General features: G+C 41.7%; 5 protein-coding genes across 8 annotated transcripts; 1 reads left to right on the top strand and 4 right to left on the bottom strand.

The window, feature by feature from the left end:
* Positions 1–39,272: 39,272 nt before the first annotated feature.
* On the bottom strand, positions 39,273–50,012 carry LOC135261338 (matrix metalloproteinase-21-like). 2 transcript variants are annotated; one of them, XM_064347554.1, is made up of 8 exons: positions 49,804–50,012; positions 44,770–45,328; positions 43,337–43,476; positions 43,014–43,155; positions 42,115–42,372; positions 41,634–41,806; positions 40,531–40,630; positions 39,273–40,244 (listed from the first exon to the last, which is right to left on the bottom strand). In XM_064347554.1, the coding sequence occupies exons 2-8, from the start codon at positions 45,143–45,145 to the stop codon at positions 40,048–40,050; spliced, it is 1,386 nt and encodes a 461-aa protein (XP_064203624.1). In that variant the 5' UTR covers positions 45,146–45,328; positions 49,804–50,012; the 3' UTR covers positions 39,273–40,047. The 2 variants fall into 2 exon arrangements, with proteins under 2 accessions (XP_064203624.1, XP_064203625.1); XM_064347555.1 differs by lacking the exon at positions 40,531–40,630 and having other exon boundaries at positions 40,051–40,244.
* Positions 49,188–89,454, top strand: dock5 (dedicator of cytokinesis 5). Of its 2 annotated transcripts, none has more exons than XM_064347552.1 (51): positions 49,188–49,358; positions 56,349–56,432; positions 56,700–56,740; positions 56,829–56,884; positions 57,241–57,337; positions 57,555–57,703; positions 57,897–58,032; positions 59,076–59,233; positions 59,510–59,591; positions 60,130–60,259; positions 61,898–61,970; positions 62,887–62,966; positions 63,195–63,320; positions 63,495–63,619; positions 64,051–64,149; positions 64,673–64,745; positions 64,885–64,988; positions 65,463–65,643; positions 66,442–66,539; positions 66,702–66,791; positions 67,206–67,306; positions 68,234–68,368; positions 68,468–68,579; positions 68,791–68,861; positions 69,022–69,128; positions 70,666–70,802; positions 71,530–71,625; positions 71,807–71,905; positions 72,420–72,590; positions 72,685–72,785; positions 73,046–73,104; positions 73,846–74,000; positions 74,325–74,410; positions 78,058–78,214; positions 78,561–78,601; positions 78,715–78,805; positions 79,090–79,209; positions 79,472–79,561; positions 79,980–80,084; positions 80,602–80,743; positions 81,426–81,507; positions 81,740–81,824; positions 82,158–82,244; positions 82,806–82,982; positions 84,484–84,567; positions 84,649–84,786; positions 85,264–85,439; positions 85,646–85,790; positions 86,049–86,199; positions 87,391–87,506; positions 87,643–89,454. In XM_064347552.1, the coding sequence occupies exons 1-51, from the start codon at positions 49,316–49,318 to the stop codon at positions 87,742–87,744; spliced, it is 5,544 nt and encodes a 1,847-aa protein (XP_064203622.1). In that variant the 5' UTR covers positions 49,188–49,315; the 3' UTR covers positions 87,745–89,454. The 2 variants fall into 2 exon arrangements, with proteins under 2 accessions (XP_064203622.1, XP_064203621.1); XM_064347551.1 differs by having other exon boundaries at positions 62,824–62,966.
* Positions 89,455–90,336: 882 nt separating this feature from the next.
* On the bottom strand, positions 90,337–93,343 carry LOC135260339 (toll-like receptor 13). The gene is made up of 3 exons (XM_064345578.1): positions 93,208–93,343; positions 92,798–92,925; positions 90,337–91,893 (listed from the first exon to the last, which is right to left on the bottom strand). The coding sequence occupies exons 1-3, from the start codon at positions 93,341–93,343 to the stop codon at positions 90,337–90,339; spliced, it is 1,821 nt and encodes a 606-aa protein (XP_064201648.1).
* Positions 93,344–95,415: 2,072 nt separating this feature from the next.
* On the bottom strand, positions 95,416–97,531 carry LOC135261340 (taste receptor type 2 member 39). The gene has a single exon (XM_064347558.1). The coding sequence runs from the start codon at positions 97,043–97,045 to the stop codon at positions 96,071–96,073; it is 975 nt and encodes a 324-aa protein (XP_064203628.1). The 5' UTR covers positions 97,046–97,531; the 3' UTR covers positions 95,416–96,070.
* A 5,241-nt stretch (positions 97,532–102,772) lies between these two features.
* Positions 102,773–114,833, bottom strand: vsig8b (V-set and immunoglobulin domain containing 8b). Of its 2 annotated transcripts, none has more exons than XM_064347557.1 (8): positions 114,662–114,833; positions 109,006–109,097; positions 107,861–108,030; positions 107,315–107,519; positions 105,222–105,374; positions 104,411–104,533; positions 104,117–104,255; positions 102,773–103,839 (listed from the first exon to the last, which is right to left on the bottom strand). In XM_064347557.1, exons 2-8 carry the CDS (start codon positions 109,076–109,078, stop codon positions 103,614–103,616), a joined length of 1,089 nt encoding a protein of 362 aa, XP_064203627.1. In that variant the 5' UTR covers positions 109,079–109,097; positions 114,662–114,833; the 3' UTR covers positions 102,773–103,613. The 2 variants fall into 2 exon arrangements, with proteins under 2 accessions (XP_064203627.1, XP_064203626.1); XM_064347556.1 differs by lacking the exon at positions 114,662–114,833 and adding an exon at positions 110,803–110,908.
* Between the last annotated feature and the right edge of the window lie 11,099 nt (positions 114,834–125,932).

Raw genomic sequence — 125,932 nt, 5'->3', positions numbered from 1 at the left:
CGGCGGCCATTGTCCAGCTGCGATGACGCACCTCTGTCTCTATCTGAAACGCGGCTAAATTCCTGTGTCACCAGCGGGGCAGAATCTCACACCACCCAAAATGAGCATCCTCCTGCAGGAGACTTCCCTGGTTCAGAGCAGTTCCTGAGGACATTCGACACCGCCTCTCCCCCCAGTCCCAGAGCACGTCACTTTTGTCACCCCCGTGCTCCCCCAGCCCTGCTCTCCTATCTCCTCCCCCCCCACCACCCTATCCTGTTGGAGATGCTCTTCCTCTCTGCTGTCCCTGTAGACAGGAAATGCGGGCGTGCTGGTGGCCTGGGTTCCGGCCCACTGGAGGGGCAGGAAACGAATTCACAGCACCTGCACGGGGACCCACAGATGGACTGGATACAGTGTGGGGCCCAGCCATCGCTAACAAAGACAGGCCCCTGGCAAAACAAACACCCCCCCCCCCACACACACACACACACACACTAAAAGTCCCTCCTGCCATCTGTGGGCATGCAACAGGAAACGGAGAGGTGAATGGCATCCCCAGAGGAAGGCCGTTTCTTTACGTTAGCGTCGGCGTTCTGCATGATATACTGCTGCTTCTCATTTACACAGTGTTTAGCGCACAACCTTTCTTTTTAGTTTTATAAACAGGATGTTTGATGATTTAAGGGTAGGGTAGACTACTCCCCAGCCTATTTTAGCGCCATGCTGTAAATGTCAAACATGTAAAAGATTTAATATTATAATAAATACTTGCATAGTTCAAAAGTTTAAAAATCTCAAATGAGCCAGATATGTGTTTTGATATATAGTTACAATTAATGGTGAAGTGATCCAGGGTCACACATTACCAATGTTGTCCCTGAACCTTGAGACATAACCTACTTTTGTATCACATGCAATTGCATTGTAGTTTTGTAGCATTGTAGTAATCGCAGTTTTTGTTCATTTCAGTTATATTGTATTGAGTTGCATAGCTGAATAACAGTTTGGCAGGAAATATGGAAGAATCACTGTTTCTTCTTGAGGTACTTTGTAAAGGGAACACAAAAGTAAGGGTTACTGCAATATCACAACTGACAAACAAAAAACAAGAACTCTAAAATTGGGTTTTGCTTTCTGTGCAAAAGCATGAATATAACATGAATACATCCCTGATGCCAAAAGGTAATGGATTTATAAAACAAACTAAGGGGAAATGTGACTTTATTTCTCAAGGTTGACATTGTTTTACTTGCTATGTAGTCACAGAAGCAATGACTGCAATTTCAGTGACCAAACTGGGATTTCAACCCTGAAAGCTTGTGGTTACCAGCCCAGCTCCAGCCCAATTTTGCCACACTCCTGTTCTCTGTGAATACATGTATGTTGCCCTCTGAAACTGCTCAGTATCTTATGGGCTCTCTCTCTCTCTCTCTCTCATACACACACACACACACAATAAAACAAGCTCCTGCTCGCCGTGGGTGATGCACCTTGGCCTCAGTGGGAAGAGTGAGTTGTTGAGGTGGGTAACGGCCCTTGCCAACCACAGGCAGAAAATTAACTGATGATGGAAGGGAGAGGCGGGGACACGGGCTGCTTCTCCTAGGGATCGCACACGCGTGTCAGAGAGAGGACATCTCTTACTTAGACCAGCTGGGCTCCATGGCGTCCGTCACCTTCAATTCCAGCTGATCTCATCCAGCGGTCCTCTCTCACCCCACAGAGCCCCTCTGTGTCCCAGCACAGCTGCTGCTGTGCCACGATGGCAGCAGCAGTCCCACAATGCACTGCAGTGCCGGCTCGCAGACGGCAGGGAACGAAGGTAGTAAAAGAGATATGCAACCGTTTCACAGATTAAACTCTTCCATTGAGGAAAGAAAGCTTGTGAAACTTTTGTTTTTCTTGGAGCTGTCACTTTTCTTAATCAGGGGAAAATGAATATTGAGTGGAAGGAATGCCTGTGCCCTGGTTCATTTCAGGCAATAGGCCTTCAATCCCCAACATATAAGCAAAGGTTACTCTAGCTGTGGTTCTGCTAACTTACCTTCAGGAGTCTGGTTGGCATTACAGTGAGATGGCAGGTTATACCTCCCCCTCAGTCATACCTGACCTACAGCTAAGAGGAGCCGAGGGAATTGAATAAGGCCGTGTGAACATGCCTGCTGCAGCTTCTGCAAACAGCAGCACCTGCCTCTGCACGACATCATCACACACTGATGTGCCCTCGCTCACACTCACACTCAGGTACACATACAGTCGCATGCGTGCACACACACCTTTATAACATATATAATGATACTGCTGCTTCAAATTGTACTGGAGCTGCTCTTTCTGTTCAGTGGACAAGTAAGAACCCTCTGGGAGGGAAGGGATGGGTGTGTGTGTGTGTGTGTGTGTGTCTTTGGTGGGCAGGAGGGTTTGGGAGATAATTGGATCGAAAAGACCAGAGGATCAGTTCAAATTTGCTCTGTCCTGCCTTTGGCACACAGAGACAGGGGAATAGTGGGACACATAGCTGGTTGACACCTCCCGCTAAGCTGTGAATACAAAGGGAAAGGGATTTATCCTCACCCGCATTGTTGGACAATCCCTGTTTTAAGGGGCACGGAGGCACCCAGCTTAGACGGGGTTGTCATTGCGAGGGGCTGGCACCTCCCATCCCAGATCATGCGGCTTTGATAAGCTTTACCCTATCCCGCGCTAATCTCATTTACTGTATCCGCTCACTGAGGTGGAGCAGCATGGAGCGCACGGGTCGCTCTTAGTGGACAATGGGCTCCCTTTCTTCCTGTGTGTAATGGCTGTAAAAAAAAGAAAAACTGTGGTGGAGATCCAAATGCTGGAGCGCAGGACTCCATAGCAGGTTTCATAATTACAGTTAATCTCCATTGTTTCAGCCAAGCTCCCCCAGCACCCGACCGAGTTAACACTTTTGTTGTTAACACCCACGCGCCCCCCCCCCCCGCCTCCCCCAGCCCCCATTTTCCCTCACTACGCATTCTGTGTATCCCGTCTCCTTCCTTGACTCACACAAAACATTCACATTTTTTTTTAACCTTCAGCTGTTCATTTTGTACCCCTGGTGATTTTGAGTATAAAAGCTGGTTTCGTGCGACGTGATGCAGAAAGGACAGAAAATGAATGGCAGTGTTATGCAGATGACCAGGGCCCTTGCTGCTGCCAGCCTAACAGGGACAAGGCCCAAACACAAAGCATAATGCAAATGCATCTGTCTGCAGAGAGGCTAATGCTATGTGCGCTTGCACATATACATGCGGTTTTATTGAAGAATAATGAATCTATGTAATCATTCAAAGTTCCGTTGAAAGTATCTTGTTTGTTGCTGTATGTGCCAACAGTTTTGTTGTCATTGTTGCCTAAATAGACCTCAGAGGCAGATGCAGGGAAAGAAAAAATAGAGAGAATGGATAAAAGTATGGGCAGAGGGAGAGAGAGAGAGAAAGACAGGAGCGTGCGATCCTGTAAGTGGGCAGTGCTATAGGGGACAGGCCATGTGGAGAACGGGACAGCCGGTGAAAGAAGGAGGCATTAGCTCCACAGCGCTGGGCCGACCACCAAAAGCCTCCCTGGCAGCTGGCAGGCTTGGCACCGCCCCACATCGGGTCAGACATTCTCAGAGTGACAGATGCAGCAGTGTGGCTGGGCACGAAAAGGCGGGGAAGAGAAAAATAGAGAGAAAGAGAGAGAGCGGGAGAGAGAGAGGACAGAGAGAAACGGACAGAGAGACAGAGGCATGTGTGAAAGAACAGAATGCTGTTGTTCACCATTGTATCAGAGGGGGCCAGGCACTGGATAAAACCCCAGCAAATAATTCCTGACATATGGGTGGCGTTACGCAGAGAGAGAGAGAGAGAAAAGAGAGAGAGGGAGGGAGAGAGAGAGAGAGAGAGAGAGAGAGAGAGAGAGAAGAGAGAGAGAGGGAGAGAGAGAGAGAGACAGAGAGAGAGAGAGAGAGAGAGAAAAGCGAGAGAGAGGGAGAGAGAGAGAGAGAGAGAACTTAATGTAGTATAAAATTTGGACAGCTGGTTAGTGGACCAAAGTGTGCATGTTTACCCAAACAGGAATGGCCTTGCATGCCTCATACAATGGCCTTATACACCATCCACAGAACAGGCCGGGATAATCGCACATTCACTCAAGGCACAGGGGAAACAGAGCGAAAAGTGACACAGGGCAAGTTTGTGGTGTTGAAGGAGACGTGTCTGTATATGTGTGCGTGCATGCATGTTTGTGCGTGTGTGACTGTGTGTGTGGGTGGATGCGTGTGTGTACTGATGGGTTAGCATGGCTTGGCTTTCCTTACCACTAGCAGCCCTTTCTCACAGCAGAGAAAGACACTTTTCCCCCCTAGGCCACACTATTGGAGCTGCCTCCATGTTGGCGTGAAAGATGTTCATCCCCAAATCCTCAAGTGCACAGTCAGATTTCTGGAGCTACCTGTCCCTCTGAGGTACCACCCCTGAACTAACAAGTGTGTAGCAAGATTTGAGATGATGAATTGCCAGTGTTTGGGTACTGTGAGTATTTCTGTCACAAATAGCAGATGATTTGCCATTCTGACAAAAGAGTTAAGTTAACCTTCTCTTTCCAGTTCTTTTCTGTTAATCTATTGACATCTGATGGTGTTTTCATACAAAACTTACATCTTTCTCTGCAACATCTTGCAACATATCCCTGCATTCACTCTATTTACTGTTTTAAAAAAATATAAAACATGAAAATGTACACCAGGGGTCTGCAATCTTATCCAGAAAGGGCCGTTGTGGGCGCAGGCTTTTGTTCCAACCAAGCAGTAACACACCTGATTCTACTAATCAACCACTTGGAATCTTTGCTAAGCACCTTGATTAGTAGAATCAGGTGTGTACCTGCCCAGTTGGAACAAAAGCCTGCGCCCACACCGGCCCTTTCTGGATAAGATTGAGGACCCCTGATGTACACCATATTCATCAGACTGGTGTGTGGTATACCAGAGAGGTAAGTAAACTAAAACCTCTCCAAAACTAAAATTCCACATTCTACAGCTATTATTATGTTTTGAGAAGGGCCTGGTGCTTCCAATGAACATGTTTCTGAGTTTTATGTCTGTGAAAAGAATTAATTGTGTAAAGAAGAAGTTTTGACAATGTATTCACACCCAGAGTGTCTATACTCATTATCTGAGTTCAAATCCCAGGTGGAACATAGTTCACACATTGAGCAAGTACAGAATTGTGAATCACAACCAATTTTTCATCAAACTTTAAACATGAATTAAAAAAGAAATTAGGAACCAAGGGCATATGCTCGGCACATTATTATAGATTGTTAATATTCTCCACATGCCCCAGGAAACTCAATTTATCATGGTAAAAAACCTGACAGGTTTCAGGGGTGTCGTCGGAGAGCAGTTGGGCTGGCAGACACGTTGCAAAGCAGGAATTATGAGAGGGTAGTTTTTATTCCAGCCCAGGGGCTCTGTCGCGCATCACCCACCACCGAGGAGCAGAGAGCCGGAGAAGGCTCGATGCCGATTGGCTGGAGCAGACGCAGCGGGGAGCGAGCAGCGGCGCTTAGCGTCTGCTCCGCACTCGCTGTGTCGATGCTCCGCTCCCCCTGTCCCCGCTCCGCTCTCACCACCTGGGCGCGGTCTGCTGGAGGTCCTCCATCCCCCATTAACCGCGGCGACATGGCCTCCGTCTCCGAGCCTGACCAGCGCCTGAATCCCAGCCATTCTTCGCTCCCTCTTGGCCCCTCCATGTTTGTTTGTTTGTGCTGTTTTTCCCCCCACGTTCCCAAGCCCCATCTGGTCTCTCGAAGCAATGCTTTACTTTTTAATTTATTTCTGTAGATGCCATCTGGTACCCAATTTGAAAATGACATCCAACACCATTGTGGGAGTGTTTCCTTTCACCTGCCACACCTGTGGAGTGGAGGGGAGGAGGACCCACTATTGTCATCGTCTGTCACTCCCTCGGTTCCAAAAATGACTTGAGATGTTAGACAATGCTACATTGCATTGGGGTATTATCATGTGGAAATACAGTTTGTGATTCAAACAAACTGCTATCATATCAATCTGTGTGCTCTTAGCTTGCATTATATGTGTCACAGTGTTTCTGGGTTTCCAAACTGGCTTCATTTTCTTGACTGCTTTGCTCATTTTTTGGTACTTAGAAATTGTTTCATATATTGAGGTGGACATATTTTACATTCCTGCATGTCATGATTTTCATTAGTCGTTATTCAACATTCTTATAAATGTGGTAATTGCCTATAATTTTTCATAATGAATCAAGACAAACCAACTTAAGTTTTTCCTATGATTTAATTATGTTATTTCATTCTCAATATTAACTTCCTTTGGTCTTTTACTCTACAATCTCTTTTTTAAATGTCTCTGACTTGTCTCATAAAATCAAATATAGTAAAGATATCATCACTTGTATAAATGCTACCACTATGGAACAAGACCTGATCAGGTCTTTAAAGTCATATGTACAGTCCCATCATCATTTTTTGTGTTGACTATATTTTGATGCAGGATCACACGTTTAATTTATTATGCAGTATTCCGTATAATAGGTCTCTGACCTATAGGGATGGCAGTTTACGATACTTCCATCCTATTTGTATATATAGTATAAATTGTGTGTTAGCCGTTGTTAGATAACAAGATGCACATTTCAGTTAATTAAAGCCTAGACAGATCACAATGTATTTACCGCAGATGAAGGCAGACTGCTTTGGAGATGATCATTTCAGATAAGGGAGGGAAGGCAAATTCATGGTTAGGGTACTGGAGTGAAGATCTAAGGCCTCCATCTTGGCAATCAAGTGAACAAACGTGTGATGACTGATTGTAACAGCAGTAGTTCAGTTCATAATTAAATATTAGCCCCTTACTCATCAGACCCTACAGACTTAATTATACAGAACTTAATTATTCAGCACACTGCACTTAGCTCTGTCAAGTATGATAATGATATCAGCTTGACAGAATTTAATTAGAAACCTTTTTGTAAAAAATGAAAAAAGCTCACTCTCACAGCACTTCTCAGCATGCGTGTAAAGTTAAACTTTTTATATTTTTACTGGCATCAAGGGGCTCTCACAATCATACATTTTGTATGTTCTGCACAATGCTCTTCAGCATTAGGAAAAGCAAGAGCACATGGTATAAATGCTGTGTTCATTCAACTGTCTTGCCGAATACAAAAGTCATGTGGGGTGGGCATTGTGCTTTTCACTTATAATCCAAGCTGGGTTGTAAAAACTGTAACTACACTTAGACCTGTAAATGCATCTAAGAGAGAAGGACTCAGAGGAATTGAGCAGAATGGAAAGGCGATGAGAGCGAGGGGGTGAGAGATTGAGTGCCAAAGAGAGCTCCTACTAGCACTTGTAAGCTCGATAAATTGCTCTTTCTGTTTTTCCTTTTTTTTCAACATTGTAACCCAAAGCTCTAGCCCTGAGCAAAGTCGGCCTTTCCAAAACATGGCCTTGCCCCCGCCATCTGTGTGCTGAGCTGTGGCCCATCTTTGTTGCTCAGGAAGTAAGAGATTTGAGAAGGAGGTGCATATGCAGCCCGATTCGGCAGACACCCCCCCCCCCCACCCTGAGGCGATATCTGAGGGGGTTTGGGGGGTATAGATCTAGCGTACCATTTGCATTTCCCCACTGAACAATGACAGCCAGTGTTGTCAAACAGGTGCTGGATCAGAGGCTATGGGGGTGAGGTGGGACTCTAATGGTCAGTAGATTATGATATAATATTTCTATTTCACTGGTACGCATCAGTACGCCTCACCTGTGTTTAAATGTTGTGAGAGCATGTGTGTGTGTGTGTGTGTGTGTGAGAGAGAGAGAGAGAGCGAGAGGGACAGAGAGAGAGAGACCCTTATCATGGCACACGGAAGAATAATTGCCTCCAGGAATAACTTTGCTAACGTTGTATGATAAGAACAAGGGCAGTGTTATTGCACAGATTCTGATTCCTCTTTCCTGGTTTGGGTATCACTGAGAGAAACATGAGATTTGACTTGAAATGTATTAAACACACATGCTGCCTTGTTTTTACAGTGCCTTACAGCTGCACAGAAACAATATCACAGCAGTGTTTACACAAGGACGTTAATGATTTTCACAGGCTGGGCATGGTTTAAACCCGAGGGTGATTTGATATACGCTATGATTATATTGCGCATAATTGAAGAAGATCTGTTTACTTAAGGAGCACAAACACACATCTACTCATTCTTTTCTAATATATTTAGCCGGTCAGCAGAGACAAAACACTTTGCGGCCCCTTTTCATACCTGATGAAAAGTTATACCAGCAGTTTATTCAGGCAGTTGATTAGAGCTTGCTGGGGGTAATTGGAGACGGTCAGCTGCATCCCGCAGTGACTCAATTGCCAGGGTCCCTCTGTTGGCTTGTCCTCCTCACAGCTATTAGAGAGACGTGCACCTGGTCATCACCGGTGCTTCATACATCAAAATGGGCGATCTGACATCAGGCCGAGCGGATCGACATATAGGACGCACGGGTTCGGTGTGCCTGCATCTTGAGGCAGCGCATGCCGACCTGACAGAACCTGGATAGGTTTCAGTTCAGTTTAGCTCCAGCTCATCTTGCTGTAGAGCTCTTATCTGACATATTAAAGGGGGAGAGAAGGAGTGGCTGTATGAAACTTTAGTAGATTGTGCTGAGTGAAACCACTGTCAGGAGAACAGGGCCTCTTCGAGCCTGCCTCTGGGCTCACGTTGCCAAGCCCACATTGTTCTCAACGCATTCTGATTGGCGTCTGGCCTCTGCGCTCCCCGCAGCAATGTGACAGGGATTCTTAGGGTGGAGTACGTCCTGAATTGAACATTTTTGCCATTACTCTTTGCGGTAAAGCCACATGGTACAATCTCACAAACTCCATATGTGGTAATGTCGCCTTTCTTATTTTAGTTGATTCCAAACTGTAAGCTAAACCTCCCAGTTTTGTATCATTTCCAAATTTAACGAATGTATTTCCAATGTTCCTCCATGTCCCGCAGTACCCTGCTCAGATAAGGTCCCTAATACTACTACTCTTTGCGTTCCACCCTGTAGCCTGTTCTGAACCCACTCCAGAAAATACCTCCTGTAATTCCTACTGTCATTATTTTGATAATGAGTCTCTCATATGGTTCCTCATCTAAATATATATCATAAGCCTTACTACAGTCAAAGCTTCCTCAAAAAATGCCAAAAAGTTTGTCAGGTATGACCTTCCCTTGCAAAAACCACGTTGTCTATCACTTAGCATGTTGTTATTTTCAAGAAATAATTCAAACTTGTCATTAATGATAGATTTCAGTATTTTACATGCGATGTAAGTTAAACTGACATGGCTGTCGTTCCCTGGATCAGTACGCTGCCCTTTCTCATGTATTCCTATTATATTACCTTGCTTCCAATTGTCTGGTATTTCCCCAGTTTCTAAAGGCAGTCTAAAAATACCTGAAACTGGTTTGAAGATGATCTCACCAACCTCTTTGAGAGTACCCTTGGGTATATGCCATCAGAGCCCGTTGTCTTTATTTTATGTAATTTATTTAGTACTTATTTATCCCCAATCTCAATATCTGCTAAGACATTCTGAGAACTGAATATACCTTTAACCTCCTCTCTGGTAAAACGCTCAGCAAAATAACTATTTAAGGCATCACCAATATCCTTCTTAAAAAGCAATGTTCCATCTTTATTTTTTAACTTCCTTTTTTTACATTTAATATTTTGAAAATATTTTTTTAGACTAGTACTTCAACACATCGTCTCCAGTTCCCTCACTTCCCACTGCCCGAAGCCACCCTTAAAATTTAGCTTTAAAAACATTTTAGTGTATATTAGTGTTGTCACTATTATAGGTAGCCTTGACAGCTTCCATCTGGGCAGTCTGCACCTCCCTACCCTTTAACCTCCCTGCCCCCAAGTCCTTCATTTAAATAAAATAGGGGATGCACTCACACAAGCCCAAAGACACACAAACATACACCCACACACAATCACAAATTACGAGTACTGTTGAAAATTGATGAAGTAATGGGAGAGGGAGAAAGGACCTCCAATGATGGTTGACTAGGGTCAGGCAGCTATAGTGGTCCTGTCTGCCTGTCTGTGTGACCCTGATTGACATGTCATTAAGCCAATGCAAAAGAGCAAAGGATTACAGTGCAAGAATGGACCATACAGATGAGGAACGAAGATGTTTGGGCTGTATGGGCTCCAGGTGAGCGAAGAGGAATGGGTCTGGCATTATGTCCAAATATGGCTATAGCATTAGCTCAGTTTTTTTCTTTTCCTTCTGTGCTGCTCTTCCAATGAATGGCAAGGTAGCATAAGGTTTAGGGAAGTGGACTCCGAGACTGGTACACTGCCATTATACCCTTGAGCAAGGTACCTGAATTGCTTCAGTAGTGAATATCCAGCTGTATGTAAAACAGTAAACTGCATAAATCATTCTGGATAAGAGCATCTGTGAAAAGCTGAACTGTGATGTATTGTTGGCCGTTACAGTAGCTTTGGTTGCTGTTTCATCAGGTATACATATTCTATGTCTGTCCATGCTTCACTTTCAGTAGTCTTTACTAGCAAAAGTAACTTAAGAGAAAAATAGCAGATTTTCCTTCTGCATCCAGTGTTCAGATGTGTGATGTGGCTGATGTAGCAGACTCCCGGTCTCAGAGTCTGATTACAGTTGCAGAGGGACGGGTCAGGGCGAGAATGAAACAGACGTGCACATTGCCTAAATCAGAGCATGAAGTGCTCCGTGTTCACTGATACTTCCCTGTTAGGCCAGTGCGCGAGACCTTTGTGTTGAGCCTAACCTCTCTTCAGCAGACGTGTGTCAGGGGTGGGTCTGTTCAGACATAATTGTTGTTTAGGTGATCTTTGCATGCCCAGTGGGTCTAAATTCTCCCATTGAAATGCAGCAAACAGCCCCTAGCGGGTGATCGGTGATAAAATGCAGTTCCCTACCCTACCCCTCCAACAATCCCAAAAATCCTCTCTTTGCCATGTCTTAGTAACCTGAATATTATCAAATGAATGAAGACATAACCAAGGAGAACAATCACTTAGCAAGCAAAGAAATTGACAAAAATATTGACAAGATGCAACTGAGAAATAATGAAGAAGGAAGTGTGGAAACATGCAAAGCTTGTGGTACCATACTTATAAGTATGAAAATATTCTTATGAAATCGAAATAGCAAAGTTTAAGCAAAATTGAAAAGTCACCAACAAAAAACATGTCTTAATTCTTATAGAATAAAAATATCAGTGCTTGTCTTGTTTTTTTCTATCAGCTTTTTAAAATATATTTTAAACTTTCCAACCATTTTACTCAGACCCACAGAACCTGAACTTTAAAAAGTGATATAAGGTTCAAACAGCAAAAATCAAGGCATATTCCACTCAACAGGAAACACTTTGAATATAAATAATAACTTTTTATAAAAAGTTCTGAAAAAATTAAAACTATCAACAATAGAGTTGTTTTGTTTTACCTTCTGCAATGATAATATTTTAGCTGTTTTAGTCTAACTTTCATTAATATTTTCCGGGTTTCTCTGTTTTAAAAGCTTTCCATCATTTTTTTATCTCTACTTTTTGTTTTTCCCATATTTTCATCGGTACGCTAATATCAAACATTTCTCAGTTTGCGCGCTCAGTCCTCTCCTCAGGAGCCATGGCAGGAAGCAGAGAGTAATGACATAAACCTGAAGCTGTGCTGACGGGTTCTGTCATCTGGTTTCTGATAGGCCAAGGCAGGAAAAGAATGAGTGGAATTTACTCCGCAGTGATAAGACGGAATATTTTTCAGTTTGTTTGAAAGAACAGGACAAAACATCAAAACCCTGCCATTACTTTGTAGATGAGATTAGGCAGAGCCTGGCATTCCTGTGATGTGATGGGTGCCAGCTCCTGTGCGGAAGCTCGTGAGGAGTATGGGCTGCTTCCTCACTGTCTCTGACCCTTAAGACTCAATTACCTCAAGTGGCCTGGTTATTGGGACAGATTAGCATATTGGCATCATTCAACATACAGTGCAGTATAAACACATTGCATCTACCCACATACTTCTCATGGCTTCTCAATTTCAGTCTGCATGAGAGGAAAGAAATAAATAGTCGGACTGATACTGAAAACAAAGTCATTTTTGTATTCTTGAAGTTTTTGTAACAAACAAAAAACTATTTAAAAAAAATCTAATTACGGTGTATTCCAAAAGAAACCTCACAGTAGGCATTGTGCTCAATTTAAGTAGCTTTTCTATTGCTTTGTCTGACCCCGGGGTTTCACAAAGACTTTCAGGTACGTAAAGCAACCTTATCATCCATCTAAATTTGTCTGTTAACAAAACAAACAGGGCAGTCAACCTTAGAACTTAATGAAGTTAACTGCAAAGCACAGCAGTGTTCTGTATTGTTTTTCTGTTTACTCTCTAGATAATGACTGAATGAGGTGCTACCCCCAGCCAATTAAAGAAAGTCATTAGTACCACATCAGTCCTTTAAATTCCTTATTGGAACAGTGATGCTAGACAAGTGTTCATCATTATAATAAAATTAGGCAAAGCGGGACTCATCATCTCCCATTGACTGTTCAGGTCGTATGGGCCTGATGTACAGTACAGTGGCCATTTCTGGCCATCCCCTAGCAGTAAGAAAACAGCATGCTGTGACAGATTCTTCAATGCCTCCAGCCTGGATGAATGCCCAAATATAATCATGCAAGCACTTCATGCTTCCCTTCAACTTTATGAATGACAAAAAAGAAGACATTAAGCTGATTGGATGAAGGTTTTGGCCTAATGTGCAGATACTGCATCTGAAGCAAAGTCAGAGCCAGACTGGGATTTCCTGAGATTCAGGAAGAGTCTAACACTGTAAGAACCAAGGGCTCCAGAAATTGATTTTTCATTGCCTACATAGCTATTTCTGATATAATGTGGTTTAAGAGCATAAATAATCCATATAAACATGAAAAGCACCTAATTAAGGGCTCAAATTAGGGTTCAGCTAGGGTTAGGGTTAGGAAAACATTTTCTTTTTTAAATGACCTCATACATATGATTTTGCATTTAAATTATAGTATTCATGATATTTACCTTGTTTTCCATCCATTTTAAATATGTTTTCAGGTGTTTTCAATGGTACCAATGGCATCAAATTGGAGTTAAAGGCTCAAATTAGGGTTCAGCTAGGGTTAGGGATAGGAAAACGATAAGTGTAAGGGTTGAGGCAAGTTTACGGTTGTGTTCAGCAGCTTGAAGAAAGATTGGGACATGAGTTTTATTGATTTTGAATGAAGCAAAAATATTGTCTAGTAGCATGTGTACCCATGACCATACAAAATGTCTAATACATGCATGTTTTTCTTAGGGAGAACATTTTTCTCTTTAAAATGACCTCATACATATGATTTTGCATTTACATTATTGTATTCGTGATATTTACCTTGTTTTCCATCCATTTTAAATGGGTTTTCAGGTGTTTTCAATGGTACCAATGGCTTCAAATTAGAGTTAAGGGCTCAAATTAGGGTTCAACTAGGGTTAGGGTTAGGAAAACGGTAAGTTTGAGGGTTGAGGCAAGTTTACGGTTGTGTTCAGCAGCTTGAAGAAAGGTTGGGACATGAGTTTTATTGATTTTGAATGAAGCAAAGAAAATGTCTAGTAGCATGTGTACCCATGACCATACAAAATGTCTAATACATGCATGTTTTTCTTAGGGAGAACATTTTCTTTTTTAAATGACCTCATACATATGATTTTGCATTTAAATTATTGTATTCATGATATTTATCTTGTTTTCCATCCATTTTAAATGGGGTTTCAAGTGTTTTCAATGGTACCAATGGCTTCAAATTAGAGTTAAAGGGCTCAAATTAGGGTTCAGCTAGGGTTAGGGTTAGGAAAACGGAAAGTCTGAGGGTTGAGGCAAGTTTACGGTTGTGTTCAGCAGCTTGAAGAAAGGTTGGGACATGAGTTTTATTGATTTTGAATGAAGCAAAAAAATGTCTAGTAGCATGTGTACCCATGACCATACAAAATGTCTAATACATGCATGTTTTTCTTAGGGAGAACATTTTCTTTTTTAAATGACCTCATACATATGATTTTGCATTTAAATTATTGTATTCATGATATTTACCTTGTGTTCCATCCATTTTAAATGGGTTTTCAGGTGTTTTCAATGGTACCAATGGCTTCAAATTAGAGTTAAGGGCTCAAATTAGAATTCAGCTAGGGTTAGGAAAACGGTAAGTCTGAGGGTTGAGGCAAGTTTACGGTTGTGTTCAGCAGCTAGAAGAAAGATTGGGACATGAGTTTTATTGATTTGATGAACAAAAAAATTCTAGTATCATGTGTACCCATGACCATACAAATGTCTAATACATGCATGTTTTCTTAGGGAGAACATTTTTCTTTTAAATGACCTCATACATATGATTTTGCATTTAAATTATAGTATTCATGATATTTACCTTGTTTTCCATCCATTTAAATGGGTTTTCAGGTGTTTTCAATGGTACCAATGGCTTCAAATTAGAGTTAAGGGCTCAAATTAGGGTTCAGCTAGGTTAGGTTAGAAACGATAAGTTAAGGGTTGAGGCAAGTTACGGTTGTGTTCAGCAGCTTGAAGAAAGATTGGGACATGAGTTTTATTGATTTTGAATGAAGCAAAAAATATTGTCTAGTAGCATGTGTACCCATGACCATACAAAATGTCTAATACATGCATGTTTTCTTAGGAGAACATTTTCTTTTTAAATGACCTCATACATATGATTTTGCATTTAAATTATTGTATTCATGATATTTACCTTGTTTTCCATCCATTTTAAATGGGTTTTCAGGTGTTTTCAATGGTACCAATGGCTTCAAATTAGAGTTAAGGGCTCAAATTAGGGTTCAGCTAGGGTTAGGGTTAGGAAAACGGTAAGTCTGAGGGTTGAGGCAAGTTTACGGTTGTGTTCAGCAGCTTGAAGATAGGTTGGGACATGAGTTTTATTGATTTTGAATGAAGCAAAAAAAATGTCTAGTAGCATGTGTACCCATGACCATACAAAATGTCTAATACATGCATGTTTTTCTTAGGGAGAACATTTTTCATTTTTAAATGACCTCATACATATGATTTTGCATTTAAATTATAGTATGCATGATATTTACCTTGTTTTCCATCCATTTTAAATGGGTTTTTAGGTGTTTTCAATGGTACCAATGGCTTCAAATTAGAGTTAAGGGCTCAAATTAGGGTTCAACTAGGGTTAGGGTTAGGAAAACGGTAAGTTTGAGGGTTGAGGCAAGTTTACGGTTGTGTTCAGCAGCTTGAAGAAAGGTTGGGACATGAGTTTTATTTATTTTGAATGAAGCAAAAAAAATGTCTAGTAGCATGTGTACCCATGACCATACAAAATGTCTAATACATGCATGTTTTTCTTAGGGAGAACATTTTCTTTTTTAAATGACCTCATACATATGATTTTGCATTTCAATTATTGTATTCATGATATTTACCTTGTGTTCCATCCATTTTAAATGGGTTTTCAGGTGTTTTCAATGGTACCAATGGCTTCAAATTAGAGTTAAGGGCTGAAATTTGGGTTCAGCTAGGGTTAGGGTTAGGAAAACGGTAAGTCTGAGGGTTGAGGCAAGTTTACGGTTGTGTTCAGCAGCTTGAAGAAAGGTTGGGACATGAGTTTTATTGATGTTGAATGAACCAAAATAAATGTCTAGTATCATGTGTACCCATGACCATACATAATGTCTAATACATGCATGCTTTTCTTTGGGAGAACATTTTTCATTTTTAAATGACCTCATACATATGATTTTGCATTTAAATTATAGTATGCATGATATTTACCTTTTTTTCCATCCATTTTAAATGGGTTTTTAGGTGTTTTCAATGGTACCAATGGCTTCAAATTAGAGTTAAGGGCTCAAATTAGGGTTCAACTAGGGTTAGGGTTAGGAAAACCGTAAGTTTGAGGGTTGAGGCAAGTTTACGGTTGTGTTCAGCAGCTTGAAGAAAGGTTGGGACATGAGTTTTATTGATTTTGAATGAAGCAAAAAAAATGTCTAGTAGCATGTGTACCCATGACCATACAAAATGTCTAATACATGCATGTTTTTCTTAGGGAGAACATTTTCTTTTTTAAATGACCTCATACATATGATTTTGCATTTAAATTATAGTATTCATGATATTTACCTTGTTTTCCATACATTTTAAATGGGTTTTCAGGTGTTTTCAATGGTACCAATGGCTTCAAATTAGAGTTAAGGGCTGAAATTAGGGTTCAGCTAGGGTTAGGGTTAGGAAAACGGAAAGTCTGAGGGTTGAGGCAAGTTTACGGTTGTGTTCGGCAGCTTGAAGAAAGGTTGGGACATGAGTTTTATTGATTTTGAATCAACCAAAAAAAATGTCTAGTAGCATGTGAACCCATGACCATACAAAATGTCTAATACATGCATGATTTTCTTAGGGATAACATTTTTCTTTTTTAAATGACCTCATACATATGATTTAGCATTTAAATTATAGTATCCATGATATTTACCTTCTTTTCCATCCATTTTAAATGGGTTTTCAGGTGTTTTCAATGGTACCAATGGCTTCAAAGTAGAGTTTAGGGCTCAAATTAGGGTTCAGCTAGGGTTAGGGTTAGGAAAACGGTAAGTCTGAGGGTTGAGGCAAGTTTACGGTTGTGTTCAGCAGCTTGAAGAATGGTTGGGACATGAGTTTTATTGATTTTGAATGGAGCAAAAACAATGTCTAGTAGCATGTGTACGCATGACCATACAAAATGTCTAATACATGAATGTTTTTCTTAGGGAGAACATTTTTCTTTTTTAAATGACCTCATACATATGATTTTCATTTAAATGATAGTATTCATGATATTTACCTTGTTTTCTCAAATTAGAGTTAAGGCTCAAATTAGGGTTCAGGGTTAGGATTAGGAAAAAAGTAAGTCTGCAGGTTAAGGCAAGTTTTACGGTTGTGTTCAGCAGCTTGAAGAAAGGTTGGGACATGAGTTTTATTGATTTTGAATGAACAAAAAAATGTCTAGAGCATGTGTACCCATGACCATACAAATGTCTAATACATGCATGTTTTCTTAGGGAGAACATTTTTTTTTTTAAATGACCTCATACATATGATTTTGCATTTAAATTATAGTATTCATGATATTTACCTTGTTTCCATCCATTTTAAATGGGTTTTCAGGTGTTTTCAATGGTACCAATGGCTTCAAATTAGAGTTAGGGCTCAAATTAGGTTCAGCTAGGGTTAGGGTTAGGAAACGGTAAGTCTGAGGGTTGAGGCAAGTTTACGGTTGTGTTCAGCAGCTTGAAGAAAGGTTGGGACATGAGTTTTATTGATTTTGAATGAACCAAAAAAATGTCTAGAGCATGGTACCATGACCATACAAAATGTCTAATACATGCATGTTTTTCTTAGGAGAACATTTTCTTTTTAAATGACCTCATACATATGATTTTGCATTTAAATTATAGTATTCATGATATTTACCTTGTTTTCCATCCATTTTAAATGGGTTTCAGGTTTTTCAATGGTACCAATGGCTTCAAATTAGAGTTAGGGCTCAAATTAGGGTTCAGCTAGGGTTAGGGTTAGGAAAACGGTAAGTCTGAGGGTTGAGGAAGTTTACGGTTGTGTTCAGCAGCTTGAAGAAAGGTTGGGACATGAGTTTTATTGATTTTGAATGAACAAAAAAATGTCTAGTACATGTGTACCCATGACCATAAAATGTCTAATACATGATTTTTCTTAGGAGAACATTTTTCTTTTTTAAATGACCTCATAAATATGATTTTGCATTTAAATTATAGTATTCATGATATTTACCTTGTTTTCATCCATTTTAAATGGGTTTTCAGGTGTTTTCAATGGTACCAATGGCTTCAAATTAGAGTTAAGGGCTAAATTAGGGTTCAGCTAGGGTTAGGTTAGGAAAACGTAAGTCTGAGGGTTGAGGCAAGTCTAGTTGTGTTCAGCAGCTTGAAGAAAGGTTGGGACATGAGTTTTATTGATTTTGAATGAACCAAAAAATGTCTAGAGCATGTGTACCCATGACCATACAAAATGTCTAATACATGCATGTTTTTCTTAGGAGAACATTTTTCTTTTTAAATGACCTCATACATATGATTTTGCATTTAAATTATAGTATTCATGATATTTACCTTGTTTTCCATCCATTTTAAATGGGTTTTCAGGTGTTTTCAATGGTACCAATGGCTTCAAATTAGAGTTAAGGCTCAAATTAGGTTCAGCTAGGGTTAGGGTTAGGAAAACGGTAAGTCTGAGGGTTGAGGCAAGTTTACGGTTGTGTTCAGCAGCTTGAAGAAAGGTTGGGACATGAGTTTTATTGATTTTGAATGAAGCAAAAAAATGTCTAGTAGCATGTGTACCCATGACCATACAAAATGTCTAATACATGCATGTTTTTCTTAGGAGAACATTTTCTTTTTAAATGACCTCATACATATGATTTTGCATTTAAATATAGTATTCATGATATTTACCTTGTTTTCCACCCCCCCCCCCCCCAAAAAAAAAAAAAAAAAAAAAAAAAAAGCTTGACGAAAGGTTGGGACATGAGTTTTATTGATTTTGAATGAACCAAAAAAATGTCTAGAGCAGTTACATGACCATACAAAATGTCTAATACATGCATGTTTTTCTAGGAGAACATTTTTTTTTTTAAATGACCTATACATATGATTTTGCATTTAAATTATAGTATTCATGATATTTACCTGTTTTCCATCCATTTTAAATGGGTTTTCAGGTGTTTTCAATGGTACCAATGGCTTCAAATTAGAGTTAGGGCTCAAATTAGGGTTCAGCTAGGTTAGGGTTAGGAAAACGGTAAGTCTGAGGGTTGAGGCAAGTTTACGGTTGTGTTCAGCAGCTTGAAGAAAGGTTGGGACATGAGTTTTATTGATTTTGAATGAACCAAAAATGTCTATTAGCATGGTACCCATGACCATACAAAATGTCTAATACATGCATGTTTTCTTAGGAGAACATTTTTCTTTTTAAATGACCTCATACATATGATTTGCATTTAAATTTAGTATTCATGATATTTACCTTGTTTTCCATCCATTTTAAATGGTTTTCAGGTGTTTTCAATGGTACCAATGGCTTCAAATTAGAGTTAGGGCTCAAATTAGGTTCAGCTAGGTTAGGGTTAGGAAACGGTAAGTCTGGGTTGAGGCAAGTTTACGGTTGTGTTCAGCAGCTTGAAGAAAGGTTGGGACATGAGTTTTATTGATTTTGAATGAACAAAAAATGTCTAGTAGCATGTGTACCCATGACCATACAAATGTCTAATACATGCATGTTTTCTTAGGGAGAACATTTTTTTTTAAATGACCTCATACATATGATTTGCATTTAAATTATAGTATTCATGATATTTACCTTGTTTTCCATCCATTTTAAATGGGTTTTCAGGTGTTTTCAATGGTACCAATGGCTTCAAATTGAGTTAGGGCTCAAATTAGGGTTCAGCTAGGGTTAGGTTAGGAAACGGAAGTCTGAGGTTGAGGCAAGTTTACGGTTGTGTTCAGCAGCTTGAAGAAAGGTTGGGACATGAGTTTTATTGATTTTGAATGAACAAAAAATGTCTAGTAGCATGTGTACCCATGACCATACAAAATGTCTAATACATGCATGTTTTTCTTAGGGAGAACATTTTTTTTTTAAATGACCTCATACATATGATTTTGCATTTAATATAGTATTCATGATATTTACCTTGTTTTCCATCCATTTTAAATGGGTTTTCAGGTGTTTTCAATGTACCAATGGCTTCAAATTAGAGTTAAGGGCTCAAATTAGGGTTCAGCTGGGTTAGGTTAGGAAAACGGTAAGTCTGAGGGTTGAGGCAAGTTTACGGTTGTGTTCAGCAGCTTGAAGAAAGGTTGGGACATGAGTTTTATTGATTTTGAATGAAGCAAAAAAATGTCTAGTAGCATGTGTACCATGACCATACAAAATGTCTAATACATGCATGTTTTTTCTTAGGGAGAACATTTTTGTTTTTTAAATGACCTCATACATATTATTTTGCATTTAAATATAGTATTCATGATATTTACCTTGTTTTCCATCCATTTTAAATGGGTTTTCAGGTGTTTTCAATGGTACCAATGGCTTCAAATTAGAGTTAAGGGCTCAAATTAGGGTTCAGCTAGGGTTAGGGTTAGGAAACGGTAAGTCTGAGGGTTGAGGCAAGTTTACGGTTGTGTTCAGCAGCTTGAAAAGGTTGGGACATGAGTTTTATTGATTTGAATGAAGCAAAAAAAATGTCTAGTAGCATGTGTACCCATGACCATACAAAATGTCTAATACATGCATGTTTTTCTTAGGGAGAACATTTTTCTTTTTTAAATGACCTCATACATATGATTTGCATTTAAATTATAGTATTCATGATATTTACCTTGTTTTCCATCCATTTTAAATGGGTTTTCAGGTGTTTTCAATGGTACCAATGGCTTCAAATTAGAGTTAAGGGCTCAAATTAGGGTTCAGCTAGGGTTAGGGTTAGGAAAACGGTAAGTCTGAGGGTTGAGGCAAGTTTACGGTTGTGTTCAGCAGCTTGAAGAAAGGTTGGGACATGAGTTTTATTGATTTTGAATGAAGCAAAAAAAATGTCTAGTAGCATGTGTACCCATGACCATACAAAATGTCTAATACATGCATGTTTTTCTTAGGGAGAACATTTTTCTTTTTTAAATGACCTCATACATATGATTTTGCATTTAAATTATAGTATTCATGATATTTACCTTGTTTTCCATCCATTTTAAATGGGTTTTCAGGTGTTTTCAATGGTACCAATGGCTTCAAATTAGAGTTAAGGGCTCAAATTAGGGTTCAGCTAGGGTTAGGGTTAGGAAAACGGTAAGTCTGAGGGTTGAGGCAAGTTTACGGTTGTGTTCAGCAGCTTGAAGAAAGGTTGGGACATGAGTTTTATTGATTTTGAATGAAGCAAAAAAAATGTCTAGTAGCATGTGTACCCATGACCATACAAAATGTCTAATACATGCATGTTTTTCTTAGGGAGAACATTTTTCTTTTTAAATGACCTCATACATATGATTTTGCATTTAAATTATAGTATTCATGATATTTACCTTGTTTTCCATCCATTTTAATTGGTTTTCAGGTGTTTTCAATGGTACCAATGGCTTCAAATTAGAGTTAAGGGCTCAAATTAGGGTTCAGCTAGGGTTAGGGTTAGGAAAACGGTAAGTCTGAGGGTTGAGGCAAGTTTACGGTTGTGTTCAGCAGCTTGAAGAAAGGTTGGGACATGAGTTTTATTGATTTTGAATGAAGCAAAAAAAATGTCTAGTAGCATGTGTACCCATGACCATACAAAATGTCTAATACATGCATGTTTTTCTTAGGGAGAACATTTTCTTTTTTAAATGACCTCATACATATGATTTTGCATTTAAATTATAGTATTCATGATATTTACCTTGTTTTCCATCCATTTTAAATGGGTTTTCAGGTGTTTTCAATGGTACCAATGGCTTCAAATTAGAGTTAAGGGCTCAAATTAGGGTTCAGCTAGGGTTAGGGTTAGGAAAACGGTAAGTCTGAGGGTTGAGGCAAGTTTACAGTTGTGTTCAGCAGCTTGAAGAAAGGTTGGGACATGAGTTTTATTGATTTTTGAATGAAGCAAAAAAAATGTCTAGTAGCATGAGTACCCATGACCATACAAAATGGCTAATACATGCATGTTTTTCTTAGGGAGAACATTTTTCTTTTTTAAATGACCTCATACATATGATTTTGCATTTAAATTATAATATTCATGATATTTACCTTGTTTTCCATCCATTTTAAATGGGTTTTCAATGGTACCAATGGCTTCAAATTAGAGTTAAGGGCTCAAATTAGGGTTCAGCTAGGGTTAGGGTTAGGAAAACGGTAAGTCTGAGGGTTGAGGCAAGTTTACGGTTTGTTCAGCAGCTTGAAGAAAGGTTGGGACATGAGTTTTATTGATTTTGAATGAAGCAAAAAAAATGTCTAGTAGCATGTGTACCCATGACCATACAAAATGTCTAATACATGCATGTTTTTCTTAGGGAGAACATTTTTCTTTTTTAAATGACCTCATACATATGATTTTGCATTTAAATTATAGTATTCATGATATTTACCTTGTTTTCCATCCATTTTAAATGGGTTTTCAGGTGTTTTTAATGGTACCAATGGCTTCAAATTAGAGTTAAGGGCTCAAATTAGGGTTCAGCTAGGGTTAGGGTTAGGAAAACGGTAAGTCTGAGGGTTGAGGCAAGTTTACGATTGTGTTCAGCAGCTTGAAGAAAGGTTGGGTCATGAGTTTTATTGATTTTGAATGAAGCAAAAAAAATGTCTAGTAGCATGTGTACCCATGACCATTCAAAATGTCTAATACATGGATTTTTTTCTTAGGGAGAACATTATTCTTTTTTAATGACCTCATACATATGATTTTGCATTTAAATTATAGTATTCATGATATTTACCTTGTTTTCCATTCATTTGAAATGGGTTTTCAGGTGTTTTCAATGGTACCAATGGCTTCAAATTAGACTTTGGGCTCAAATTAGGGTTCAGCTAGGGTTAGGGTTAGGAAAACGGTAAGTCTGAGGGTTGAGGCAAGTTTACGGTTGTGTTCAGCAGCTTGAAGAAAGGTTGGGACATGAGTTTTATTGATTTTGAATGAACCAAAAAAAATGTCTAGCAGCATGTGTACCCATGACCATACAAAATGTCTAATACATGCATGTTTTTCTTAGGAGAACATTTTTCTTTTTTAAATGACCTCATACATATGATTTTGCATTTAAATTGATAGTATTCATGATATTTACCTTGTTTTCCATCCATTTTAAATGGGTTTTCAGGTGTTTTCAATGGTACCAAGGCTTCAAATTAGAGTTTAGGGCTCAAATTAGGGTTCAGCTAGGGTTAGGGTTAGGAAAACGGTAAGTCTGAGGGTTGAGGCAAGTTTACTTGTGTTCAGCTGAAGAAAGGTTGGGACATGAGTTTTATTGATTTTGAATGAACAAAAAAAATGTCTAGAGCATGTGTACCCATGACATACAAAATGTCAATAATGATGTTTTTCTTAGGGAGAACATTTTCTTTTTAAATGACCTCATACATATGATTTTGCATTTAAATTAGTATTCATGATATTTACCTTGTTTTCCATCCATTTTAAATGGTTTTCAGGTGTTTTCAATGGTACCAATGGCTTAAATAGAGTTTAGGCTCAAATTAGGGTTCAGTAGGGTTAGGTTAGGAAACGGTAAGTCTGAGGGTTGAGGCAAGTTTACGGTGTTTCAGCAGCTTGAAGAAGGTTGGGACATGAGTTTTTGATTTGAATGAACCAAAAAAAATGTCTAGCAGCATGTGTACCCATGACCATACAAAATGTCTATACTGCATGTTTTTTTGGGAGAACATTTTTCTTTTTAAATGACTCATACATATGATTTGCATTAAATTAGTATTCATGATATTTACCTTGTTTTCCATCCATTTTAATGGTTTTCAGGTGTTTTCAATGTACCAATGGCTTCAAATTAGAGTTTAGGGCTCAAATTAGGGTTCAGCTAGGTTGGGTTAGGAAAACGGTAAGTCTGAGGGTTGAGGCAAGTTTACGGTGTGTTCACAGCTTGAAAAAGGTGGACATGAGTTTATTGTTTGATGAACAAAAAAAATGTCTGCAGCATGTGTACCATGACCTACAAATGTTAATCATGTTTTTCTTAGGGAAATTTTCTTTTTAAATGACTCATACTATGATTTTGCATTTAAATTTAGTATTCATGATATTACCTTGTTTCATCCATTTTAAATGGTTTCAGGTTCAATGGTACCAATGGCTTCAAATAGAGTTAGGGCTCAAATTAGGTTCAGCAGGGTTAGGTTAGGAACGTAGTCTGAGGGTTAGGCAAGTTAGGTTGTGTCAGCACTTGAAGAAAGGTTGGGACATGAGTTTATGATTTTGAATGAACAAAAAAAATGTCTAGAGCATGTTACCATGACCATACAAAATGTCTAATACATGCATGTTTTTCTAGGGAGAACATTTTTCTTTTTAAATGACCTCATACATAGATTTGCATTAAATTTAGTATTCATGATATTACCTTGTTTTCCTCCTTTTAAATGGTTTCAGGTGTTTTCAATGGTACAATGGCTTCAATTAGAGTTAGGGCTCAAATTAGGGTTCAGCTAGGGTTAGGGTTAGGAAAACGGTAAGTCTGAGGGTGAGGCAAGTTTACGGTTGTGTTCAGCAGCTTGAAGAAAGGTTGGGACATGAGTTTTATGATTTGAATGAACCAAAAAAATGTCTAGCAGCATGTGTACCATGACCATACAAAATTCTAATACATGCATGTTTTTCTTAGGGAGAACATTTTTCTTTTTAAATGACCTCATACATATGATTTGCATTTAAATTAGTATTCATGATATTACCTTGTTTTCCATCCATTTAAATGGGTTTTCAGGTGTTTTCAATGGTACCAATGGCTTCAAATTAGAGTTAGGGCTAAATAGGGTTCAGCTAGGGTTAGGTTAGGAAAACGGTAAGTCTGAGGGTTGAGGCAAGTTTACGGTTGTGTTCAGCAGCTTGAAGAAAGGTTGGGACATGAGTTTTATTGATTTTGAATGAACCAAAAAAAATGTCTAGAGCATGTGTACCCATGACCATACAAAATGTCTAATACTGCATGTTTTTCTTAGGGAGAACATTTTCTTTTTTAAATGACCTCATACATATGATTTTGCATTTAAATTATAGTATTCATGATATTTACCTTGTTTTCCATCCATTTTAAATGGGTTTTCAGGTGTTTTCAATGGTACCAATGGCTTCAATTACGTTTTAGGGCTCAACTTAGGGTTCAGCTAGGGTTAGGGTTAGGAAAACGGTAAGTCTGAGGTGAGGCAAGTTTACGGTTGTGTTCAGCAGCTTGAAGAAAGGTTGGACATGAGTTTATTGATTTGAATGACAAAAAAATGTCTAGAGATGTGTACCCATGACCATACAAATGTCTAATACTCATGTTTTCTTAGGGAGAACATTTTCTTTTTAAATGACCTCATACATATGATTTGCATTTAAATTAGTATTCATGATATTTACCTGTTTCCATCCATTTTAAATGGTTTCGGTGTTTTCAATGGTACCAATGGCTTCAATTAGAGTTAGGGCTCAAATTAGGGTCGCTAGGGTTAGGTTAGGAAAACGAAGTCTGAGGGTGAGGCAGTTTACGGTTGTGTCACAGCTTGAAGAAAGGTTGGGACATGAGTTTTTGATTTTGAATGAACAAAAAATGTCTAGAGCATGTGTACCCATGACATACAAATGTCTAATACTGCATGTTTTCTTAGGGAGAACATTTTCTTTTTAAATGACCTCATACATATGATTTGCATTAAATTAGTATTCATGATATTACTTGTTTCCATCCATTTTAAATGGGTTTTCAGTGTTTTCATGTACAATGGCTTCAAATTAGAGTTAGGGCTCAAATTAGGGTTCAGCTAGGTTAGGGTTAGAAAACGGTAAGTCTGAGGGTTGAGGCAGTTTACGGTTGTGTTCAGCAGCTTGAAGAAAGGTTGGGACATGAGTTTATGATTGATGAACAAAAAATGTCTAAGCATGTGTACCCATGACCATACAAAATGTCTAATACTGCATGTTTTCTTAGGAGAACATTTTTCTTTTTTAAATGACCTCATACATATGATTTGCATTAAATTATAGTATTCATGATATTTACCTTGTTTCCATCCATTTTAAATGGTTTCAGGTGTTTTCAATGGTACCAATGGCTTCAAATTAGAGTTAGGGCTCAAATTAGGGTTCAGCTAGGGTTAGGGTTAGGAAACGGTAAGTCTGAGGGTGAGGCAAGTTTACGGTTGTTCAGCAGCTTGAAGAAGGTTGGGACATGAGTTTTATTGATTTGAATGAACAAAAAAATGTCTAGTAGCATGTGTACCCATGACCTACAAAATGCTAATACATGCATGTTTTCTTAGGGAGAACATTTTTCTTTTTAAATGACCTCATACATATGATTTTGCATTTAAATTGTAGTATTCATGATATTTACCTTGTTTTCCATCCATTTTAAATGGGTTTTCAGGTGTTTTCAATGGTACCAATGGCTTCAAATTAGAGTTTAGGGCTCAAATTAGGGTTCAGCTAGGGTTAGGGTTAGGAAAACGGTAAGTCTGAGGGTTGAGGCAAGTTTACGGTGTGTTCAGCAGCTTGAAGAAAGGTTGGGACATGAGTTTTATTGATTTTGAATGAACCAAAAAAAATGTCTAGCAGCATGTGTACCCATGACCATACAAAATGTCTAATACATGCATGTTTTTCTTAGGGAGAACATTTTTCTTTTTTAAATGACCTCATACATATGATTTTGCATTTAAATTGTAGTATTCATGATATTTACCCTGTTTTCCATCCATTTTAAATGGGTTTTCAGGTGTTTTCAATGGTACCAATGGCTTCAAATTAGAGTTTAGGGCTCAAATTAGGGTTCAGCTAGGGTTAGGGTTAGGAAAACGGTAAGTCTGAGGGTTGAGGCAAGTTTACGGTTGTGTTCAGCAGCTTGAAGAAAGGTTGGGACATGAGTTTTATTGATTTTGAATGAACCAAAAAAAATGTCTAGCAGCATGTGTACCCATGACCATACAAAATGTCTAATACATGCATGTTTTTCTTAGGGAGAACATTTTTCTTTTTTAAATGACCTCATACATATGATTTTGCATTTAAATTGTAGTATTCATGATATTTACCTTGTTTTCCATCCATTTTAAATGGGTTTTCAGGTGTTTTCAATGGTACCAATGGCTTCAAATTAGAGTTTAGGGCTCAAATTAGGGTTCAGCTAGGGTTAGGGTTAGGAAAACGGTAAGTCTGAGGGTTGAGGCAAGTTTACGGTTGTGTTCAGCAGCTTGAAGAAAGGTTGGGACATGAGTTTTATTGATTTTGAATGAACCAAAAAAAATGTCTAGCAGCATGTGTACCCATGACCATACAAATGTCTAATACATGCATGTTTTTCTTAGGGAGAACATTTTTCTTTTTTAAATGACCTCATACATATGATTTTGCATTTAAATTGTAGTATTCATGATATTTACCTTGTTTTCCATCCATTTTAAATGGGTTTTCAGGTGTTTTCAATGGTACCAATGGCTTCAAATTAGAGTTTAGGGCTCAAATTAGGGTTCAGCTAGGGTTAGGGTTAGGAAAACGGTAAGTCTGAGGGTTGAGGCAAGTTTACGGTTGTGTTCAGCAGCTTGAAGAAAGGTTGGGACATGAGTTTTATTGATTTTGAATGAACCAAAAAAAATGTCTAGCAGCATGTGTACCCATGACCATACAAATGTCTAATACATGCATGTTTTTCTTAGGGGAACATTTTTCTTTTTTAAATGACCTCATACATATGATTTTGCATTTAAATTGTAGTATTCATGATATTTACCTTGTTTTCCATCCATTTTAAATGGGTTTTCAGGTGTTTTCAATGGTACCAATGGCTTCAAATTAGAGTTTAGGGCTCAAATTAGGGTTCAGCTAGGGTTAGGGTTAGGAAAACGGTAAGTCTGAGGGTTGAGGCAAGTTTACGGTTGTGTTCAGCAGCTTGAAGAAAGGTTGGGACATGAGTTTTATTGATTTTGAATGAACCAAAAAAATGTCTAGCAGCATGTGTACCCATGACCATACAAAATGTCTAATACATGCATGTTTTTCTTAGGGAGAACATTTTTCTTTTTTAAATGACCTCATACATATGATTTTGCATTTAAATTGTAGTATTCATGATATTTACCTTGTTTTCCATCCATTTTAAATGGGTTTTCAGGTGTTTTCAATGGTACCAATGGCTTCAAATTAGAGTTTAGGGCTCAAATTAGGGTTCAGCTAGGGTTAGGGTTAGGAAAACGGTAAGTCTGAGGGTTGAGGCAAGTTTACGGTTGTGTTCAGCAGCTTGAAGAAAGGTTGGGACATGAGTTTTATTGATTTTGAATGAACCAAAAAAATGTCTAGCAGCATGTGTACCCATGACCATACAAAATGTCTAATACTATGTTTTTCTTAGGGAGAACATTTTCTTTTTTAAATGACCTCATACATATGATTTTGCATTTAAATTGTAGTATTCATGATATTTACCTTGTTTTCCATCCATTTTAAATGGTTTTCAGGTGTTTTCAATGGTACCAATGGCTTCAAATTAGAGTTTAGGGCTCAAATTAGGGTTCAGCTAGGGTTAGGGTTAGGAAACGGTAAGTCTGAGGGTTGAGGCAAGTTTACGGTTGTGTTCAGCAGCTTGAAGAAGGTTGGGACTGAGTTTTATTGATTTTGAATGAACCAAAAAAATGTCTAGTAGCATGTGTACCCATGACCATACAAAATGTCTAATACATGCATGTTTTTCTTAGGGAGAACATTTTTCTTTTTTAAATGACCTCATACATATTATTTTGCATTTAAATATAGTATTCATGATATTTACCTTGTTTTCCATCCATTTTAAATGGGTTTTCAGGTGTTTTCAATGGTACCAATGGCTTCAAATTAGAGTTTAGGGCTCAAATTAGGGTTCAGCTAGGGTTAGGGTTAGGAAAACGGTAAGTCTGAGGGTTGAGGCAAGTTTACGGTTGTGTTCAGCAGCTTGAAGAAAGGTTGGGACATGAGTTTTATTGATTTTGAATGAACCAAAAAAAATGTCTAGCAGCATGTGTACCCATGACCATACAAAATGTCTAATACATGCATGTTTTTCTTAGGGAGAACATTTTTCTTTTTTAAATGACCTCATACATATGATTTTGCATTTAAATTGTAGTATTCATGATATTTACCTTGTTTTCCATCCATTTTAAATGGGTTTTCAGGTGTTTTCAATGGTACCAATGGCTTCAAATTAGAGTTTAGGGCTCAAATTAGGGTTCAGCTAGGGTTAGGGTTAGGAAAACGGTAAGTCTGAGGGTTGAGGCAAGTTTACGGTTGTGTTCAGCAGCTTGAAGAAAGGTTGGGACATGAGTTTTATTGATTTTGAATGAACCAAAAAAAATGTCTAGCAGCATGTGTACCCATGACCATACAAAATGTCTAATACATGCATGTTTTTCTTAGGGAGAACATTTTTCTTTTTTAAATGACCTCATACATATGATTTTGCATTTAAATTGTAGTATTCATGATATTTACCTTGTTTTCCATCCATTTTAAATGGGTTTTCAGGTGTTTTCAATGGTACCAATGGCTTCAAATTAGAGTTTAGGGCTCAAATTAGGGTTCAGCTAGGGTTAGGGTTAGGAAAACGGTAAGTCTGAGGGTTGAGGCAAGTTTACGGTTGTGTTCAGCAGCTTGAAGAAAGGTTGGGACATGAGTTTTATTGATTTTGAATGAACCAAAAAAAATGTCTAGCAGCATGTGTACCCATGACCATACAAAATGTCTAATACATGCATGTTTTTCTTAGGGAGAACATTTTTCTTTTTTAAATGACCTCATACATATGATTTTGCATTTAAATTGTAGTATTCATGATATTTACCTTGTTTTCCATCCATTTTAAATGGGTTTTCAGGTGTTTTCAATGGTACCAATGGCTTCAAATTAGAGTTTAGGGCTCAAATTAGGGTTCAGCTAGGGTTAGGGTTAGGAAAACGGTAAGTCTGAGGGTTGAGGCAAGTTTACGGTTGTGTTCAGCAGCTTGAAGAAAGGTTGGGACATGAGTTTTATTGATTTTGAATGAACCAAAAAAATGTCTAGCAGCATGTGTACCCATGACCATACAAAATGTCTAATACATGCATGTTTTTCTTAGGGAGAACATTTTTCTTTTTTAAATGACCTCATACATATGATTTTGCATTTAAATTGTAGTATTCATGATATTTACCTTGTTTTCCATCCATTTTAAATGGGTTTTCAGGTGTTTTCAATGGTACCAATGGCTTCAAATTAGAGTTTAGGGCTCAAATTAGGGTTCAGCTAGGGTTAGGGTTAGGAAAACGGTAAGTCTGAGGGTTGAGGCAAGTTTACGGTTGTGTTCAGCAGCTTGAAGAAAGGTTGGGACATGAGTTTTATTGATTTTGAATGAACCAAAAAAATGTCTAGCAGCATGTGTACCCATGACCATACAAATGTCTAATACATGCATGTTTTTCTTAGGGAGACCATTTTTTTTAAATGACCTCATACATATGATTTTGCATTTAAATTGTAGTATTCATGATATTTACCTTGTTTTCCATCCATTTTAAATGGGTTTTCAGGTGTTTTCAATGGTACCAATGGCTTCAAATTAGAGTTTAGGGCTCAAATTAGGGTTCAGCTAGGGTTAGGGTTAGGAAAACGGTAAGTCTGAGGGTTGAGGCAAGTTTACGGTTGTGTTCAGCAGCTTGAAGAAAGGTTGGGACATGAGTTTTATTGATTTTGAATGAACCAAAAAAAATGTCTAGCAGCATGTGTACCCATGACCATACAAAATGTCTAATACATGCATGTTTTTCTTAGGGAGAACATTTTTCTTTTTTAATGATCTCATACATATGATTTGCATTAAATTGATAGTATTCATGATATTTACCTTGTTTTCCATCCATTTTAAATGGGTTTTCAGGTGTTTTCAATGGTACTAATGGCTTCAAATTAGAGTTTAGGGCTCAATATAGGGTTCAGCTAGGGTTAGGGTTAGGAAAACGGTAAGTCTGAGGGTTGAGGCAAGTTTACGGTTGTGTTCAGCAGCTTGAAGAAAGGTTGGGACATGAGTTTTATTGATTTTGAATGAACCAAAAAAAATGTCTAGCAGCATGTGTACCCATGACCATACAAAATGTCTAATACATGCATGTTTTTTCTTAGGGAGAACATTTTTCTTTTTTAAATGACCTCATACATATGATTTGCATTTAAATGATAGTATTCATGATATTTACCTTGTTTTCCATCCATTTTAAATGGGTTTTCAGGTGTTTTCAATGGTACCAATGGCTTCAAATTAGAGTTTAGGGCTCAAATTAGGGTTCAGCTAGGGTTAGGGTTAGGAAAACGGTAAGTCTGAGGGTTGAGGCAAGTTTACGGTTGTGTTCAGCAGCTTGAAGAAAGGTTGGGACATGAGTTTTATTGATTTTGAATGAACCAAAAAAAATGTCTAGCAGCATGTGTACCCATGACCATACAAAATGTCTAATACATGCATGTTTTTCTTAGGGAGAACATTTTTCTTTTTTAAATGACCTCATACATATGATTTTGCATTTAAATTATAGTATTCATGATATTTACCTTGTTTTCCATCCATTTTAAATGGGTTTTCAGGTGTTTTCAATGGTACCAATGGCTTCAAATTAGAGTTTAGGGCTCAAATTAGGGTTCAGCTAGGGTTAGGGTTAGGAAAACGGTAAGTCTGAGGGTTGAGGCAAGTTTACGGTTGTGTTCAGCAGCTTGAAGAAAGGTTGGGACATGAGTTTTATTGATTTTGAATGAACCAAAAAAATGTCTAGCAGCATGTGTACCCATGACCATACAAAATGTCTAATACATGCATGTTTTTCTTAGGGAGAACATTTTTCTTTTTTAAATGACCTCATACATATGATTTTGCATTTAAATTATAGTATTCATGATATTTACCTTGTTTTCCATCCATTTTAAATGGTTTTTCAGGTGTTTTCAATGGTACCAATGGCTTCAAATTAGAGTTTAGGGCTCAAATTAGGGTTCAGCTAGGGTTAGGGTTAGGAAAACGGTAAGTCTGAGGGTTGAGGCAAGTTTACGGTTGTGTTCAGCAGCTTGAAGAAAGGTTGGGACATGAGTTTTATTGATTTTGAATGAACCAAAAAAATGTCTAGCAGCATGTGTACCCATGACCATACAAAATGTCTAATACATGCATGTTTTTCTTAGGGAGAACATTTTTCTTTTTTAAATGACCTCATACATATGATTTTGCATTTAAATTATAGTATTCATGATATTTACCTTGTTTTCCATCCATTTTAAATGGGTTTTCAGGTGTTTTCAATGGTACCAATGGCTTCAAATTAGAGTTTAGGGCTCAAATTAGGGTTCAGCTAGGGTTAGGGTTAGGAAAACGGTAAGTCTGAGGGTTGAGGCAAGTTTACGGTTGTGTTCAGCAGCTTGAAGAAAGGTTGGGACATGAGTTTTATTGATTTTGAATGAACCAAAAAAATGTCTAGCAGCATGTGTACCCATGACCATACAAAATGTCTAATACATGCATGTTTTTCTTAGGGAGAACATTTTTCTTTTTTAAATGACCTCATACATATGATTTTGCATTTAAATTATAGTATTCATGATATTTACCTTGTTTTCCATCCATTTTAAATGGGTTTTCAGGTGTTTTCAATGGTACCAATGGCTTCAAATTAGAGTTTAGGGCTCAAATTAGGGTTCAGCTAGGGTTAGGGTTAGGAAAACGGTAAGTCTGAGGGTTGAGGCAAGTTTACGGTTGTGTTCAGCAGCTTGAAGAAAGGTTGGGACATGAGTTTTATTGATTTTGAATGCACCAAAAAAAATGACTAGCAGCATGTGTACCCATGACCATACAAAATGTCTAATACATGCATGTTTTTCTTAGGGAGAACATTTTTCTTTTTTAAATGACCTCATACATATGATTTTGCATTTAAATTTAGTATTCATGATATTTACCTTGTTTTCCATCCATTTTAAATGGGTTTTCAGGTGTTTTCAATGGTACCAATGGCTTCAAATTAGAGTTTAGGGCTCAAATTAGGGTTCAGCTAGGGTTAGGGTTAGGAAAACGGTAAGTCTGAGGGTTGAGGCAAGTTTACGGTTGTGTTCAGCAGCTTGAAGAAAGGTTGGGACATGAGTTTTATTGATTTTGAATGAACCAAAAAAAATGTCTAGCAGCATGTGTACCCATGACCATACAAAATGTCTAATACATGCATGTTTTTCTTAGGGAGAACATTTTTTTTTTTAAATGACCTCATACATATGATTTTACATTTAAATTATAGTATTCATGATATTTACCTTGTTTTCCATCCATTTTAAATGGGTTTTCAGGTGTTTTCAATGGTACCAATGGCTTCAAATTAGAGTTTAGGGCTCAAATTAGGGTTCAGCTAGGGTTAGGGTTAGGAAAACGGTAAGTCTGAGGGTTGAGGCAAGTTTACGGTTGTGTTCAGCAGCTTGAAGAAAGGTTGGGACATGAGTTTTATTGATTTTGAATGAACCAAAAAAAAATGTCTAGCAGCATGTGTACCCATGACCATACAAAATGTCTAATACATGCATGTTTTTCTTAGGGAGAACATTTTTCTTTTTTAAATGACCTCATACATATGATTTTGCATTTAAATGATAGTATTCATGATATTTACCTTGTTTTCCATCCATTTTAAATGGGTTTTCAGGTGTTTTCAATGGTACCAATGGCTTCAAATTAGAGTTTAGGGCTCAAATTAGGGTTCAGCTAGGGTTAGGGTTAGGAAAACGGTAAGTCTGAGGGTTGAGGCAAGTTTACGGTTGTGTTCAGCAGCTTGAAGAAAGGTTGGGACATGAGTTTTATTGATTTTGAATGAACCAAAAAAAAATGTCTAGCAGCATGTGTACCCATGACCATACAAAATGTCTAATACATGCATGTTTTTCTTAGGGAGAACATTTTTCTTTTTTAAATGACCTCATACATATGATTTTGCATTTACATTATAGTATTCATGATATTTACCTTGTTTTCCATCCATTTTAAATGGGTTTTCAGGTGTTTTCAATGGTACCAATGGCTTCAAATTAGAGTTTAGGGCTCAAATTAGGGTTCAGCTAGGGTTAGGGTTAGGAAAACGGTAAGTCTGAGGGTTGAGGCAATTTACGGTTGTGTTCAGCAGCTGAAGAAAGGTTGGGACATGAGTTTTGTTGATTTGAATGAACCAAAAAAATGTCTAGCAGCATGTGTACCCATGACCATACAAAATGTCTAATACATGCATGTTTTTCTTAGGGAGAACATTTTTCTTTTTTAAATGACCTCATACATATGATTTTGCATTTAAATTATAGTATTCATGATATTTACCTTGTTTTCCATCCATTTTAAATGGGTTTTCAGGTGTTTTCAATTGTACCAATGGCTTCAAATTAGAGTTTAGGGCTCAAATTAGGGTTCAGCTAGGGTTAGGGTTAGGAAAACGGTAAGTCTGAGGGTTGAGGCAAGTTTACGGTTGTGTTCAGCAGCTTGAAGAAAGGTTGGGACATGAGTTTTATTGATTTTGAATGAAGCAAAAAAAATGTCTAGCAGCATGTGTACCCATGACCATACAAAATGTCTAATACATGCATGTTTTTCTTAGGGAGAACATTTTTCTTTTTTAAATGACCTCATACATATGATTTTGCATTTAAATGATAGTATTCATGATATTTACCTTGTTTTCCATCCATTTTAAATGGGTTTTCAGGTGTTTTCAATGGTACCAATGGCTTCAAATTAGAGTTTAGGGCTCAAATTAGGGTTCAGCTAGGGTTAGGGTTAGGAAAACGGTAAGTCTGAGGGTTGAGGCAAGTTTACGGTTGTGTTCAGCAGCTTGAAGAAAGGTTGGGACATGGTTTTATTGATTTTGAATTAAGCAAAAATAATGTCTAGCAGCATGTGTACCCATGACCATACAAAATGTCTAATACATGCATGTTTTTCTTATGAGAACATTTTTCTTTTTTAAATGACCTCATACATATGATTTTGCATTTAAATTATAGTATTCATGATATTTACCTTGTTTTCCATCCATTTTAAATGGGTTTTCAGGTGTTTTCAATGGTACCAATGGCTTCAAATTAGAGTTTAGGGCTCAAATTAGGGTTCAGCTAGGGTTAGGGTTAGGAAAACGGTAAGTCTGAGGGTTGAGGCAAGTTTACGGTTGTGTTCAGCAGCTTGAAGAAAGGTTGGACATGAGTTTTATTGATTTTGAATGAAGCAAAAAAATGTCTAGCAGCATGTGTACCCATGACCATACAAAATGTCTAATACATGCATGTTTTTCTTAGGGAGAACATTTTTCTTTTTTAAATGACCTCATACATATGATTTTGCATTTAAATTATAGTATTCATGATATTTACCTTGTTTTCCATCCATTTTAAATGGGTTTTCAGGTGTTTTCAATGGTACCAATGGCTTCAAATTAGAGTTTAGGGCTCAAATTAGGGTTCAGCTAGGGTTAGGGTTAGGAAAACGGTAAGTCTGAGGGTTGAGGCAAGTTTACGGTTGTGTTCAGCAGCTTGAAGAAAGGTTGGGACATGTGTTTTATTGATTTTGAATGAAGCAAAAATAATGTCTAGCAGCATGTGTACCCATGACCATACAAAATGTCTAATACATGCATGTTTTTCTTAGGGAGAACATTTTTCTTTTTTAAATGACCTCATACATATGATTTTGCATTTAAATTATAGTATTCATGATATTTACCTTGTTTTCCATCCATTTTAAATGGGTTTTCAGGTGTTTTCAATGGTACCAATGGCTTCAAATTAGAGTTTAGGGCTCAAATTAGGGTTCAGCTAGGGTTAGGGTTAGGAAAACGGTAAGTCTGAGGGTTGAGGCAAGTTTACGGTTGTGTCCAGCAGCTTGAAGAAAGGTTGGGACATGAGTTTTATTGATTTTGAATGAACCAAAAAAATGTCTAGCAGCATGTGTACCCATGACCATACAAAATGTCTAATACATGCATGTTTTTCTTAGGGAGAACATTTTTCTTTTTTAATGACCTGCTGCAAAATCAATCAAGTTGGGCATCTGTCCTTTGTTCAGTTTGTGTTGTTTAGCTTTAAGGATGCTCTTGTTTATTGGTAATATACAGGAGTTGGCTGGAAATTACAGATTGTCTGTTGCTTGCAGCCATGATGCTAGTTTTATTGTCCAGTCCAGGATTACAGTGAATCTTTTTAATTATAGCAAAGGGAATACACAGAGCCAGCCTGATGAGATAATACACATCTCTCTCCTTTCTCTTTAGCAGTCATAATCTATCCCTCCTTCTCTACCCTCTCTTCTACTTTCAGTTTAATCATCCATATCTTACACACAGTCAGCCATTGTTAATTTTCCAGGGATAAATGCAGACTGTGATGCAACATAGTGATTCAGAATGTGCATGCACTAACCTCTGTACTGTGAGTGAAACAGCTGAAAATATGACAATTAATCTTTATTTGTACAGGGTAGGTTGACTGAGCACACATGCTATTTTACAGCAACGCCCTTTTAACACTGAGAAAAGCCCCTGGCTAGAATTCAAACCCAGGACCTTCTTGCTGTGAGGTGACAGTGCTATCCACTGCACCATTTTAGTAATAACATACTTGCTGTACTATTCAAACAAAAGGCCAAAACTCCGCTGATCATAGACTGAATATCCTGTATTGTCCTCCCTAACAGTGTTGATTAGATTATGTTCACTAGAGATCACTGAGTACCCACAGCAACTGAAGAATGGAAAGATAATTGAATACTTAATAGATCTGTTGCTTATTTTAAATGCATGTCCAATATTGAAGCAAATATAATTTTCTTTTCCTCAATCTTATTTGGATCATCCCCCCCCCCCCCCCACTAGCTGAATATGTTAAAGCTTGCTATTTTGCCACACAAATTATTGTCAAAAATGTGATCTTCAATGCAGAAAAAAAATGTCGAAAGTGATTCAGAGGGTATATTTGAGTTGTAGATTTTTCTCAGTTACTTTTATGTTGGTATCTTCACTGAAACAAGTTTGTCTTTCTTCCATTCCCAGAGCACAGCCAACGCCCAATTTCCGCAGCACTGCGCTCTCTCCCTCTCTTCACTCCAAATCTACCCTGCACTCGTCTTTGTAATGCTTCCCTTCCTCACCCTCCCTCTCTCCCTCTCTGCCTGCACTGAGTAGGAGGAGGAGGAGGAGGAGGGTGGAAGGATGAGGAGATGTGTCCTCATCAGTGACGTCTGTCAGCAACTGCACTGCACCTAGCCACCCACCTGGGCACCAGCACAAACATAACCACAGACAGACAGACGCACCCATGCACGCACACGCACGCACACACCCACACACACACACAAATCTAGCTACAGTACACCCACGGACCAACCAAAACACATTAATTTAAACTGCAGACCTTAGATAACCTTGCCACCGTACAAGATGTGTGTGTATATCCTGCTGCGTGCAGTGCCCACACACAGTCAGGTCAATGACAGTTGAATATATAATAATCTTATCCGACCTTGCAGCCATTTTCACAATCCCACAATTTTCTACTTGCAAAGTAAAACCAAACGCTTGATATATTGAGCAGTTTATAAAAAGAAACAATACAGTGCATGATTCACAAGTGATGCAGCCCCCTGTACAAATTTGACCTACCACCAATCACGCAGGTTTAATAACCAACTTGTCAAACACAAAAATGGCTAGGCACCACAGGAGACCAAATTTAATTTTGAACTGCTGAGCAGGACAAAATCGTCAAGGGTAGAGAATGTATCAGAGAGGAGATTTAATGAAATGATTGCGATAAACAGCCTATACAGTCTGCTTAAGAAATAATTCATACTAAAAGTACAGCAAAGATTATGAAATATGTCAGCTGGAAAATAAGCCTACAATTAGTGCTCAAAGCCTGTAAAGACCAGATATAGCTATAGCCTACATAGAGGTTCAGGCCTTTTCAAAGAAAAACGGAATACGATCAAAGTTGGAGTAAATATTTAGATTCTTCTCAGCGAGGTCACACTGCTGTTATAAATGAAGCAGCTGCCTACAACGAATCGCAATTTCCCCATGTTTTGGCCTACCCTGTTACTGTAGGTAGGCTATTGATACAAATATTACTAGCCGCGTTCAGCAAATTGCGATGAAGACACTAAACGATAATGCAATTTGAATTTGCATATTTACATTTTTTAAACGCCGTCCACCTTCAGACTGAGGTGGGTACTGGGTCGAACTGCCGACTAATGCAAAACAGCAGCCAAGGACGATTTTAAAGAGTGAGACAAAGGCAGTATAATCTATGTCTCATACAGCACTGCAGCATTCCCTCCATCAGCATTTCAGACAAAAAGCGTCTGCATTTCCTCCTCGTGACATGATTTAATGCTACTGTACCATATTGAGCCATTGGCTTCAGTGTATAATTTCTGAAAGCGACTCGGCGCTGCGGCCAAATGCATTCATCCAGAAAACAGTGCGGTACGTTCGGACGATATCGATGCAGTCTAATGGACACAATGCCGTTCTCCAGAATAGCATCCAACTGATATTGCTACTGTTGTGCCACATTAGTCGCCTATACGTATGAAAGGATTTCGGGGATTCAATTTAGAACTTTTGGAAGTGACAACAAATAGGCTACATGAAGCAGCCTGCACTGTCAGTTAGAATCAGGATTAAAATAGCTGTAGCGCTCATGTAAACCCAATGAAAACAATCGTTAACCAAATTTTAAGATAATCTTTTAATAGTAGGCTAGGCTACCGTCCAGTTAAATATATTTGGCTACCACTAGGAAGCAATTTGACTACATAGTTCAATAGTCATAATGCCGTTTGCATGCACGATAAAGACTGTCCATTTTCAGACATTTCCCCGAAGGAGTTATTTTACTAGGGCAACAGACACCTCGAAGAAGTTGTAGCTGCCCGAACCTTCAAGAAAGTGGATATCTTCTCTAGCACTAATGCAGTGCAACCTAGTGGTCGCATAGCGCCATTGGCACGTCCAATGGCATTTTTGAATAACCCCCTCAGCGTCAAAAAAAAGCGATTTGCTTTGTTGATCAAGGCTGAATTTAATCATTTAATTTTTTCATAAATATGTGTATCTCTCCTGGTTGTAATTGTAAAAGCATGCACACATTTTTGGCCAGGGGTGTAGCATGAAATTCTGGGCCATGGAAAAATGCAAGACCACCTTCCCCTTTTAAGTCTAGGCCTTTTTTTATTTTAAAAGAAGCGACTCAGAAATTAAGTAGGAACAGATTGCTTTACATGTATAATTGTGAGTAGAAATTATCATATTGATGAGCTAAAACGAGTCATAATAATGATTAAAGAAATGAAACAATAGCACCATCTCATGGAAGTAGTTTCCGGTCTAAAAAACCACCAATACCTGTCACTCAAGATTTGCCATTTATTTTGGGGAGGTAATTTTGCATAATTCATCAGTTGAAGCAAAGAATAAGGGTGAGATAGGGTGCCAGTTAAGCAGTCAGGATAAATGGACGGACATAAGAAAACTTGAGGATAAGACCAGGCCATATGTTAAACCTGGTCTTGAGCACTCCAAAGGTTTGCTTCCGTGTGACATCTAACGTCTTAGATCTGCTGAATTAGATGTCCTGCCAATAATTACAGAAATCACACAGTTTTGATGATCTTGTGGAAGGATCTCCACAAATGTTATTTTTACTGAAAATGAATCTGAGATGCTATTCAATCAAAACAGTACCTCTAACATAGTTATTTTCAGAGGTAATGCTTTTATTAAATAAGGTCTCAGACACATTTCTTTTGAACAATTTAAATTCCAGAGCCTAAACCTACAGTGCATTCAACAGCTCATTCTGTGTAGTTCAACTGTCATTCAATACATGGACTTTGAAAGTTCTTCTTGTTGACTCACTGTGAAGAAGTATGACAAATACAATTCATCACACTTTATTTGACTGAGGGAGAACAGCACTGCACTGAAGTGTATATAATAGCTCTATTTTAACTTCCCAAGTGGTGATCAGAACAATGAGTGCCTATTTAGAGCTGGTGAAAAAAATGTGGTTTCCTTACCAACATGAAGTCTGAATAAAATGCATTTTAAAAAGTGTGGAATTACGATGTTAACATACTGTTTGGCACTATTTTAGAAAAATAGGTTTCACAAAATGCTCAGTTTTTTTATCTGCCACGCACAGTGGTGGGATGGATGTCACACAAGTCCTTCCACTGTTCGGCCACTCTCCTGTGGGGCAGCAAGACATTGTGGGAAAGAGGATGTTCTCCATCACCTCCCGTGGACACCTCCCAGTAGTATAACCCTTTAATTAAGAACAAGGTGTGGTGGGAGTAGGAGTAGTATGCAGCATCCAAGTTACCTGTAAGGATCAATTCATTTTGTTCACTTTAGTATACAGTATCTCATGGAACCTGCTTTCATAAATTAAAAATCTAAAAGAAAGAAATGCATGCAGCAATTGCAACAATAGCACCATCTCATAGAAAACTGAGTGAAATCTACATTACTTTCGAAACAGTAAAAACAAATTCTACACAGATACAATTATTTTCCTTTGCATGATTTATAAAAAAAATATATCAAGTATCAAGGTGTAGAGAAGAAGGAATACAAACTATAAATAGATTAAAAAATATTCTGTTGACCTTTTGGATGATCATTCAAAACAAGGGCGGGAAAAACATCCTCTAAACTTTCAGGGAATCCTTGCTGCACTTGATGACTTGACACATTGTATCCCCACACCTAAAACAAAGTATGCAAAAAAAGGTCTGAGTCTTTTGGGCTGGGCTGCTTCCATGCAAGCATTTCTCTTGCAGCATTAATAAAACATTTACCATCCTGAGCAAACGGGCTGGTGTAATGTAAGCCTTTTATCACAGAGGCTGAAATTAAATGAAAACTTTCACAGGCATGCTAATTGCGTATTAATGGTGATGCTTTTCCCCTCTGAAAGAACTTAATGGTGGTAATAGCGGATCAAGGCATCTCTGTGGTTGCAGGAATAGAAAGTTTTCTGCATGGACTTAGCAAATAGAAATAGTCAGAGCTGTTGGAGGGCTTAGCATCAGGCACAGTGGAACTTGATTCTTGAAACCTGCACCATGGAGAGAGTGATTGTCACTACGCTTTGGCAATATGTATTTTAAATATGTCATGCCAATAAAGCATTTGAATTTGATTGGCTTCCTTCTTTTGGCTAAAGGAAGCATTGACATGTTGTACAGAAAATCTATCTCTGCCAGAAGATGATAGAATGAGGCTCAAGTCACAAAGAGATTACAGCATAGTTTGTTAACACATGTCCAGTTTGTTAAACCTTGTCCTGATGTATTTCTTGGTGACCTGCATTGGCTGCTCAATCACAGTTCTGATCATGGCCACGAATGCCTGCTTGCACTTCATTTGAAGTTGGCCTGGAGGGTGATGCCATAATTAACTTCCAGGGCCGAAAACAGCAAAATGTTCCCGTTTCACTTGCATAATCACTGCTCTCAAGAGGGTGGCAAAATTCAGTCGTGAGCCTGATCAGCAATTGGTGCTAATCCCATTGTAAGTCGTTCCTTAAGTTCTCTGAATGAATACGTAAGTTGCATGCATATAAGCCTCTGATTATGCTTTCTATTTCATGGCTACACTAGTGATTCTGAAGCCCAATATCTTCAATATGACCTGATATAACTTTAGGCGGGTTGTGTATATAGGGGAATTTGGCTTCTTCATTTGAGACACCAGTGAAAGCACTGACCTGGGCACCCTTGAAAAAGTAGACAAGGCCAAGTTGCCATAAAAATGCCGCGGTGTCCAGGGGGCCGGCAATGCCTGGGAAGCCATCAGAGATGCGCCTTGGGTACGCCAGGCCCTCGGCATCCTGGGAAAAAGTCTGGTCGGCGCCGTTGTCATAGCGCCAGTATTGAATGCCTACAAAAAGCGCAATGAGAAAGCCTTTATTATCTCAGAGATATGATTAATGTGCCTGCTTAGAATAGTAGAAAATAATACTCCTCTGTGTGGGAAGGCCAGCATTCAAAACTCGAGAATGGTTATAGCTACGGCTGAGGAGTATTTTCAGGACATGCAGGTTGGTTAGGATTGTACTATTATACATTATTATGGGGTCATTTCCAGAACACAAGAAAGCCCCCAAGAATCCCAGTGCAAGCGACTCTAATACTCTTGCTGCTCTTATATATATTTGCTTTGGTCTGTGTGTGCTTTTCGAAGGTTACCTTTAAAGAAGTAGGTCCTGTCCATGTCGGTGGTCCAGACATGGAGGAAGGCATCTATGCCAGCAGGCAGCCCCCTCCAGCCCTGCTCCAGGCCCCGAGGGTCTCCTCGACGAGGTCGCCCCCGGCGATTCTCGTACAGCCAGTACTGACTGCCGCGCAGGAAATAAGTGTTGAACCAGATCACCGGCTCCCCCTGCTGTGCCTCAGGCCCTTTCCTCACCCAGTCGAACACAGTGTCGAAGGGGCCCTCACACTGCCCTGATAAACAAATATAAAACTGAAGCCAGGGCAGTACTGATAAACAAACAGAGCTCATGTTCTCAGTTACAATTACAGTATCTGCTCCCTCTTGCCGTTATTTTCTCATGTAACACATATGATATACATGTACATGATGTAGTATATATTACATGTACAGTAACACTAAAATCTGGAAATTCTATTATAAATTGGCTTTTTTCATATTGCTAAAAATTCAATGCGATCTCAGAAAATGAGGCTGAAATAATGCTGTAAAATTTTATGCATGAGTGTAATTTGAAGAAATGAAATCAATAACGGCCATTATCAATGGCTAGGATGATCATTTTGCAGATGAAATTAAATCTGGTTTATATTCACTGAGTAGCAGCATGATACAAGACTGGGGCTGACCTCCATGGTATATCCTCAAGAGACCCAACAGAAAAGGTTTCAGTAAAATGTTTTTGACGTAACACAGATGTCTTGGATGATGTGTTGCAGTGAAAACATTATTTTAATTTTTTTTATTGAATGTCCCTTGTAGTGCAGGTTTCAGCTTAGTAGAATATATAGTTCTTTATTATATAGCTCAGTTTAAGATCAGACACTACAGGGCACAAAAATCAATTGGCAGGCTATAGGAGGATAATGCTTACCATACAGCTCCTGGATGGCCCTCTTGTCCTGCCAGTCTAGTTCCAGAGTGCCCCCGGTGGTGGGGTATAGAGGGTTCATGACTGAGTCCGGAGACGGCGAGTGGGGCAGTCCTAGGACGTGTCCTATCTCATGCAGTGCCACCTGCAATATGGTACACATCTACATGTCATTATTAATATTACCCAGGAGGCATAGATACATGGCATGTGCTAGCAAAGGAACAGCCATACTTTTCAGCAGCACTGTGGGAGATGCTGAATGCTCCATCTGTGCTTGTGTCCACTGACATGCGCTGATGTGCTGTGCGTGTATGTGTGTGCACCTGCAGCAGATTAACTCCGTGGTCAGACGGGGGGATGCTAAAGGGCTCATCGTCATCCAGGTGTATCTCTCCCGGCTGGTAGGTGTGTGCCAGCTCCCCACCGGGCCCATCAAATGACCAGGGGCAGCCAAAGTGACGCCCTACAGAGTGGCAGACACATACAAGCACAAGCAAAGGTCAGCGCTGTCTGTACACTGCTTCACCGAGCGAGCGACTACAGGTGGCCAGTAGAATTCCAATTACTTTGATGAAGAACGCATGAAACATGCAGGGCGAAAATCATTTACAGTATTCTGAAATATTAACGTCATATATTAAAATACAACTGTATGACACTATGGTATCTTTCCAAATATAGACCATATTGAAATGTCTGGGGAGGAAGGAAAGTGAACGTGCATGGAAGGTTAAATGCTATGAAGCATGCATTTGAGCCGGTGGTCTTCACTCCTGGTCCTGGAGAACCGCAGGGTCTTTCGTTATTACTCAGCACTTGAACAGCACAGCAATTAATCAAGTAAAGCAGTTGATTATGCAGTTAATTTAGGTCACTTGGTTTCATGGGTCTGAATCAGTTGCTGATCTTAAGGGAAAAACAAAAACCAGCAGACTCTGTGGCTCTCTGGGACCAGGATTGAGTATCACTGCAGCAAAAAGAAAAATGCATCCATATAAAGCAGGTTTTGTTTTAGCCCAGAAATAAGACACCTGCTTCTACTTAAGATCTTGATTAAATACTATGATTAGTTAAGTTGAATCTAGAATTAATTTTTTTGTGCAAGTTAAATGTTACATAACTGCTCTAATTTTTTTTGGCATTTGGGAATTTTCTGCTTCAAACAAAACCTAACATGCCCCTGTCCAATATTTAAAAATTGTATAGCATGTTCATGGTAGTGCGTAATGGTCCTGAATTTAACACATGAAAGTGGCTTGTAAAGCTGTCAATCGTCATCTGTGAGCTTAGATGACTAAGGTGGTACAAATGGGATAATTGTTAGGAAAGTGGCTTGACAAAGAGTCTATCGTGACCTCAAACTAGCGGAGGACTGAAGTACCATGTGAGAAAACAAAGGGAGACAAACTGGTGGCCCTATTTATGAATGATTCTGAGCTCTCCACTGAATTGCTTCACCGTGGGATATGTATTACAAATGGAGCCTTTTTCAACAGAGAATACATGGGAAGCGGCACCTGCATTTTCAGCTGGAGCAAAAAAAAATTTGGCTTGTGACTGGGATTCTGGGATCTAATTCCTAAGATCAACACCTTTGCAGTCAAACATCTCATACGTAATAAAGGAAAGAAGACACAAATGGAGACTAATCTTCTAAAATAAGTGCTAGCCACATGCCTCATTGTCTAATAATTGCCTACACCGTAATTCAGCTGTGCTTTGTATCAAAGCTAGCGGTAGGGTTTTTGTGCAGTACCTGTGCCGAATCCCAGGCGGATGTCAATCTCGGTCCCCGGGGAGCTGGAGTCCTCCTGGAAGGTCAGCGGGGTCACCTCGGCCCAGCGTCGGAAGGCCAGAGCGACGACCCGTCTCTGCTGCCGGGCGGGAAGGCGGGCGCTGTAACCCTCGGCGAGCAAGCGCCACCTAAGGCTCTTTTTGGCGAATGCCATCCCCGGCATGGGACCCCGAGCCCCGTCGGGCCCCCGCGAGCGCTTGCACCTGTGCGCTCCGGAGCCCAGGACCGGGGCTGTCTCTAGACCACGGGCCGCTACTCTCTTGTCAGCTCCGGCCTGGTGATGGAGTGCATACGGAGCTCGAAGGTCAGGGTAGGATGGCGGCGTGCCCTTGAGCATACGGAGAGGAAACAGGCCCTTGCACTGAGTGCTTTCTGATGAAGCCCTTCCTTCGATCGCTTCTATTTCACGACGTGAAGGACTTGGAATGAAAGGGCTGCCGTTCCGATCCCCAGTGATTGGGTTTCCAAGGCGTTCCTGAGATTTGAATTCAGATATGAATGTGTGCTCAAGCTTCGGTCTCTGAAATTAAAAGAGCAAAGAGCAGAGTCATGTGGCAGTCCAGACGCCATAGCAACAGACACTCATTTGCAACCTGAGCACAAATTTGTACAAGGAATGAGCCACATATAATTTAAGATACATATATACATCATGAATACCGATCAGGTATGCCAAGAGAGAACATTTGATAAATACAACACAGACATTAAGGGTCAATTGAGGTGTGCTTAGCTGCAGGTTTAAATCTGTAGACCATTGAACTGCATTACAACTGGAACAATTATTTGAAGCTGTGGAACAACGATTATTTGGTCCAGTTGTAATGCAGTTCTGTGGTCTAGAGGTGTAAACCTGGTCTTTAAACTCCAGCTAAGCAGACACAAATTGACCCCAAAGGTAATGGTACATATTAAAGTTTGATTCATTACCAGGCCTGAACACGTCCTAGGGGTAGATATATAGCGCCCCCTAGTGGTGATGGGGTAGAAGGCAGACAGAACCATCAGCAGAGATGATACAGCCGGCCGCATCTCTCTGAAGCTCTACGCTGTTACCCACTATCCTGGCTGTTACTCCCCTGAGATGGGCCTTGAATACTGGGAGAAGAGCTGGTCTTTATGCCCTACCATCCTGGCAGGGTCTGCACCTGTACACCTGTTTCTGTCACCCTTGTACAGGCAAACACCTGGTCATTGCCTCTAAGACAAGACAACTATCTCCCTCGTGCTGAGGCCAGCCATTGTTGTTCTCCACTCTGGCAAAGAAGGAGCATTACTCATCTTTCGATCTGTATATTTCATTTTCTAATCATCATAAAGGGCGTCTTGTTGCCGAATGCGATGGAGGAAGAGCCCCTAATGAGCCATGCTTTTCTCTCCAGGAGCTTTTAATAAAATTGTATTCTCTGAGTGATGCAATCCGATCTAAATGAGACCGATGAGCAGGGGGGTGGAAGGGCTAGTGCTAATCAGACCTTGACCGGAAAAAAAATAATGGACACCTGCCTTACACTGGACCGACTCATTCACTTAAGCCATCTTTTTTTGTGTCAGACAGACTAGTCCAACATCTGCACACTGCATAGGCAGAGCAACAGGAGAACAGGAGACAATAAGGCTAGAGAAGGAGCACTGAACTGGAAAAGAGGCACACACGTCCCAACTCATTGCAGTAATGACTGGCACACAGCTTTAAGCTGCTTTAGATTTTAATTTTGAAGTCAGTTTCAAGAAAAAAAAAAAACATTTTGACTGAAGTTTGAAGCACTGACTGAAGTTAGAAGGATTTTCAAGAAAAGTTTCAGTCCGTGCTACGGGTAGATTGTTCACTTTTAAGTCCTCTCGTTGACTTACAGTAGAAAATAATGTATTCATCACGTACAACTTCCACAAAAAGATGTTACATTATTCCCTCTCGCATGTACTGTAATGACATGATTTGAACACATGATGGCATTAGTGTGATTCACCTTTTTCCCCAGCCGAAAGGCTTTGCTTGAAACGAATCACTGCGTCATGCTTTAGACAGCTGGGCGAATTGTTAACTTAAAATTACTTTTAATGACTAACCATTATCGACAAATGAAGACAAATGACTTCTAGCAATAAATTCTGTTGCCCATCAGACATATCATTAATAGTAAGATAGTCTTCATATACCCAGTTTGACTAGAAATTTGCCAAAAGAGATGGGCTAATTATATGGACCATTTCAATTTTAAATATATGTTCACACACAAGGGATTAAGAATGATGACAGCTAAAGGAAAAATGTGTGAGGTTTAACACATTCATGATTCAACCGTCGAAGAGAACATCAGGGATTGTGAGTTAACAACTGTACTGTAAATTAGATGACTGGGTAGAGTGCATCCCAAATTCAAAATAACAGTGCTTTCAAATAAAGTATATGTATTAAGTATATGAACTGGCTTAGACTATATACAATATAATATAAAAAAGTACCTTCAATTATTTATTTGTACTCCCTCTTTGCAACCTTGCTGGCTCAATACAAGGCTGCCATCAGTAAGTTATGCTAATAACAGTGGACACATGCTTGTGTGAGGCAGATAATGATTCTTTCATGCACCAAGATCTATTGCAAAACATGTAAAACTAATCTCCAATGTCAACCCATTGTGAATATACAAATTGGCTTCTCCAGCACTGTACACTATTTTAGTCTATGCCAGTCTGCATGATGGCAGACATTTAGCACAAACATGATGCTTTCATGTCTCTCTTCTCTAACTATATCTGCCTAATTGACTTTTTTCCCCCACCAAAAAATGCTCTTGCAGCAATCTCCCTCTAAGGCAGGCTAAGCTGGGACAGTCCCTATGGGAATAGATCACTTGTGTTTGGGAGGTGGCCTCTTTTACACAGATCTAGCGATTTCCACATCCTTCCCACTCCAGAGTCTAGATTAAAGTTCCCCTGGGCACACTCTGCATAGGCTGGAAGAAGCACTCACCAGTCAGGGGGGATGCACATGGCGTCTGCCCCCGAGTAAATGGTCAACTCTGAAACTAAATCTCCAAACACAACTATCCAGAGAATGTAATTAAGAGCACCAGCTGAATGAACATTGCAAGGTGCTCATGGGAAACCACATGACAGACGATATGAGGTAGACTCTAATGCTCTGCAGCGGGGCTGTGGTTCTGCAGTTTGCCTGTCAGAGGACATCAGTGACGCCAGAGGAACAAAAGGCAAATTAGAGCAACAGACCAGCCACACACTTTAACAGCTGCAGAGTGCTATGCAGGAGAGGGGGGAGGGCCATTATGAGGCTTTACAATAACACCCAAAAATGAAATGCATTGTCCCTAATATGAGTGCAGGCTCTGCTAACATGCAACAAAATGTGAAAATTCAGTAGGCTACAATGAAGAATGTTTATAACTTTATATATTTCATAGGTACATTTTTTAAATAAAAGAAAACATATTATATTCAATTATTAAATGTACAACAAAAGGTTAAAATATTAGCTATTACACAAAGAGGCATATTTTCATACTACTGTGCGTGCTGTAATTAAAATGCTTTTTGTAAATGTTATCTATTTAAAAAATAAAGAAGTGGTATGCAATCACTTTTACATTTTATTGCACAAAGGAACAAAAAACACAAAAGTTTTGGCTGGAGACTTCTTCAGTCTATCTTTCATACAGTTCGTTATATAGCGTCCACCGGTTTTGAGACCCCTTAAAACCCAGCTCGGGTCTTGTTATAAAGTCAATACAGTCGTTGCTTTGTGGTTTTATTTTGTCAATACAATAAGCTGCAGTGATGTAACGACAAAGTCACCTTGAAGTCATCGGCGCCCTCAAGTGGTAACAATAACAGCAATAAATATGGAAAATGGATACAAAGTTCAGAAGCTCTTTTATGAGCAAAGACGTGTGGGAACTTGTTTCCATACATTAAAATATAGCCTAACTACACGGTTGAACTGTAGCCTACTTAGCACGCATTGTCTAACAGAATCAATATCTAATTGGCAATTTCCCCCACCATACACTCCAGGACATGCTTTGTGTTAGAGAGCTAGCTGCCCTTAAATGGTTCAAAATCTTCCAGCACATGGATTGCCATGCATGCATTTTAATTAAAGTACATTAGTTTGAATAGTGTTCGACTACAAATCCGATTCAATGGATCAATTTACCAATTAAAACAGAACTTTGCCTAGAAATTTTTAGGTGCGTCTGCTTTGATCTCCTCCTCTTCCCAATTCGCCATTTACTGTATCGACAGTCCTCTATAGCAACGTAGAGAAGTTAGTAGCGGGACTATTGAGCTCCAAATGCTTCAGTACACAGCCAGCGCCAAATAGTTTCACAGAGCTCAATCGTATTGCACACTTTGCTCCCACCCCTCCCCCTTCTGTTAGTCATCATGGCGGAACTGTAATGTCCAGGACGAGAAAACTGTACCACCCGCCCCTGGAGTTCATTTATTTATTTATTTATTTATTTTTATCACAAACCTCTCTACAATGACCAGGTGGATTCCAACTAAAAAAGAGAAATATGGAGTGGGTAAGTAAGGAGGGCCATGTTGCAGTTTTGTAGTCGTTAGCTATGATTTATTATTATCATATCGTACTCCCTCCTCACTCCTAGCTAACTAGCTATGCTACCTAATAAACTCTATAGAACTGTTCAAAGTTAGGAAGTTGAAAGTGTAGCTACCTGTCCCTGTTGGTTGTGTGTTACAGACGGGTACTTTTGACAGTTTTGTGGAAAATACATTGATTGTGCGTTCTGTTTAGGAACAGCATTAGCAGGATGACTTGTGCGAGTGTTTGGGATATGATGGGAAAGCGATGTGCCGTTTGTTTGGGAAAGTTGTATCGTACCAAATAAACTTTTTTGTTTACTTTGCAACATCGTATTTCCATTTTCCAAAGTTAGTTAGTTTACTAAACACAGAACATTGAATCGTGTTAGGAGAAAAAAAACGTGTTATGATGAGGCTACATACCAATGTGCAGATTAGCTACGTGGGTTTGCGAAGTTGCGTGGAGTGTGGTCAAATAACACACCCATAAGGTAAATGCAGCCATAAAAACGGACGGGCGCACCTAGCCGTTTTGTCTGTCAGTTTACAACAAACAGCATTGCCTGGCTACATGTCAATAAGTAAGTTGCATTATTGTTCCTGCACTAAGTAGTAGCAATTCTAAACCGTTGACTCTGAAAAGGACCAAGAGAGGGTGGAATTCCAATGCAAATGTAACTAAATAGGCGTCATTCCAAATTGCCAGATTTGTTTAAGCTGAATCTACAGTGCAAACACTAAAGTACCATTGCTGTAGGCTGGTGTGTTATGCAAGTATACCACTACAAAAAAAACCTTTAACACACTGTGCGAAGGTAATGAAGTTTAAATGTGAATACTTTGCCAGAGTGAACGACTGTGGATTTCACAAACCACACACTATGTCATGAAGAGATTAGACTACAGTAACTAATACTACTAAATTGAAAAAAGCATAATAAAAATAAAAGTTATGGCATGTTTTATATCGTAACTCATTACTTGGATCAGATATTGTGCACATACTGCAGTGAAAGCTACTTTTTACATGTCAGTGGTACTAACACATTCAGTAAATGAGGTGATTGGAATGTTACAATGCAAAGTGTGGAATGCAAAATTGCAGCCACATATTTTATTACATTTTACATTCGTAGAAGGCCTATGGAATTTGCTGGTCAGTTTCACTTTTTGTTTAGGCTTAAATTATGTGAGCTGTAGGTCAGGCATTGGGGGGACTCCAATGCAGCTCTGCCTTGTGTGGGCAACTGGACAAAACTAGCAAGCTTCTGTGGAATTCTTTACTTGTGTTTATATGCATCATGATCCAGGTATGGACAGAAGTCAGGCTTGCAGGTTTTTTTTCTTTTCCAAAGCAACTGTATTTGTGTCCTATTTTGAGTAATCAAAAGACTCCTAAGAGGCCACTGATTTATTTTCTTAAAGCCTGGATAAAAAGAAAAAGCCCTGTTAAAGCATAGGCGTACAATAACTGTCGCATCACAACGTGCCTTGAATGGGTTAAGGTGTAGATTTGTTTACTTTTTGGCTGTGTTTCATTTCAAGTTCATCACAGGGGAATGGAATAGGCCCTAATACACAATTATTTGAACATTCTTTTTTTACCTGAAATATTCAGTACTAAGTGTTATTTTAGAGTACCTCTTACCTCTGGGTGGTAAATAATTCCTGTCATATATTGGTCCCCTTATTTAGGACTTGCTAAAGGACTGATGGGAGTTTGAGTCAAAAGTGCTGACTGTGTTTATTCCTTCATTTTCTGTTAACTGTTCACTGAGATTACATCTGACCAACTGCACTATGACAGAAAATGTGGTTCATTACCCAACACCGGTGTGTACAAGCATTTCTCTCTCTCTCTCTCACACACACATACACACACACACACACACTCATATGTGCTTCTGCTTGGCAGCCAACAGACTGTGCAACTATAAAACCTGCAATTAATTTTTTTATTGGCCTGTGATTCCTTTTGCCTCTTCTAAATATATTTGGACCCCACATACAACCAGCAGAACTGGCTCGTGACTGATACTTCCAGGCCAAAATGATGAGAGCAGGGCGGACAGAGAGGCCAGTGACAAGCCTATGAGGAAGTACTGTGCAAACTGACGTGCAGTCGGCCAGGCAGTGATATCACAGGTTGAGGTGAACAATAGGCAGAGTGAGGCAAACCCACCAGCGGTGACTTGGCGAAAGCAGAGCTGTCTGTCCCTCCGACAGACAGAGGCACTTCTGCATCTCAACACACTCGTCATTATTGCAGCCACAGAGCCGAGCCTCTGTTACCAGGCGCATGCCCAGTCCAGGGAGCAGTGGGGCCCTGAAACAGTCCATTGTCAGTGCCTGCAAGTGGCATGGGAGATGGCTGCTCTTTACTTTTTTGTATGGCCTTAATAAAGGGCATTGTTTTCTGGGCGGGGAGAAAAAGGCAACTTGGCCTTTATTGGTTTTTGGCAGAAGCGTGGAGTGCAGATGAGGATGCAGGTTCCAAAGCCCCGCCCCCTCCTGCAGTAAGTCAAAATGGGCAAACCCTTCAGTGCATTCTTTTTTTTATATCTTCCCTTCTTGTATTTAAAGGGGCCCAATGGCTTAGTGTCACTGTGTAGAACTATGCAGCTATAGCTTTGCGGTTAATCGTGCAGGCTAATGCCTCACTGAAGCTTAAGTTGAAACTGATTTAAAAGATTTTTGGCAGTGCAGTGAGCATTTGAAGAAGAGCCAGAGGTTGGGAAGTGTTGAAGTGTTAAATACTGTCCCCAGAGCTATTGCAAGGTAGATTTGTAAAAGCCTTGTCTGTCCAACCAGATGCTTTCGCTGAGTTTTAATCGCTTTGGGAATCACCCTAGCTGCCTTGAAGTTAATTTTTTGACACCCAACTTTGCACATAATGGACAACACTCTTGTCTCATGAATATAGTATCTGCATATTTTATATTGACTAAAAATAGTTCAGTTCCATAATGAAGTCTCCGGCTCATTTTTCAAACAATGGCGAAGGACGCCGAGAGCACAGCAGTATCGCTGGCGGAACTCCAATCCTTTTATTTGCATGAGTGAAGTGGGTATTCTGAGAACTTGTGTGCTTTGCAGAGAGCGTCCCCTTTTTAAAAAAATGTCGTACTGTCTTGGAGGCGTTGGACGCAGCGTGTAACAAACAGACAGATGCGAGGCGTTCAGAAAATGTGCAGCTTAACGCAGTGCCGCCGAAGGCGTCGGAATTCTCCCGTCTCACTTCCTGCACCCTAAAACCATTTCTGGCGCAGTGTGATAAACCACTCACTCTGTAGAGATAAAGGCCTACAGCTTTGTAAGTATCAGTGGTCCACAAAGTTTTTTTGGACGTGTACCTCTAAACATGACCTACAGTACCAATTTTGTATGGGAGGCGTAAATATGGAAATTCTGGGCTGATATCAATACTGTTTGGCAGTGGCCATCTTAGCTGATTTTTTACATTATAGCCACTGTTACCCAGTTTATGCATGCTTGGAAGGAGTAGATGAGCTCAGGCATCAACTTGCAAAGGAATACTTTGAACAAAATCTATTCATATAGGAAAACTTTGCAACTTGTTTACTGTATTCTTTAGCAGAGAGTCTAGAGTAGGAATGTCATGGTATGAGTTTTTGATGGTATGATAACTGCTCTAAAAATAGTGAGGTAACCACGGTGTCACAGTTTCAAAAAATAATATAAATGCACTGCTATAAGTAAATGGAATTCATTAAAATTACCCTGTTTATGCTATCACCCTTTAAATCATATGCCCCATAATTTCCTGGATATTGAGAACAAATTTGTGTATTCACAGATTTATACATTCAACTGGGAATTGAATTGGCATGGCTCAGTTATCCTAATTGCTACTGCAGCACTGTTAATTTTAGTATGCAAGTTTGTCACGATTTGTTATTTGACTCATGTCTCAAGGATTCAGGATTCAGAGCATCAGAAATAAGAGGCATCAGCAGAAATATCTCTGCTTAATTAAAAAACTGCCTGCCGAAATATATGTAGCCTATGGAAATTCATCCAAGAGCCGTTTGACTGCAGCCTAATTGTGACTACTGCTAATTTAAGCATGCAGTGTTATTTCTGTTTTGTTAAACAATTGTGTACGCGTAATCAAACACGTAGTATTAACTAGTGTTTATCGTATTATGTCAAATACCGTGTTATTAGGCCAGTATGGTTATCAGGCTGGCAAAAATGTTGTTGGTATGATATGCAGCAATTCTGGTATAGCCTACATGGTATACTGTTAACCCAGTAGGCTATACTGTGACAGTCTAAAAATCTACTGAATCTCTGCAAAGCTTTGTTTGTGAGTTTGGCTGGTAAAAAATAGATTAAAAATCGATGAGAAGTGAAAGAAGTTCAGATCTCTATGACTAGACTTCTTTCTGAGCTTGACATTTTAATTTAATTTACAGCATCAACAACAAATCTAATGTATTACCTATCACTTCTGTTGTGTCATATAAGTCTGTCACATACGCCATTATCTTATTGTCAGGCAATACCTATAATTTCATTTGAAGCTGTTATTGTAATACCACACGCACAATTAACAAAATTAGGATGAATTAATGTGAACGACCTTAGCAGGACTGTTTTGTAAGGCTGAACATTATGGTGTCTGGATAAGTGAGTAGGCGAATCTGTGTCCAGTTTTTTGTGCCTTGTCGAGTCGCATCTTATCCCAGTTGTGTGGGGTGCAGCAGATTGGTGTAGAAGTACACCCCCAGGACAAGTCACAAATCTATTACAATGCCATTACCCACAGTCCCTTTTTATGTAATGGGCCTGAGGCACCATTTTTAAAACCTCTGGTACAGTATGATGCAACTGGCGCTTGAACTCACAACCCTCTGGGGTTTAGAACAGTCACTGTAAGCACAATGTCTTTATAGGCTACACGTAAGTACATGTACTTATGAGAAGTCATATAGTAGCCTAGATTGAAAAGAAAGATTGATTAAGAGTCCACAAATGATTTAATGAAGACTTAACAGTCAATAGATAAACCAATGAAGGAATTATATTTGACTTAAAATCCACTGGCGACATTGCATAGATAACTTTGCTTCGGCGCTAGCCTACATTATTGAATAATTAGTTCTGTACTTCCCAAGATTTTGATGCAAACCATCAAACTAGCCTATGTTTTATAGCAGCAAAGTCTCACCTTATTAATACAGTATATGTCATAAAAGTCATCGGGCGGTACACCTCTCAATTCAAGCTTTATTGGGTTCAGGTTCAATTTAATGAAATATCTTTTTTTTCTTGTGATGTGTCTCTGTGAATATGAATTTCTCACACAATGGTAAAACTATGAGTTGAAAGTCACGTATGTCTGCTTCTGTGAATTGTAAATGGGACACATGGATCTTAAAGCATTTACTTCCCCCTGTATTGTAGAGTGAGTGGTAATAACCAAAGCCAGTCCAAGCCTGCAGTGAAATTCTGAAATTCTCTGGCAGCTAGGATTATCATGAAGCAAGTCAGGACAGGGGTTTGCACACTGGGCTTCTGAAGACGGGGGCGGGGGGGTTGGGGGAGGTGGAGGAGTGGAACGCACTCGGAGATGATGCAGAGGCAGGCGTCCTGTACCGTGGCTCAGACTACCACACATGATTTTTGGAAAAGAAGGAAAGAATGGGGGCGTGGGGGGCCAGAATTGGCAGATTGGCTGGATTTTTTTTTTATCCGGGAAGACCCTCTGGTTCACAGAAGGGGAGAAAGGCTTTTGCATCCCGGACAAACTGCTGAGCGTGCTAACTAGAGTATGGTTTTAACTGCCTCTGTGGCTGATAGTTAGAATCTCCTGGTGTCTTTCATAGCCTCCCACTTGATGACTAAATGCTGGATTCCCTGATCCACCCAAATCAAACCCCATGGTCCAATTACACCAACCAGCACTTCACCAGAGGGTGCTAATGAGCTATGAAGTATTCTGAGTGAAAAGAAGACCGTAGTTCAGCTGTGAAGCTAATCACAATGTGTTTCGCCTCAGATGTCATTTTTGACAGTCATCCATACTTGACATAGCCTTCTGTCGTATTTATTTTTAAATACCACAATTTCCAGGGTTGTGTGAAAACTTGAGTTTAGTGTCACGTCGCTCATGGAAAAAGAGATAAATAGCCCAAGTGCGATTTCATTGTTTGGAGCGTTTGCCAGTTATTTTCGCGATGAAGCCTTCGTTGCACTTTTCCAGGCCGCATCCAGCTGAAACAATATCATCAAAAGGGCTTGACAGCCTCTCCCCTTCCTTCGCTGAGGCGTTTCAGCCAACAATGCGGGCCTTATCTGATGGAAGTGGAGGCTCCGTTTATTAAAACCCAGTGCGAAAATTAAACTGTATCTGAGTGAATGTCACAAAACGCAACCCATCCAAAAATACTGTCAGAACAATTTTACACTTTTTTTCTTATTTTTAGGGGGGGGCGGGGGGGAACTGTTGTTTAGGCTGTCCAGTAGGTCTGTCTTCTGGCGAGATTGTTGGATGGGAAAGCAAAAAGGAAAGAGCTGATAGGTTGATTCACACAGAAATATATCACTGCACAATGTAACATTACGTCCCTTCTCTTTCTGTCTGGCTGGCCTCCTTCGCCAGTTTTGCTGTGTTTGTCTCGCTATTTTATTGTGTCGAATTTAATATCTACAGTCTCCCACTTACTCTTACTGAATCTCACTTTCTATCTTTCATTTTTTTTCCACTTTCTTTTTCTGCAGCTTACATTTGTTTCAGTGTGCCGTATTGGACTCAAATGTAACATTGCCTCGCAATACCATCGCATGCAACTATTAGTGTTCTAAAACAAGCGTGCATTTTAAATGAATGGAAATTGTAATTATACTAATTATTACTGTAAAATGTATGTTGTTAACAGCTCGCGAATGAAATTTTGTGCAAATGATCATTTCTCTTTCTCTCTCTTTCTGTCCTTTTCTAGCGGTATATAATTATGATGCCAGAGGACAGCAAGAGCTGTGTCTGCAGGTGGGGGACACGGTGCACATACTGGAGACGTTTGAGGGTGAGCCTGAACCTCAAGCGGGCCTGGACTCGTCGGTGCGCTCCCGCTCCGAGCAGGCTGCTACACGTTCAGGCAAAAAAAAAGAAGAAGAAAAGAACGTAGCGCATTCTGGACCTATTCCGTAATATTTAACCCAGAGCTGCAGAGAAGCCTCGATGCGCTTTGTGGTGCATCGGCAAAAAATGATTTTTTTCAAATTCAATAACTGTGATATTTATGGCTGGGCCTCTCTCATCCTGTCTTTCTGTCTCTCTGTCATTTACCCAGGGTGGTATAGAGGATACACGTTACGGAACAAATCACAAAAGGTGCGGTCAACAATATGACTCCTCTTGCGGTTCTGTTGATATATAAGAAATGATTGCTAGCTGAGATTTTGTCTGTTCTCTCCCATAGGGAATTTTCCCGGCTTCCTACATCCACCTGAAAGAGGCTAAAGTCGAAGGGACAGGGTAAGTCAGCAGCACAACAGAGTTCTTACACTGCATTAAATTGGCTGACTCCCTGAATCCCTCAGCGAACTGTTAAATGTTCAGAAAAAGCAAGGCGGAGGCTAGGTGTGCTGCACTAGCAGCTCTACATTTGAACGTTTTTGTGGAAAGTTAATAAATCCAGGAATGCTCCCATGTAATCATGTTGTAAAAAAAACTATCGATCCGCTGGAGAGCTGCTTGTAGAGAACGTACTCAACCCCAGGTAAATCTGGCAGACCATTTGTTTGGCATCCCAGGCCGTGCTGGTGTGTCAGGACAGTTTAGGTGGTCCTAACGCTCTCCTGCTCCCTCTATCCTCCAAATGCCCCTTGAAGCCAGCAGGAGATTGTTATCCCAGCGGATCTTCCCCTGGTAATGGAACTGGGCGCCACCCTCAGGGAATGGGCACAGATATGGCACAAGCTGTATGTGGTAAGCAGGCAGCTCTTGCATTTTTCCCCTTTTGTTTTTTGTTATTTATCCCTCTGTGCTTTAAATGATCACATAATGTATTAACCAAGCAATTAACTTCACAGGCATAATAAAAAGGCCTGAAAAGGCTAGTTAAAACAGATGGTTTACAATATACAGGCCCACATTTGAGCGCACAAACATGTAAGATATTTGCGTTTGCGTGTCTTTGTTACAGAGCAACAAGACCACCCTGTTCCGGAGCGTTCAGCAGATGGCTTACAGCCTGATAGAGTATCGATCACAGATAGTGTCCGGGACGCTGCCAAAAGATGACCTGGTGGAGCTCAGGAAGAAAGTCACGGCTAAAATTGATTATGGAAACCGGTCAGAGACTTAAGATTTCTTTCATATTGTTCTCAAGAGCCTTCGGATTTGTGCATTGTCCTATGTCGTAATATTTCCTTGGCAGCCAACGGCTTCTTTGATGTTTTTCGTGCGGCCCTTCTTGCATTAAAAATGGCTTTATCATATCCTTATGAACCGCCGTTGAGGCTGAATAACGCTGGATTTTGTGAAGGATCCTGGGTCTGGACCTGGTGGTGCGGGATGAAGCGGGGAACACGCTGGATCCGGATTTCACCAGCACCGTCAGTCTGTACCGGGCTCACGAGACAGCGTCCCGCAGCGTCGACGAGAGGATACAGGAGGAGAAGGTGAAGGAAGTGGTCATCGGCGTCCGTCCCACGCATTTGTAGTCCGCCACGGTCCCTCTAATCCCCCCCCCCCCCAGGCCAGTGGCTGTTACACTGCCCCTGCCGGTTGATTTAAAGCCCCTTTTGAGTCAACCTCCCTGCTGTTTATTGAGATTGAACGATAAGGCTTCGCTTCATATGGGTCTGGTTTTCTTAAGGTGGAGTAGCCTAATCTGGCCCCCTTAAATGGATTTCTTATGAAAAAAGCTTCTAAAGCCTTCAAAAACTGAAAACCACTCACATTGGTTATAACAGTGTGTGATATATAGCTCTGAAATGTGACACTACAGGGGATTGCCAATATGAAACACAAAACACCACCAATCAGGACTGTCATCAACAGAGGCATTTATTAGCTTGAAGGGCCCCTTAAGTGGAAGCAGATCGTTGGGTTCTTTATCATAACCATGGAAATCGCATTTATATCTGTGTAACTGGCTGTGTCTGTTGGGTACTAAGCCTTTATATACATACTGAACAGATAAAGCATTCAACATCACTTTATCACTGGCAAATTAAATATCAATGGTGTTCTCATTATCTGTGCATTTTGAAAAATTTGAAAAACATAATGACTATTTCCAAGTAATGTTCTTATACAAGGGCAGAACCAACACGAGCCCCTGGTGTTTTAGTATTGAAGAAAGCAGATTAAAGATACAGATTTGCACAGTCAACCTTTGTTTTCCTAATTTCTTTTAATACTGACTAGTCAGTCACATTGAAGAATGTAAAGCAGTCGGCAGTCGTGAAAGAACATTTATGCACCACTGTTTCCTGTTTACGCAATGCCAGTATAACATTATGGACATTGTGTGCACAGCCAAAGCCCCCCCCCACCCCCCCACCCAGCCAAGACCATTTCTTAGCTACCTTATTGAAGGCAATGGAACAGAACATTGAAGCACTGTAATGAATACTTATCACCCAGGAACTGTCATATAAGGCCAGTGAGAACTGAGAAGCAACATAGCTGATTGTTACTGCTCTCCACCCTACCACAGACCCGGCTCCAGAACTTGGAGATGAGGCGACAGTCCCTCTTCAGCACGGTCCACACCTACAGCCTCTTCATGAACCTGAAGAACTTTGTGTGCAACATCGGAGAGGACGCCGAGCTGCTCATGTCCCTCTATGACCCCGACCAGTCAGATTTCATCAGGTCAGCGGTCGCCCGCTTTCTCCATGGTTACAGCCACCCACAATAGAGAAGTGCAGAGAAGGCTGCGGGTGCTGTAGACGTGATTGTGTAGTGCTGAACCTATAGAAGGCCTAGGGTTGAACGTGCTATAAAATAGAAAGTCTGAGTTACTGGACCGTCAGGGCAAAAGTTTGGAGATATATTACAGTGCCTTACTGTTGGCATGCCTATTGCGCCAGAGAAAATGTAGCCAATTTGTCATTACCGGCCAGAGTTTGACCGTGTGGCGTGTTGCAGTGAGAACTTCCTGGTACGATGGGGCAGCACGGGCATGCCCAAGGAAATCGAGAAGCTCAACAACCTGCCGGCTCTCTTCACGGTAAACTCCCCGTGAGACGTGGTCACTCCTTTCTTAGTACTTCCTTCCCCTTTCTGCTTTCTTATCAGCTGTGCTCATTCGCCCTGCTGATGTGCTTACTGAAAACATTAGCTATATTTTTACTTCCTCTTATGAACTTCCCATTTTGGTTATTTTGGTTTGGTTGTCATTACCTTAGTATTATAGGTGGTAAATCCACCTAGAACAATGAATGGTTTTGTTAACTGTTATTACTTGCTCAGTGTACTGTATGTACACGGCGGCGGTGTCTCGGGAACTGGGCCTGTCATGCAGGGATTGCAGGCTCAGTTCTGGGGTAGGGCATTGCCGTTGTTCCCTTTGCGCAAGGTATTTATCTGGAATTTTTTTAAAATGTGGACATTTGCATGTCGCCCTCATCAAATAAATTGTCTGCTCAACAAATAGTGTGTGATAGTAATTGCAATCGTGCATGTAGTAGCTCAGCCAATCGATTGTATGGATTTCTGCGGTCAAGGTCATCTCTTGTCCTTGACCTCCGTCCTTCCTCTCCTCGCAGGACCTGAGCAGCAGCGATCTGATCAGGCCGCGGGTGTTCCTGGTGTGTCAGATAATCCGGGTGGGGTGCATGGAGCTGAAGGAGGGCAAGAAGCACACGGGCGGTTTGAGGAGACCCTTCGGAGTGGCGGGTGAGGGTTTCGGGGTCTGCGGCGGGGAGTCGCGCCCGTGAAAGGGTGTCGCCTCCCGCTGGGACGCGGCGGCGGCGGCGTCGAGCCACAATGTCCTCCGCGATGGAAATGAGCGGCGCAGACGACGCGGCTTCGGTGGTTCCACGGGAAGGCGTCGCGCTAAGCGGCGCAAATCATTCTAATTTACGCGGCCTCTTACCCGTTATCCCCCTCGAATCGCACCATAAGTTTCGCGACGATATTGTCTGGCGAATCCCTCGCAGTGAAACTATAAATAACGAACGGATTGAAAGTGAATAAACAAATTTAGAAGAGAATCCCGCTGCTAAACTGTCTCTGGCGACCCGTGAAAGCACAAACCCCCTGCGCCCTGTAAAAGAAACGACTGGAAAGGTAATTAATTGCTCCCGTGTTTCGGGAGGAGGATTGAATTTCTTTGCTGGATGAGGAGTGGTCATTACTTGTGCCACCTGCACAGGGAGTAAATGGGCTGAATCCAAGATAGGGGAAGTGAGCAAGGCTCGCCCCTCCCCCATCCACCTCCTCTCAATTTCTTTCTCTCTCGCTCGCTCTCTTTCTCTCTCTCTCTCTCTCTCCCCCTCTCCCCCTCTTCCCCTGTCTTTTCGCACCCTCAGTGCAACGACGGTCAAATGCTTTATTAGCATGAAATACAATCCAGTAAATACTGCTGAAGCATAGAAATTTATGACAGAAAGATATACAGTCATAATCTAAAATAAGCACAACATTAAGAATCATATGTGTAGTCAGGGGAGGAAAAAAGACTAGAGGACTACAGTATGGAAATTTTGTAGCCATTTTTTCTTGAATGTTGCATTGGTTACTGTCTCTTAGTCTCTATTTCTCTCACTCTTTCTCTTGCTCTCTCTTGCTCTGTATCCCTCTCTCAGTGCAATTACATTCAGAGTGTGTTATTGGCATAGATGTGCTCATATGTGAATTCTACTGAAGCATAGACATTTGTGACAGAAAGACCTGCAGTAATAACAGGAAATGTCTAGTTGGTTCTCAAGCAGATTCTCACATGCAGTTACTTGTGAAAAAAAGTATTATAGTTTCAAGGCCTGCAGTCTGGAAATAGCCCATGTCCTTTTTCAACTGGGCCATCAGTCACCAGTGTCTCTCTCTCGCGCTCGCTCTGTCCCTCACTCATCCTTGCTCAGAATGAACTCTGAAAGGCAGAAAACAAAAGGGGGAAAGCTTTTGTCCCCTGAGATTGGATCTACCTTGATATCTGGGCCCAAGGTCATGTGCGCCGTGTGAGAAATCGGCCCTTTTGTCTTTTATTTATCTCCTGTCCCCCCGCCACATAGTCCCTGGCAGGCGGCGCGACAAGGCCCATAACAACAGCTGGCACACAAAGGGCATTATGGGTCCTCTGTTTCTCGATCGGAGCCGCGGGCCCTCGCGTGTGAGGGAGCCAAGGCTGGGAAACGTGACACCGCGGACCGTCAGCGTCACACATGGCGGCCTGGCTGTGCACTTCGAGCCAGTGTTAACAACTTTAAGTGGCCATATAAAAACAAACACACACACACAAAAAAAAGAACCAAAATGGCGGGGACCCCTTTCAGAGGGTCACGGTTTCATCTGATTCCTGCTGTTTTCTCTCTGCAGTAATGGATATCACAGACATCGCGCACGGGAAATCGGACGACGAGGACAAGCAGCACTTCATCCCCTTTCAGCAGTGAGTCACGTGACCTGGGCCGCCGGTCGAGGCGGCGGTATTAGAGATCGGCTGTGAATTAGACACCCTTACGCACGTCTCCCCCGTAGCTGGACGCCTCGAGGAGTGCAAAGCGAATTCGGCTGCGGGCCTCCGCGGGACCGCCAGTTCTGCTTTTGGCGAGATGCGCGGTGCCAATATTACTGTTGGGTCACACATGACCGAGGGACGGGCTTCCTGTGAACCTCGTCTGAGTGCTTCATGACACGATCGAAAACGCTGCAACTAGCACTATGCCTGACAGAGAAAAATGTTTCTAGCTGAACCCACCCTCGTATCTGCCTGATTTGACACGTTCAGGACTACATTTCTGGTCTGCATAGAAAGAGCAAAATGGTCACAGCCTATCTTACACCTTCAGCCTGGAGGAGCAGCTCAGTCTGTTGAAATAGTTTGAATATTTGCCTTTTCCATGGAGTACAGTCCTTGGTTCCAGACCTCCATTTCTTTCTCATTCCTTTTCCAGTCTGCATTTTTCGTAAACATCCTTCTGTGCCTTTCATCCTTCCCCGCAATGTTTTTCCACTTTCGCTCTTTGCCCTACATCTCTTTCCATCTTCCACTCTTTTTTCCCCTGCAATCTTTCACATTCTAACCACTCACTTCTTCCCCCACTTCTCATTTTTTTCATTCCTTTTTCACTCTCAATTTCATTTCAGTTTCCTTCAGTTCTCGATTGAAATGCTTTATTGGCGTGACATATTTTACAATGTTTTGCCGAATACTCCCCCCTCTCTTTCTCTCTTTCCCTCCCTCTCTTTCTCTCTCGACCTCTCTGCCTCGCTCACTCTTTCTTCCCCTCTTTCTCTCTCAGAATTGCAATGGAGACTTATATACGTCAGAGGCAGCTGATCATGTCCCCGCTGATCCCGTCTAGGGTCATCGGGGAGAACGAGCCACTCACCGCCGTCTTCAACAAGGTCATCGCCACCCGTGAGGTCAACCACAAGGGTCAAGGTGAGGATAGCGCTAGCGCAGACAGTAGCCGCGTCCTGACATTAGCGCCTCCCTAGCAACTGGACAGCAAGAGCTGTGAGTGACATGTGCTGACTAGCCTAGGTCTTTGTCTGTCCACTGTCACAGCCGTGATTGCATTCTCTGTTTATCTGCCTGTTTTTTTTCATGTTGGCTATTCCCATATCTGCTCCCCTGACCCTTGCTTAACTCGTGTGACCACGCCCGCAGGACTGTTTGTGACCCTGAAGCTGCTCCCGGGGGATCTGGCCCAGGTCCAGAAGGACTACCCGCACTTTGTGGACCGAAGCACGCCCATCGTCAGGAAAATGGGATTCCCCGAGATCATCCTCCCAGGTTCTTTTGTTATGGAAGTTGTTGAGTGTGTTTCTCTCTCTACCCTCGCAGAAAAGGGGGGGGGGGGGTCGGGGGTTCCGTCGCCCGCGGAGACGGATAGCTCGCGTGCGATACGCTCGGAGTCCTGAGCGAGATGCGAACTCGAAAGGCCTTTTGGTGTCTGCCTTCCTTCAGGAAACGTGAGGAACGACATATATGTGACGCTGCTGCAGGGAGAATTCGATCGAGGGAAAAAGAAGACGCCCAAAAATGTGGAGGTGATGATGAGTGTGCTGGATGATGAAGGCACACCAATGGAGGTAATAAATCAAGTTTAAACTCAGACCAAATGGCTTTAATCAAGTTAAATCATAATAAATCATCCTCTTTCCTTCAACCTCTCACCCCATGTAATACTCTCTCTGCTGTTGTAACAGAGGTTCAATTGTATCCTTTGATAAATGTATCGCCCTTTTGCAAAATCTGTATTATAGTCTCCCCTTCAATTAAGATTTTTACAACCAGACAAATGTAGTTGAGTTGATAAGATTTTTATCGCGATGTAAGGATGGTGGAATACGTTGCTAAAAAAAAAAACTGCATATCTGGGAGAAAAATCTAATTCTTATCAGCAGGATTTTGTAATGCGATTGTCCGCTCTGCTCCTCTGAAAGCTCAGATAAGGATTTACATGTGACTGAAATCTAAACACAATCCTTGTCATGGTACCCAACCTTCTCCCCCGTTGCAGAAAGCAATATTCCCTGGAGCTGGCAATGACGGAATCACGGAGTATAAGTCCGTCATCTACTACCAGGTCAAACAGCCCTGCTGGAATGAAACGGTCAAGGTACGAGGTGCTGTTCTACTGGGCACGCTCAAGGACAGGGACCAGCCTGCTGTCAGCTACTGAAACGCTATATAACGCTTTATAATGGATAGTATAAAATCGTTTTAAAATGGGAGGGTATGTATTCATGAAATAAAATAGAATCTAAAATGTACTCTTCTCTAGATTGTATTATTCCTTTAATCTGTTTCTAGTGGTCATGTGTTCCAGTGCATTGCACAGTTTAGGCATTTAGCGGGTACTCTTATCCGGAACGACTTGGACAGCGTTGTTTTATTTATTTATTTTACACGCAATCAATTTATATAGCTGGATATTTACTGAAGCAATTCAGATTAAGTGCCTTGCTCAAGGGTAGAAACGGCAGTGCTCCACCTGGGAATTGATTCCACAGCCTTGGATTTGCAAGCCCTGTTCCCTACCCGTCGTGCTACGCTGCCAGCCGAATGAGTGACCCTCGTTTCTTTCTTTGCTCGGGTCTCTTCCTGTCTCCGTCCCTCTCTTGCTCCGCCCCCCCACGCAGGTGGCCATTCCCATCGAAGACGTGGGCCGCTGCCACCTCAGGTTGATGTTTCGCCACAGGTCTTCCCAGGACTGTGAGTATTCCCCTGCCCCCCAAAGCGTGCCCCCCCCCCCTGTGCCTTCCCCTGCCGTCCATCCCTTATAAAACCTGCTGGTGGCGCTCCCGGGGCGGCGTGCGGCGACCGCCCTGACACGCCCTTTTGTGTCTTCCAGCCAGGGACAAATCGGAGAAGCCCTTCGGCATGGCGTTCGTGCGCCTGATGAAGTCCGACGGAACCACGCTGCGGGACGGGAAGCACGACCTGATCGTCTACAAGGTGAGACGCGGAGCGGTGCGCGTGAGGTCAGGGTGCGGTCCTCGGCCCCATCAGGGTGTGGCCCTCAGCCCAGATTAGGCTAGCGTGTGTCAGCAGTGAGAAATCGGGCGTCAAGGCTGCGGGAAGTTAGAAGCAGATAGATGACTCATCTTAGCCTCGCGCGCCGCCGTCATGCTAACAATGCTTTGCACTCCTGGCCGTGTAACCTGTCATGAGGTGCACTGAACTGAGCGTCTTGAATTCCTGATAACAACTCCATGAATGGGGAGTAGAATCTCTAAGATGTAGATTTGTGAGCTTTATGTAACATGTCTGGTTTATAATGGTCTAAAACATAGCCTTTTACTGTTTTCATGGCTCAAAATGTTTTTGTGTGAATAATCGTTGATATATCTAATGAGCTGTGTCTCCAGTATGTCTGCATGTTATGTGACTTTTGCCGTGGGGCTGGATAACTGTTAGGGTGTATTTCAGGTCGATGTGAAGAAGACGGAGGACGCTAAAACCTATCTGACCTTGCCTGGGTCATGGGCAGAGGTGGAGGAGAAGGAGAAGCAGACGGGGAAGGCTTTCCACCATTCGGGCGTGATCCCCGTAACCAAAGACAGCTTTCAGATCGCCACTCTCACCTGCTCCACAAAGCTCACTCAGAACGGTAAAAGTCTAGCCTCACCCCTTGTGCATACCATCCAGTGCATTTGTAGTTCACATAACACCTTTGATGATACACCTTTGCTTGATATGCATGGATATAAAAACATGGAAATGTGGGCCAAACTTTGCCACGTGTACCTAGAGACAAACACACATGCACACCAAAAATACGGGTCTGCTCATGCAGATGCACATATTCACAAACACACATGTACACATGCATTGATGCATACACACACTCACACATATGCACATATGCCCAGGCATGCACGCATGCTCGCTTGCACGCAACAAGCACAACCCCCAGGCGCGCACATCAACTTGCTCATGCACACGCACCCACGTAAACACCTGCACCAATACATACAGTAAGCAGTGTTTGTGTTGGTCACATACACCATACATAAACCATACGCCATTCACAAAAAAAACTTGTCGAGCCATGCGAACAGTGAGAGGCTATGTAAGCAATGTTTGTGGTGGTCACACGTCAAACACAAACAGGATGTGGCTGCGCACATTGCATATTTCCAAACACACAGATGTACACAACTGACTTGTCATTGCTGCGATGTGTTGCATTGTCCTTCCCTTAATTGAGACCGTGTGAACATGCGTTAGGCGAGCGTACTTAGATCCATAGTTCAGTTCCAATGTAAACTGTAATAAAGCATGCCGTCAGCAAGGACAAGCGTGGGCATTACACTGGTCTGTGACGCACGGGGTCTGTGGAATGCTTTTTGCTGATGGGTTTTTGAAAGTTCTTTTTGATGCTCTTTTTTGATGTGGCGTGCGACAGTCGATCTGCTGGGCCTACTGAACTGGAGATCCAACCCCGGCGAGCTGGACCAGAACCTGCAGCGACTGATGGAGGTGGAGGGAGGGGAGATCGTGAAGGTGAGGCAGGAGTTTAGCAGGGGGGGAGTTGAACAGGGTTGCCAAGGTGTGGGGGGTTTGAATCCGCATCAGCAAGGCGAGACAGGTGAGGGGGATTTGAATCAGCCCTGTGTCCCTGCTTCCTGTGCTGAACCGTGCCCAACCTCTTCCTTGCATTTTCAGTTCCTTCAGGACACCCTCGATGCCCTCTTCAACATCATGATGGAGACCTCTGAAAAGGACACCTATGACACCCTGGTCTTCAATGCCCTGGTGAGCCCTCAAGCGCTAGGGAACTATATAACCCAGCACCATGGCAGCAGATTGCATCATAAACATGGTTGGGTGTTTGTCACGGTGTCACAGATTCCTTTATTTTCACAATTTATTCGGTAGTTCTGTGACCTTTTTCCCCCCAATTTCTGTGATTTAAAAAATCTAACTAAAATATGAATGAACCTTTACAAATTTTACCCAAATGAATGAAAAGACAATTCCATTCATTTCTAAGATGAGCTAAGCGCAAATGCTGATGGAATCCAAGCCTAAGAGTAATATGAGAGAGCATTTCCAGATACGTTGCAGATGCACCGTAAGCCTTCCTTCCGTCTGTTGCTACGTTTCGACCGCATGGTCACGTGAAGGGCACTTCAGCCTCACACCTGCGCCCCTCGCCCCTTCTGACAGGTGTTCATCATCTCGCTGATCGGCGACATCAAGTTTCAGCACTTCAACCCAGTCCTGGAGACGTACATCTACAAGCACTTCAGCGCCACGCTGGCGTACACGTGAGTCTCTCTCTCTCCTCCCCCTGCACTCGGACACAAGAGCCTCTCGCACGAGCGAGACGTTGCCCTCACCCCCCCTCACTCAGTTTCCCTGTCTCCCACTCCCACCCACTTCGCTTCTGAAGATGCTTTCCTCTCGAGTTCAAATGCTCCATTGGCATGGAATAAAATGCAGGAATTGTTGCCAAAGCACTTATGTTTGCAGTACACTGTATAATGACTGCTCAGAATTTCAGCTGGTGCCTTTCATGATATGATACTAAAAACAACAGTATTTCAAGGTGGGCAGGATATGAATTTTTAACTGCTTTCTTTTCAGATAACGAATGGCCTTTGTCTCTCTCGCCGGTGCATTGTGGGTCACAGTCCCTTAGGCTATAACAGACAGCCATGTTTTTGGCTTCCAGCGAAATGCAGCTCCTGTACTCCCCAAGGAGAATGGGCAGTTGTTTTTTGATGTGTATCGCATTAGGAAAAGTTGAGGAGAACAGAGTGACTGTTTGGAAGAAGTTTGCTCCCGTGTGGCTGTGCTTGTCACGCGTGTGAAGGTGCAGAGCTGTTTCAGCCTGCTGAAGTTGACAGCGTGCGCACCGCGACTGTCCTCTGTGGACAGTCATGCCTGCCTGTGTTGGCTAGCATCTGGCTATTGCTTTTTGTCAGGGTATTTCTCAGGGTTCTATCGCTTACCACGGTCAGGCATTCCACCACGCTACACTGTCTGTTTAATGCCCAGTAGAGCTTGAGTTTGAAAGTCTGTCTCTCTCTCCCTCTGTCTCTCTTTGCAATTTTCAGTTTTTAAATAAACTGGCTTTATTGGCAGGACAGATAGCACTTATGTTGCCAAGCTTCCATTGATATAAATATGTGGAGGATGATTTAGAAAGTAAGACCTTCCTTTCGCTCACACACTGTCTTTCTCTCTATCAGGAAGTTGACCAAGGTGCTGAATTATTATGTGGGACACGCTGAAGACTCCGCCCTGACAGAGAGGCTGTATTCTGCCCTCAAAGCCCTCAAGTACCTCTTCAGGTTCATAGTCCAGTCCCGGGTTCTGTATCTGAGGTCAGCCTCCTCTTCGTGCGTCTCGCAGCATGATTGGCTGCTTACTCGGGCGTGGTCCACAAGGGCTGTTCTAAACTGTTCCCGACCCCTGTTTTACAGATTCTATGGAAACAGCGAGGATGGCGATGCATTCTTTAACTCCATAAGGACGCTCTTCCTGTCCTTCAACACTTTGATGGACAGGCCGCTGGACGAAGGGGTCAAGATTAAAGTGAGCCCGGAGTTCTATGAAAAGGAGTGGGCGGTGAAAAGACAGGGGAGGTGTAGAACTGTGAATCCATGGGGAAAAGGCCCAGAGGATTTCTGAAGCATGATTGGGATGGAAGCTACTTTAAGAGCTTCTCATCATAACAAGTGTTTTTATGCTGCCTTGACCTTTCTCTGTCACTCAATGATTTATGGGACATGTTTTTCTGTTACAGGGAGCAATTTTGAAATACCTCCCCACCATCATCAATGATATCCAGCATGTCTTTGATCCCGTGGAGCTCAGGTATTCTAGACATGGGCTCTAGAGGAACGATAGCCGACTTTCCGGTGGAGTCGTTGCAAATGTTTAGCTCTGCCGTTCTTCATCAATGCTTTTACTTTCGATGCATTTATGGTTCACCAGCTCTTTTCCTCTCCCCTCCTCTCCTGTTTGTTTTTTTCAGTGTTCTTTTAACTAAGTTCATTGAGAGTATCCCTGACTCTCAGCTTGTGAGACAGAAGCTGGGCTGCATGTGCAAGATGGTGGAGAGTGACCTTTTCAAGCAGCCAGGTGGGCAATTAAGAATTCAGTCACCTCTTCCCTGACCTCCGTCACATTGTCTCCCATCTGCTGAACTTCTCACTTTGAGGTTTTTTTTGGGTGCTAAGCTCATGTTTAGCCGGTTCTTCATCTGACTACCGCTGTGAAGACGAGAGATGGAAGACACCATTCTGTTAGAGCTTTTTCCCATAGAAATAGAAATAGAAATTGGTTAGCATTCTTTTTTCTTGCAAGTGACAGTTCACCCATAATTGATTGTAATGTAAATTTTTGCCCATCAGTAATGATGCGCTATTCAGGTTGAACATGCTGAAATGACATTGATATTATGTTACGAGATAGCACATAATTTCAAAAAGATAATCACAGTGTTGGCAGTGTGACCTAAATTGAAAGTTGGCCGTGTTCGGCATACCTTCCTGAGCTACTATTAAAATATATTATATACAAGTCCATATTCCAAATGAACCACTTAGAATGGCTGAGCGGAAGGTACTGGCACGCAATTTCAGTCATGTTACCTGCAGACATCCAGACTCCCATTGTTTTTGTATGAAGATGCTAATGATGTTAGCCATTGGCGGGTGCTGGTTTGTATGGGCAAATTTCTTTGGAGTTTCTTTGGATGCAGAATACGTCATATTGAAATGAGCAGAAATGTAAATTGGTTTTGGGTGTACAATAATTGTGTTACACAGCTGGATCTGTTTCAGTTTTTAATTTGGACGTCAATAAGATGATTCCATGACCACCAATGATTTTATGGTCTTAAGGCAGTTGGGATATTGGTGCTACTTCATGAATCAATAGGACAAATGTATAGCATTGTAACTGTGGTGTACCTTGTCTTTTGAATGACATTGGTCCTTTGCAATTTGGAGTGGCTTTGCACCCCACATTGCGATTTGCAAAAAAGTTCTTTATATACTTCCCAAACTACTCAGATGCATTTCCTACCTTTCTGGAATTCTGTAAATGTTATCTTTCATGGTGGAGAACTCTGGCTTTCTGATATCCTCGCATGCTTTATCACAGCCCATTGTGCCAGTGGAGTCGTCAAATGTATTGCTGTCAAAATTGCAAATTGCCTTTGAAAGTCTGTAGCGTATAAATGGAGCAGCACTGAGCTTTTACGTGCTCTGATGGAAGAATGCAGTGGTCTATAATTTTCGCACATTGTTTCACTGGTTGCACTTAACCTGTACCTCAACACTCCGTGAACAATGCGGCAGGAGTATGCTCTCGCTACTGCCGTAATCATTTGGGTGCCTGCTACAGTAACCTGGTAACTCAGTACCTCTGTGGATTTTGTAAAATGCGAACCGTCTGGAAACTTTTACGAATTACAGAAAGAATTGTTTCTGATTGTTTCATCAAGCCTTTGCATAATATTGTAAGTTAGCTGTACCCGCCATGAAGGTTCACTGTCCCATGATTGCATCCAACCACTTAAAAAATGCATTTGTGATGCTCCTAGCCCAGAACACCTTCACAACTGTCACATGTTGAATCGCAGCTAAACTGATTCTGTCCAACCACCACCTAGACTGTCGTGATGTCCTTCTACCCCTGCTGACTGACCAGCTGAGTGGTCAACTGGATGACCACTCCAACAAGCCTGATTATGAAGCCTGTGTCCAGCTGCTCAGCACTCTTCTGGACAACCTGGATCGAAAGGATGTGGTGAGTTTCACTGTACCATACACCACAGCCTGACAACATGCCACTGAAAACCACAGCATTACACATGCATGCACACATACATATATACATCCGTCCATACAAACACACATACATACATTTAAATGCCAAAGTATTGGGACAGTGGCCCAATTTCTGTTGTTTTTCCTGTATCAGGTGATTAGTGTAGGAATCACAGCCCTTTTTATACATAGTTCCCCCATTATATGTATATAGTTACGTAGTTATATTAATGTATGTATGTATATGCACATACATACACACACTATGTTGTCCAGACATATTTGTTATACAACTGAAATCTGAACTTCCCTATAACCTGAATTTCACTTTTGTATCTTTTTTTTTGTATCTAGGAATGTGTCCGTAATAAAAGTGACATGAGAATTTAAATTGATATTACAGTACTGTTGTGTTTGAATTGTATGCATGTACATTGTAGTGCACATTTGTTGATTGTGTGCCACAGTCTTTCCAGTGAGCAGCAGGTTTTATCCTTTACAGTGGAGTCTTGCTGTGATGTGACATTTCCAAATAGATTAATGGAGTAGAAACATATATAACTGTCTTATTAAACCAGTATGTACCCAGTTGGGCATATTGGGTTTAAAAACTAATGACCGGTTTTGGTCGGTCAGACGCTCCATTCTGCTATTTGGGTCTGTGTCTGTGTCTCTTTGACTCTTCCTCTGCCTTTGTGCCTGCCCAGGGCCCCACCAGAGGACACGTGCAGATGATCATCGAACGTCTCCTTCGCCGGGTCAACCGGACGGTCATCAGCATGAGCCGGAGCTCCCCTCTCATTGTACGCCGCCCCGACAGCTGTCTCGACTCCGTTTCCATTCCGTAAAGCGCTTGGAGCTCGTCCGTTTAGCGCCCTGTCTAGACGCGGTTCAGACGTGGGGTGACGCTCGCCACGCGGTGCTTCGATCTGTGCGTCTTTGTAAGGTTTCTGTGTAACGGACGGGCTCTCTCTCCTCCGGCAGGGTCACTATCTGGCCTGCATGACAGCCATTCTGAAACAGATGGACAACGCGCACTACACTCACTATATCAGCACCTTCAAAACCAGACAGGACATCATTGTAAGTCGCGCGGCGTTGCCCTTCCCATGACCACCGTTAATCTGCGCAATCACAGACGGAGAAATCATCCCGCGGCCCGGGGCAGCGCCATATCTCATTGAGCCTGCCTCCCTCTGATAAATTCATCATTGATGTGACACTGGCTTCAAATGACAAAATTTTCACTGATGCAATTTGTCAGTGTCTGTCATGTCAGTGTATATTTCAGCAGATATATAAATACTTGCAAAATGATGACTAAATCCTGACAATCCTGATATGGTTGTGGAACATATGTGTATATATATATATATATATATATATATATATATACATGTACGCACACCATTTTAATGAGTTAAAAAGCAAAACTTCACCTCATACAATATGGAGTCAAGTAGCAAGAGTTATGTGCACATACCTCAAATCTCTCCCTCCTTCCCTTCTTCTCCCTCTCTCTCCCTTTATCTCTCCATCTCTGTCTCTCTCTCAATCTCTCTCGCTGTTTCTCTCCGCCCCCTCTCCCTCCCTGCAGGACTTCCTGATGGAGACATTCATCATGTTTAAGGACCTGATGGGGAACATTTTTCCCTCTGATTGGATGATCATGAACCTCCTGCAGATGCAGGTGTTCCTGCGGGCCATCAACCAGTACTCCGATGTTCTCAACAAATACTTCCTGGACCAGGCACATTTTCAGCTGCAGGTCAGTATCTAGTATGTAAACAAGGTTAAAACAGTGAATCCTAGCCAGTCCACTGTCCCTCAGTGCTTTATGTTTTACCCTCTTGCCCCACCAGTTGTGGAACAACTACTTCCACCTTACTGTGGCGTTCCTAACCCACAAGTTATTGCAGCTGGAATCGTTCTCCCAAGAGAAACGCAACAAGATCATCAACAAGTAAGGCTATTCCAAAAACAGTATGTCACGACACTCACACAGCAAACCCAGCAGAGTATGTTCCAGAATATTCCGTACAACGTTGGAATCTACTGATCTAATGACAGATGGGACCTGGCATTGCTTAGTTTTGTTTGTTTAATTGTCTAAACCAAAGAACATTATAATACTATTCAAGCCTTGTATATCGTAAGAAGTAGACCTGACTATATGTGTATGTCTGGCAATTTGGGCGTTATCAGTTGGTGGTCTTTTCACAGATACGGAGACATGAGAAAGGCCATTGGCTTTAAGATCCGGGACATGTGGTACAACCTTGGTAAGACACTCCCGCCAGGCCTCTCTGTGTGCGTGAGACATAAGTTATATATTGAAGCAGGTTGGGTATATCAACCATTCAGCCACATTTCCAAAGCTGTTAACTGCCAGCATGTCATCAATTCAAATAAAAAGGGCAGTTATCCCTAAGGGCTGTAGGTTGCCGAGGCATAAAAACACTTAATAACTAGATAGACAATTGGTATGTAGTTTGTCACACAACATAGAATGTACAAGCCAACGATCAATAAAAAAGGCCCATAGGAAATCGTGCACCAGGCATCATTCAGGGAGAGTAGGAGCCTAAGATAAATGTGATAGTGAGTGTGGTAGGGGTTTCAGTGGCAGGCAGAGGCTCTAGCTGGAGTTTTAGCCTCAGGCAGTAAAGTGACCTTCCACTGCTTGGTTCTGCACCTTGGTCAACAGGGATACCGACCAAAGGGTAGATTTCAAATGATAGATGAAGGATATGGGTGTGACCAGTGTTAACACCGAGAGTGTATAGGAAGTGTTCCAGGCTGTACAGCAATGTTTTGAGTTTCTTTACAGATATAGCCCATTGGTTTACACTTTGGTTGTGATAATTTTTCTGACTGTGATTATGCTATGTATGATTTATAAAGTGAATTTGCATTCTGTTCACAAATTAAAATGATCCACTGTAGAAGGGACAGGCTGAGTGTAGGCCCATGTAAGCATAGCATAGCTGGAGTGAAGCCCTCTCCTCCCTTCCTTTCCCCAGGGCCTCATAAGATGAAGTTCATCCCCTCCATGGTGGGGCCCATTCTGCAGGCCACCCTGGTCCCCGAGCCGGACCTGAGGAAAGCCATAATCCCCATCTTCTTTGACATGATGCAGTGCGAGCACAACTTCAGCCCCGACCACACCTTCCAGATGGTGAGCTCTCTGGCATTATCTCCACAGGCGGCACATAGTGCTTATTATTTACAGTCAGCAGTAGCCCAAGGCCTATTCCGAACAGTGTCACAAGAAGGACAGAACACTTTATTTCGCCACAGTCACACACACACACACACACCCACACACGCATGCACGCATGCACGCACACGCACACAAACACACACACACACACACACACACACGTATGCACATTTACATATGCGCTTCAAAGAGCTTCTGGTTGTGTGGAGAAATGGTCAGACCCCTGTGTTGCCATAACAGTGTATGTGTGTGTTCATGTACACATCCGTGCGTTTGCAGTTTGAAAATGAACTGATTACCAAGCTGGATCAGGAGGTGGAGGGAGGCCGGGGAGACGAGCAGTACAAGATCCTGCTGGAGAAAACGTGAGTCTGCCTCCACCCAGGAGTCTGTGTGTCCCTGTTCTGACTCCCTCACTCTAATTGAGATGCATCACCTTCAAGCAGAACTCCCTCACTCTCATAGTGAGTGTTTTCTTTCCCAATGTCCTATGCTCTAATAGAGAGCTCTGTGTCCCTGTGTCCCTGGCTCTGATAGAGAGAGCTCTGTGTCCCTGTGTCCCTGGCTCTGATAGAGAGAGCTCTGTGTCCCTGGCTCTGATAGAGAGAGCTCTGTGTCCCTGGCTCTGATAGAGAGAGCTCTGTGTCCCTGGCTCTGATAGAGAGAGCTCTGTGTCCCTGGCTCTGATAGAGAGAGCTCTGTGTCCCTGGCTCTGATAGAGAGCTCTGTGTCCCTGGCTCTGATAGAGAGAGCTCTGTGTCCCTGGCTCTGATAGAGAGAGATCTGTGTCCCAGGCTCTGATAGAGAGAGCTCTGTGTCCCAGGCTCTGATAGAGAGCTCTGTGTCCCTGGCTCTGATAGAGAGCTCTGTGTCCCTGGCTCTGATAGAGAGCTCTGTGTCCCTGGCTCTGATAGAGAGCTCTGTGTCCCTGCTCTGATAGAGAGTCTGTGTCCCTGGCTCTGATAGAGAGAGCTCTGTGTCCCGGCTCTGATAGAGAGCTCTGTGTCGCTGTCCTCTGTGTCCTGGCTCTGATAGGAGAGCTCTGTGTCCCTGGCTCTGATAGAGAGTCTCTGTGTCTCTGCTCTGATAGAGAGCTCTGTGTCCTGGTAAACCTCTGGCTCTGATAGGAGAGCTCTGTGTCCTGCTGTAGAGAGCTCTGTGTCCTGGCTCTGATAGAGAGTTCGTGGTCCTGGCTCTGATAGAGAGAGCTCTGTGTCCGCAGGCTCTGATAGAGAGCTCTGTGTCCCTGGCTCTGATAGAGAGCTCTGTGTCCCTGGCTCTGATAGAGAGAGCTCTGTGTCCCTGGCTCTGATAGAGAGAGCTCTGTGTCCCTGTGTCTCTGGCTCTGATAGAGAGAGCTCTGTGTCCCTGTGTCCCAGGCTCTGATAGAGAGCTCTGTGTCCCTGGCTCTGATAGAGAGCTCTGTGTCCCTGGCTCTGATAGAGAGAGCTCTGTGTCCCTGGTCCTGCTATGAGAGAGCTCTGTGTCCCTGGCTCTGATAGAGAGAGCTCTGTGTCCCTGTCCCGGCTCTGATAGAGAGCTCGTCTGTGTCCCTGGCTCTGATAGAGAGGCTCTGTGTCCCTGGCTCTGATAGAGAGCTCTGTGTCCTGGCTCTGATAGAGAGAGTCTGTGTCCCTGTGTGCCCTGGCTCTGATAGAGAGCTCTGTGTCCCGGCTCTGATAGAGAGCTCTGTGTCCCTGGCTCTGATAGAGAGCTCTGTGTCCCTGGCTCTGATAGAGAGCTCTGTGTCCTCTGGCTCTGATAGAGAGAGCTCTGTGTCCCTGGTCCGCTCTGATAGAGAGCTCTGTGTCCCTGGCTCTGATAGAGAGACTCTGTGTCCCTGGCTCTGATAGAGAGAGCTCTGTGTCCCTGGCTCTGATAGAGAGAGCTCTGTGTCCCATGGCTCTGATAGAGAGAGCTCTGTGTCCTGGCTCGATAGAGAGTCTGTGTCCCGGCTCTGATAGAGAGAGCTCTGTGTCCCTGGCTCTGATAGAGAGCTCTGTGTCCTGGCTCTGATAGAGAGCTCTGTGTCCTGGCTCTGATAGAGAGAGCTCTGGTCCTGTGTCATGGCTCTGATAGAGAGAGCTCTGTGTCCCTGGCTCTGATAGAGAGAGTCTGTGTCCCGTCAGGCTTGATAGAGAGCTCTGTGTCCCTGGCTCTGATAGAGAGCCTGTTCTGTGTCCCTGGCTCTGATAGAGAGAGTCCTGTGTCCCTGGTCTGATAGAGAGCTCTGTGTCCTTGGCTCTGATAGAGAGAGCTCTGTGCTGGTCCCGGCTCTGATAGAGAGCTCTGTGTCCCTGGCTCTGATAGAGAGCTCTGTGTCCCTGGCTTGATAGAGAGTTCTGTGTCTCTGCTCTGATAGAGAGCTCTGTGTCCTGGCTCTGATAGAGAGAGCTCGTGTCCCTGTGTCCCTGGCTCTGATAGAGAGAGCTCTGTGTCCCTGTTGTACCCCTGGCTCTGATAGAGAGAGCTCTGTGTCCCTGTGTCCTGGCTCTGAAGAGAGAGCTCTGTGTCCCTGTGTCCCTGGCTCTGATAGAGAGCTCTGTGTCCCTGGCTCTGATAGAGAGAGCTCTGTGTCCCTGGCTCTGATAGAGAGAGCTCTGTGTCCCTGTGTCCCTGGCTCTGATAGAGAGAGCTCTGTGTCCCTGGCTCTGATAGAGAGAGCTCTGTGTCCCTGGCTCTGATAGAGAGAGCTCTGTGTCCCTGTGTCCCTGGCTCTGATAGAGAGAGCTCTGTGTCCCTGTGTCCCTGGCTCTGATAGAGAGCTCTGTGTCCCTGTGTCCCTGGCTCTGATAGAGAGCTCTGTGTCCCTGTGTCCCTGGCTCTGATAAGAGAGTCTGTGATGCTGTGTCCTCTGGCTCTGATAAGAGAGCTCTGTGTCCCTGTGTCCTGGCTCTGATAGAGAGAGCTCTGGTGTCCCTGGCTCTGATAGAGAGCTCTGTGTCCCTGGCTCTGATAGAGAGAGCTCTGTGTCACTGGCTCTGGTAGAGAGCTTTGTGTCCCTGGCTCTGATAGAGAGCTCTGTGTCCCAGGCTCTGATAGAGAGAGCTCTGTGTCACTGGCTCTGATAGAGAGCTCTGTGTCCCAGGCTCTGATAGAGAGAGCTCTGTGTCCCTGGCTCTGATAGAGAGCTCTGTGTCCCTGGCTCTGATAGAGAGAGCTCTGTGTCCCTGTGTCCCTGGCTCTGATAGAGAGCTTTGTGTCCCTGGCTCTGATAGAGAGAGATCTGTGTCCCAGGCTCTGATAGAGAGAGCTCTGTGTCCCTGTGTCCCTGGCTCTGATAGAGAGAGCTCTGTGTCCCAGGCTCTGATAGAGAGCTCTGTGTCCCTGGCTCTGATAGAGAGAGCTCTGTGTCCCAGGCTCTGATAGAGAGAGCTCTGTGTCACTGGCTCTGGTAGAGAGAGCTCTGTGTCCCTGGCTCTGATAGAGAGAGATCTGTGTCCCTGGCTCTGATAGAGAGCTCTGTGTCTCTGGCTCTGATAGAGAGAGCTCTGTGTCCCTGTGTCCCAGGCTCTGATAGAGAGCTCTGTGTCCCTGGCTCTGATAGAGAGCTCTGTGTCTCTGGCTCTGATAGAGAGAGCTCTGTGTCCCTGTGTCCCTGGCTCTGATAGAGAGTTCTGTGTCCCTGGCTCTGATAGAGAGAGCTCTGTGTCCCTGTGTCCCAGGCTCTGATAGAGAGCTCTGTGTCCCTGGCTCTGATAGAGAGCTCTGTGTCTCTGGCTCTGATAGAGAGAGCTCTGTGTCCCTGGCTCTGATAGAGAGTTCTGTGTCCCTGGCTCTGATAGAGAGAGCTCTGTGTCCCTGGCTCTGAGAGAGAGAGCTCTGTGTCCCTGTGTCTCTGGCTCTGATAGAGAGCTCTGTGTCCCTGGCTCTGAGAGAGAGAGCTCTGTGTCCCTGTGTCTCTGGCTCTGATAGAGAGAGCTCTGTGTCCCTGTGTCCCTGGCTCTGATAGAGAGAGCTCTGTGTCCCTGTGTCCCTGGTTCTGACAGAGAGAGCTCTGCGTCGTTTGCAGGTTGCTGGAGCACTGCAGAAGGCACCGGTACCTGGTCCATTCTGGGGAGTCCCTGGCCTTGCTGCTCAGCAGCCTGCTGGAGAACCTGCTGGCCTATCGCACCATCACCCTCGACGAGAGCCCGGAGCACCGCATGAGCTGCACCGTCAACGTGCTGGTGAGTCCCCCCCCCTCCCCCCCGCACTCTCTCACAGTCTCAGAGGAGTCATTTCCGGCTGCCTAATCTGCCCTTCATCAGACTGGTCACGGCGCGTCGGTAAGTAAGGTGGACCCCTGAGTGAGAGGGCTCAGTTTATCCTGATTTGAATGCTGTTTACCGCCGGCAGGGAAATGCTGCAATCATAAAGTCATTGCAAGTACGTACCGGCCCTTCTCCTACTTCACGATGAACATAATCGCGCAGTTTTGGCGTCGTGCCTTGCCGTTCATGCAGCTTTGATGGCGCTCTATAAAGCATTTCTGGCGTGGCTTAGAGCGTGGTTGTGTTGATTTTTTGTTTCCAGAACTTTTACAAGGAAAAGAAAAGGGAGGACATCTACATTCGGTGAGGCGTGATTCGTCAATTGTGTGAAATTGTGTTCCTGTAATTGACAGTTACTGGATGAACTGAGTTTGCCTGACCCCCCTCTGTTCGCATCACGTGTCTGTGTCTTGCAGGTACCTGTACAAGCTACGGGATTTGCACCTGGACTGTGAAAACTACACGGAGGCAGCCTACACGCTGCTGCTGCACGCTGAGCTGCTGGAGGTGTGTACTGTGGGGGAGCCCTACGTAGGCCTTAGTCTGTCTGCACGTTGTAGCAAGCTGTTCTACCACAGCCAAAGGAAGTGAAGTGTCATCAATGATGGGTTATGATTTTGTTTGTGTACTTCGATTGCATACACCAGTTTACTGAATGAATAGAAGCATTTATCTCAGCACCTGGACTGCATAATAGACATAGGCAAGATTTTGTAAATGTTATGAGAAAAACACGTCGTGGCGTTTCTTTCGTTTGTAATTGGCCGACCGTTCTCACGTTCTCCCCCTAGTGGTCGGACAAGCCTTGCGCGCCCCACCTCATCCCCCGCGACGGCTCGCACATCTGGACGCAGCAGGAGCTGAAAATGAGGCTCTTCCAGGAGATCATGTGCTACCTGGACAAGGGCAAGGTGAGCCGCCCGCCGACGCCCCCAGCTTTCTCCCTCGCCCGCCTCTCTCGGGGTTGCCGTGGCGAGGCCACGCCCCCCTCTCCCCCCTGCTGGCTGCTTGACGTGAGCACAGCGGCGTTCGCCGTCGTCTTCGCCCCCAGCGCATGCCGAGAATCGCTGAAAGCCGTCGGCGCCCCCCCCCCCCCCCTTTAACGTGTAACATTCCCGTCGCTGCTGGGAGCCCCATGACTGAGCTGTCTCTCCGCGGGCGTGCTGGTTTCAGATGTGGGAGAAAGCCATCGAGATGAGCAAGCAGCTGGCGAAGATGCACGAAAACCAGATGTTCGACTTTATGGAGCTCAGCCAGCTACTGGTAAGGACGCGCCTCTCCATCTGCCACTGAGGTGCCACACTGGCATGGGTTGGAGGGCGGGCGTGCGCTACGCTGGTGTCTCACCGTCGTTTATCTTGATTTTGAGTCGGCACAGGAGCGGCGTGAGTCACGCGTGCCCGCTGTTTGTTTCGGCGAAAAAGTTTGCTAAACCACCACCTCATCGACCGCGTATCTGCGTGCGTCGCCTGTTGTCCGTGGTGTCCGAGGCTGAATAAGAACAACCCTGCAGCCTCCCCATGTGCCGACTTGGTTCTGTTAATTAGCGATTGTGCGACACCCAGATAGAAGCCGTCGGTCACAGTTTTTTTTGGGTCGGGGTCGTTTGATTGGGCGAACCAGTTCCGGCTGTTTGATGTATGCCCGCCCGGTGACCGTACCGAAAACCCTGTGTTCTCAGAAACAGCAGGCCGAGTTTTATGAGAACATCATGCACGCCATGCGACCCCAGCCTGAGTACTTTGCAGTCGGGTACTACGGCCATGGATTTCCCTCCTTCCTCAGGGTGAGTCTTTCTTGCTCGCTCTCTCTGTCCCTACATCTCTCTCTCTCTCCCTCCCTCCCTCTCTATCGCCTGTCTCTTACTTTCTCTCCCTCTCTCTCTCGCCTGTCTCTTATTCTCTCTCCCCCTTTTCCTCCCTCGCTCTCTCTCGGCTCTCTCCATTTGATATGTATTGGCTATGAAATAGGTTTTTGTTGCAGTGATACATGTAGGTTACATGAATCCTTAAGTGGCTGAGGCAGTGTGCAGATAAAAGGTTATACTGGAGTGATGTAGCGATATTTTTTAATGAGACTTCTAAAGCAATAGCAGCCATCTGTTTCAGAAGGCTATCAGTTATCTGAACGCAGCGTAGATCCTGTCAAAACAAATGGACTTTCAGTGTACCCAGCAAACCGCTGAAAGTGACTGGAGGGGGTTTCGTTTCCAACCGTGTAGCTGTTGATTGCTGAAGGTTCTCGAACACAGCAAAGCTTTTCTTGATTGTCTCATTGCATTTCCATTGCTTGAACGGTTTCAGAACAAAGTGTTCATTTACCGCGGCAAAGAGTACGAGTGGCTGGAGGACTTCAGCCTGAAGCTGCTCTCTCAGTTCCCGATGGCGGTTAGAATGACCAGCACAGCGCCCCCTGGGGACGACATCTTGAACTCCCAGGGACAGCGTATCCTTTTGTCGTGTGGCATGTTCGCCTGTTATTCCCCTGTTCAGTCCACACGCACACTCCATTGCTACTAGTGGCTTCTGGAAAAAAAAGAACATTGACAACTTCTTGCGCGCAAGCACATATTCATACTGATGTGAAGTGCTGCTACTTGAATTAAAATGGTACAGCAGGCCAGGGTGCCTGTGGTTACATTAAGTTGTTAGATTCTCATTTGATATTGAAGGCAGAATTACTGTGTGACAAATTGGTAGCATTAATATTAAGTATCTGAATGGACATAATGCGCAATTATCGGTCGACATCTCAATGGCCAGCCTCTTGGAGCAGGCTGGTTCCATTTAGCCAAAGCTTTCTTTGAATTTAACATTCAAATGCTTACCGAATGTTCCATAGAACCCAGAATTAATTTCAAGCTCCAGTTAGAATGTGTTGTAAATGATAAAGCAAAGTATTAATCAGCGTTTGAGATAAAAGCACTGCTGCCTGTGATATCGACTGTGTATAAATGAATATATAGGGAGCGACAGAGCTGTGGGTAAAGTGCGGAGATTATCTTTCTGCCGTTTGGGGTCCGGATGATTTTAGATAAAGTTGTAGTTTGCATTTAAAATCAGCCCTGATGGGTGTATAGCAGTGGACCAGTACAATCATGCAATCGGTCCTCAGCTACACCCCACAGATATCCAGTGCTTCACTGTCAAACCGGTCCTCACTTTACCAAAAAAGTTCAAGGACAAGGGAGTCCCAGAGCAAATTCTGAAGTAAGGCACTTTGTGTATATTTTTGCATATCAATTGTTTGTTTAGCAGATGCTTGTGTCCAAAATTATGCATATGTCATTCACTGTTCATATATACATAAAAATGATACGTGTGTGTGTCTGTGTATTAAATTGCAAAAGAAGACACAAGGGCCATACAGTATTTTAGGGGATAAATTGTGTGCTTACAGAGTCAGTTTTGTAGTCTTTATTTGTTGCCCCATCTATTCTAGTTACTACAGAACTAATGAGGTGGATCAGTTCCAGTACTCCAGACCCTTCCGGAAAGGAGAAAAGGACCCAGATAATGAGTTTGCTGTGAGTAACATCTCCGGAGTTTATCGTGGTTCACAATCTTACAGAGATCAGGCAGATGCTTTTTGAGCCAAGGAGGCTGAAGAGTCATCCATTATCGCCTGTTACGCTTACCTTTGGTTAACCTTCTGTGCTGGAAGGAGCTTTTTGTTTGTAGTTTTTCATCCTGATGATTTCTCAAAGACTGCAGGGTTTCCGTCTCTGCCAAATAATAGCAATTGAAATTGTTCAGGAATCCAGCCGGGATACAGAAATTGACTCGGAGCCTCTTCAGATTTTTTTTGTTTCTGAAAGGTCGTTTCTTTGTCGTTTTTCATGTTCATCCCCCCCCCGCAGACCATGTGGATCGAGAGGACCACCTACACGACGGCCTACCGCTTCCCCGGGATCCTCAAGTGGTTCGAAGTGAAGTTCAGCTCCGTTGTGAGTCTCTGTTTCGGGTGGCTCGCGACTGACACCTTCCCTTTTGATTCACGTTCGTCTGCACCTGAAACCGCTTTCATGTATGAAGGGTCGGCAGCTTGAGCGGTTTTTAGAAAACGCTGCATTCTGTGGTAGGAAGCTGCGGTCGTCTACACCGTTCTGCTACCACTTCCTCTCTCCTCCACAGTCACCATGCTAGTTACGTTTCCCCATCTGCCTGAAAGCCCAGATTCACGTGACCTGCTGTTCTTTCGCTTGCTAATCTAAGATAAGACTAAGATAAGAAAAGAGTGCTAAGATAAGAAATCCCGCAGACTAGCACACACACCTGGGCCACGCAGTGTGGAAACCGAAATCTCCGGTACTAAGTCACCGAAGTCTGACGCACGATGGTTTAATTACGGCAGGTGAACTTTGGGTTAGGACACGCGTCCTTCTGATTGCGCAGGATTGATGGGCTAATTTGAACGCTTGATTAGGCCGCAGGATGTTGACAGGCTTTTGAACGCCGACGCGCGGGCGGGCGTCGCGGGTCGTAACGTTGAGCTCGCGTCCCCGCAGGAGGAGATCAGCCCCCTGGCGAACGCCGTGGAGACCATGGAGATGGCCAATGAGAAGCTGAGCAACCTGGTGCAGCAGCAGGCCTGCGACCGGTCTCTGCCTGTCCACCCCCTCTCCATGATGCTCAACGGCATCGTCGACCCTGCCGTCATGGGAGGCTTCTCCAACTACGAGAAGGTCAGGTGACCCCAAGGGCTGCCCTTCTGTGGCTACACAACTTTGTTCATCCCTTTACCTTTGTGTTCAGTCAGTCCTGGGTTGCATAACTATTTGGAATACATTAACCCTTTAGATGCAAGTAAAATTCCAGAAGATTCCAGACTTAAAATTATCAGACAAAATCTGTTTTATATGATTGTTCATCTCAGGTAGGGAATGGTTTTGTTGAAAATTCAGGGATCTGCAGGCCTTCTTTTAAATATGACCAGCATTTAGAAAGTATAAATTATTGTATTATAAATATTTTTTTTCACCTGTGGTCCTGTGGACATTTTAACATTCATATATTCTTGCTAAATATTGCTCTTGTGTGAAGAGTCAGACATCAGAGTTGCTGCTTAAGAAAAAATGTATTTCAAACTTCAGATCTTTCTGCATATCGAGAGTCAACAGATATGTAGTGGATCACCATTTACATTACTAGTACTGCAGTACTACCATTTACAGTACTAGCAATGTTAGAGATTCTGTGTAAATTATATGTGGCAAAATATATGCCCAGGTTTACAGAAATACTTTTTCTCTCCGTTTATTACTATTGTGTACTAAACATTTGAAACCTGCTTCCCTGAATCTAACAAATAAATATTTTTAGAAAATGTCAGTGGGATTTATTTGAAGATTATTATAATAGGATCTCTAAATGTCTTGGGAAACACCGTAGCATTTTTGTTTACTTTCTCACATCTGTGAAGATTTAGAAACTTCTTCAGATTTTCCGATTTCCACTCTAAGTGAAAATGTCGCCTGTTAAAAGAAATATAAACACATTTTAAAAATATAAACCAACACAGCAATGCAAATATGTCCCAGGTGTGCGAGATTTGAAAACGGTGGCAGGAAGTGATATCGCCATGATTATAAAACAGTCTCAGCTTGTGTTGGTGAAAAAAAAGAAACATTACTGAAGCACTCCTACTTCAAATATAAATATGTATAAAATTATACATAGAAATGATATTACATTTATATATGTACAAGTTGTGAACCAATAATATAATACGGTGTAGGACCACAATGTGTGGCCAGTACAGCTTGTGTGTGACATGACATCGGAGGTCACCATCAGGAATGGCCATGTGGGTATAAGGTTAATGAAAGTGTGGGAGGTAGCTAAGAGCAGATGTCTATGAAAATAACATGAACACTTCAGGCTTGTTCAGTGTGAATAGAGATAGATGGAGATGGTATTTAATTGCCAGAATGAATGCATGTTTTTTGAAAATCTGTGCAACTGAATTAAGGTGGATTTGATAGATATGATAGATATGAAGATGCTCATCATTAATATAATTAATATGATGTGCTATTTTTATAATCTGTCATGGGCGTGACTTAACAGGAACATCATTTTTTTATTCTAAAGATGAGTAATAAAAGGCTTTAAAATATCAGATATTTAGTGACAGAAATATGTCAAAAATTTATGTCCAAAAAAAAAATCTGTTTGTGTTTGCAGGCATTCTTTACAGACACCTACATACAACAACACCCGGAAGATTCAGGGCGCATTGAGGTCCTCAAGCATCTCATTGCCCTGCAGGTTAGTTTTGTGGAAGCCCCTCTGCTCGCTACACTCGGTGCTGTATCCTGTTCACTCCCTAAACGGCCCTCTGTCCCTCAGATCCCCCTCCTGGCCGACGGGATACAGATCCACGGCGAGAAGTCGACCGAACAGCTGAAGCCCCTGCACAACCGCCTGGTCACCTGCTTTCAGGACCTGAAGGAGAAGGTGGAGAAGCATTATGGAGTCATCACTCTGGTCAGTCTATCTCTCTTGGTTATCTTTAGCCTCACTGTCAGTGGATGCAGGGCCCTTTGAGTCCTCCCATCAAACTCCCAGTCGACATTATCAGCGAGTTTGGCTATCACGCGCGCAACACCCTGGATCACCTTCTTTTCATTTTGATCGTTCTCTGCTGAGATTCCAGCAGACATGTAATGCCATTGCTTTCTGTGTGTGTGTGTGTCTCTTTGCGTGTGTGTGTATGTGCATGCACATTTGTGCGTGTGTGTGTGTGTGTGTGTCTCTGCGTGTGTGTGTGTTTGTGCATGCACATTTGTGCGTGTGTGTGTGTGTGTGTGTGTGTTCTCTTGTGTGTGTGTGTGTGTGTTGTGCTGCCATTGTGTGTGTGTGTGTGTGGGGTGTGTGTGTGTGTCTCTTTGTGTGTGTGTGTGTGTGTGTGTGTGTGTGTCTCTTTGTGTGTGTGTGTGTGCATGCTTGTGTTGTGCGCCCCAGCCCTGTTCCCTGACGGAGAGGAAGAAGAGTCGCGTCGGCTCGGTGGTGATGCCCTACATCCTCTCCTCCACCCTGCGGCGCATGTCCACCGTCTCCCTCCTCTCCACCGCCTCCTCCAGCCTCTCCAGCGGCTCGGGCTCTTCAGAGGGCGCCCCCTCCCGGCCCTCCTCCCAGGAGTCAGTTTGTCCCTTATGTTCGCCTCCACACTGAGCCTTACACTGTAACTGTTTCCACAGGAGACCTCCCTGCTCGCCCCTCTGTGTCTCTGTCTTATGTTCACACTAGCCCCCCTCCATCCTAATCTCTACCATTGCGGATTATGTCTTGATGATTCCCCTTTGCCCTCTGTTGCTCATTCACTCCTCTCCCCCTCTGTTCCCAGTTCCCTTTTGTCCCGAGTCAGTGACCGCCGGGCCTCGGTCCTGTCCCGCTCCGAAGAGGACAACCGGATTGGCCGCAAGAACCGAAAGGAATGGAGTGTGAGCAAGTCTCAAGTTCTGGTGGAGAGGCCGCTGGACACAGACGAGGTGATCTCAAAGCGCAGCTGTTGCTTCATATTCTTTTCATTGTGATTACAACTGTTCTGGTAGCATCATGGGAAAATTGCATGGCTGTGGCTGCCATGTTGTTTCCATTAATAGTACTAGTAACCATTTTGTTGTGGCTAAAGAGTTCACTGGCTGTAGGTAGCTCATGTTAATCTTGCTGTACTTGAGAGCTCTATTTTGACTGGGGGGAAAGCCGTTGTAAGGTACTCATCTGTGTCCCATTGCTCATTGTTACAGACTCCACCAGAGAAGCAGCAGAGACCAAAGAGCCTGCAGTTTGGGGACAGGCGTCTCACCCTGTCCCTCTTCCAGGGTGTGTCCTCTCAGCTCAGCTTGTCCAACCCTCTCAGCCCTCTGCCCGCCTCCCCAAACACTCCTCGAAGCTCCAGTACGTACTCTGGCCCAGTGCACAGCTGTGATACAAATTATAATAACGATGTAATATGGCAGTGTGGTGTAACATTAGAGGTTAAGAAATCGATAGGTTTCATTCCCAGGTAAGGCACTACACTTATACCCTTGAGCAAAGTGTACTCAGGCTTGAAGTAAACTTCTGCATTGCAGTAAACCAAAATAAACATTTTCAGTAAACTTGGTGGAACAGGTAAATTTTTATGACATTTTCCTTTTTCCTGAACTTTTTATTTTTTGCCAACTGTTTTTCTTGTCAGTATCTTGGGAAGCACCCTAGAGTTTTTGTTTACTTTCTCACATTTGTGAGGATTCACGCGGTATTTTGAAACTATTCACATTAAAAACGGCTACAGATTTGCAACTATAAAGAGTGGAAATGTACTTGTTAAAAGAAATAGACACATTTTTAAAATGCAAACAAACGCCGCACCACAATGTCCCAGATGTGTGAGATTCAGGAAACAGTGATATGAATTGATGCCACCATGATTATAAAGCAGTCTCTGCTTGTGTTGGTAATGAAACATTACATAAACACGAGTACTTCAAATATAAAAATGTATTTAATTAAATGTAATTATATAAAAATATATGTACAGGTAGTCAACAAATAATGCAATATGGTGTAGGACCTCACTGTGTGGCTGGGTTGCCAGATTGAGAATTAGTAAAACTATGCAACATGCACTGCTGGAAGTGTAATTGCAAATGACGTTGGCTGCTGTGGGGGCTGGGGGTGTGGTCCCCCTGGGCATTGTCACACCGGGGAACAATTGAAATGCCAATTCATTAGAAACGAATGCAAAAGTTCTTCCATCGGTTCGTCTGACTGGACATTACATTGTCCGATCAGGAATACACACCAGACCTGTATAAACAATATGAAAACCAAACATTTTGGTCAAAAACCATACATATGGCAACCCTATGGCCAGTACAGCTTGTATGGTACTTGACCTAGAGACTGCCAGCACCGGAGGAATGGCCATGTGGGTACAGAGCGAATGAAAGTGTGGGAGGTTGCCGAGGTTGCGATGTCAATAAAAATTGCACGTTCACCTCAGGATCACCTAGTCCTGCACTTTAGAGATAAAATGTTAAGGAGAATACTGAAGTGCCAGAATGAATTACCTCTGGTGAGTAATCCTCTCATTTCCTTCCTCAGGCTATACATCTCTTCCAAGTGACAACGACGTGACTACTGACCCCCCAGGGCCCCCCCCGCCCATGCCGCCGAAGAAGCACCCCCACGACGGCGACAGCCCCAGGAACTCTGTGGCGGTAAGGAAAGGGATGGAGCGACTGATGCTCTCATTTCTTTTTTGTTCAGAGTTTAAAGTAGCAAGGTGCTTGGGGAAGGAGGCAGGTGTGAATTTGTTGTCTGAAAGGTGCGTTCTCCCCCCCCCTCTCTCTGCAGTTCGTGCCCCCACTGCCAATGAAAGTGGACAGCAGGCCGCCCCCACCCCCTCCCAAAACCCGCAAATCAATGTTCCCTTCATATGATCACAGCGCTCAGTGAGAGAACCACCCCAACACCACAGCTCTCCCCCCTGAACCCCACTCTGAATATGATAAGAATAGAGAGGTGGGTGCTTTGGGTCAGTTTGAATGATGGTGAGTGATTTTTTTCTGAATTTGAGAGGACAGTTATGCGTGTTCGCTGTCAAAAGTGACAGATTTTTGGCGTTGCATTCCGATCTAGCCATTTTTTTTTAAAGCTTGTGTAGAAAATAAAATGCTAGCGCATTTAAACTGATGATTTAAATATATTGTATATATTGTTGTATAAATTGTGTGTATTACTACTGGGAAAGGGTACGACCAAAGGTTTCCTTTGCGGTTTTTTAGTGTGTGTTGAAATTTGATTAAACTGTCATTGAGTCAGTAGTTTCGCTGTGTGTTTGGGGCATTCTGTGTTAAAACAACAGGTGTTCAAATACTGAATTAGCACATTTTCCATCAGTGTTGTTTGTGCTGTATAGAAGACTGTAATTATACAACAGAGGTGTTGAATATTTGTTTTGTAATGAACATCTCCACAGTTCACGGAGCTCTTGCAATATAAATCGTATCACAATCGCAGTATATTGAAACAAGTTTACTGAAACAAATTTTTAACTAAAGAACTCTTTTGATGTCATTCATGAAGTTCATAAATCCAGTAATATTTGTCTAGTGATACAATTTCATATTGTTCTGTATGTGCTTGTCCAGTGTACATTTCAGACAAATACGTATGCAGCCCCAGACATACTGGTTTAGAGCTGTATGCGTATTTATTCAAAATAGCATATTGTTCTCTCTTGAAATGACTTGATATCATCAAAAAGTTTCATTTTCAGCTCCAAAAACATTAACTATGCATTATGTGAGGGTAATGAATGCACACTCAAGATTTCAGTGCTGCTTTAATTACCTCATCAATTAAATCAGCTTATTGAGACATGCACTGGATGGCTATAATGTAAATGTGATTTTTATTTTTTTGGTTTGTTTCTAATGAACAAATGACTGTATCTTTAGCAATTTCCTGCTTCTTTTGGAGGAAATGAGCTCCCCGTTTATTGTTTATTTGTGACAGAGTAAGGTACACCGCACGGAACAGTGGCTCACGCTTGTGTTTTTCAAAAATGAAACATTCATCGTGGTACATCAGGTGGTTGTTAAATTTCGTCATCTGTTGATTATCTGCTGCCTGCTTTAACTTATTTCCTTGGCGATCACATTTATTCAAGATTACAATATAACACTCATTAAGCAGGTTAGGCATTCTGAACAGCACAAGCCGTGTACATTAGAGTTTACAGCAATGAACAAATTTATTGCATTGAGACAAATAACAAAAGGTCTAATTATATTTTAACAATGTTTTCTTTTAAATAAAGTTGATCTAATGCGTTCTTTTGCAGATAATGAAATATTTTTGTATGCCTGCTCCATGCAGTTTATTTCTACATTTCTTTTTATGTCATATTTTAGAGAAAACTAAATATGGGCTGCCATTATGATTTTCAGTATTGTAGAATTTGAATTTTCAGGGACCAAGACAAGCTTTTTGTTTGTTTGTTTTTTTCATGCAAGTTAAACAATCATGGTACTGTAAAAGAAACTGTAAGAAATCTGTACAGGGGTGTAAGGTAATGTTAGCATGACATGTCAGACACTGAACTTTTTTTAAAATCAAATTGTAAATCTAACCAAACAAAAATAAATGTTTCAACAAGTGAAATGGTGCTTTGATGGTGCTCTTGCACAGGACTTTCCAGTATGAAGATACCTGTGAAAGAGCCGTTTTATGCTACCAGTTGAGTACAAGTGAGTACAAACAGTAGGTACTATATATTGAAGATATTGGGAAAAATTGTGTTTAGTTACTTCAGAAATAAGTTACCTCAAGCAAACCGCATTGTACAAATACACACATAAACACATAGGTGTTCTATGGACATGTGTGAATTACATTTGGAGTCATCTGTTCTTTTTCATTTTAACGTGCCCAAATTAAATTTACTGGTGCAATGTCCTATCTTTGTTTCAACACAAAAAAAATCTATGTTAATCTTAAATCGTAACAATATACATTGCGTGTGCAAACATTAGATATCATTTTTCATCAAGTGCTTTGGGCGGTGAAATTTAATTGCTACGTTTATAGCTACCTGCTGCTCCCATATTCTGTACCATGGCCAATATTTAAAACCTGCAATAAAAACCAGCGGAAGAACATCCATCTCATAAAATATAACAAGTTCTATCTTAGAAAGCACCATGCCATCTTAATTATAATGATAGAGTATGTTTACCATTGGAATTGTCCCTAAAGTAAAGCCAGCACTCATTGAACTGTACACATTTCATTGCTGAATTAGATTAGCCAATATTCCTTATCTTACATGTTTGCAAGTTGTGTTTGGATACTCATTTCCGGATTAATTAGCAATGTAAAAATAATTGATGTAAAGGGTACTATTTTCTACTATCTATTCTGACAGCAAAAAATAATTGCCAGCACAAGTCTTGTGGTTCTCATGTATAGAACAGTGAACATAAAGTCCTTGATAGAACCCCAAGTAGCCCTCTTAGGCCACTTTGTGTCAGTGCCGCAGAATCTTCACACGGCCGGCAGGGTTTCACGATGCCGTTTCAGAATAAGCGAGCGCAGTTTTTCCCAGAAAAGCCTTTGGGCTTTGGGGTTGCTTCCTGGCCAGTCCAGACAGGACTTCTTGCAGAGCTCCCTACGCAGGCGCTGGTGCTGGGACAGCCTGCTGGAGGGGATTTTCTCCAGGAAGACGAAGATCAGCACGTCCCTGTTGTCTGAGAAGAGCTGCATGTGGGCCATGCTCATCTCCAGCTTGCACCATTCGCTCTTCAGGAAGTGGCTGGAGATGATGCACAGGGTTTTGCGGCTGCGCTGGATGCTGCTTTCCACGTTGTCCAGGATGGTGCTCCCTAGGTCCCAGTCGCGGTCGGACACGCACAGCTTCATGTAGGGAGGCCCAGCATTGTCCTCCAGGTGTGGGATGAGCTCATGGAGGACCCACTGGAAGTCCCTCTCACTATAGGCCACAAAAGCATCAAAAGCAAATCTGGCATGGTTCATCCAGACCTCCCTGTTTTTTCTCTTGGATAGCATGATATACCATTGGTAGTATATCTTCCAGCGATACATGTACAACAAGCTAACCACTCCTACAATTGCTACAAGCCCCAATGAGGCAGAGAGGATGTACCAGGTGTATGGAGGTATGCACACAGGTTTGAAATCCATCAGCCTTAGGTCCCGGATTTTAATCGGCAGATGACATAGGACATTCTTGTTTACTGATGGGTTCTTCAAGGAGCCAAGCCACGATGAAACCCAAACAAGGTCACAATCACAAGTGAAAAAGTTGCTGCTCAAATCTACATGAATATTGGAAGGGAAGTTGAAGAGACCCTCTGGTAAGGTTAACAGATGGTTGTTGCTGAGATCGATGTGCACCAGGTTCTTGTTATATTTGAAGAGGTCCACCGGTATGGTCTGTAACATGTTACCATTTAAATTTAACAGCTTAAGGGCCTTAAGTGGATCAAAGGTCCCAGAGGGGAGGTCCTTGATGCTACAATGTGTCACATTCAAGGACTGGAGATCGCTGAGGGCCATGAATGCATCGCGGTTTACCAAAATAATCTGAGTTTCGCTTAATACCATCTCATGCAGCTTAGAGATTCCAGAAAAGGCTAAGGCATCCAACAGGTTTATTTGTGATTTGTAAATCTCGAGGATGGTCAGAGGACACAGCTTCAGGTTGTCAAACGTGGTCCTCCTAATGTCATCAAATTTAATATCGTACAGTCCCAAGTACTCAAGTCTTGAGTTCCTGAGGTCAAAAAACACTGTGTCTAAAGTGATGACTTGGATAGGGCCAATTCTTAGGGATTTGAGGTTAGGGAGCTCGTAGAAGGCCAGGGATCCAACCTGCAGCATAGCATAGTGCTGCATAATCTGAAGGTGCTCCAGGGACAACATGTACGTGAATGTGTTTGTTCCCACTTCGTGCAGCCAGCCATAGCACAGGTCCAGGAAAAATATTGAAGTGAAGTCAGAGAACATCCATTGGTTTATGCTCTGAATGTGATTTCCACTTAGAAGTAGAGTTCGTACATTTGTGGGTATTCCTCTTGGTAGCTGTTGGGAGATATGCAAACTTCATTGTCATTTTAATTTGTATCACATTCAATTTGGAAGACTTTTTAAAATGTTATTATGTTTTGAACATTCAGACCTTGGATCTATCTACCTGTGGTGTTTTTGTGACATGTATTGAGTCTGTCAAAATGCTTACCTGGGTCTAGGGTTGGGTGGTATTCTACTGGTCTAAACATAAATACCGGTATGACACAGTGCCATATCGTGGGTAACAAAACGTGTTTCCTTAAACAAATTTTGTTCTACTTTTGTCATGGTACATTAATTAATACACAAGACTGAAGTAAAACTGAAGCCTAGAAATCTGCATTTTGTGTGGCATTGCATTAGCCTATTTTATTGTGCCTGGCAAGCAAGTAATGTTCTAGCTAATCTGTCAGCTAAAGAGGACTGCTACTGCCACTTGACTTGCACATCCCTGCTGCCAATTCTACATTAGACAGGGCTTTCAGTGCTAGTGGTAATGTGGTGACATGCCTCCAGTCAGTACTCAAACCTGAAGCTGTGAACAGACTGGTGTTCCTTTCACGTACAGTAACCTTTGAAGAGTGAAAGTGAACTTCATGCAGACTGGTTGATAACATAAAGAAGTTAAGAGATATGGATCAATTGCTTGTAGAATTTAGATGAAAATTTTGAACTGAAAAGTAAGTTGAAAAAAGAAAATGCTGGGATTATAAAATGCTGGAAAATATATTTTGTACTAATCTCTGTGTATCTTTTCCATTTTTATTTAAATTATTATTGGATCAGGACATTTATTGGACATGTTTGTGTTATCTTTGCTGCAGGAGTTAAAAAAATAGTGTGATATCACATTGTTATCATGATAACAGTGCAAAATATTGTGATATGAATTTTAAGCCATATCACACACCCCTACCCGAGTCAGCTTGGCACCCTCACAGTTGAGTGTGTCACTGTTGCGGAAGTAGAAGCAGATTCCGTCCCGGCTGTGGTTAGTGCTGTATCCCGTGCAGTTGTAAAAGTCCTCAGGGTCTGGGCACTCATCTATGTAATGGATGACAGGGGTGTCTACAACAGAAGAGGCTGTTGTAAGCCGAGTAGTGGTCAGAGGAGGCTTGGTTGGGTAGACTATAGGGCCAGCAGTAGCTGTAGGTGCTTCACCAGAAGTTGTAGTTGCAGGAATTGTTGCAGTTTCAGGATGTGTCGTTTCTAGTGGAGGCGTGGTAGTGTATTGCTCTGTCGTTACATGTGACGTGGTGCTCCTTGGTTCGACTCGGTCCTGGTGGATAGCCCTTTCACGTCGTCCGTGGCGTAAGCGTTGCTCACCGTACTGTTGAAGAAAAAGTGAAGTCCGTGGAGGGAACTCTCTTGGCTGGGATTTGATCAGCCGTTTGTCCACACCAACTGTACAGTGAATGTGGGTCCCTCTCAGAATGATGGTGAGCATCCACAGGACGAACATTGTTCTCCCGCACAGTAATCTGTCAGGTGAAAACAATAGTCACAAAACATGTATGTCCTGTATCTGTTAAATATTCTAACTGGAATTCATAGCCATTTAAATACATTTCTTTAAACAGACAAATAAATCTGTATTTAGTTCTCTCTAAGGAGTATGTCCAATCCTGCTGAATGGGGCTATGTGACTAGTATTGCCAAAGAAACTAAATTGCAGATAGTTATATTTTTGTTCCATACTAATCAGACTTATTGTACTCATTAACTTTTCAAGGGCTAACACAAATTTTTTTGATTAGATTTCCCATATTAAAACGATGTACAGTTAAAGCTGAGCAATTTTCTTGAGTATTGAGTAAATCTAAAGCCCCACAGTAGTAGTGGCTTAACGTACACATTTGTATCATTCATGAGTAATGTGCTTATATATGACTGAAAACGAGAAATGTTACTCAAAGAAATGCATTATATATGCATTGCATAATGGCATCCAAGGTGATCATTTTTTTAAAGATAAATATCCATTTGAAGATTTACTGATCTAGTCCAGGTTAAGTGATTTCAAGGGTATGAGAAACTGCTGCTCAGAACTGTACCTGCCAACTTTAGGTCATGAATTCAGCCTTTTAACCTTTACATGACATTTTGCATTAACCTTTGTCTCTCCAATGCAAAATATGTCGTTTTTGTTTCCTTACGTATACAGCTTGGTATACAAGTTGTTTGGTTTGTGACAGTTTTTCTGGAGAAAGGTAAATTTAATCAGCTCAAAATAATTTATAAATAATCCTTATTATTGAAGTCCTATATCCTCCAGTATGCCAATATTTGTTGAGCAAATAGTACTCATCTCAGTGCTTCTGTCACTGTATGCCCCTGATCCCTTAATATATTGTACTGCATATAGTATTAGAAAGGCAATATAATGCACACATGATTTTAATTATTTGATGAATAAGCCTTTCTTTGCTGTTATTAATTTCACTTGTAATTTATCAAATGTAAAAATGGGAAGATTCAAACCCAAACCCTTACCAGACAGGAGATCCAGGAACCCGTTATCTTTCCGTGAGCCTTCTCTGGTGGAGTAAACTGTAAATTCCCTGGAGCTGTTCTGCTTCTGAGCTCATTTATGACCAGGCCTTATTGACTAAATGAACGCCCACATCTCTCAGAGTTTCTTAACATCCGTACAATGCATCACGTTTTATGTACCACAAAGGAAGTGTCAGTGCATTGGCCATAAATGTAAGACTGATTTACCTTGAATGCCGCAAAAAGATGTGGAGAGGCTGCTGTATATCCCCTATTGTAATACAAATCAATTATTACCTTTCATGAACTTGTGTAGTATCAAAGAGAACTCTCGAATGAATTTTGTTGAAGGCAAGGCTTTCTGCGAGCAGTTTCTTTCAAAGTATGAGATACTGAACATGCATAAGGATGAGGCATGAGCTCCAGATACTGCTGGTAGCCTCCTACCAGTCTTCTGTGCAATCATGAGTTCTTTCAGCTGTGGTGTATAATCAGGTGTAATCAGGTGTGATGGTACTTGGCCGTTTGTACTCTGCATGCTATGAGAAGAATGTCTGCTTTGTCTTATTATTTGGATTGTTTTGAGTAAATGTAGAGAATAGAAATATAATTAGGGCAGCTAGCCAGTTTTAAGGAGGAAAAGCCATGTACAAGGTTGCAGGTGAAATGGACATTCAGAAAAAGGAAGGGAATTCATTGTGAAAGCAATTTGTTTCCAAACATCCATATGCACACAATATAATAATGATTAGGCACACCAGTAATACATTTGTTTTATTCATGCATAAAGCAGATTCACAGGAAGACATTAATAACGTTCAATATGCAGGGATGTCCATAATGACCCAGTGGGGCTTTTTTGCAGGACTCCCAATTTTGCATGTTTATGCAACCATCACAGCAATTTAAATGTATTCAGATAGATATGATTGAACATACAGTGTTAATGAAGAAACAAGAAAAAAAAAAAAAAAAAAGTAATTAAAGGGGGATCCTACATACTACAAACACACAAAAGAGTATGCTTAATACAAATGCATTTATAACATAATATATATCATTAATCTTGTAAATAAGACTTGATGCCAATGGCAGGGTCTAGCAGTTCATATACTAGTGTATGTTAAATGGGGAACAGCAGTCATTTATCCATGTTTATTAAATTAATCACAAATCAGCTTCACTGCCTTCATTTTCCAAAAGTACTGTGCCATTTTAATGTGTGTAAACATGAAATTTAGTAAGAGTATTTAGTTCACATAAAGGGCAATTTCATCATAGTTAATGATAATGCCATATTGCATAAATCCACAAATTAAATTGCTTAATAAAAATGACATATGTACAGTTTTAAGAGAATCTCGACAAATGGCTTTACGTGGGTGTTGCACATGAAACACGTTCTGTCATACTTGGATTAATTTGTTCAGGTTACATTTATTTCGCCATATTTCATAACAAGTGCAAGTAAGAATATAAAGTAGATTTTAATTTCTGGCTGGATGTAATTCAGTTGCACCTCGAGCTGAGACATATTTGTGTTTCAAGTATATTTCCTTCAGTGAAGCTTTTTTTTAAATTCATGATTGTCAAAACCAACTAACTGCTAAGTTTTTAATCATGCTATCCCAACAGTGGAGAGGGTAAATAACCAAACCTGGGGTCCCAAACAGTGAAGGCCTTACCGGGCCTAACCTCAGTGTCCTGGGGTGGCATTTGTGTCTGGCTTCTTCTCTGGAACTTTGAGGCAGGAGAGACAGGGGTACTCATCCAGGAAGAGGTTGAACATATGGAGGAGTTCCTTCCATAAGGTCTTTTTTCCATAGATCAGCACCAGGGAACTCATGGCTGTGTAGATTGAGGAGAAGAGGACGGTAAGCGGTAAGACGTTCTGGTTCTGGACTGTGTTCACGTAGTGCACATAGAGGTCCACGACCAGGAAGCAGATGAAGATCGCAATCAGTCCCAGGCTCATGCGGATCACACGCATCTCAGCGCCCAGCTTGGGCGTGTGGAACCCGTTGGTGCTAGCTTTCATGTGGCGTAGGTGAATGGCTAAGTGGACACTGATGGAGATGCTGCTCTTCACCATGATCAGACCAGGGATGATGTCAGACATGAGCAGGTAGTATGCCATGTACGCTACACCTTGGCTGCCCTTTGGCCTCAGGATGCCACAGTCGTAGGTATCCACGTTGCTGTGGAGGTGGTCGAAGGCAGCCATCATTGGCATGCAGCTGCCGAACCCGCACAGATAGATGACCACGACCACAGTTGTGACATGCTTCAGGATAGCTTCCTGTATCTTGGTGTAGCAGTGGATGGGCTCAACCACCAGCTTTGTGCTGTAGTAAAATGCCAGGAATGCTGTGAGCCACACGATACAGAACTTCAGGCTGTAGATTATCACCAGCAGAGTGGACAGCACATGATCTTCCAGGATGCAGTAGGTGTCCATCTTGTCCAGGGATATAAAAAAGTAGGAGACAACCTGGTGAGTGGTGCTGCCCAGAGCGAATGCTGTGATGATGGTCTCACAGGGGAGCCAGTGCCCGTTCTCCCTGTAATGCCGCAGGCTTACCAGCACTATGTAGACATTGAAGAATATTGTGAACACGGCAACCACACCGATCAGTACCCAGATGACCGTCCTGTCTCCACTCAGCAACATGGTGCCTTAGTCCTTTCCCTTTTCACAAGATGTGTTATTGTAAGATATCAGAGTGTTTTGGAGACAAGAAGATTCAACTATGCAAAAAAAAGTCAGATTACGCAAGATAAGTTGATGTCAATACATACGAATCAGAGAGCTGACTTGCATCATTAAAAACAGTGATTTTAGACAAAAATGCACTTGCGGAAGTAGCAGTAAAGATTACTAATTGCGCTAAGATGGTCCAGTGGGTGGAACTTTAAAGTGACCATACATTTCAGACTCCAGAGATCTGTCATTGCTTCTTATGTACTCTTTACATGTAGTGTTACATGTAATGTTGCAAGTCCGCATGTACTGTACATCTTGGACAGAACATAAATCAGTTTAACATTCCAAATGTTGAACTGTTTTACACTACATACTGGTGCTCGCAGTCCACAATGAGTCCATTGTGTTTATCTTTCTTTTACTTCAGGGTATCCTATTTGAGCCTTGAACCATTTTTTTCTGTCTTGTTCTGATGCCTGTGAAATAGAGGAAATTATGTACAATATTAACTTGTCAGATCTTGTCAGATAGCTATTAGTTGTTCTGTCATCTAGTGTTCAACAGCTCATTGAGTCCAACAGAAAAGAAAAAAAAAAACGTTAGATTTCACTTTTATTTCCTTGAAGAATAACTCTCAACTGGAGGTGATCCATTATTTCCTTCATAAAAGCCAGATATTTTCATATCTGAACAAGTCAATAAAACATTTCAGGTGTCTGTCAACACCTGGAATACATTTTAGAATAATAGGATTCTGATATTATTTGAACTGAAGCCTTGGAATACACTCAAGATAACAAAACATTTTGACCTGAAAAGAAGCGAGGCCGAGCAGTTTGACTACTGAAATTAGTGAAGCAGTATTCCAGGTATGGTAGTAATTATAGGTCCTTTTTTCAGATCAAAGATGTTTACGGGTGTAATGTCTTGCATTTAGCTCTTGCTGTTGAAAATGAGTTCAATATGCAGAAAAAAAACATTAATTAAATTAAAACAGAACTTTCCTGGTCATCAGAATGAATAAAATTCAAGTTAAAGGCAAAGGCAAAAAAGGTTTAAAACAGACCGTTTTTGCTCATGGAGAATGACACTTGCGGCTGAGGATGGTCCCTTTGATCAAGTGAAGCGTCCAACCATAGATAAAGGATAAGGGCTGTCGGAAAAGCCGGAACAATCCACTTTATTCTGGTGAGCATTTGCATAGACCGTGCATTATAGGTGTGTTGGGGGGGGGGGGGGGCGGTGGGGGTTGTGCGGACAGGGCGAACAACCACCTGGCTCAGCTCTGGTGGGATTTGCTTCAGGATATCTGTTTGGCTAAATCGCAGTACATTCAAATGTCCTTCCTGACGCTACCACATGAGATTTACAAACCATTTCTCCACAAAAACCATAGGAGGTGACTCAGCAAGAGCTTCTCCTACTTTCAAATGTCCCTTCACATGTTTTCAGGTGGGTTGTGCAAAAACATTGAACAGAAATAATTGGGTTATTTTTGTCCTCAAATGACAAGGCCTTGGGCAACACATTCTTCTTAATACTGCTTAATACTGCTCTTGCAATAATTTGTCGAATCCTGGCCTGGGCCTTTCTCTGTGGAGTTTGCATGTTCTCCCTGTGTCTGTGTGGGTTTCCTCCCACAGTCCAAAGACATGCAAGCAATGCAGGTAGGCTAATTGGAGTATCTGAATTGCCCATGTGGGTGAGTGACTGGTGAGTGAATGGTGCATGTGCCCTGCGATAGATTGACGACCTGCCCAGGGTGTATTTCTGCCTCTTGCCTAATGCACACTGGGATAGGCTCCCAGATGTATATAATGCTGTAATGCTTTGAATTTGTAGTGCTTTTTAAAAAAATTTATATATTACATTAAAATATGAGGAAATATTTTTTTATTTATTATTTTAGCAAAAATGGATTGCCAGTTCTTTGGCATGGGTGCTAGCCAAGTCCAATGTGCACACAAGGACAGCACAGAGGGATCAGCTGCTCTGCATCAAAAACGCACGTAACATTGAAGCAGAATCTTGCCATCATTGTGGAAGCTTTTTCTGATGGATTTCATGGCTGTATCTATAGTAACAGAGATGTGGGTGCTTTGCACATGGTACCCTTTGAGCTGGCAGTTCTGTTTAAAATCACGTATGGAAAAAGTAGTCGAGGGCCACTAATTCAAACCAACAGCAGTTTAAACTGCTTAAAGAAAGACTGAACACTGCTGACACGCTGGGTCAAAAGCTCTGGCAAGCTGTTTGTGCAGCTTGCCAGAGGTAAAGGAAAAAAGGCTTATCCGCCAACTACCAAGCAAAAAAAGGAAATGTGACTGTGAGCTGACATTGCAAAATGACACGGCTCTAATCTTTCCTCTTCCCAGCCGGTGCTTTTAATTACTTACTTTAACTGAATCACAGGTGGAACTGCATCAATTTGTCATGATTTCGACACCGTTAAACCACAGTTTCATTGCGGGTGCAGTGCATATTATGAACAAAATTTTCTTCTGCATACTTCCGTACGCTTCATGTTGTCTGTACTCTTACATGCAGTCTGCATCTTTACTATACATTTCATTTTACGACTTGTTCATAAAAATCTTCAACCTTTACTCTCACGAATCCGGATAACTACTAATGTATGCCTGCAGAATCTTCCCTGGTTAGAGTTTGAATAGACAATCTGAGGAGAGTTTCGAACCACTTTTCAAAGCGGCCACATTAGTCACAGACCTTTGTCATCCCTAATGCTTCAAGCCCAGTTCATTTTAACACTCTAGCGCAGTGGTAATTAACTGCGGAGTATGGCCCATCTGCAGTTCATTTTTAATATGAGATCAAACATCAATTTTAAAACTAAAGCCCTTCTAAAATATATAACTTTAAAATAAATACATCTAAAAGACCAAATCTGGGTTCCATTGAATAATGTAGACTTTTTTTATTTGTATATTTCTTCTTTATTGATTAATTATCCTCCAAAGAAGAAATTATACATTCAAATCAAATGTAGGCTAGTTTATTAGTTATCTCCAATACTCAAAATGCCAAAGTATGGCTTGGTAAGCCGAGCCCTTTAAATATGTTAATTTAATTAAATCCAAACATCCAAAGACCAAACAATGGAAAAAATAAAAAATAAAATAAAAAATATAAACATAGAAATGAATAAAATAGTAAATGACAGAATCAGCAACAATATAATTAAGGCCCAGTCTACTGTCCTTGAGAATAATAAACGGGACAAACTATTCTTCAGGGTTAGATGTTCAGCCATGGATTCCACTGTGGTTGAACCAACTGATTTGACTGTTCAGGGACCTTCTGCTGTTATTGAAACCAGTGGTGGGTGGTTGAGTGCATTTACATTTTGCCTTTGCCCCAATATAACCCAGACTACACAATACTATCAGATCTTAAATTGATAGTAAAAGTATTGCAAGCTTTATATAATCTGAATATGAATTTATGGCAACAAAAATAACAAAGAAGGCCTTGTAGTGGACCTTGAAATTTCAGTCCTTTGAGAAAACTGGCCAGGAGTAGGCGGCACCTATACTTGGCCAAGATGAATTCTCCTTGTTGAAGTAGAGTTGGAAGAGATATTTTGCTATATTTTAACGATTTTAAGCGCACAGTCTAAAGCGCATGGCGCTAGTGCATTTAGGGCGTGTCCAAATCCACTTTTGCTAGTTTAACGGCGGATAATCTAAGTGCAAAGTACTTAGTCTCTTAATTAATCGTAGGTGTGTTTTGGGCGTAACATGAAATAAACCAATCAGAGTGTCATCTCCCATTCCCTTTAAAAGCCAGGTGCGCTTGCACCTTTGCGGATTGCTATTATGATGGCGGATTTGCCAAATAGTAGGAAAGCACGCTTCTCTGCGGAGATAAATATTATGACTAACCATTATGTATTTCTTTTAAATATTATACGTTGTGCACCTGCCTATGTAGGCACATACTACTATCTTAATAATGCGCCCTTAAAATAACAGTAAAATACTGCACCATTGACTTAAGACCAGGTTTTTGTTGGTCAATTGCCCAATCGCTTTCCACTGCCTCGAGATAGCAATGCGCCAACAATGCGCCTAACACCTCATTTTAAGACCACCACGCCCATGGGCGCTCAGATGGGCGCAAGTACATTTGCTATTTAAACAACGTGGGCGCTGGACGGGAAAATAACAACTGCGTCGGTCTGAAACTAGCAAAGGCACTTGTGTTGCGTCGGGTGTAAGATAGAGCCCATTGACTCAGAACACAAATATTAGCTCAGGATATTTGTGTACTCAAATTTATGTAGTCATAGATTTTGCAAAGAGATTCATTATTGTTTGTAGTGTTCTTGCTATTATTTTTCATCACAATAATTTATCATCCCCAATCATTGCATTATTTTTAATGTCCCCCCATAATTGGTAAAACAAACAATGCAGTTATCATGCAGAAGTTCACATTTAAAGGTCCAGGAGACGCATATTCCATTGTGTTCAAGTTTATATGGTATTCTCAGTGGATACAGGGATATCACCCTTTGGCTATGCTACTGATAAAAAGCATACTACTTCAACAGTTCTTATGATGATACTGTGAAGTTTTCAAACTAATCCTGCTACAGGGGTTGCATTAATGTAGGATTCAGTGTTTTTCAAGAAGAAAAAACAAACAAAAAAAAAAAAAAGCAGGATGTTTGCTGTGTGCAGTGTCCTGAAAGTGCAACTGTAGGCCTATCTCATGATGTTCCATTCAGTTTCGTGCTGAGAGGTGTGAAAAATTGTACATTTCAACTGGGAAACTGGCTTGCATAAACTTACCAACTGAAAATGCACACACAAAACAAAATGAAAACAAAATAACCCCAACACCAACCAGATCACTCCTTTTTGGACATTGGCATGCTTATGCAATACGGATAGCATGACAGTGTCATAAACAATTCCTCATTTAGAGTAGAAGCTTTACCATAAAATTAATTTTCAGTGCAGATCAATTACTGTATCTCTTACCAGCCACCTTCTTTTGCTCATCATAATGTATCTGACTGAGATTGACTAGCTAAATTTGATTAAATAACCTGTATCTAGCCTATAACTATCTTTCTTGACAATTATGTATGTGCTGTGGGGTGTGCGATTGACGATTGCAATCACGGACTGGGTTGCAGCCAAGGTAGCTCACTAGGGGTGCTGTTGAGCATGTGTCTGACACCCAAAGCATAATATTTGGCAACCCTGTGTATTCATTCAGTTAGCTACTGAATGGCTTCTGAACACTGCCAATCTGTTGGCTAGCTTGCAATAACACCATCTTAGACTTGCTAGTTGTTTCTTGGTATAACTCTAAGGTATAACAGAGCTACATTTTGTAACTAGCTATCCAGGTAGCTAATGATATCTATCACCATGCTGTCCATTAGCAAGCTGGCAGTGTACCACCAAAACACTACTACTTTTTTAAAGCTTCTACAGGGAATAGCGGCCTAAGCCTTATGACATTATGGAAATACTGTCTGCAGCGTTGATAGAACAATGTGAATATGATTTTATATAATGTTATTAAATTAAACTACTGAAATGCAAGTGTGTAAAAGAGAAGTATGGTAACTGACATACCTTGCTGCACCCGAACGGTGTCCTTGTTATATTCCTCCAGAACCATGTATAAGCTTATCTTATTATAAACCAAGCAAGTGGGTCCAAAAGCTTAAGGATGGTGTATTTGTCCAGGCCAACTGAATCATTCATTCCCCTTGTTCCCACTCTCATAATTACTTTTCAGGTTCATGTAAACATTTACATTAACATGTTACATTTTATGTACAACACTGCACTAGAACCAAAAAAGATCTCTCTCTGGATAATGAAAGCCAATTACACAAAAAAGTATGTTTCTTTCCAGAGACTAATACAGAGACTAATACTAAACTTCCCCCATCAGCATTTGTACAGCGTGTCCTCACCACACATACAGGCAGGATTTGAACCAATCATATTGCAGTCATAATACTATAATGCATTGCTACATTGTTGCATAGTTACCCAATACATTAGTGTTACAGCTTTTTGCCCCACTTGAGGTTGCTGCCTTCCATAAAAACAACACTCTGCAAAAGGGTCTTCATACAAATTTAGAAAATATGTTACAAACCTTTATTAAATGGTTTAAAAAACTAGAAATTAATATCAATTAGTATCTATAAATTTGCAAAATAGACACTGAGGATACAATCATTCACAATATATACAGTATTAAAATATGTTCCAAGCACACACACACGCGCATGCACACACACATGCACACTCGCACGCACACCACACACACACGCATGCACACTACAATATTGAGTTACACTGTTGACACTGTAAAATATTAACCCAGATTTACACCATTTTATATGAGCTGATCACAGATTAGCCGTTGAGCGACACTCCAGTGCAGGCCTTCAATGACTAAACCCCAGCACCCAGTTTGTGGGTCTTGCACATTATGGCCTCCCAAAACCGTGACCGCTGCACGTTGTTCAGTTCCGCCAGTTCTATACGGGGTATCCGTATCTGCTGTCGTATTTTAGCGGCGCTGCCTGGCTGTTGGTGGGCGGTGCGGTCCTGCTCCTGTTCGATTGGACGCTGCCGCGCTCGGACCCTATCCATTTCGCGTTCCTCACCGAGCTGTATATTCCGGGGTGGGCACGATACCCCATGACCGAGCGGAAGCTGGAGTTCCGGCTGCCAGGCCTGCTCTCCGGGGCCGGGGCATCTTCCCTGTGAGAGGAGGCAGGGGAGGGTGAGAAGGAGCGGAGGGGCAAGTAAGGGCTAGCGCTATCGGGCCTCTTATCTTTCTATGCTGACCGTCACAATTCTTTTCTTTTCATTTTGACTCAAGCTTTTGGCACCCACATCTTTCGATAGTATCTATCGATATTGACTCAGATATGCTTATTCAACAGCACGTTCAATTTGAGATAAAGGCACCCGCAAGAATTTTCGCCTAAACAAAATGGAGTTTCGGCCGTATTCCAGGAACATGGCAATTTCTCACCTGATCTCATTGGCCACCTCCTTCTGATAGCGTCGCTTGTGGCAGAGGCAAACCAGAAGCCAGATGAGGAGCAGGAGGAGGAGCAACAGCAGCAGCGCGCCAATCACGGCACCCACGATCACTGCAGTTTTGTTGGTGGCTACAGTCGGGGGGGGGGGGAAGATTGCTTCAGCTCACATTTCAGCACTCTTAGCAGAATGTTCACTGACAACACGGTAGCTTGTACATGGGATTTCATAAATGCATACATTTTTTATCAGGCTGAGGTAGATTCCCTATTCAACTTGAACTTACGTTGAACTGCTTGCAGGGTGTATCGACAGCTCTGCTGGCCCACTGCATTCTTCACCTCACACAAGTAGTTTCCCTTGTAGCTTTCAGAGTGATTCGTGAACAGGAGCTCTCCAGTCAGAGTGTCTAGAGGTGACACCGAGAGGAAGGCTTGTTTATTCCACCATCAGGTGACTATTGGTTGAATTCAGTCAAAGAGTAAACAAGAGATTACATAGCACATGTGGTCATTTGTAGAAAATACAACGTTTGTTATGGTCTGTGGTGTGCTTCTCAGCCAAAATACACATTTTGGGCCCTAATTCAGAGGAGCAGGGTGCTCTCTGTACGATTCTCCCTGTTCGACACTCTGAAACCTGTAAGAGCAAAGCTAAATCTTTCAGCTCAATGCCTTTGAAAAAGTTTTTTTCTTCCCTTTAATCCCCACTTTTGAATCACAGGTTTTTACCTCTCATGTTACCACTACAGCCGATTGCCACTGGGCTTGTAGTTTGAAGAAAATAATGCCGCGATAGCTGGATGAAGCCAGCTTCCTGACATAATCCCACCTGCTGCCGTAGACTCCCAGCGGCTCGCTGCTTTTGGGGTATTTGATTTTATTTTACAGGATACGATTGAATTATTTCTTAATACGTATACAGCCATAGCCTCATATTATAATCCATAAATTACATAAATATTGATATTAAAAATGCAAAAAAAAAAAGACTTATTTTCATAGTGGTCCTCATTCATGTTTTTGGGGCACCCTCTGTGCATTTGTGCACAGGGCTGGGTTAGTTTCAGACTCAGGCTGGGTTATTTTCAGACTCACTCTGGGTTGCGACTGGTGGAATGGCCCCTCCACTCTCTCTTTTCCAAGTGTAGCTGATGGGGATGGATCCCTGAGACGACTTGCAGCGCAAGGAGACCGGGCCCCCGATCTCCTCACCTCCCTCCACCCAGCACTTGGGCACTGATGGGGGCACTAAAAGCAAGAGAGACAGAAGACATCAAATTAAATGACCTCACATCATCACGTACCATTATTATTATCTATAAACTGTAAGGAAGGCAATTAAGTGTTCTCATTTATATTTAATGATAAATATCTGGATTTATTATTTTTTTTTCCTGAAATGCAGATTAATTACGGTTTCCTGCTTTCACCTTCATAATATTTCATTTCCAGTAGAGCATATTTGCACTGCCAGATAAGAGGAAGCACAATGAGAATAATAAATAAGCAGTGCGGAATATCACTCCAATCTATACGCACTTGCAATATGTGGTTGGTGGAACGTTTGTGTCAAGCACCTCTCCCTGTTCCAGGCCAATTCAATAAATGGACATCAATCCCCTTTTCAATGCTTATTTCATAATTGAACGCTTACAGCATTACCTTACATGGCTTTGGCTATTGTGTTCCAAGCCAATGAGTATTCAGTATAAGCATTTGGCATTGGCACAATACAACACTGGACAGTAGTGGATTTTTTCCATTTTTAGAAGATTTCCTGAGTCTTGTGTAACATATACAGAAGTGAGGTTATGCAAGCGAAATCAGGTTCTATGGATGCAGTGCATTCCTCTCTGTTCAGTGTGTTACACACATGCTGTTATACACATGCTGTGATTACACAGAAGGCATAGAAGATTATTCAAGCCTACAGTAGCACCATGCCAGTCCAGGATTATTTTTCCCCACTTGGCATACTGCCTCCAACTGCTTTTCCATTTATTTCAGTACAAGGCTTCTTTGGAGAATAAAAATCAATCCAGTTGAGAGGCTACTAGCGTGTCAGTTTCATAAAGTTGCATGAATAACTTTTCCGTATTATCCGTTTTAAGGAGTCGTCTTTAAATGAAAACATCAATTAAAATTAAAAAGATTATCTGCGTTTCAAAGGGCAACTGGGACATTCTCTGAAAAGTACACAAATACCAAAAAGAAGGAACAGCTTAGCTGACAGTTACTTAAGTGTAAATCCATATCAATCACCATTAATCACTGGCATTACTTTAGACTGACCGCATAATTGCGTGGCCACATTACATTTCATACAATTAGTTTGGGTTCTTAAGTTTTCAAAATGATCATTTTATTGTCACATCCTACAGAATGCAAGTTTGATGTGCTCTTTAATACACATTGCCAGCAGGAAAATGGTCAGCAATATTTCCTAATAAGTATAACGTGAGTTCAGATGTGTATATAATTGTATGTTGATTAATACAGAAAATCAAAATGGCAGTTAAGCTCAAGGATGCCCCTGCCAGTGTAGGGGGTAGATATGAAATGAATCTGGGGTGGGTTTCTGAGATGCCCATACACAGACTGTTTCCGTGAAGTCACGATCAATTTTCCTCTTTGTTGTACTTATATCAACAAAGCTTAGACCTTAGAACCTCACCTAACCTCGCTAAGAACTGGAATTTACTTTCTGTTGAGGGGCTTGTCACTTTCAATTTAAGGGTCCTAAGGGCTCATTTTTATTGCAGCCAAAGGCTACTTTTTGACTTGAGTTATTGCTTCTTAGTACTTTCAACAAAAACACCCTTGCGATTTACGGTCATATATATTCACCACAGATGACTTGGAATGACTATGAAAACTACATGGAATAATAATAATAATAATAATAATAATAATAATAATAATAATAAAATAGCAATACTGATTGCAAGTTCTTTTCAATCACAGCATAAGTTCATTAATGAAGGTATAAGAACATACGTGGAGCTCATGCTAATTGGAGGGAGTGGCAAATGAGAGGAAAAGAAAAACAGGAATGTCAAGAAAATAAAATGGGAGCGAGTGAATACAAAAGCTTCACATTCCTAAAAGGTGAGGGATGCAGTAACTGAAAAAGGAGTGTGGCAGGGAGGGCCAAACCGAAACTAGTCAGGGGGGGTAAGATGGCTCACCCATCACAACAAGGGTGACCTTCCGCATGTCAACGCCCGGAGCCTTCTTCACTTTGCACTGGTAAGTGCCCGCGTCGGATACCAGCAGGCCAGATATGGAGATGGAGGCGTCTCCCAGGCTGGGGTCGACCGTGATGAAGTCCAGCCTCTTCATTAGGCTCTGAGGGCCGTGGAGGTACTTCTTCTGGCCCGTGTAAGATAAGATCTGACAGACAGGAACAGCGTTCAGGGCTCTGACATCAGAGAAATGTTAATGGCCCTAACACATATCTTCCAAACAGGCTTTTCCTGCCGTCGTTGCGACACCTCGTCTGAGCATCCTGTGAAACCTGCTTCCGACAAGCAGAATAAACTCGAACACATTTTAAAGGTTACAGCATAGAGCATAGCTCTCAGGAAAAAACTCACACAAATAAAAAAAACCCGCCTGAACAAATGCCAAAAGGCTTCATTTTGCCCACCAAAAAAAGGGAGCCCTCGCCAAATGTCATCAACACGTCCTTTAAACCCTCAACCGCTCTCCCTCCCCGCGCCCCAGCCTCTCACCGGCATGTCTTTCTGGGTCATGTCGGGGCTGACCATGGTCCACTCGATGTCCAGCTCTCCCGTATCAGAAGCACCCGATATGAACGTGCAGCCCAGGTTCACCTTTTCGTCCAGGGCCTTTTGAATGGTCTGAGGCCCCGAGGAGGTCACCTGCATGGCCCCAGTGATACCTGCAGGTTTGGAGGCAAAGGAATGCTGACCATGCATATTATGGAATGCATATTCCCCCCCCACCCCCCTCCCCCATTCACGTTCTTGTATACTCACATGTCATACGTTGCTGGAGCAGGTGCCTGACCTCTCCCCCTCAAATACTTGTGTTAAGAATCAGCTCAGCCCTGGGGCCAGGGTGTAGCCAACAGGGATTCCTTTTGTCATCCCACACCCACTTCCCCAGCTTCGACCGGCACATACATTTTCAGATGGCACTGACTCGCAGATACCTTATTAGAGGTAGCCACACATTCAGACTGTGCCCCCTCGAACAGAGTAACTGGGGCTGCCACTCCTGAAACCAAGCCGAACGCATGTGTCCACAGTGGAGGCCCTCAGGGCAGATATTTCCTTTTGTGGTACACATCCCTGTCAAACTTACATAACCCGACTGCCTCTCTCAACAAGTGGGGACTGCCATTTCTGCCACTGTCACACTGTTCCTCTCAAACTAAAATAAATGAATGCATGCAAAAAAGGTATAAAAGTCAATGTGTACAGATGAATGAAAATGACAGTCTGTGGCTATTGTCTGAAAAAATGTGAAAAGGGCCGTTGCCACCTACCCCAGATTTTCTGGGTTGAAACATGACAGCTGCCACTGCCGAGGTTTGTTTATATGCTCGTTACCATAGCTCCATTGTGAAAGTACATGCCACCCACCTTACTGCTGTCAGTTTAGATTTGCTGTGGTGTGCTAATAATTCAAAAGCAGAGCAGAAATGTTACCTTTTGTGCAACAGCCGGCTACACGCATACACACACGCGTATGATGTGTGTGTGTGTGTGTTTGTGTGTGTGAGTGGGTGCGCATGTCATTACATTACATGCATGTGTGTGCACATGATGCCAGAGACCAAACAGTGTTACCATTTTCTCTGAAATTTGGTCTGTTCCAATGGTAAGACTTTAATTCTGGCATGAAGACTCACCTGCCCTCAGGAAGACTGTTATTACGCAGACCACAGTCCACAGTGTTCTGGAGCCCATGCTGGGCCTGTTCATGCTAAGGCCTTTTGAAAACCTGTTTGAGACAGACCGGTAGATGATACGCAGTTAGGTTCACACGGCAGGCAGAGGCTTATGATGCCATTGAACATCTTTGATAAAAACACCTCTACAGACCATATTAAGGCTTATCCTTCTTGAACATGTCGTAATCTGCTGGTTGAACTAAAAGCCAACTTGCTGCCTTTTAGCTGTATGCATTGATACACTTCGATGACTAGAGTTATCATTAGGTGTAGCGATTAGCTACACTCATGGATCTGACACTGTTCTGCCTGATAGGAAGTTATATGACATGAACTGTATCAATGCCTTTCTGTAGTGCATCATTCTGATTTGTTTTGACATGTTATGAAAATCACATTCATCAAGTAAAAACTGATTCTGCTGCCCATGTACAGCCATAAATGAGAAGTAAATTTCCTTGTTTTGATTGCCATGGTCTCTGTGAGATGGCATATTGTACCGCAAACAGAGTCATCTCACTCAATATTCCTGGTTTCAGCCAGATTCCATGTCTCATCTGACATTCCTTTCACCCACATGGTGGAAGATGCAATGGGATAAAAAAAAAAAAAAAAAAAAAAACATTGCCACCGCCTTGTATGACTTCTTGCTGTCACATATGATGTCACTATATTTTCTTCTTGGTTGCGGTCTATGTTCAGAGAAACTTATTTATTTTACACATTATCCATTCATTTGATATTTTTGACAGATAGATTATGCGCCTTGCTAAAGGGTATTTCTGGTAGGCTAGCTAGAATTGTATTTCAGGCATTCAGGCCAGGAACAGTCTGGACAGAACTAATGTTTCTTAACCACTACACCACATTGCTGCCAGTACAAGCACATACCTCAGCAGCTCCTGTTGCCCGATGATTAAGTCATGCTGTTATCATTTCTAGGGGCATACGCAAATGGTAAAATAAGCAAGGAACTATGTAAGACTGCATAGAAAAGCAGTCTTTAAAGGATGAAAAAAAGAATCACCTCATTTATCTGTTTAGGAAGGTACAAAGGCACAAGCATTAAATAAGTTGAAAATCATTTAGGTGCCTGAGAGCGATTTACTGTAATAAAATGACTGAAATTAGCATTCCTTTCATGTAAAAGTTCCTTTAGCGTTAGCCTGTATTGGCAGCTGCAATGACACACCAGTGAGTGTTTTGTGGAACACAAAACAAAAGCTCCTTTAGGAAAACTCCACAAATGATATACTGTCACATGCACATGTAGAACCTGAAAACAAAATGTTTCTGTAATATTTGAAAGGCAGCATTGAAGTGAAAATATTCACAGTCCATAGAGAAATGAAAAAAGAAAAGAGAACAGGTGCCATGTAAAATAAATGACAACCTTCCACCCTTCACCAAAGATAAAAAACAGTGCCTATTTCTTGTCATAGTATTTAACCCTTTGTCTAACCTGGAATTTAAACATCTAACAAAGTTGCAGTAGTTATAGAATATCCTGTATTTATTTATGAGGGCCTGTGTAAAACTATTGGATCTTTTCAAAACATACCATATTCTAGAATGTAGTGACTGAAATAACAGTTTCAAGAATGTAAATTAACCAGAGACAGCACTATGCAATTCAACCAGAGGTGCTTTCAGGGAACCATCCTGAAATCTCCATACCCTAACCCCCTTCAGCTCACTGAAAGACATTATTTGGTACAGAAATACAGCAAACCCATCATTTAAAATCCAATTTACCTGACTGTAGGACAATAATCCACAGTTAAAGCCATCCGTAAGGCTCCTGACAGGGAAATGACTGAGATAAATATTATCCTGTCTCTTACACTCCTTTTGTCCCCTCCCTCCGTTTCCCTCCCTCTTCCTGAACACCGAAACAGGTGTGTCTCTACAGGTCACGCCCTCTTTATTTTTCTTTCGCCATGTCGCTCCTGTGATATAGATCAAAGGTCACTTTCGTATGCTGCCTTTGGCTTTATACCACAGGCATTTATCAACCATTCTACGACAGCCAGAAATACACTAATTTTTTATTTGATAAGACAGTAAGATTTGAGTTCCCTTTTGACAATGCACAATTAAGTAAGTGCTTTTGATTGAACAGCGGAAGGGTACAATTACATTCCTTGAACATTTCCACTGGATTCCTGCAGCAAAATATATCAGTGGTACCATATGAATGTGGAGTGAATGAAAAACAAAAACAAAACAAACACAAAAAAAAAACCAAGAACAAAAAAAAAAAAAAAAAAAAAAAAAAAAAAAAAAACTTCTCTTCATAATACATCCAAAAGTTGAATAAATTCTAAAAAATCTAAACCTAAAAGCTACACAATGCACCGCATTCCCGAAACATGTATACCATCACATTTGATCGTAAACGTGTAAGAACTTGTCAGCATCCATCTTTTTTTTTTTCTTATCTCTATTTGCTCATGGCTGTTTCCTTATGCTAATAACATGAACAGGATTGAGCATAAAATCTACACAGTCAACATTCATAATCTCATACACATGGGATATGCACAAAAACAAAGGTCTGCACATATGTCATGAATCCCATTTTGGTTTTCCATAGGAACATTTTTGAAGAAATAAAGGTAAGAATAATACAAGTTTTGTGAATGAGGCCCAATATGTTTGCTATTTCACAGTGCACCATTTCAATACAGTAGGTGTAATTCCACAGGTGGAATGCCACAGCATTGATGAGGTTTCCTTGGCAACTTACACTAATAGCAGTAGCAGGGCAGCAACATATTTCAGGGGTAGGTCTTCTGACACAACAAAACTCAACAAACAGGTCATGCAAGAAAATGGATTACTATGAGACAAAGAGAGAAAGAGAGAGAGAGAAACAGAGAGAGAGATAGAGAGAAAGAGACAGAGTGAGAGACAGAGACAGACAGAGAGAGACCAAGAGAGACAGAGCGAGAGAAATGATAGGAAATGGAAACACAGGGGATTGGGGGGGCATGCTTTTAATACTGGGATATTGCCAGTTATGTGGAGGTAAAGCTTTGCACTTTCCTCCCTACAGAGAATGGCTTAACCCACCGTAATTTCTTTCAATTCTAATGAACTGTATTACCATGCCAGTTCACAGGGTTGCATTACAAACCCACAAAATGACACATTCTAAAAGCTAATATTGCTGACCGTTATTTTAACTAATGTTCAACTAAAATGAACAAAATTTATGAACAAATACCAAGTACTAATTACTAATACTAAATAAACAGACACGTACAACTCATACTTTTCTCCCCTGCCCGCACAAAGATCACTAAACTATTCTCTCTTTCACCTTCACTTTCCCACCTCATATCAAACATTTCTTTTTATCCAGCATGGTGACAACCACTCCTGCATCTTGAGTCACCTTCTCAGTAAGCAGACACTGCTGGGTTTACCCAGGACCTATTAGCTTTGTGCAGATAAACAGCACACATGCGCATGTGCGATTACACACACACGCACACGTACGCACACACCTCACACACACCTTGTCTTACTCTATCGTTGTCGCAAATTCAACATAGAAGATTGATCCGCGTGGAACTGATAAGATCCTCAATATGCATCATAAGCAAATTCAGCTTCTACGTTGCACACAAGGTGCTTCATGGATTACGTGTGCTTCTATAAACATCATGGTGAAGACTGAGGGAACTGAAAAAAAAAATGAAAAGGGAGAACCAGGCTTAAAGAGGTTCAGAGCGATGCTTTAGCAGCAGCACAGCAGGCACATGCTGCATTTATTCAGAGTAATGAGACTGTGATGCATCTCCCACAACAGAGACCGCAGCTGATGCCTATTTCTCAGTCAACTTATTTGCCTGTAATATGAATAAAGGATCACAGAAGCAGCAAAATATTTTAGAAGATTACAGATGTTGATTTTTAAAAATTTTGCTCATGTGGTGTGATTATGAAAGATGAAGGTAGGGTGGAGCCATATATTGATTTCAGAAGATAAGAGGACGGGAGCAGACAGGCATTGTGAACATAATACCCAGCTATTTGTTTGTTTATATATGGTTTATGGAACAAGAAAAACCAAACAGGACAATTTTAGGAATTTATAAATCAGGCCTCTACAAATATTTTCAGTCCCAAAAAGAAAAGAAATATCCAGAAAAAAAGGATGTCTGAGCAGACTAGGGAAGGCACAGGGAGGCTTTTGGGGTTGATTAGTGCAGCTGTATTTCCTGTCAGATGATCGTGCCCCAAGGGCCCTGCTTGGCAGCAACATATTGCATCCCAGTTAAGGGAATCACAGAAGCATCATTTAAAAAACAACAATAATTTTAACAATGCACATATTAATCATTTAATAAAATGTTTCATACAATGTTGCGTGATTACGGCCAAAGCAAAATAAAATCCACAGTGTTGATACTGGCTTATTCTCCTGGCCCGCTTACGTTTGGCAAGCAGGGCATGGGACAGAATGATAAGCAGGGTGTGTGTTTGGCCCTTGAGGCCAGTATTACTGCTGGGTCACATTTCTACTTGGCAGTTAATTGAATGATTAATGTCACTGAGAGTCCACTCACAAGGTGTCCCATATTTAAATCACTCCCTGATTACATTTACATTCAATTTTAGTCACTTAGCAGATGCTCTTATCCACAGAGCCACAGCTTCAGAGGGGCAAGATTGAAAACCAGAAGTGCTGCTGGCCTTGAGGGCCAGATTTGAGTGCCTGTGTTATAGGCTGTGATGGTAGACTTCAGGAAGAGACTCACAGGAACCACGGAGGGCTCCATAATTGTGCGGTTAATAAAGTCACATTCTCCCATGCCTACCTGTTGATGATGTGTTAAAGATCAAATCATCAGCATAGGTCTTTTAAAACTCTGTATCGGAGGTGTTCAAATGTATTTGAAATGAGGCAGTGTGGATGCAGGTTTTTGTTTTAGTGTTTAATACAGTACCCAATTAAACTAATTGTGGTCCTCAACCAAGACCTTGATAAATAGAATCAGGCATTATAGTGCTGGGCCAAAACAAAAACATTCACCCCCAACAGGCCTTTTTGGATAAGACTGGACCCCCCATGCTCTTTATCAGGGGTTTGCAACCCTGGTCATGGAGAACCATAGGCTCTGCTGATTTTCCTTGTTACTCTGCACTTAGATTTAGAACAGTTGATTACATAGTTAACTCACTCCACCTGGTTTCTTGGGTCTGACTTTCTGATTTTAGGCTGAAAACAAAACCCAGCACAGCTTGTAGCTCTCCAGGACCACAGTTGCAGAACCCTGAAATAACTCATTGTTTACTGAAACAAAAGTTGAACAGTTAATTAAGCCTAACTGAGAGACCTGTGTTGAATAAACTTATCTATGACACACTATGGCTTTGTAAAATATAGACATGTCCAGTTGTCTGTTCACAAAGCTGTGTAAAGCTTTGTGAATTAAGACGTTAGCGGCTACGTGCATCACACTACTATGAATTATGGTGGCTGCAGTAATGGAAACATATAGTCGTTGCAGGTGATGGACGTTATTATTGAAAAAAAAAGAAAACATTTATCCACAGAATAGTTTAGCTGCGACAGTGTATTTTATATTGAGAAGCAGCCCACCTGTCCGCGCTCTACTTCCTGACGCTCGCAGCGGCAAACCTGTCATCCCCAGGAAAGGTCTCCGTACGTCTGGTTAGGCTAATTGAAAGTTACGGTACAGCGCCGCAACTGAATTCTCCACAATGAGACCGACTCCTCCGAGTCAGGACAGTCACAGTCGATAATCAGCCCTGTTCGTGCATTTCAACACTGTTTAAACAAGCTGCATTATCACGCTTTTTTCTTGGTCGTCAATTATTCAAATCATCAAGAGAGTTAATTATTTCCAAACATTTTGGAATTTAGTTGTGGCGTGTAATACAGCTGTTTAACCACTGGAGGGGCATAGAGAAGCTGCTTGGCACAATCGTATTTCATTGGCACTTAAGACAATTGGTCAACGTTCTAATTATATGAAAAACAAGACGTGAAGAACACAGTATTGCCTAGTCCTAAATAATTATCTTCGTTGTGTTTGCAAAATATACATATGTTTCTCGTATTTCTATTAAATGAATTTATTCGAAAATAAAAACGCAAAGACGTCACGAGAGAGCAGAATAGAATGCAGCTTGCTAGCTAGGTGCATCTTTATGGGATAAATTTATTAGGTAAACTGTTGAAAAAAACTGTTGAAATCAGATGTAACGCAGCAAGCGACTTCCATCATTTTCATAATGCCAATGATACACATTGTCAAAAATGATAAATTTCTCTACATACACTTTTATCTCAGTAGGCCAGGAATGACTTCCTTCTATCTATATATTTAAATATTTCTCATATATATGAGAAAACCAGTTTGCTTATCTATTTCTCTGGCAAAGTATCTTGATTGTTTCTGAGAGCTCTGGGTAGGTTCTAACACAAGATCATAATTTCAGAAGGCTAGAAAATGTATTTATATTTATTGTATTTTTATTGTATTTTATTCATTTATTTAAAAGGGACAAGTATGGACAACATTTGCAGAAGCATTGCCATATGCCCCACATGTATAGCCAAAGCTAATTTACAACATTAGTCCCTTAATGGGCATTATGAAAAATAACAATTACATCACAAAATCCAATGAATCAAAACAAGATCAAGATATTTATGAAGTCTATGTAATTAAACAAAATGTAATCATCATGACAGAAAGCACAACAGCAGCAATAGAGAGACATACACATACTGCACTAGTGACATAAATGAGTACAGTTTTGGCCCCTCTTCACCTGGGACTTGGCAGATGTTGTGAAACCCTGGAGATCCATAATTTACTTTAGACTTCCTAGTCAAAAAAATAAATAAATAAAAAACAACATTTAAATGAAGTTCAAATGTAATTATGGCGTCATAATTCTCCATAATTAAGTAAATAGGAAAACCAGAAAAATGTATCTCCAAAATGATCCACAAAAGTTTATTGCCAGATCTGCAAAATTACTTTTTAATACTTAAACATTTTAGAAATTATTTTTGGAATGGAATTGAAATTATCTTTTGAATGGGAAAGCATCTGCACTTATGGAAAACTGGTAACTTACAAGATAGGATATAATTATATTGCAACATTTGTTTTAAGAGGTGCTTTGGGGAAGGGAAATTTATATTTTTAAAAAAGATCTTCAAACTTTATGTAGGCCTGGAATACGATACACAGTGAGTACACCCCTCGACAAAGCAGACTCAATTGCCTACTGATGAAGAAACAGACATTCACCTGGGTAACCTTTCTCCTGGAGTGCAGTGAGTGGGGACAGAAGCTCTGGCACCTGTCTTGGATAACTAATTAAGATAAGCTCCTATACAAACCCATTCCATTAAAAATATGATGTGTGCAGAGTCAATGCTTCAAGGCGGAACATTATTAATCATCACTCTAGCAAGCAGGTAGAGGTGGAGTCATTGCAGGCCAGTTCTGTTTAGGCCTTGCTGTTTTCCGAAGTAAGACCGATATGCGTAAATATACCGTATCTTGCTGTTGGTATGATGGAAAGCGGTGCAAAGCCTTAGGGGATTGGTTACATTACTGAGACGCTCAGCTGATTACTCTCAAGGATTGTGTTGCCGTGGTGATAAGAATTCTCTGCCTGAACCATTTCTATATTTGAGCCTCAGACAAATGAATTTGTTCCAATGTTCCTAATCACTGAAATACCCAGCTCCCTCTCCCAGTGTAGTTTGCATTCTTTGTTCTACCAATTAACAAAAAAATAAATGAACACTGATTGCACTTGCCTGGTCACCATATTGGCTTTTATCAAGGCCATGGATTCAGTTAGATGGTGTTTACAATAATGCTGACCTACTAACATGTACACATTCAAAGGTCGCTAATGGTCATCAGACTAATATTGGCTTTTCTTGGCAGTCGACATTGTAGTAACGAAAATGAAGATTTGTTGACATCTACACCTACAAGGCTATCATTAGTACGTGGTTAGCAACCCTGTAAAATAATAGATATTTATAATCACAGTTATCATGCCTGGAGTGACCTACAAGCCATCTGGACTTATTAATAGAGCTGTTGAGGTAAAGTATGCTATTGAGGGGCACCATAGCAGCATCCAACTCCAGGCAGAATCCTTGGAACATCATGCCACCCCAAACATGGTAACGATAGAAATGCTCGTGCATCGCAATCAGTCCAACACCCCAACAATCCCCAAAAAAATAGTGAAATTTTCAGGACCTGGTGACAGACCCGTCTTATGTGTTTACATATTGTTATGATGAGGCTAAAAACAATTATGCATACGACTCTTTAACAGCACACACCGTAGGGAGAGACGAGAGATGGGAGTTGGGACAGAAGAGGAGTGGACTCCGGCCAAGATGCTTAATTAGTTGGGCCTCGGGCCGGTTTTGAATTATGCGCCATCGATCGGTGGGGAGTGAGTTTGATCGCTCCCCAGCTCTAAATCGGGGATGGGAACTCTTTTAAAGTGACACTGTGTAACTGCAGTCATTGAAACGCACCTCCTCTCTGAAATGCTGATCCCCTACAAATGTTTCCCTTCATACCCGCTGTCTCAAGGTGCTGCAGTGCTTGGTGTGACATGCTAGTGTACACACACACACACACACACACGGAAACACACAGGCGTGCACACACCATCACACACACTTATGCATGCAGGCAGAAACGTGGCGTTGTTTGTTGGAGCCAGTGGCTTCTTTCGATGCGTGAAATTAGTCCTCCCTTCACAAGCCCTCGCGTTTACCCGCACAGCCGGGCCCTGTTCATGTAGATTGTTGCGATCTCTTCAGATTTCTAAATCAATGAATTATGAAGAAGAAAAATTATAATTTGTTCATTGTTCTGAAGACAGCCGGCCATGGGTGCTAGTGCATTAAGGCATGTCTCATCCATCTGAATGTGTGGATGGGAAACTGCATATTTGTATATTCATGTTTTAAAGAACTACATAAACATGGCACGACATAACACAATAAAATATTGTCAAATTACCTATTATGTTTACCTGTATTGTCATGAGTGAATGTGTAATCACTCCCCCCCCCCCCCCCCCCTTGGATCTAAGATAAGCTCCTCCCACAAGAGGCCAATGGCCACACCTGAAGTGCCAAGTTGTACCACCTGGCAAGAGGATGTGAGTGTGGTGGAAAGTGACTCGATCTCACTGTCACCCAAGAGGCCCAGTGGTAGAAATTCCATCTATCTTTGTTACCTCTGTAGGGGACCCTTCACAATAACATTGGGTGGTAGGCATACCACCTGAACAGAGGTCCGAATTGTCAGGCAACAACAGAATAGTTGGGGATGGCATCTAATAAATGAATAAATAACCAGGAAGGAAGCGAAAAGCTGAAGTCTGTCAGAGGATACACAGAAATAGCACCAGGAGTGTGAGTCATGATGTGTCAAAGTCAGTACTGAGCTTATATATGTGTAAATTCATCACACAGATGAGCAGCGAGGCAGTTCGTCACCCACGTCTGCGATTTTCGTGCATGGAAAACAGGACCTGTTCAAAGCAAGTCACCCTAAATTTGGGGACTTCAAGGGATGCTTTCTAAAGGCATTAATCAATGTAACGATAAAAAACAGAAGTGTGCTTTGAACTGTAATTCCACCATGATATGGGATTAACAGGAGAGTGCTTGTGTATTGGCATGAACCGCTTACTTTAATTGCTAAGTAAATTGGAGACTTTGTCTTAAATTTATAGCCTATATGCACAGTCGGAGTATCAGCCAAGTTGTTTCACCTCTTTAAAGGTGTTTTTTTTCTCTCTCCCTTGTTCTTTCTCTCTCTCACTTGCTCTTTTCTTCTTGTCCTTTCTCTCTCTCTCCACTTTCTCACTTCCTCCACTGGCTCTCAGAAGCCTGTGAAATAAAAGAACCACAAAAGGCTTTCATATTATTTCAGCATGACACTAGCCCCTCTACCTGTAGTTGAGAATCTGTCACCTTGTCTATTTTTTTTTCACCTAAAAATAATAACTGCTGTGAAGCATTGTGCCCACGACCATCTCTGTCATCTATTCTATGGTGTGTCTGCACTGCCCAAACAGAGAGAAGGGCTCACAAAGAACACGCCTTTTTCATGAATTTCATCATTACATCATCATCGTCCTTTTTGTGCAAATCAGTCTCCATAGACACATGACCCTAATTCACCTGGTTCCTTATAATTTGTACAAAACACATGCTTAGATTTTATTGCTGAACAACCTGTGACTACATGTGATGATCCCCTTTTTATGTGACTCTCTGCATCTATTGAACATTAATGGTGTTAATGTGTATACGGGGCACATTCTAAAACTTCTACTTTAGAATTATTTCATGTATAGTGCCCCTCCTATATTGCTAAATACTTCTTAAAAGTTCCAGTACCACACATCCATTGCTTTTCACTATTTCTCCCTCCTTGTTCTTTGTATCCCAGATACAAATAGTATCGTAACAGCAAGAGATACAATGGTTTAGGGCAGTGGTGTCAAACTCGTTGCCATGGAGGGCCGTGTGTATGCAGGTTTTCATTCCAGCCTCAGATCTTGATTATATAATTAGTTAAATTATTTGCTGAATTAGGGATGCAGGTTTGTGCACAATGGTGACCCGACGTCTATGGTGACCCGCATTGTCTAAAAAAAAATTTTCTTATATTCTGTGCTTCAATGCAGTTAAACGCATATGGCTGAATGAGTAATTGGACTCAATTAAGGCAGCATTAATTGGTTGGAATGAAAACCTGCATACACACGGCCCTCCATGGCAACGAGTTTGACACCACTGGTTTAGGGTTTCGTTTGATGCAATTGCCTCTATGGCAGGAGGTTCTGTTGACCAGATAAAAATTCTTGCAAGGTTCTGACAGTAAGGGGCAACAGAGTGTCATTATTCCTTATAAGGAGACCTTCCATTATACTGCATTGATGTCTATAGAGAAAGTATAGTTGATGTCAGTTGACGCTGTGGTGCATTTAAGGGTGACGCGTCATCTTTAGAGGAACACTTAGCTCTGTTGGTTAGTTCTCCACAAGATTCTAAAACTCCACACATCACTTTGTTCAGATGTTACAGAGCTCTCTCCTCTCCCCCCCTAGATAATAGGGAGAAGGTGTTGATTGGTTATGAAGGTACAAATGTATCTGCCAACCAAATGATTGACAAATTGCGAAAAATCAGTCAAAGCACTATCGAAGCTCATTTCGCAACATATAGGCCTACTGTATTCACTTAAAATTAATTTACATTTTAGCGTTTTTCTCAATGTGCCTGACAAATATGCCTTGGTAAACTTCTAGTGTTAAATAAGTTTTAAATGATCTGTTTGGCTTGGTATTTTGCTATTCATTAATTTATTCATTTTTCTTAATTATATAATGAACAGCACAAATACAAAATGCTAAATGTGCCCTATGTGGTTTGAGAGTATTTATTTTATATCATCTAATGCGTCTTTGAAATCAGCAGAGCTGGGCGCAGCAATCACAATGAAAAAGAGGGCTTTCTTGCTATACTTACCTTGCTCTGTCAGCCCAGTACAAAGAGCGGTCTGGATGCCTCTGTACAGTCCTTCATTGTGGTATTTCAGGGTCAATGTCCGCTGCTGGATGGAACTTGTATAATCAGGAAATACACATAGCTGGAGTTTCAGGGATTTCAGGGATAAAACAAGATTAAGATAGATATGACCATTTCCTGGCAGAGCAAGGAGGACTGCTCTATTTACTGTGGCTGGAAAGCTGAAAGGGAAGATGCATCATGGCTACGCCTATTCTCTGGACAAAGAGCATACATGAAGCATTACTGAGTGGAAGGTACCATGATACTTGCATAGCCAGTGAAAAGTGTTCCGGAGTAATGTTCTAGAATGGTTCCATGGCCCAAAATAATTCTATCTCTAAGGCCATCCCCCATCTAGAACGTAGTGACAGTGAGGCTAGAATGGGATTAACAGCCTGTTCCTGCAACCCCAGTCTGAAAAACAACTGTACAATTACCTGGCAGATCCTTGAAGGTTACAATACATGGACTGTTTTGTGACCTTGGTTGCATACAGATATGAAATATGTTTAGCTTATAAAAATACTAATGCGTTTTATTGTGTGTAGTCCCATGATACAAAATAGTTTTCAAACTAGAATATTTTAGCTGAATGTATCAAACAACAAAATTAAAGATATCACAAAGTATTTTCTCGAGAAACAAGCAAATAAAACACAGAATATGAAAGCAAGTTTCTGTTCATTAATTAGAATTTGGCTTTGCCAACTGGGATATATATATATATATATATATATATAAATAATTTAGTCATTTAAATCATCTCTAGCATGGACAACTGTGTTTTCAGGAAAACACAGCTTTTGCACATTAGAAATGCTTTCATATTAAAAAAGCATTTTACACATACTAATGTCACTGTGGAAGAAAAAGTAATTTAAGTAAAAGTAAACTGTCATTTTTGTGTGTATTAGAAAATCTTCATTGTAATAACAAATAGTGCATTTTTATCATGCACCTTAATTATCATGAAAGTCATTTTTATTGCTCACCACACTAACGCACTGTGGGAAACTCATCATCATTTAACTTCATTACAAGCTAACAGATGCTCAAAGACATACCTAGTCTGCTTCGAGGCACAGACATCTTATTTTTAAGGTTTTTCTATTGGAAATGCCTGAGAAATCAGTTCATTTGTAAAACTACAACAGTGTGTGATACAAATGTAAAATAACTATAAAATATAACGTTTTTGAGAGCAAACATTGCACTTTTAACTTATCAGTTTAAAGCACACTATATAATGTGCAAGCAGTGAGTTCGCATGATGCACTTGAAACCCTTATGAAGCTTTTTATTAAATTCCAGATGTAATATTTTCAGAGGTAATTTGAAAGAAAATGTAGGTAAAAATAACATAATAACCTTTCATGTGGCAATGAAAGAGCTGAACTTTTGAACAATAGCAAATAATGCAATCTGGATTATGGGGTATTTAACACAGTTGCAAATGGATGTGCTTTTACATTACATTACATTCATTTGGCAGACGCTTTTATCCAAAGCGACGTACAAAAAGTGCATTTCATGGTCATAGACAACTGCTAAACACAGGTTCAGTAAAGTACAATACTTATTTTGTACAGCTAGTTCTAGCCAAGAACACCTTTCACACAGTGAACACTATACTGACCTAACCTCTACAAAACAAACTAGGCAGAAGAATAAGCTACAGTATTAGGACAAATACAAATTACGAAAAAGTGCTGGGATGGGGCAACATGTAACAAGTGACATGAAAGGGGGGGGTTCCCATGGTGTGCTGTGTCCATCTCAGTGTTTTGACTGAGACTGTAGCCCAGGCTGGCCAATTAATAAATGCACATTCAGCTACTAAACATGACATGCAAAGTGTGATGTCAGACTGTCTCTTTAAGCGAACTAGAGTGATATCATCGCACACATTGCCCGGGCAAACTCCTGCTATCTTCCTTGGAAAATTCTGCTTTCATACATTATGCAGCGTGACTCAAACTATTCTTTCCTCGGAGGTCAACTGTGAAAGCCTGTGTGCCCGAGGAGGGCAACCTTCTGTTCCACCATTTGAACAGTAATTGGCGCAGACAAGCAAATGCCAGTTTTCATGTGCCACATCACTCTTCAGGACCCCTGCATTCCAAAATAAAAGCCCTTGTGAATTTGCAGAAGACAGTAATGTACAGTATCTATTCACATTCTGACACAAGAGCCAAAACAAGAATAAGCTGAGTGTGCATTATGTAAATAATCATGCCTGTTAATCTTGCAAAACAAAAATAAGTTTGAGGGCCCTCGTCATGTGGCGCACCCCATCAAAGTAATTATTTTTGGTGCAGTGATGTGCCCCGTGACCCTATTTGGTTTGGACCTTGTCAGTATGGTTAAGGCCAGGGGTCCTACGCGGTGGGATATAATTATCAATAGCATCTTCCGATAGGGTTAGTTTCAGTCTGCAGGGTATCCCTTGCCTCAATAGCAACTTCCTTGGCTAATTGGGTGCATCAGTTTGGTGGATTGTGATGTATAAGCTAAGCAGATTTGCCTCACCGCACTTGTTTTGGCACACAGGTGTGCTAGTGTACACACGCCTGATTTGATAGAGGGTGCTGCAGAGAGGGGTCAGGCTGACAGCTGGACTATATTCTAACATACACTGTGTGGGTGTGTGTGCACACGTGTGTGTGTGCCTGTACTATACTGTCCACAGGCACAGTAAGTGAGAAGCTTACTCTTAGAGTCTGCGTAAAAGGCTATCACTCAGTGGTTGAAAGGTTGTCACTCAATGTAAAAATGAGCATATAAATACGACTGAAAAATGTCAACATTTGGCTTGACAGAAGCCATTATTTATCCTTGTGCTTTGGCAACATAATACATTTTTCTCTAATAGCGTAGGCTTTGGCAGTACAGTATGTTAGTATTTTTCTTTAATAGCACAACATTGCCCACAAGAGAGTACTTCGTTCTTAAAAGTTCTGGCTGAGGTGATTGCTGAGAGGTCTGAGAGTGGCATTGTTTGCTTTGCACTTTGCTGGATCTAAGTGAGAAAAGAAAATAAAATCCATAAAAAAATAAAGGATTTTTATAGATACTTTTCTTTCCATTCATATCGCATGCATGGTAGATATGGATGGAGAGCAAATGGAAACGTCCTTTGAGAACAGGTGGTCTATTTTTGCTGTCTTTCAGGATACACGGCTGCAGGCGATTTTCCTTCCCCTTCATTTTCAACTTCACAGAATTTTTATTTCCATCTGGCATCTCACCTTTGGAACTGAGCGAGCTTTCTTTGCAGTGAGAAAGCATACAGATTTGAGCGGCATCGCCGTGCGTCAGGTAAAAACGGCTTTTCTGATCACGAATGTGTTAAATGAAACCGCAGTCTCTGTAGTTTTCGGTTCTCGCCACACAGTGCCCCGATCGATCCGTTCTGTGGTGGCCGCAGCCCAGAAAATACAACGGACAGCATCCTGTTGATCTTGCACAATTGCTGCTTGACCATGTTTCTGGGGCAGAGGTGCAATTACAGCCACAGCGGGTGCCTGGAAGTAGAACTAGGCTACCTCTCTCTCTCTTCCAGGTAGTGTGCTGTACGGCTCTAGCTAGATAATAAAGAAATAAGTAAAATAAAAAAAGAAATGAAGAAACGGTACATACCTGGGAGGCAAATAGGCTGGATTCATCTTGCTAAAATGGGACTTCAAATTTTCTAAGATTCAAGCGTAAATGGGGATAGCTGATTAACACAAGCAAACTAAAAGGTAAAGCGGTGCTATCATGCTGTGGAGTGAAAGTACCCCGCTCCCATGTTGCGACATGGCAACAACAAGCACACCGTTCGTGAAATATGTTTAACGCCGCCAACCTGTGGTTCCCTGGATATGGTTCCTCGGCTTGCCTTGATTTGAATTTATGGTCTTGGAGGTTAGTATACCCCAGGCAGCAGCAGGCTGCTGGCTTGTGTAAAAAATAAACTACCTCATTTTGAGTTGTGCGGCAATGACCTTAGCAGGACCCACTGAAGCTCCAAACCATCAGCCAAATATTGATCAAGGTGACTCATGCCGGTAATGCAATTTCTCCCGCTGCATACACGGCAAAATCAGAAAGGTGCCTGAAGAAAAAAATATTAATTGGAGCGTTTTGTCTGATCTCGGTAAGAGCGATGCTATTTCCCCTTTTGATATTTTATACGTAAACAAGTGTTCAATGCATATATCTCAACTCACTGATCATTGACACAAAAGACTGTCCGGTCTGTTACGAAACGGACTTTGCAGAGTTATCGCTTGCTTGTTAAATGGTGATAAAGCTTCCCTATGCTTGATGAATCTGAGAGGGGAGGATAGAGTGGACATGCTCGGAGACTGCCCCGAGGAGCGATGACACACGATAAATAATGCAAACGTAATTAGGCGCATGCGGTTCACAGCAAGCGAAGTGAATGAAAAGGCACGGCCACAAACAAAGCCTCCTCTCCTTTTCAAAGAGCTTGTCAGAAGTTTTTTTTTTAAAAGGGACTGAAAGGATGATTTTTTTTGAAAAAGAAGAGTATCAGTACCTTACTGACATCAGTGGGCAGATAAGATGGAATGCATCCTTTCCCCCCCCTACAGTTGCTCGAGGCGCGAAGTGCTTCACAGCTAGTGCCGGAGTCAAAGAGAATTGTAGCTCAAATTTATAACAGGCACCAAAGAAACACTGCGCAATGTTTTCCGATTTTAAAAACTGTGGACCTTTGAAGAAGGGAACTATACTTAAAAAACATTTGTTTGAGTCGAAAAGTGGAGAGCTTCTGTGAGAAAGGTTATAAATAGATTACATTTTGTCGTACGATGAACAACGACCAGAACCCTGTGGCTCTTCTTTGCTGCAGGCGCTGTGGTGGCCGAGGGCCAGTCAGGTCAAGCAGGATCCAGGCTACAGTCTATGTGTCGTGCTGCATTTACACTTGACTGGCTTCTAAATATTTGCATATTCCTGTATACGTAATGCATATAGTGAGATTTTGTTTTCTGTGGACCCCAAGTAATGAAAATGAAATGTTTCATAATGTTTCCCACAATGATTATGCCATTTTACTGAATACACAGTATGCTTTCCATGAGGAACAGTATGAAAGTTAATCCTCCAGCCTCCACTTGATAAAGTACTCTCCCCGTGTATTTGTCCAGTGTCGCTTTGTGCATATTTACCCTGAGCCTGTATTGACTCTGTCATAAGAGACTGCTAATCTTTCTTCTCTCTTTGGTTTCTAAAGCTTATCGAAAGTATGACACA

Source organism: Anguilla rostrata, chromosome 8 (genome assembly GCF_018555375.3).
Source record: "Anguilla rostrata isolate EN2019 chromosome 8, ASM1855537v3, whole genome shotgun sequence".
NCBI classification, from domain to species: Eukaryota; Metazoa; Chordata; class Actinopteri; order Anguilliformes; family Anguillidae; genus Anguilla; species Anguilla rostrata.
Note: the sequence above shows the minus strand (reverse complement) of the source record. Positions and strands in the feature narration are given on the sequence as shown.

Excerpts from the sequence above, each read along its gene's own strand:
- LOC135261338 (XM_064347554.1), bottom strand. The coding sequence starts at position 45,145 with ATGCTCAAGGGCACGCCGCCATCCTACCCTGACCTTCGAGCTCCGTAT. Across the intron at positions 43,477-44,769 it reads CCGCCTGGGATTCGGCACAG|GGCGTCACTTTGGCTGCCCC; the intron begins GTACTGCACAAA and ends GCCACTCTGTAG. Across the intron at positions 41,807-42,114 it reads CAGGACCTACTTCTTTAAAG|GCATTCAATACTGGCGCTAT; the intron begins GTAACCTTCGAA and ends CGCTTTTTGTAG.
- LOC135260339 (XM_064345578.1), bottom strand. The coding sequence starts at position 93,343 with ATGTTCGTCCTGTGGATGCTCACCATCATTCTGAGAGGGACCCACATT. Across the intron at positions 92,926-93,207 it reads ACTTTTTCTTCAACAGTACG|ATGAGTGCCCAGACCCTGAG; the intron begins GTGAGCAACGCT and ends TCCATTACATAG. Across the intron at positions 91,894-92,797 it reads AGGGTGCCAAGCTGACTCGG|CTACCAAGAGGAATACCCAC; the intron begins GTAGGGGTGTGT and ends ATCTCCCAACAG.
- vsig8b (XM_064347556.1), bottom strand. The coding sequence starts at position 110,837 with ATGGCTTTAACTGTGGATTATTGTCCTACAGTCAG. Across the intron at positions 105,375-107,314 it reads GGTCACCCTTGTTGTGATGG|TGCCCCCATCAGTGCCCAAG; the intron begins GTGAGCCATCTT and ends TCTTGCTTTTAG. Across the intron at positions 104,534-105,221 it reads TCCACCAGTCGCAACCCAGA|ACACTCTGACTGGAGAGCTC; the intron begins GTGAGTCTGAAA and ends TGTCACCTCTAG.
- dock5 (XM_064347551.1), top strand. The coding sequence starts at position 49,316 with ATGACCAGGTGGATTCCAACTAAAAAAGAGAAATATGGAGTGG. Across the intron at positions 74,001-74,324 it reads CCGACCACACCTTCCAGATG|TTTGAAAATGAACTGATTAC; the intron begins GTGAGCTCTCTG and ends GTGCGTTTGCAG. Across the intron at positions 78,215-78,560 it reads GCTGCACCGTCAACGTGCTG|AACTTTTACAAGGAAAAGAA; the intron begins GTGAGTCCCCCC and ends TTTTGTTTCCAG.
- LOC135261340 (XM_064347558.1), bottom strand. The coding sequence starts at position 97,045 with ATGTTGCTGAGTGGAGACAGGACGGTCATCTGGGTACTGATCGGTGTG.